This window comes from Daphnia pulex, chromosome 8 (genome assembly GCF_021134715.1).
Source record: "Daphnia pulex isolate KAP4 chromosome 8, ASM2113471v1".
NCBI classification, from domain to species: Eukaryota; Metazoa; Arthropoda; class Branchiopoda; order Diplostraca; family Daphniidae; genus Daphnia; species Daphnia pulex.
In genome coordinates, this window is record NC_060024.1 from 2,341,755 (window position 1) to 2,485,933 (window position 144,179).

General features: G+C 39.6%; 3 protein-coding genes, 4 long non-coding RNA genes and 1 pseudogene across 7 annotated transcripts; 3 read left to right on the forward strand and 5 right to left on the reverse strand.

Moving 5' to 3' along the window:
- Positions 1-2,535: 2,535 nt before the first annotated feature.
- LOC124199587 lies at positions 2,536-3,945 on the reverse strand. The gene is made up of 2 exons (XR_006876888.1): positions 3,619-3,945; positions 2,536-3,522 (listed from the first exon to the last, which is right to left on the reverse strand). It is a non-coding gene; the product is annotated as an uncharacterized LOC124199587 (long non-coding RNA).
- A 6,785-nt stretch (positions 3,946-10,730) lies between these two features.
- On the reverse strand, positions 10,731-11,357 carry LOC124200485. Its single transcript, XM_046596747.1, has 2 exons — positions 11,105-11,357; positions 10,731-11,043 (listed from the first exon to the last, which is right to left on the reverse strand). Exons 1-2 carry the CDS (start codon positions 11,279-11,281, stop codon positions 10,834-10,836), a joined length of 387 nt encoding a protein of 128 aa, XP_046452703.1. The 5' UTR covers positions 11,282-11,357; the 3' UTR covers positions 10,731-10,833.
- A 5,403-nt stretch (positions 11,358-16,760) lies between these two features.
- LOC124199744 lies at positions 16,761-29,926 on the reverse strand. Its single transcript, XM_046595678.1, has 4 exons — positions 28,001-29,926; positions 25,487-27,889; positions 22,532-22,825; positions 16,761-16,916 (listed from the first exon to the last, which is right to left on the reverse strand). The coding sequence occupies exons 1-4, from the start codon at positions 29,681-29,683 to the stop codon at positions 16,761-16,763; spliced, it is 4,536 nt and encodes a 1,511-aa protein (XP_046451634.1). The 5' UTR covers positions 29,684-29,926.
- Positions 29,927-49,373: 19,447 nt separating this feature from the next.
- On the reverse strand, positions 49,374-51,993 carry LOC124199746 (annotated as a pseudogene).
- Positions 51,994-56,699: 4,706 nt separating this feature from the next.
- On the forward strand, positions 56,700-58,471 carry LOC124199624. The gene is made up of 3 exons (XR_006876906.1): positions 56,700-56,803; positions 56,890-57,036; positions 57,109-58,471. It is a non-coding gene; the product is annotated as an uncharacterized LOC124199624 (long non-coding RNA).
- A 32,803-nt stretch (positions 58,472-91,274) lies between these two features.
- LOC124200047 lies at positions 91,275-93,416 on the reverse strand. Its single transcript, XR_006877137.1, has 4 exons — positions 93,222-93,416; positions 93,029-93,159; positions 92,659-92,969; positions 91,275-92,592 (listed from the first exon to the last, which is right to left on the reverse strand). It is a non-coding gene; the product is annotated as an uncharacterized LOC124200047 (long non-coding RNA).
- A 1,420-nt stretch (positions 93,417-94,836) lies between these two features.
- Positions 94,837-98,107, forward strand: LOC124199750 (kinesin-like protein klpA). The gene is given in 6 exon segments (XM_046595684.1): positions 94,837-94,887; positions 96,072-96,251; positions 96,254-96,329; positions 96,597-96,825; positions 96,887-97,069; positions 97,071-98,107. Coding segments are annotated over 6 exon segments (972 nt in total). The 3' UTR covers positions 97,324-98,107.
- A 14,377-nt stretch (positions 98,108-112,484) lies between these two features.
- On the forward strand, positions 112,485-113,602 carry LOC124200336. Its single transcript, XR_006877276.1, has 3 exons — positions 112,485-112,609; positions 112,692-112,865; positions 112,924-113,602. It is a non-coding gene; the product is annotated as an uncharacterized LOC124200336 (long non-coding RNA).
- Positions 113,603-144,179: the final 30,577 nt, after the last annotated feature.

Sequence of the window (144,179 nt, forward strand, 5' to 3'; positions counted from 1 at the left end):
AAGTAGGCTTTGTACACAGCTTTGTATTTTATGTAATTGTTAACATTTGTATTGCTTCTTTAGACTGAATTTCTTATGAGAATCCAAAGAAATTTTGAGTAAAGGAGGGATAAGAACAACCAACAGTATTCGAAGAAAGGAGGACGTGTACCAAATAAAAAATCATCAACTGACGACCAGAGTCCAACAGCAGAAATATTAAGTTTACAAAATCATCGAACAAGTTCTTCTGGTATTTTTATTGCTAATAATTTTTCCATTATTTTCGTACTTACATTTGTGCTATTTACAATATAGATGTCGTTGAGATTGACATGGTTTCTTACCAGGCTAATGTTTCCAAGCTCATTGACGTGTGTCGTGATTTTGGTGACAAAAAAGCGTGAAATATTTGTGGACATTTTGTGACTTTCGAAGGAAGAAGAAAAGCGATAGTGTCTAACCAATTTGATAACGTTAACCATCTTTTGAAAACGGCTTGTCCAGTTCTGAACCAACCGGAATACGTAAGTTGACTACCCAAGTACCAATTTCTTTTTAAATTATAGAAATATATAACCAACCACTTTAGACATTCTTCTTAATTACAGCTTCATGGAGAATTCGAAATGATAAAGGGAGTTGGAATATGCCATAAGTTTATCGACAATTGGACTGCCTGTGTACCTGCCATTCTAAAGTATGCGATTCAGACGATGAAAAAAGACGATGCTGTGAGCAAAGTCTTTGCTATTTACGGCAAAGAGACACTCACACAGTTTGGTAATGCTTAAACCCTTCAAATTGAAATCTTACGATTAAATCTAATTGTTCTTCGTTGTTTCACTGTTACAGAGACCAAAGCATGCATTGCTTTAGAAATTTTTCCCCTGCTGTTACCTGTTACAAATAAAAAAGGTGTTGCTGCAGCTAACTTTTTGTTCAACGTACAGGAGGTAATCTAATATTCAGCAAATACGGCAATTACATTTCAATATGGCAAATTTATAATTGATGAAATCTAATTTTGTAGGAAACTACTAATTTGGAGACACTTTTGAAGAAAACTGTGAATCGTCCGCCCTACATACTGAACATCGGAGATACCCATCATGTCGTGGTGGACAATGAAATTTTCATGACATCCCATTGTGTTTCTGGAGCATTATTGAATTTGTTCGCCGCTTATTACGTGTTTTACATTGAGTATAGTCGCGAAGTAAAACTATCCTTGTTGTTCATCCAAAGTAAAATTTCAACAAATGGGAGAGATTTAAAAAATTTTCGTTTCCCCATAAGCGCCATGTTAAACGCGCAAAGATTTTTTCGACGGCTCACCGATTTTTCAATAGATTTTAATTATTTTTAAATACTAAATAACATTGTAATTAAACAAAATTTGGAACTTAAGTTAATCTTGCAATTCTCTTTAACCCTGTATTTAAAAAAAAAAAATTTTAATAAAAAGACACCATTTAGCGAAAAGTTAATTTTTAAACACATTTTTTATATGATTTCTTTATTTTTTCTTGGGCGGGTTTTACACAGAGTAATAAAACATTAGTATAAATAAAGCTCATTAAAAAATTCGCTTTTAACAATTTGCTAATGGCTGTAAGCAAACTTCAAGCTGAAGGGCAACGCTTTCCCTCTTGGAGGCGTCAAGCCAGTCATCCTTCATGGCAAGAGCTCAATAGGAATTTAGCTGTGATAGACCCAAGTTTCTTCACAGCATGTACATCCATGAATGCAACAGACAGAGCAGTGTAGATTTCAAGTTGCATGATGTAGATTTCCTTGCACAAATAGGTAGCCAAACCCATTCCAAAGGTGTACAGTACTGATTTCAAAGACACAATAATGTATTTTCAATCTTTTTCACACAAAATAATTAAAATTTACCAGTAACTCCAGTTAAAGAGTAGAAAATCTGGAAACAATCATCGGTGATGAAGCCCATGCTTACTTTGACAGAATACTCCAGACGGAATGGTCTTGGAGAGTTGACCAAATCCTTTCCTGTGCTTTCTGTTGTAGCAGCAGCTGTTAAGAGGTGGCAGACGTCATGGACTACTTAAGCTAGAGGACGGGACTCTCGTCCTATCCCGCCGTCTTATAGCTTGTCATGTTGTGAAAGAATTCTTAACTCTTCCATGGTTTTTACAGAGACTACGAATGTAAAGACTGAAATCGGCCCCATAAGCCTGAGAGGAACAGCTTGGGCGATGCCTGAGCTTGCCTCTAGGGCGCAGGTCAATAGAACTGGAGAATGTTTTTTAGGTATTTTCCCCGTTTCCCTACTGATTACGTGCTTCACACACACGGAATTTGCGAATGTTCTATTAGGTGCAATTTTTTGAAAATTGCACCATTATTATCCATTGCCCTTCACGATGACCCACGAATTTTTTCATAATTTTTGAAGAATTTGAGGGTTAGTTTTTCCAAGACCAGTTTTTGAAAGTAGGCGGTCGGTGGGTATGACGGTCGGTCCTGCCCGAGCTCTGGTGAAAGCCGGCGACCTTCAACTAACCCTTTGATGTTTACGTCCATTGATGTTATCAAATTTTTAAAATAATTTTAGGAAATATTATGGATACGTAATAAAGCAATACGATATACCTCCCAAAAATGGCCAATCATTTTTGTTTTTGTAGTGACTCGAGTGGTGTGATCTACGATGGTGGCAAATAGAAAATGATAACTATAGTAGTGTACCGATAAATAAATGAATAATTTATCTGATTTGTGTGAGAAAATACGTTTAGTGTTCTCGAACTATAGAAATATTTGTGTCGATTCGATAGATACACTCGCATACTTATTGGGGGTATTCGAGGGGTATTCGAACTAGTAGCGTTTTGGTTCTTGCTACTAATAGTATAGGGAACTATTCTAATAGTAGCATGTCTGTTCTAGAATAAGAGTTCGAATACCCTTAGCATAAAGGGTCACCACCAATGATCAATAAAAAAACCAATGCAACATTCTTAATAATAATTTTTACCCAGAACATGAATATGCATGATTACTTCCATGGGTAAGGGATTATAAACTGGATGAGAGAGTTGGCAAAATCATTTGCAAGTGTGGGCGCCCATTACATTGGAGAATGATTTTGCTAACTGTCATCAGTAAACAAAACTCAAGGCTTAATGGCTAAAGTACGTAACGATTCAAGGGAAGCACGGAATGCCGTAACAGCGGGAGAGGAAACTTTGATTTCAAAAACACATTTCTCAAAAAACCCATAAAACCCTGCCAAATATTGTGGATAATTTAAATTTAAGATATAAAAAGACGAAAACAAATTTATAAATGCCTCGGCGAAATATTTTCCGCAGGGGACGATTTCCCGATCGATTACTAGCCAATAATTGATTGAATTTTTAATGGTGCCCATGCAGCAGATAAACGGTTGTTTCAAATGAGCCTCTCGCGTTTCGCTTAGGGAAATCAAGTCCGCATTCTCCTAATACAAAAAATTGTAAATTTGTTATTGTATGTATCGCAAAATGCCATAAAATGCCACTGCGTGTCGGCCTTCGAGATTTTATTGTTGTGAGGGTCGTTCGTATTTAAAAAATTACTATTAACTGATGATTCTATAGACTTGAAAAAGATTCTTTTACTACATACCTCCGATTGTCCAAAATGAAATCAATCCAAATCATCTATTGATTTTTCCATAATACTAATAGCGATAATAACACCGGCTATTCGGCTAAATGATTCGTAGGTACTGCGAAACTAGCAGGCGTAATTAATTGTCCTGTTCTTTTTTTATGATGTAATATCCTGCATTGCCAGATCACGAAATAGTCCGTATCACACTCTGTCAATGAAACTCCTCCCACAACCCTGCTCCTCCCATTTCACACATATAAATATTCTTGTAAAATCAACCAAATCAGATGTTGAGATAAAATCTAGCACATTACTTCAAGAATTTGATGGGGAATCGGAAGGAATTCACGCAACAACAAACAAACTTGGAATATGAGTCGCAGCTTTAAAAAATGTTTTTTCCCGCCCCTTTTGCACCTTCAACAATTCGTAACTAATTAACAACTTGACTTATCTTTATAAACTTTTGCGGGTTAGTTGGACAAACGTCTAAGGAATCGAATAAAGTTAACGCCAAGGGCTCACGTCAATTCATGCGAGCCACACCTGTTCCACAGTTTGTAAACTGTTATTCAGCCAATCACAGAGCGCCATTGATTCCCTTGGGTTTAAATAATAGTTTTTGGCCCTGTGTTCCTCCCCGCCCATTTATGCCGCTAAAAGCCTTCTAGATTTTCAATCAAGTTGAAAATCTCTCAGGGAAAATAATAATTACCTTTACGAAAACTTTTGTTATGATCGCCTCCGACTTTGTCGACGTTCACAACTCGACGGATTTCCTGGAATTACCTCCCTTTCTGCTTCCCTATTTTACTTGTATCTGTTTCACCTTATTTGACAGAACTCGACGATGTAGGATCGTCGAGTGAGTCTTTTTTGTCTTTCACGTTTCTCTGACGTTGAGTTGGAGTCCTTTCTTTTGTTCCTTTGGATTGATTTGAGGGAACTCTTGTGTGCCATCTTAAACTAAGACGACGCCCGCCATCACAGTTCGGTACTCTTTCTTATAGCCAGGCTAACTCGTGTGATTTTCGTGTGTGAGTATCCTACTTTGTCTGTCTGTCTTCGTGGTGTTTATTGTTTGAATCGCATATGTGTAATTTCTGGTTACTGGTTTGTCATATACATGGCCAGTATTCTGCGTATGTGTGAGGAGACGGAATACCACAAGTATGGCCGGTGGGGCGAGTCCAGGCTGACACGGTGTAGTTTGGCCGGGTAGGACTCGCCAGTATTCTGTGTATGTGTGAGGAGCCGGAATACCACAAGTATAGCCGGTGGGGCGAGTACAGGCAGACACTGTGCAGTGTGGCCGGTATAGTAATCGCTTGGTTTTGTCAGGAAATAAAGACCGAGCTACTGAGACTTATTTGTGTTCTTTTCGAAGCCCGAATCCCCTGATTTCATAACATGGTGTCAGAAGTGGAATCGGGCCATAGAATGGTTGGAATTTTTCCGACCGCTCCATTGAACCTAATGTTTGTCTGCTTTGTGTGGTTTAAAAGTTTTGTTTTAACGTCACTAATATTTCGCTTCTCCTAGTTTTAGTTTTCTAAAATCGACATGGCAGATTATCCACTTGCCATTCTAATTGCACAGCGGTGGTAACATACTTATCCAAGATGCTTTTTTGCCGGCCAGGAGTACTTATGAAATGTGCGTACTTAAAATAAACTCCATACTTACCATTTCTTCATGCCGATTTTATAATAATTATGTTGGTGGACGTAAGTAAGTTGTAGTTCATCAGTTTGTTTATCACACTTATACCGATTAAAGAAATTTTGCGATATTACAGCCTATTGCATGCTTAAAAAACTGTACGTACTTATACAAAAACCATGCTTATAACGCCCATGAGAAATAAAATTGAAATCGTGGTTTACATAACATTCTGTATTTGAAAAGATCGTTTCAGCATCACTACACATTAAACAAGACAACAATTTTCAGATGAAATTACCAACGTTGTAGATATGCCACTAAAACATTGAAACTATATCTACGTCACGTATTTATAGATACAGTATTCCAGTGAATAGAAAGTTTAAGAGTTTTTCATAAAAGCATTAAACTTACGACAAAAAAATTTAAGAGATGAACTGTCTTTCGGGTCAACAGTGATAGAGGTGTTTAGTAGCTGAGAAATACAGCGGCGCTCAATGTGAAAGACAACACACCATAAAGGAAAGGATAGTTCCGATCAAAGACGTAGTATACGCTGAGTAATTCAAAGACAGCTTGCCAACTCTTTGTAACAGGGATGTTCTTGAAGTTCCTGGCAGTTCCACAAATAATAAGCATCGACTGTAAATCGCCTTGGCCATCGAAGAATAACAAGGCACTCGCATTGATGCCTTTGTATGATGGTTCAACACGCATGTTTACCTTAAAAATAATAAAACGATAGTTACTAAGTTGTGTGAATAACTGCAAAGGAGGAAAAAAATACTTGTGCTATTTCAAAGAGTTCTGCTGAAGAACTGGGTTCCCTTTTTTGTAGAACACAAACGGTTGATGGCCATCAACAAACTAATCGTTCCCTTTTCTCCTTCAAAGAAAACTGCTGTAGATGCTACATTTTGATTATTATATTCTGCAAGGTAATAGCGCTTTAGGTTAACCATCAGCTCATCAAAATTAACTTTGAAAAGATATTCGTTAATTTCAGTCATTTTCAGGAATCTGTATAATCCTATAGAGAAATATAAGGCAATGGAAAAAATAGTTGTTAAACTGAATGAAAACAGAGTATGCAGATGATGTATTTTGAATACCTTCGGAAAATCCAAGTAAAAAGGAATTGCTGCCAGTATTTGATCCGTTCTAAGGGTGTGATTTGTTTTAACGTATAGACGCCTTTCCTTGAAATTTTTCTCGATATCTGAAGCAGCGATATCCAATTGTGATTTTTGAACATTTACAGGACATTCCAGGTTCTGCAATTAATTATGTTCATGGGCATCAACTTTCAACTTCCTACTTGCTTTCGTTTTCACGTTTCCCCTTTGATTGTTTACAGCTTTTATAATTTCTGTTTTCACCAACAGCTAAAATTACAAAAAAAAATATATTAGGGTCTTCTTGGATTTTAGAAATACGTCAATTCCACGCTGTTTAAGCAGACCACTGTGTCTATTCTCAATCCGTCGAGGAAGACGATCACTGTCCAGTTAGAACAGCAAGTATCCGGGATAGAATTAATTAAGGAAGCTCAGTGGTCAGTTTTAGGTGATAATGTGGTAATGGAAAAACTCTTGACCAGATACGGCCATCTCTTCCACGAGAACGATCCATCATTTCGCCATCATGCTTAATGCTTATTTATGCTTTTTTGTTAATTCCATTTCTTTGAAATCTCCTTTTCAAGTTAAATGTGTATAACTACCTGAATCTGAACGACGTTCAGATTTCATTGTGTTAAGAGAACTACTATTTAAGGCGATGATGTTGGACAAGTCAATTTTGGTATTAGGAGGTAGTGAAGCGTCAAACGTAGAAGACATTCTAATTTTGCAATACGATGAGGATTTTGGAGACATCATAGACGTTAATCATGACGTTGTGTTTTATCACAAACAAAAAGATGTAGTTGTGAAGCTTAGAAAGAACTGCATACCAAATGAAAAAATGACAACCATTACATCTTTCTCGTTCAATGGTCAGTATTGCATTTCAAGTTATTGCTTTAAATTCAGTGGCTTATTGTCTTGTTTTTTAATCAAAAGGTACAGAAGAAAATGACGTTGCAAGTGGATTCCCTGAACCAGGCATTATTGAAAATTTTGGAAAAATTTAATATACTCTGACATCATCGCAGAACAAATTCTTCTGTGAATTGTGTAAGTATATTGCTATATAACTTGGCCTGTTGTTTTGTCTTGCACTAGTTCATCACATTGATTTTATTGTTAGTGGACAAAGGAAAAGATGCTTCAAGTGAATTGCATGATGTAACAGACAATCATAAATCTGATGGCGAGTCTTCTTCATCTGCAGAAATACAATTCTCTGCAAACACTTGCAACATATTTAGATTTTAAATTAAATGATAGATTTATTATGATTAATGATTTCAACATTTCTTTTTTAGTGAATTTGGAAAATGATGTTAGTGATGCGAGGGAATTTCTGTCATATGCTGTCATAGATGGAGTAAAGTTTGATCAAAGTGATGTTGATGCTGTGAAGGTGAATGTGCACACACACAACGAACTTTTTGATGTGCTGCATACACAGTCAGATGGAAACTATGCTGCCTGCAGCACCGAAAGTGAATCTGAGAGCACCGGTTATATTTCTGCCAGTGATCACGGTGATGCTCAGAGTCTTAATAAATCTCCCAGAAAAAAAAGAAAACTTGTTAAAACGAAGAGAGCAACGTTAGCTAAGCTTCCAGAAATTTCAACTAGCAGCAGCATCGTCAACAAATCTACTCAGGAATCCAACATCGGAGGTGATATAGTTAAAGAATTGTGTCTTTAAATGTAATCATATTATGGTCACATGCAATTAACATGTATTTATTATTATAGAAATTGTATCCGTTGCTCCGGTTGTACCTACTGCACGGTCGCTGGTTAAAATGTCTAAAAACATTCCATCAGAAGAAGTGATACTTAGTCTTCCAAACGAAGGCAAAGAGGATTTTGAAATCAATCCTTTTCTCGGTACAGCAATTCAGAAAAATGTAATTACTCTATACAATAACCGATTTCTTTTGGTTTGTGCAAAACATTTGCTTAACATCAACAAAGGATCGAAAAGTAAAGGAATGTATAAGAGGTATTCCAAAATGGGCGTGGAAAAGTATACTTGTCTGAAAGATATTGATTTCGAAGAACATTTCGTAAGCTGCAATATTGATATATGTAGTTATACAGAACCCTTATATCTTTTTTTTGTAATTTTAGCTGTCGGTGAAAACGAAAATTATAAAAGCCGTAAACAATCAAAGGGGAAACGTGAAAACGAAAGCAAGTAGGAAGTTAAAAGTTGATGCCAACGAACATAATCAATCGCAGAACCTGGAATGTCCTGTAAATGTTCAAAAATCACAATTGGATATCGCTGCTTCAGATATCGAGAAAAGTTTCAAGGAAAGGCGTTTATACGTTAAAAACAAATCACACCCTTAGAACGGATCAAATACTGGCAGCAATTCCTTTTTACTTGGATTTTCCGAAGGTATTCAAAATACATAATCTGCATACTCTGTTTTCATTCAGTTGGACAACTATTTTTTCCATTGCCTTTTATTTCTCTTTAGGTTTATGCAGATTTCCTGAAAATGACTGAAATTATAAAATGAAATATCTTTTCAAAGTTTATTTTGATGAGCTGATGGTTAACCTAAAGCGCTATTACCTTGCAGAATATAATGATCAAAGTTCAGCATCTACAGCTGTTTTCTTTGAAGGAGAAAAGGGAACGATTGGATTGTTGATGGCCATCAACCGTTTGTGTTCTACAAAAAAGGGAACCCAGTTCTTCAGCAGAACTCTTTGAAATAGCACAAGTTTTTTTTGGCCTCTTTTGCAGTTATTCACACAACTTAGTAACTATCGTTTTATTATTTTTAAGGTAAACATGAGTGTTGAACCATCATACAAAGGCATCAATGCGAGTGCCTTGTTATTCTTCGATGTCCAAGGCGATTTACAGTCGATGCTTATTATTTGTGGAACTGCCAGGAACTTCAAGAACATCCCGGTTACAAAGAGTTGGCAAGCTGTCTTTGAATTACTCAGCGTATACTACGTCTTTGATCGGAACTATCCTTTCCTTTATGGTGTGTTGTCATTCATTGAGCGCCGCTGTATTTCTCAGCTACTAAACACCTCTATCACTGCTGACCCGAAAGACAGTTCATCTCTTAAATTTTTTTGTCGTAAGTTTAATGCTTTTATGAAAAACTCTTAAACTTTCTATTCACTGGAATACTGTATCTATAAATACGTGACGTAGATATAGTTTTAATGTTTTAGTGGCATATCTACAACGTTGGTAATTTCCTCTGAAAATTGTTGTCTTGTTTAATGTGTATTAATTCTGAAACGATACCACCTTTTCAAATACAGAATGTTACGTAAACCATGATTTCAATTTTATTTCTCACGGGCGTTATAAGCATGGTTTTTGTATAAGTACGTATAGTTTTTTAAGCATGCAATAGGCTGTAATATCGTAAAATTTCTTTAATCTGTATAAGTGTGATAATAAACATACTGATGAAATACAACTTACTTACGTTCACCAACATACTTTTTATAAAATCAGCATAAAGAAATGGTAAGTATGGAGTTTATTCTATAAGTACACAAATTGCATAAGTTTTCCTGGCTGGCAAAAAAGTATCTTGGATAAGTATGTTACCGCCGCTGTGCCTGATTTCATAACACTATTAATCTTTCAAAGACTAATTTTAAATTAACTTTGCGAAGTTTGGTGATGCTCGGAGTAAGTTTAAGCAATACGTAAATGGATTTGAAACATTCTGTAAAAAAATACGTCATACAAGGGAACAATTGACAAATGAATATAAAAATTTGTTTACCATCAGGAGACTCAGGGATATCGACGCTTTTTTGATTTGCCAAAAGAAAGATTTCGTTTAAGTATTTCTCTTTGAAAGATTTATCAAAATCATTAGCTTTTGGATAGAGTAGCTTAAAATCTAAAAAAAAACTGCATAAAAAAGTTGTTGTTGAGAAGAACCATTGCATAATTTTGAAAATTTTTTACTAGCTATCCATTCTGCGGAAGTCATTAAACCTAGGGTATTCCGCCATGACTAGACCTGGCTCTGTCAATGTGGTTTTGATTTGTTCCTGACCATAACCGAAGGTCGTTTTCATGTATTCTTCGATGACAGGGTCATTTTCTCCTCCAGGAGGATGACTTTTCATCCATTCAACCTTCAAACAAATTAATATTTTTACTGTTTGTTTATTATATTGATACTGAAGTAATTTACCTTAAACCTGCATTCAACTTCGTTAAAAATGTAGCCATTTATCTTCACATTTGGCCGTTTATTGATGGAACCTTTTTTTGATACCGGATTTAAGGGATCTTGAAGTGGTATATTCCGGCGCCGCCCGTCTCTATTTGACTCCCTCAATCTTTTTAGTCTTGCTTCAATGAACCTAGATCCAGTATACTGATTATAAAAATGGCTGGAGTAAACTTTTCCATCTACATGGATCCTTAAGCAAGGAAAAGCCCTTACAATGGCTTCTCCAAGATTTCTTCTTTGTTCTGTTGGTGGAAACAATCAATTTTGCCACTCTTTGTCGACAAGCGGTTCAAAAAGATCTGGACGATTGTTATCCTCTCGTCTTCGGTAATGACAGCCTCAAGTCGTTCCATATAGGCTCCAACATTCATTTTTCCTTCGTCAGTTTCGTTTAAAATTTCGATGACGTTAACATCTCCCTGAAAATAATAAAAATATTCAGTTGGAATTAACTTTAACTTTATGTGTAAAAATATTTACGTTCGAGGTTCCGTTGTTGTTTGAAGGTTCAGCAGGCACAACTATTTGAAATATTTGATTTTCGTTAACAACTGGCTCAATTTCTAAAATCGGTCTGGGATCAACAATGACAACATTGGCCAATTCCTCTTGCTCTTGAAGTTGTTTGATTGTTTTAACGTAATTTAGCAGTTTCATTCTGTGGCCAAATGAAAGTCCAAGTCCTTCTACATTTGATTCATTCAAACACAGAAGGCATTGTCCGTCAATGTCAGCAGCTGAGTAAGACCAAAAATAGCGATTAGTCTCGTTATACAGCCTTAAACAAAATGTCGAACGTTTGCATAAGTGATATTATCAGCATCATTGAAACTTTTTAATAGCCATGTTGGAGCAATAGGTTTCAACGTATCAAATGCAATGAGAATTGACTGAATGGGATTGTAAGGTTGCAGTTCAAAGGAATACAAGTGCTGATTAAAAGTTATCGTTTCTAGAACTAAAACAGCAAAATAAAATTTGGCATCCATGAAAAAGATTTTGCTTATTTTGCCGAATTCGGGATATCCTGAAGGATTTTCAAAGCTATGTTTGAGTAAAATAACTGATTCTATGCGGATATGCCAACCTATTGATTTTACCCATCTATATTCAGTTTGATTGGAATCAAGTGATTTTGCTGACTTGGGACCCAGAGTTGGAAGCTCATTGTGAAACAGTGAATTATTTTTACGATTAAAACAAGCAATTGTTTGAAGGTGATAGGCAACCGACTTGGGGACATTAATGAAATTGCAGTTAACATGAACCAAACGTTTACATAAATTTTGGTACGCTTCATACCTCATGCACAAATAACCAATAAGTGGACCATAAGTCGGAATAGCTGCTGGGTAGTGGGCCATGTGATGAAATTTATTGATTGGCCTGGTTGTTGGAAATAATGAATAAAATCGGGAATACATTCGGTGAATCAGATCCTCTAAAATAATGGTTTGCTCCATTGTAACATTTGGTAAAAAAACAATATCCATTATTTCGAGTAAAATCAAAATTAATGAAAAATATCGATCTCCTTCTAGAATTAAATCCCCAATCAAAAGTGGGAGCATTCGTATTAGACACCAATTTTGAGACGCCCTTTGTTTGGTGTTGTAATTTCCTTTCTTTCGCAAAGTGACGTTTTAAATTTGGGGGATGGCTTGTTTCTTACATCGTAAAAAATAAATTGAAACCTTTTCAGTCTGCTATTTAGAACGTATGTAGATATGTTGTAATCAGAACTTGTGACATAAATAAACAAAACTAGTTTGATGACGAATGGTATTATAATTTCCAGGAAATCGTGCATGCAATCAAGAACTGGATGTTCGGCTACGTGTAAATATCTACATTGATTTAAGGGACTGTTAAACTGAATCCCACTCAGGGGATGTTGTCTTTGCTGATACTTACCTTTTCTACGCCCAAATTGTAGTTGTTCTTCGTTCTTAATTCTCCTATTTTACAACTTTTTTTCTTAATCCTGACGAGATATTAAACAAAGACGACAAAACTTAGCTGATGATGTTCCGGCAAATCCAAATAGTTGATGGGCGCCTTTTGAATCTGCACAAACGTTAACTACAGCTCCTCGGAGCTTGAAACCAGGTTTGTCAGGAATATCGAGTAGTATTTCCTCGTCCGACTGTAATGCCCCGCGGAGCCATTGGCCCTGCCCCTCCAGCGATGGCCACCACCAACCGTCTACGTCACGGTCCGGACGTCAACACCAACAACATACGTCACACACGTGACGTCACCGCGGCACGCCACTCGGACAACATGCTGACTCAGCACGCTGACTCGGCAGGCAGGCTCGAAAGGTACTCGATTTTGATTGTTTTTCCACTCTGCTATTGACAACAAGTTCAGGAGGAGAACCCACACACTTTTGTACTGGTTTAACGAATCCAAAATTTTTCGCATAATAACGATTTCTTTCCACATTGCAATTCAATCCCAGGGTGACCCTTTCAACAATCGGTAGCACTACTGTCCAGTCTTGTTTCAAGTCAAAGAATTCAGCAATTCCATTAAATATCCCACCAATATTTTTAGCAATGAAATCGATAGCAGAAAGACTGACGTTGTGTTTAGCCCTCAATTCAAGAAAACAATTAGCAAATATTTGAGTCGCCCTATTATTTACATCACTTCCTTGAATATCTGTTACAGAATCGTCTGGTTTGGACATGGGTAAATTGTTATTACTTGACAAATGATTTTTTAAGTCCCCCTCAGCATCAACACTGCTGAAAAAAACTGAATTACAAGGCTCACAAATAGATGCTGGGTAAATTTCTTTAACGGTACAATATAGAACATGATCTCTATATTTATCAAAACTGTTGAATTCGGGTTTGCAATCATTATTTCCACAATATAAAGTTCTACGGCTACGCCCATTGTTTTTAGGAATCCATGAAAGAGACGTAAGTGATTCTTCAGTTTGGAAAAAGTACCTTTAACTATAGCTAAGCACACGTTTTATTTGAATGATTTTTCAGACATTTTAGATGGGTAAAATAGTGGGTAACAAACAAAACAAACATCAAAATTTACAATATATTTTCACAGGGGAGGAACTCGGTTCCCATGAAACTGGCCTGGGTATACATTCTTTTCTTGTTATTTACAAGTTAATTTACCTAATTACGGCTTTTTATTTTGAGATACCGTCTTAGCCCTAACTATAAAGTTCATTTTTGAAATACATTAAATTGTTAAATCTCAACTCGCTCATTTGAAAATAATCGAAAAGAATGAACAAATCCATTCACTCGCTCCATCCCTTTCAGTCTATCGCAATATCCGATGCTAGTGCCATGCTCGACCGTGAATTTCATCGATTTATCTCAATATAATAGAACTTAATTCAATAAAAATGAATAATTTCAAATTTTTGTCGTTTGAACAATTTGCGAAAAATGGTAATGATTACGAATTTACCATTAATTATTTTTTTACCCGATATATTTATCACTAAATCCATCGCAACAGTTGCAGGATGAGTCTTGCTACTCCTGCTGTCCCGTTTCCGAGGCCATAAGTAAGGCACCGCGTCAAACCTTCAATATGAAATTCCATTTAGCATTCACAATCGCAAAATGGCTAATCACTCGAATCAACCACTAACGAGAGAACAGTTGCTTGCTCAGCAAAAGACAATCAAATTGTCGATCGAAGAAGAGTTCCTGGTCATTAGAATCAGGCGAATTTTGTTTTGGGCATTTACCACATACTTGTCCCCATTACTATCAAATGACCTCAAATACAAGGGGAAAGATTTAGAAAGCAATCGGAAAATTGAAGCCTACTTCTGTTTTCAAGTGATTATCCAAGAGTTTATAAACGATACAAACTTTTTAGATCACGACACACAGAGTGTACTTGAAACAGCTATGCATGGACGCAATTGCGTCATACACAGTTACTTGCCGCTTCTGCTACTCGACGGAGAAAAGTACTTGCTTTCATGGATAGCTGTGTGTCGGCTAATCAACCAAACCGTAGCTGCAGATCAGCTCCATCGGATACATCAAGAAGTGTTCCCCGGAGCCGATTCGCCACTACGAAACCAGACGGATTTAAATTTCTCTTAACCAGACTTTGTGAAGCCATTTCTTCTGAGGCCGGACAACAAGTCCGTAAAAAATTTTGAGTTTTTGCTCAAAATACAAGTCAAAATGTTTGAGGTGGACTCTGAATATATGGGTCCGGTCTTACGGGCCTTCCTCGTCAATCAGCCGGGGGATTAAAGTACTTCCATTCCGTAAAAGACTCCCAGTCATTTCTTGACGATTTGATCACGTTAGGAGAAGAAAAGCAATGCTGGCCAAAGTACTCTAACAAAAACATCTTACTGTGGGAAGCCAAATTCGCCCGAAACAAACTGTGTCATGCAGAATTGGTTCCCCTGTTTGAAAAATACGACGAATTTTTGATTTCTTGGATCAAAGTTTACGACATGCTGGGTCAGGTGGAAGCGTCTGCCCTTATCCAAGTGATAAGAAATTACCTGAAATCGCTAAGCAGTTTGCACGCTGGATTAACAAAAACCTGACTGTCTTGTTTGTTTTTTTTTCTTTTTAAATTGCTCTACTCTCTATCAACTGCTGTGGAGTTACGGGATCGCTGGGGTTGAAATCTCTTTGCGAAGATCCGTTGTCAGTTGTCCGGTTCTCCAGCAGAAAGCAGAGAGTTGATAATATTCGCCATTCGTGCCTTCCTTCGGGACAATACAAATTTCAGTTAATCGTTGGCTCTATTACTTATTTAAAATCAATTTTTAATATCGGTACACAACTACACCGACTTTCTCTAAGTAAGCCATTTTCTATTTGCCGCCATTTGGCCAATTCGTAGATTGGATGCGCAATGAATTAAAACAAAACAAATGAATGAAAAAAAAAAAATTAAAATATAAACCTGACTTCCGGAGACGAAGAAAGAGCGGAATAAGTTCCGGCGGGACACATCCGCAACGTACACACTCGTTTGACTGTTATGTGGTACGGCTAGTGATTTGGCACCACCGACACCACAGCACTGATAGTCTGTTGTGAAATATAATAAGGTGAGGTGAAATTAACTGACAAATAAGCAATTCGACTTTACCTTGACAATTATTAAAAGGATTGAAACGCCCATTATAGCCAAGTAGCGTGGAGTAAACGGATTTTCGTGTCAAATGGATCAACAGCAAAGAGTGTATTACATTTCGGGGAGTAATACACCTTCAAGACACCTGTCCGAATAAAAACCTCGTCAAACTGAAAGATTCCAAGTTAAACGTGAGGAGTTGGATTGATTGATCAATCCAGGGTAGAAATATCATCCGAGGTAGTGATGGAAGCGGGAGACAATTCCACAACTCGGGCAGCAATGGGTGGAGGAGGTGGAGGTAAAGGATCGCTTTCGGCCGGCCCAGGGAACTCATCTTCTTCTTCGGGCCTCATTTCTCTGCTGCTGGTAAGTGTAGTCGACTGAGGAGAAGGAAATTTGGTTCTCCAACGGGTAAACTCTTCCCGCTTCTGCACTAACGAATTCTTCTTCCTCTTCATCGTGCCCTTTCCTCCGGCTCGACTTCCTCCACAATTGCTGGATGCTCATGGACGTTCTGTTTGGCGTCCTCGTCACCTCCACACGGCAGCTCATCGTCGGCGGGAAGGTCCAGGTATATGATTTTCAGGCATGTAGTCTTCCTTTCCCTTGTAATTCCGAGCTTTGACCCATCCGTCGCCTTCGGAAAAGGCCAGAAAAACTTCCAGCTCTTCGTTTTCCATCATGGAGAGCTCATTCGCATTTTGTGCCTATTTCCCAAACGGAGAAATATAAAGTGAAAGATCAAAAAGGAACTAAAAATGATATCAACGTACCGTGTAGGGATAGAAAACGATGCATTTGATGACACTGTCATCTCCACTGGCATGCACCTAATCCATGACGCTTCTGGCAGTTTTAATTGTACAGACGTGGTGGTCGTGTTGGCGGCGGAGGTGTTGAGCTGAGTGGTGTCGTCTCCCCAGGCGTCGGTGGGTATCCCAGGCGGCCATTGGATCTTGCCACGTTGCCCGAATTTCGTAAATTTGCTGCTGCCACTTGGTCGACTTATTTGAAAATCAAAAACAACTTATCAGTCATTCCAAACTGATCTGACTGCCATTTGCCTAATAGATTTTTTACCGAAAGCTTCGTCAGTGGCTGCTTCCTCTTCCCCATCCTGCTGAGTTGTTTCGGCACCAGCGCGAGAGCCGCTGTCGGAGAATTCAGATTCTTCGTGAGCGAATTCCTTCATTTCAATATTGAAAATTAACTTTTGATTTGAATGATTCATGATGATGTTTCTAAGGCACAACATACTCGGAAAGAAAGCTGGCTAGAAGATCTCATCATCAAGTAGACAAGCCAAAAATCGTGCACATGCAGTTTACGCCAATTCGCACCCCTGCGACCGATAGAAGAACGAAAATTTTAGTTACGATTGATAGATGATGTTTACATTTCCTTCTGTCTTTCTCTGGTGCGCATTGGTGTAAATTGCGCACGAATTTTTGCTTGTCTGCTACTTTTTGGTTGGATTAACATCTATATGCGTACTTTTGCTGTGATGAGCAGAATGTGGTGACCACTGCAAAAAGACGTTTGTTGCAAGATGTATCCCTTTCCACAGATTAACCAACAAAAATTTAATACCATAATTAATACTTGTACATGCTGCGGTGACGGCTGTTGCATTTCCTGATACTGTGGAGCTGGATGTTCCGGCTCCGGATGTGTCTGCAAATCTTGTGTCCTTCCGCTCACATAGTGCTTATGATGTCGACCTCCGCATCGATTACAATTTCTTGGTGAAGCCTTTAGGGTCTGTTGTGGTGACCACCCCCTCTCGATAGGTGTAGGCTGACGTTATGAGGGAGACCACCCCAACAGACCCTAAAGGCAAAGAGGGGGAAATTTTGCTTTCGCGAGCGCTAGGTGGCTTACGGGATGAAGGCCGGCATGGCCAAAAAACGAAGAAATTTTTGGAAATTTTTTTCAAAATTTCAATCATTAATATCTCGGCTTCTAAGCCGAATATTTAAAAAACATTAAAATGGTTTGAAGAGACGGGCTATCCCATCATTTTAAACCAATTGGATTATTTTTAGGTGCAGCAGTTGACGAGAAAACTGCTGCACAAAAAACGAAAAAAAAGTCCAAATTTCGGCTACCCCCTCTCAGTTTTTTTAAAATATCTCCCAAACTACAAAAGCTAGGCGATTGCGGTTTTTAGCAATCGACTAAGCGAAAAATTTTGCACAAAACCCATCTATTTGTTTATTTTTATAACCCCCAGCGACGATTTCCGAAAAATCAAAAACCCCCAAAACGGTCTCTTTGAGTGGCGGATCGCTTGTTAAAATGGGCGTTGATTAGCACCTCCTTTTTCCCGTACGTTTTCTTCAGCTTGTCTATGGCGATTTCATAGTTTGCGTCGGTGAGCTCTAAATTTTCAACAAAAAGACGGGCTTCTCCTTTAAGGTACTCTTTTAAATAATCGAATTTTCGTACTGTCGTGAGGCTGGAGGAATGGATTGCTGCATTGAAAGACTCCCAAAATGATGTCCATTCCAAGATATCGCCTCTAAAGTGGCGAATTTGTCTTTGTGGGAGTCGCGTTGCTTGTGCGACTTCTTGTGCTGCATTTACCGTCACAGTGGGTGTGGTGGCTGCGGAAATTGCTGCAATTATTTGCTGCATTGCGGTTGTGATTAATTGTTGATTCTTTTGAAGCATCTGCTGAGTCCTTTTGTTGCTTTATTCATCTTTCTGTTTTTCTATGTCTGCCGCTTTTTGCATTTCTTCGTCTTTCTTAATGATTTCCTATTCTTGCTGCTTCGTTTTCAGAATTGTTCTTGCAGCATAAACTTCCTCTTCGGCATCTTTGGAATATTCATCTTCTGCCTCGTATTTTTCTTGGGAGCATCCACTGTATTCAGCTCATCTTAAATCTTTATAGAAAGCTGTTGAAAACTTTCGAAACTTTTCTTCAAATTTTGTTTCAAGTCGTCCAATTCATTTGACGTTTTTAATGTCATCGTGACTGATTCGTAGGTCTTCAGTTGATTTATCTGTTTTGTGATGTGGCTTTTCACACCAGATCTTGATGACTTTGATGTTGGTGGTGGAACCATTTTGTTTAAGTGGCTACGTCTGTTGAGTGAGAAAAATTATACAGATTAATGATTTCAATGCAAGTTGATTAACTATATCTTTTAGTCAGAGATGGCCAAACTTCCGCGTCTTTCCGCTTGGTTTTGGTTGAGTTTTCCTTTTTCGTGGGGCACTCTTTTTGCCGGTTTCCCCTCTGCCTATTTGAGAATAATTAATATGGAGCTAGTTTGTTACTAGCTCCGACAATATGCTTGGAATCACAAATTTTCAATACTAGATTTTATTATAGAGCTAGTTTGGTAACCGGCTCCGACAATACTTGAAGAGAGAATGAGAGAAAGGGTATTTTTTTTAATTCGGCAACTTTGCACGTTTTTTTTTTAAGATTAAAGATTTAGAGTAAGGTTTAAACACGTTTGTATTTAATGGCATTCACCATCATCCCTAGAATACAATACGTTTTTCAGTACGTTCAGTACGTTTTTCAGCGACCTCTGGTGGAGCCACGGCCAACTCCGTTTGGATCCCTTGTGGCTTTTATAACAAACATAAAACCGCTGGAGCCGCTGTAGATGGAGCTGGCTCCGAAAAGACCACCGTTCTTCCCGAAGTTGACGCTGGAGTTGGATTCGGAATTGTAGCTGCTGTTGCGATAGCGTCTTCCTCTTTTGGCTTGTATCGAATGTTGCCACTAAAAACCGGCTAACGGCTTCTGCCAGCTGTTCCGGTGTTAGATACTTGGTTGCGATGTGCAAAAATCCGTCCAGTGGAGCTGGAGTATGGAAGATGCGGCAGTCGTGGGGGTCTTCTCTCAGGGGGTATCCTCTCTCCAATCCTCCCAGCACGTATTTTCTCCTGGCACGTAGTTGATGCTCTTCCGCTTTTGGATCAGAAACGTCCGACGGCAGTACTGCAGCTGGGACTAGGGGCCTATTGAGATAGGCCTCCCGTTTCTTCCTAGCGGCCTCCCGTTTCCCTTCAGGCGTATTGTGGTACAGCTTGGGTATACACTCTCGTGTCCACGGAGGGATCTCTCCTCGAAGACGGGCCCCTACCCTCTCTTTCCTTGCCTTATTGCGTCCTATTTCTGTGCTGGAGTGGCTTACCGTTTTAGGCGCTCCGTTAGTCTGCGGAAGTTGATAAAGAGACAAAGCAATTATTTCTCAATAACCAAGCAATACAATTGATATGAGACACAGATGGTTGGGGCGACTACAAATATTTTCGCCCAGGAAACGAGCCTTTCATTAACACAACCAGCGCCAAATATGATGAATGGATGAGAGGAGAGAATACTGGAGTGAGAGAATGAGAATCGAAAACCAAAATGACCACCCACGTGGTGGGCGTTTATTTACGAGTTTAAGAAAAAAAAATTATTCTCAAAAGAAATTTTTTCCAATGGCGGCTCTCGACTTTCTTTATCTTTACTAAGAAACTGTTCAATTAAATGTACGTCTAGTTTGTAGAGAATTTTGGAGTCTGGTTTAACTAGACCTCAAGATTTCTATTTGTGTGACAAGAGCAACAATAATGAGAAAGCAACAGTTAATGAGCAATCCGACTTAAATCGAGAGAGAAAAAAAATTTGCTTGGCAAAAGTCGACGTTTACCCGACGAAATTATTCAAAGGGGGAAACAAAGAAAGAAATAAGATTTTGGGAATTGAGAAGGGAACAAGCTTTAGTGTGAGCCGATTAACAATAAAGGAAAAAAAGGGATACTGAATTCAATCCGTTCGAAGGACCATGTTCGGAATGTAACACTTTGCCGGAAGTGTCTACCGGTTACATACCAAAAGATGAGGAAATAAACGACACTTGAGAGTAAGGTGTTAACCCAATTGACTTTTCTTTCACACTAATTTATTTCTAGCACAGAATCGGGCGGCTTACACACTTCGGGTAAAGGGTACGATGGTGACAATGGGACCATCAAACGGGGGCCCCGAAGGCAGTAATCGTTGAGATGACGCGGCAAGTGACTCCGACGGCCAAATCTTGAAATAGGCTGTTGGGGTGTCAATACATTCCCAACAAATTACATCATGTTTCTGCCAACTAAGCTGAAACCCAAACAGAATAACTTAATTTTGAAATATTGTGCTCCTCCTCCTCCTGAGGATCGGCCCAATCGACCTGTTAGCTTGTTCTTTCCTCTTTTTTTGTATTTGCTCCGTCAAATTGGGAATTGGGACCTGTGTCGTTCCTCTCTGGTCTTCACGTAAGGTGAGCATTTGTAACTTTCCACGGTGTTCCGTCAAAGGCATCTTTGGTTATCGCCGCGTCCTGACTGTCAAAGAATTGGATGAAAGCCATATGTCCCTTTTTTATGTTTTTTGAAGGCGATCTCAAAATCGTCCTTCGCAACGAAATCGACGACGTAAAATGTTACATTAGAGTTACTGAATTCCTGATCTCGAAAAAGTATCTTTAGACCCAGGAATGCATGCACAAATATGACAACTTTCCGTGGCAATCAAGGTCAGTTTTAGTTTGGTCCCTCCTGCTATTTCTTAACATTCTATTTGTGTGTAGATGTTAACGGGTTAGATAATACTAAGACGCAGTATTACCAGCTCGACGGAATCGTGAGGGTTTTCATTACAAACAAATTTCACAATGGGGTATCCTCGGTTGAGGTTTTTCGCTGGATCTGCTATGTTACCCGAAACTGGCTGATTCTTTCACAATCCTTAAAATATGGTATGAATTTTTCCTCTTTACAATCACGTTCGAAACCTCCACAAATTACCTAAAGTAGACGAATTTAATAAAATTTATTTACTCAAACCAAAAGTCTGATCTCCAAAAATTCAAATTGGGAAAAGACAAATTTTCCGTCAAGGTGTATAGCGAGAATCTTTTAGACTGACGGCAGAATATCGACGTTGTGCGGAATTTAAAGGAAGTGCAGAACACCTAAATTCAATACGAGTCAAAGCACGTTACGTTATGACAGAATTGATCATTTTATCGATATTGCATAGGACACGAATTTCATTAACGACATAACCATAACTCCACATCAAATCTTCACTTGTTTTTATCAAAGGTTAGTTTACTTTTTTAAAAAAAATTAAACTGTGGTATTCAGGAACAAAGTTATCTCTATAAAGGCCTGTCCCAAAATTATTTGAGCGGAATGGATTGCCAACTATGTGTTTACCATGTAATTTTTAAAAAAATTCTATGTAGACGACTATAATGTTTCCGTGCTGACGTATAGGCAAACGGAGTTCAAAGAAATGCCTGTAGTTCCTCTGATATTCATGTTTCATATGGATAGATTGCAATGCATTCATGAATTTTTCTTCTCGCGAGTAGTGGAACTTATTCCAAAAGTAGCTGAATAAAAAAGTGATAATTGTTACTGATGCAGAAAAAGCTATTACAAACGCCATATTGCAAGCCTGGCCAAACATTCCTATGATCCGCTGCTGGATTCCTGCATGGAAAAATATGAAGCATCATTGGCATGTGAACGATCACCCCCTTCAACAAATGCCTCCCTTGCTTTGCTCCAATGGCCCTCCGACTGGCGCCCCAAAAAATAAATGCCCCCGTAACTAATGCCCCCCTATTTAAAGCCCCCCTTACATTATAACAACTGACCTTTTTGTCAAAAATGTATGTATTTGGTCATCAATTCCTCAATATAAAAAACTAACATTTAAAAAAGAACATGGAAATTCCGAACAACGAAAAAACAAATGAACATGTGATCAAATTAATAATAACGGCGGGTTACCTTAGTAGCCAGACGTGGACGACCGGTAGCTAATACAAGGTTTGGCAGTAGTTGTTCAGACTTTTCAACGGGAGGAACAAAATCAGGCTCTATAGAAGCCACGACTGCAAGAGCTCCAGAAGCTGTAGTTGGAAAATCAGGCTCAAAAGAAGAATCATCCACTGAAGAAGGAGCACTAATCTCTGCTGCAATTGGAGGTGCCCTTATTGTTCCAGCCGAAAAGCGTCTCCTAGGTTGAATGGTTTCCTTTACAGGCGAATCAGCTCTGTTACGACTTCTCAGATGAAAATAATGCTAGAAGTTAAAAAAAAACTCAAAGATGCATGTTTTTAAATTATGCATTTACGTCTGGCTCAGTAAGATTCCTTGATTTTCTTAGGAATTCTCGCAGGGATATTACTCCCTCAATGAAGTCCTTCTCATTTTTGGCGATTGTGTCATCTCTCTTACGCTTTGCCAGAGGCTGGCTTCGAGTTGCTCGAATGTTTTGTGATTCGGCTTACTAATCACGATCTTTGGAATCTTCTGCTTCTTTCATAAAATCTAGAAAAAATGAACGAAAGAAATAGTAATAGAATTTTGTAAATCACAGGGATTTATTTACAAAGAAAATCCCAAGGATTGAGATGCGAAGTTGCCATCCGTTCATTCAGCCATCTATACCAAGATTCCACAAAATTATTGGTTCTGTTGATTAGGCCAAATACGCTAAATACTTAAGGGGTGATTTTGCTTCGATTTAAAAAAAAATGGCATTCGAGAAAAATCCTCCGTCTCAACCTACAAAATTTGAAGGTCTGATTTGTAGTACAAATCAGATTTTATGCAGCTTCTGTCAAAAAAATCAGAGAGGCTCTACAAATCCCTGTTCGCAAAATTTTATTTGAAGAGCTGGAACCAAGTAACATATTGGCCTATAAATAATCTGATATATGTTTTTAAAAATTGAAATTTTTTAATTTTACAGACTACTTTGATAAAAAAATTTATGTTAACATTGTTAAAATGGGTTCCTGAGTTTTATTGCCTTTTGCTGTTAAACTCTTGATCAGTCTTTCATGCTTCCATGAAGTGACTCGTCAATTGGAAACAACAGACAATTGACGTTATGGCCAATTCTTTAAGGAAAATCACACTGTTTTATTAAACGAAATTCAAGACAAAACCTTCTGCCTCTTCTCGAAGATTCATATAAAAACACGACAATGGTCAAACCGAATTACCAGACATTAACAATTACCCTGACTGCTGCCACCTACACATGGTCAGTTTCAGGATCATCCATGAGGGTGTCGGTGTGTACTGTCAAGTGAAGGAATCGCGTGGAGGGCCGTCTCGACAGAAGTAGTTAAGAAGTGCTGGTGGCTTGTTCGTGTGTGCAGCTCCTTTCGTTCCAATTTGATCGTCAGATGAACTAGCGGCCTGCTGTTTTCAGATTTATACCTATCCCCTTGATCAACAGGATTTGTGATCAAGTGACCCACACAATATCGACAGTAGTGGTTGTGCTGGTGTTGGTTGCTTGTTCATGTGTGCAGCTCCTCTCGTTCCAATTTGATCGTCAGATGAACTAGCAACCTGTTGATTTCAAATTTCTACCTACCCCCTTGATCAACAGGATTTTTGATCGAGTGACAAATACACACACAAGATACACACGGACATTGGTAGGTAGACAACGACGCCCAGATAGACTTTTTAAATCCGGGAAGCTCTTCAGATGTCGTCCATGAAATTGATGGACCAATTCGAAAACGACTTGTTGCGTTTGGAACGAGGTTGTTGTCCACCAATTCAGTGATTTCCGATGTGTTGTTGAGAAATGTATGGTCATGAATGTAAAAACAGGTCCATACGCAGATGTTGTTTTGTTCGGGAAATTCTTGCGATTGATTGTCCTGAGAAATAAATATCCAGTCTGGTCAATAGATATTATTATTATTATTATTATATTCACCATACTGGTGAAAATAAATGGAAATGAGAAATGAGAAAAATGAAATTGGAAGAAGGAGTTGTTGATGATTGAAGGCCAACTAAACATTCTTAAAATTGCAAAAACTTTTTAAAATGGGACATTTTTGGATTCGCATTGATAACAAGACGAGTATCGCAGGGGCCCGTGTAATCTAATCTGAGAAATAAAATAAAGTTTTGGGGTAATTGAATAGCCCGAAATCTTGGTGCAGTACAACACAAGCGGAAATATGGCATTGAATGTTAAACTGGGTGAGCTTTAGCTGATCCTTGGTAAAGGTGTAACATTAAAGAAACGCAAATATGCGCGATATTTTACATCATGTGAGCTTTCATCACATGTCACATATTTAGCAAGAGACAGAGGTATCATAATTGACAGTGAAGACATTGCAAACGCGCAAAACGAAAATTTGCCCTTGCCTATTGCTTCATCATATTGGATTTCAGGGAGAGAGGTAAATTATTTTTGAGATTTCAGTAAAGATAAATCGCAGTTTTTTTATTGCAAGATCTATCCTGTTTTCTGCAATCAAAACTCCCAGTAACGAATCCAGTTCCCAGTTTAGGAATCCCTCGTCAGAAAGATGCATGTAATTATTAGGAAAAAGCCTAGGTTGCATCGAAGCCATGTAAAGACGAAAGATATGACTGTTCGGATGATGCCATAGGCTTTTGATAGCTCGTTCATATCTTTTTTCGTATTCAGCTTCCTTGATTTCCTTCACTTGAGTTTTATAGCTTACAATACCTTGCAATATATGTTCATCATGGATCAAGTCCATCTATTCCCTTTTTATAGGACTGTTAGGTTCTTTACTTGGATGTATTAACGACTATGTCAGTACCCGTACAGTTACAAGAGAGTGGGCTCGTCGTGACATAAGGGACAAAGTCGACTTGGGAGTAAGGGCAAAGCCGGGGTGTAGGGAAGCCTCTGCTGGATCTGTCAACTCCTCTGTTCTAACAAAAATGTACATTTTTCAACACATAGTCATTTAGATAGTTGGGTAATTTGCATGCTCTAGTTGAACGTCGCGGTGGGGGTGACAAAACTGCCGGTTGTTTCTCCATAACTTCTGCTTCGGTTGGAACTGCAGGCAGATCCTTTGGTCCCGCCGTCGCTTGGCTTGGTGTAGGGGAGGCCATTGGTGGTTGATTCTCCGTCGCGATTCCGGTTGTCACCACAAGTTGATCTCTCGATTCCGACTCCACTTGGGGTAGCATCACGTGACCTGTTTCTTCCGGTTCGGTTCTTCCTCTCGGCAGTAATTGGCTGCAATGACGCTTCATGATTTGATTTCCAATCTGTACTTCATACAAAAAACTTCCGATACGATGGTTAACTACTCCTTCCAGCCATTTATTCTTTCCGGGACGGAAATCCCTCACCATCACCTTCTCTCCTGCCTGGAACTCCGCTTCGATCTTCTCCTTTTTCTTTAGGACGGTTGGCTGAAACAAATCAAATTTTCCACGATTTTGTCTACCCAATAGTACTTCCGCAGGAGTTTTTCCAGTAGATTTATGCGGTGTGTTTCGGTAAGAGGTCAAAAAGCGCTGGAGTTTGTCGTCGAATGTTCCGGGCTGATCTCTCATCTTGTGTAAGGCCTTTTTCACCGACTGAACCGCCCGTTCTGCCAGTCCGTTCGTCTGAGGGTGATATGGTGCTCCTCTATGATGAACAATACCGTTTACTAACATGAAACGTTTGAATTCTTCCGATGTAAACTGTGGTCCGTTGTCTGATACCAATTCGCTGGGGAGTCCAAAACGGGCAAAAATAGTTTTAAGTGTCGATATTGTAGTATCCGAGGTAATCCTATTTAACCGGAAAATCTCTGGCCATTTGGAAGTGGCATCCATTAACACAAAAAGATATTGACCACTCGGCAACGGACCTGCAAAATCCACATGGAGGCGTGACCATGGCTGATCGGGAACTGGCCATGCAGCTTCTTTTCTTCTCTTCGGATTATTTCTGGTTTGAAGGCAAGGTAAACATGACGTGGCCATTTCTGTCAGCTGACTGTCTAATCCTGGCCACCATACAAAACTTCTTGCTACAGCCTTCATTCTCACGATCCCTGCATGCGCTTCATGTAATAGTGATAGCACCTGCGGCTGCAGTGTTTTTGGGATGACCACTCTGTTTCCCCATAAGATCAGCCCATCCTTGATGGATAATTCCGTTCTTTTCCTATAGAAGGTGGCTAATGTTGAAGAGACTTTATCCGAAAATCGCCATCCGTCTCGTAATCTGGTGGACACCTCCTGTAGTACTGGATCAAAGTTGGTGGATTCCCGTACGTCCTTGGTTACCAATGCTGTTCCAAACAGCTCCGGCCGGGAATGACTTAATTCTGGTAGCTGTCCCACTGTTTCCGATGGATCTTCTAAGGGAAACCGGGATAATGCATCTGCGTTTCCATGCTCGGTGGTTTTTCGAAACTCCAATTCGTAGGAGTATGCGGCCAATATGAGCGCCCAACGTTGCATCCTAGCAGCAGCCGGTGGTGGAATTCCTTTCTTTGGACCTAAAATGGCTAGTAGAGGCTTGTGGTCAGTAATTAAAGTAAATTTGCGCCCATATAAATACGAGTGAAATCTTTTAACACCGAAGATAATAGACAACGCTTCTTTGTCCAGCTGAGAATAATTTTTTTCAGATGCTGATAAGCTCTTGGAGGCGTACGAAATAGGTCGTTCGGATCCGTCTGGTAAGATGTGAGACAATACCGCTGCGACTCCAAAAGGTGATGCATCGCAGGCTAGTTTCAGAATCCATTTCGGGTTGTAGTTGCATAATACTTCTGCTGAGCTTAACAGCTGTTTGATTTCCAGCCAGGCGTCTTGCTGTTCCGTCTCCCATCTCCAAGGCTTCTCCTTCTTTAACAGCTCGTTTAACGGGGCTGACACATGAGCCAATTTCGGGATGAACTTTCCATAATAGTTGACCAATCCTAAATATGCCCGCAGAGAAGTAAGGTTATGAGGCTTTTCGGAGTCTTGCACAGCTTTGATCTTTTCTGGTGATGTTTTAAGTCCGTCCTTGGATACAATGAATCCTAAATAGGGTATCTCCGGCACTCCAAAACTGCACTTTTCCAGTTGAAGCCGAACCCCTGCTTCTTGTAGTTTCTGCAATACTATCTCCACTCGCGTCCAATGTTCTTTTTCTGTGCGGCCGGCAATTAGGATGTCATCTAAATAGCACTTTACCCATGGCGTGTCTTGAAATAGATCGTCCATCACTCGTTGAAATTTTCCTGGTGCGGAAGCAATGCCAAACGGCATTCGGGTGTACTGGAACAGGCCTTCAGGTGTGTTGATTGTACACAGTTCTTGCGAAAATTCATCCAACTCCAACTGGTTGTAGGCCTGCGACAAATCTAGTTTCGTGAATAATACACCACCTTCCAGCGTTGCAAAAATATCTTCTGGGAGTGGCAACGGATGCTGATCAACGATTAAAAATGGGTTTACAGTTACCTTGTAGTCTCCGCACACTCTTATGTCACCATTTGCTTTAGGCACGACTACAATGGGAGCTCCCCAGTTGCTATGGCGGACTCTTTTCAATACTTTTGCTTCAGTCAGCTTGATCAGTGCTGCCTTAACCTTGGCTCTTAAGGCGTAAGGAATGGGGCGAGCCCGATGAAATCTAGGCACTGCTTCCGCCTTAAGATCTAGATGCACTGGCGGTCCTCGAATTTTTCCAAGCTTTGTTGAAAACAAATCTGTAAATTTCTTTTGGAAACAGTCAGGTAACATATTAGAACGTGGTATGGTACTAGGATGGTTAGTCAGCTGCAGTATTTGGTTCCAATCGAGTCTCATCGCGCGAAGCCAGTTTCTGCCACACAGTGGTGGCCCATTGCCTCCGGCGACAAGGATTGGTAGCTGTTTACTCTGTTCCTGTACCGATACTTCTGCCACGAATTTTCCTTTTATGTCCACTGGTTGGCCAGTGTATGTCCGTAAACGCACCTGCGTGTCTTCCAATTTCGGGCTACCATGGTTTCTCCATTCCTTTTCTGAAAATATGGTGAAGCCGGCTCCCGTGTCTATCTCCATGGTCACCTTTCTTCCATCTATATCCAGAGTTGTCACCAACGGTTTTGTGGACCTGTTCGGATCTGGCAGATAGAAAAAATTAAAATCTGTGTCAGGATCAAAATCTTCCAATCCCTCGGCGTCTTCGGTATTATCTGCAAAGTTTAATCGATTTTTCTTTGTGCTGTCTTTCTTCTTGGGGATTGCTGCCTTTTCTTCTCTGGACTTTTCTGACTCTCGACTTTTCTTCTTTTGCTTCTCTGGGCAGCAAGCTGCCCGGTGTCCTTCTTTCTTGCAGTAGAAACACTCTTGCGTTTTGAAATAACACCCTGCCGGATTATGAGGTTCACCACACCTCCAGCATCCCGTAGTACGAGTTCTTAAAACGTTGATTGGTTCTTCTTGTCTAAGTTGTTTGGCTTGCTGGGTTGCGGATTCCATGCTGACAGCCATCTTGAATGCAGAGTCCAACGTCAAGGCCGATTCGGCCAACAGCTTCGTTTGAATCCGTTGATCTTGCAGGCCTATCACGAAAGCATCTCTTAAGGCTGAATTAAGAAAGTCTCCAAAAGAACAATCCTTGGCGAGGTTTCGTAGCGATGCCATAAAACTTGCTATGGTTTCTTCTGGTTTTTGCTTATGTTGAAAAAAACGAAAACGCTCTGCAATCTCCACCTTTGTAGGAACAAAATGCTCTCTTAACTTTGTACAAATCATATCATGTGTTACCGTTGCAGCCGTGGGGTCTGTGGGACTAAATAAATCCCATATCAAATCACAAATTTCGGCTCCCAGCACAGTCAACAAATAAGCCTTCTTCTTGACATCTTCGGTAATACTGTTAACAATAAAGAACTGTTGAAGTCTTTTTTCGTATACCTGCCACTTGCCCGTCTCAGTGTTGAACGGCTCCAATGTTCCAATCACGTTAGTCGCCATTGGTGGTGGAATTACAGGATCGGCCACTGCTTCTTCTGTGGATCTTGCTGTCTGCTCTTGAATGCTGTCTGTCACAAAAGGGATACTTCCCTCTTCTTCTTGTTGACTCTCTATATCTTGCTCTTGTCCAATTTGGGATTCCACCAGTCTACCTCTACCTCTTGATTTACCACGGTTCATAACCGCAAATAACCAACATAAATAACCAGAATGATAACTTATAACACTTACGTAAAGTCACTCCTTCACTACCAACACGTGGTTTCTTATCTTAAATCCTCGTCGCCAGTTGTTAGGTTCTTTACTTGGATGTATTAACGACTATGTCAGTACCCGTACAGTTACAAGAGAGTGGGCTCGTCGTGACATAAGGGACAAAGTCGACTTGGGAGTAAGGGCAAAGCCGGGGTGTAGGGAAGCCTCTGCTGGATCTGTCAAGGACAAATCCAGCAAGGACTTTAAGCACGCGCAAAATTAAAAGCCCAATACTACTCTATTCGACCATATGAAAAGTGTGTGGGTTTTTACGTAGCTTCTATCCCATTTATCAGAGTAGACTTCTGTGTCTCCATTTACTCGAATGCGTTCAAAGCTTTTGAGGGTGGAATCGTACACAGAATTTTCGGACAACAATTGTTGGGGCGATTTTAAAAATGTGATGACTTAACCCTCATATTAATTGTATCCAATTTATAGTGTCCCATCTGCGATGCGCTTTCGGTGATACTTCGGAAAACAGGAACCCAGTGAAACAAAAGTAAGAAGATTTGTAGGGAAGTATTTAGTCCAGCATCGCTCCATTTTGATGCGAGTTAGGTAGATTGAAGTCTTGATTTCCGCCATGGCCTGTTTATATTCTGGTTTCCCTTTCGTTGGCGAAGTTAGAAACAAAGCCAATTTATTCTGAATAAATAGATGATGAAACATTAAATATATGTCAGCAGCACTAAATTTGGCACAAATCTAGTGCAAAACTATAAAAATAACCTCGAGATATTTGACCCGCATAGTGAAAATCTTGTCAATTACTTTTAACGAAGGTAAAAGTTTCAAAGCTTAAAAAATGCTGTTGCTTGAGAAACAGAAGAAAGCAGGCTGTGCATCTATCTTTTGAAATATCTGCTCAAGTAATACTTATCTGATACGCATCTACAACGGAAACTTATTCTTCTTCATGCTTGCCACAAAGAATTCTGAAAACAGGAAAGTACCGACTCATGCAATTCGTATGGAAGGTAATTGGTAAGATACCCGTTTCTATTCTAAAAGGGCCCAGTAAGAATACTCTATCTTTCCAATCAACTGGAGGATAAAATTTGCTCAACTAAAACGTTTTGAACATCGACAGCACCAATAAAAAATGTCAAATGTCAGTGGAAGATACGCTCGTGTCACCACTGGAGAGAAAGAGCTGGGAAATGCCTTCAACAACCGCGCCAGTGACCCAAGTCTGACGAAGAAACTAGCCGAAAAAAGAACACTGGCATTTTTCGCCTCCAGCGGCCCAATATTTTGGCGGCGTATGGGAACGGTTGGTACAACCGAGCAAACGAGCCATAAAGGCCTCTTGCCCAGAACGAGAGAACGTTGTCCGACGAGGTGCTGGTGATTGTGTTCGTTTAGGTTGAATGCGTTGATGAATGGCAGTTCACTTACAAGAGTGAGTACCAACCCAACCGACGGCCACCCTCTGACATCAAACCATTTTCTAGATCAACTTCATCAATATTTCCCGCCAAAAGATCACAGTATCTTCGAAAAAAAAGCACGACGGTACTGGAGATATGCGCAAATCATCGTAGATCAATATTGGAAGAGATGGATGATGAAGTACGTCCATACTCTTATCGAGAGAAAGAAGTGGTTCCTGCCGAATCGAAATGTGGACGTGGGGGATTGGGTAATAATTGATTGACGAAAACAATAGAAGGGCAAAAATGGCCAGTCGGAACTATAGCGAAGTTGTATCCAGGCGGCGATGGGATCTACTAACATGTCACTGTTAAAACGAGTATAACGCCCGGTAACCAAACTTTGTCTGATCTCAGAAGGATTGAAAGATGCCTGATTGCAGCTGTCGGCAGCCTTGGGAATGTTGCGGACCAAATTCGCCTTTACAATAACCAATTAGACTATGTAGAAACTAGAAACAACAAAGGAGAAGGAAGAAAAGTAGGGAGAGGTTGGAAATCCCTAGGTGGGTGGATAGAGAAAGAGGTGAGTTTTTGCGTGGACCGCAGTTGTTAATCGACTTGTGTACGTTGACGTACTCGTTTTGTTCTGACTAAATAAACTGAATTCTGCAACCAATGTGCGTATATTCTTGTTAATCAGTTCGTTACAACTGAGTAGTAAAATTCATAACCGTAAGACAGGAATTCCGCTAATTTGTCTGTAAAAGGAGATAAGATTTGGCTAAGACACAAAAATAACTCATCAGATCAGCTGTCACGATACGTGTTTATGAAGGTCGCGTCTATTTGATTTCGTAATCCGGACTCCTCCCATGTCAAATACTGCTTTTGAAATCCGTAACCCGGACACCTCTAACATGAAAAAGTGCTATTGGAGTTGGACAGAGCGCGCTCTTATTCCGCTCCGATCACCCTATCAATCAGGACTCCAAAAATTGGAGTCCGTAAACCTAAACAGTGGTTAAACTCCCCATCTAGCGACGACTCATGTAGTCACCCTCATTTATCCTAGGAAAATCAAAGTAACTGTATGGGCGACGCCGCAGGGTACCAAATTTTACCAAAAACAAAAGTGACAGCTAATACAACAAAATATATCTTCATTGTGTATATATATTTTAGTGTCACGATAATCATACTTGTACCAATTATGAAATTTATAGATTATCTCTCACTCTTTTTCGGGTTTCTTCCCTCTTGCAGCTCTTTCTTCACCTTGCAGCTCTTTCTTCACCTTGCAGCTCCTCTTTCTCTTCATGTTGCAGCTTCTATTTCTTTCCTTCCATCTTTTTCTTTCTTCCTTCCTGCTCTTTCTCTTCATTTTTTTCTCCATAACTTGGTAGATGATGGGTCAGCGTGACGAATTGATGTGTGACGTTGGGGCGGGACGTTGTAGGAGTGACGTCATGGTGTGACGTCCTCAGCTGGGGCCATCATGGAGTGGACGGGGCTGCCGCGGGGCATTACAGCCCCGCGTACGCAGGTAAAGGCTGACGCGTATGCTGGTGGATTCGCCGGTGGATTTGGAGGCATCTACTGCAACTCCAATGCACGGATGACTTTTCATTGTTATTGTGTCGACATTGCCGTGTTGTGATGGATACATCAGTTGTGTCAACATGGCGGTGGTGGAAATGGATGTATCACTGGTGTCGACTGCACGGTTTTGGGAGTGGATATATCACTTGTGTCGCCACTGCGGTGTTAGTGGCGTGTGCAGAGGCGTCAAAGAAGGAACCGGTGAAATGAATTGCATCAAAGTCAATGACCTTCACCACGCCTACGGAATTCGTGTCCCGTTTTCGATCACTATCGTAGTCATGAACAATTAACTTGAAGTGAAATTAATTTAAGCATTGATACCTGCTTCCTGATTTCCTAATTCTTTTTTTCTGTTGCTTGGATTTTTCTCTTCTCTAATGATTGTGGATACTGCAACCTGTTTATTTGTAGGCTTTTTTTAGTAGCTCCGGTGCGTGAACAACGAGAAGTTCCTTGTTCTTAATTGATAACGCCTCCAGGCAGGTTGTATCCGGCTTCAGTTGGTTCCTTTTGTTTATCCATCTCTAATTCTTGGGCTTTCTGCATCCTGTACTGTTTGGGTTGAGGCGTTTCTGAAATGTTGCTTGTGTTTCTGTCCTCCTACTGAAAGCTAGTTGTTGTATAAAGGCTTTCGCCATTGCCTTATTTACCGATTTTCTGCTGCGATATATAAGAAATAATTTTCGAGTTGGATTCATCGGGTGAAGAAAAAATGGAAGAACTTTATCGTTTCCAAACAATTTAAACATTTTGACTTTCCTTATTGGCACTTTCTCAATGACAATGCGTCCGACACCAAAACTCTCTAGTTAATGCCACCTAACGGACATAAATCAAACTCTCTACCTAGAAACAAATTCTCTTCAACGTTGGTACCTTACTTGTTAGCGTGTCTAAAGAACCTTCTAACTACTTCACTGTGTCTCTGAACTACTATGTTCTTTACGTGTGTTCTCTCTCTTCTATTCAAAAAAGGTATTACAATAAACATTTTGCTATCAAGCTTGTAAGGATCGGCTGAACTACCTTGATCGGTCAACTAGTAGTGACCGAACCTAGCCAAGGGAGCAACCAGGCAACCAGCCAAAAAGCGGCGCATGCGCAACACACGCGCATGCGCACCACAGACGCGCGCAGTTCAAAGTGCGGGTGAACTGAAGACCCCGACCAGTAACTCGGTTCATCACCGCCTATAAAGGGCAATGTTGACAACATTAACTGGTTTAAAGGACATCCAACTAACCTCATATTGTGACAACATAACTTCAAACCAATCGGTGATGGAAGCCTATAATTTGTTTGTGACGGAGGAACCACACACGCTGTAGTGCAGATATGTGTATGACATGGCAAAAAAAGAACAAATAGATGGAGAAGGCTCTTTCTTTTTCTAGTTTTGAGATTTTGGCAAATCTTTTTTCGGTTCTTGGTTTTTCCTTAGTTTTTGTGATTTTAAATTTTAGTTCCAAATTCCTCTCACTCAATAATTGTAGTCGATTCTTGTGTAGGGCGCTTCTGACGCTAGGAAGCGGCACTTACGGAAACTCAACAGACACTCAACTAACCAACACTTGGGCCAAACTAATTGTATTAATAAGTGAACACACGAAATACAAGCTTACCAAGTAGAGGGACACAAAAGACATTTCTGTACGATACTTTGGTATTCACATCAATAGACAATCTAACAGGGAAACTGCGGGGTTTATATATTCTGAGTCGGACTAGCCTTCCGAGAGGAATTCCCGAAAGCTAGGCCGGGTCGCATATAAGGATTGCTGGGGACGGCAGGTCGATAGCAATATTGGCATGACTATAATGATGGGGACGAGATGCTATATGAGCGCGATCTCGTTTGTATAGTGTTAGGTTACATAGGAAAATAAGGGAGACGGGAGCTGGCCTATAGAAGGGGAAAGTGCAGGGTTCTGGTGTTATAAGACGGAGCGGAGAGAAGGGCTGGTGAGAAAGATAGGGACTACCGCAGACATAAAGGATACTGGTGCATGCGTTACAGTACAGCCCGAATACACGCATTACACTTGATTGGGCCTGTTCTTTGGGGTCTACCAACTCGCTGTGACACACCAGGCGTTGTGATAAAAAAAAATGTTTTTCCGAAGAAAGAGAAAAAGAAAACGTGTATGTTTATATATATATATATATCCGGCGAGTTGCGGGTTTAATTTTTTTATCTAAAAAAAAGCCATCCCACTGCAGCAGTGAGATGGATGGTGTTTTGAATGGTTGGAACTGGGAAGTCTTGTGCTGGAAGTGTCGCGGTGGTTGCCTCCTCTCTGCGACTCTCGTAAGTGACTATCCTGGGTAGCAGTTGGTTTGTATGCCGCTTCAGCAGATTGTCTTCTACTTGGACGGTGTAGAGGTAGCTACCGAGTCGCTGTTGGACGTTTCCCTCCAGTCACTTTTTTTTCCTGACCAAAGATCTTTTGCCAACACCGGTTCGCCCATTTTAAATTTGGCCGAAATTTCATCTGTTGGCGGTGGGTTTTGTGGCGCATAAATGAGTTCCAGGCGTCCCCTCATTTTCCACCCCAAAAGAATTTCCGCTTGCGATCTTCCGGTGGTTTTGTGAGGTGTTCTGTAGGCGGTTAGAAATCTCAAAAGTCTTCATCTCCCCAGAGCTTTCTTCACGGACTGCATGGCCCGTTCAGCTAATCCGTTGCTCTGTGGATTGTAGGGCGCTCCCATACGGTTGACGATGCCATTCATCAGCATAAATCGCCTGAACTCTTCGGAAGTAAATTGGGGGCCATTGTCCGTCACCAATTCTTGTGGCAAACCGAAACGGGAAAAAAATAGTTTTCAATGTGGTTATAGTTGTTGCCGATGTTATTTTCTGCAGCCTAAATATTTCGGGCCATTTCGAAGTGGCATCCACGAGTACAAACAAATAACTTCCATTTGGAAACTGGCCAGCAAAGTCAACATGCAAACGGAACCATGGTTGCTCTGGCACTGGCCACCTAGCGTCTTTTTCTTGTTTGGGTAGATTTCTTTCAGATTGACAGGGTGTGAAGGAAGTTGCTAGTTGAGTAATTTGTTCGTCCAGTTCTAGCTATCAAACATAACTCCGAGCTACTGCCTTCATCCGAACGATGCCTGCGTGTTCTTTATGTAAGATTGCTAGAACCTTTGACCACAAGGTTTGGGGGATGATGACTCGCCTTCCGCATAGTAGTAGTCCATTTTCAATAGAAAGTCCAAATCTTTTTCTGAAATAGCTGGACAACCGGTCACTCGCTGCATCCGCCTTGTTCCACCCATGATGCACCTTGTCAATGATCTCCTGCAGAACTGAATCTTTTTCTATGGCCATCTGTACCGGGTCATTCCGCTGAAATCAAATTAATTTTGGTGCTCGACATCACCGATTTTTTTTTATTTTTTTACAGTGTAGTCTTTGTGTTTGTATAAAATTTTCTGTAAAGGGAAAAATTTTCCTCTTTTATCGAATGAGAGATAAAAAATCCTAAAGTTTTGGTTTTTTAATTTAAAAAATGATTTTTTTTCGTTAAAATTCTATTTTTTCTGATACAGTTTGTGATACAGGTTTAAAAAAACAAACGAAAGATAGAGAATTTGTTTCTCTTTTTAATCATTTATTTTTAATTCAAATTAAATTAAAATAAAATAGGAATATCGGGGTTTAAACATTTTTTTAAAAGGTTTTAGCGAAGATATGTTAACTTCAATATGAAATTTTTTTTCTCATCTATACCTCTTAAGTGTGCGCATCTCGAGTAAAATTTTCAAGTTTTACCCATGCTTTGTTAATTGGCCTGCCAAGCATTTTCTTGAGCCTCATTCCATTTCCACAGCGTATCTTTTCTCAGCAGATGGTTAAAGGGGCTGCCACCTGCTAAAATTTCAGAATGAACTTTCCATAGTAGTTGATCAGGCCAAGGTAAGCCCATAAGGATGTGAAGTCATGAGGTTCCCGTGCGTCCTTGACTGCTTTCACCTTCTCCGGGGCAGTTTTTAGGCCATCTCTTCAAATAACAAAACCCAAATATGGGATCTCCCGTACTCCAAATGCGCATTTTTCTAGTTGTAACCGAACGCCTGCCTTCTGAAGTGTGCACAGTACTAACTTGACGCGAGTCAAGTGTTCTTCCACCGTACGCCCGGTAATCAGAATTTCGTCCAGATAACACTAATCCCACGGAGTATCTCGGAAAAGATCATCCATAACTCTCTGAAATTTTCCTGGGGCGGACGCGATACCAAACTGCATCTGAGTATACTGGAAGAGGCCATCGGGTGTGTTGATAGTGCATACTTGTTATGATTCTTCGTCCAGCTCCAGCTGATTATAGGCTTGGGATAGATCCAATTTTACAGTACCCACCAAACTATTAGGTACACCCCCCTATTTTCAATGCATTCTTATGGCACTACGTGTCCTAGAAAAATGCAATAACTCTTGAACCGCTTGGGCTAGATTTTTTTCCTTTTGGCCCTGAGTAGATCTAATGATGATCTACATTTTTTCTACACATGAAGTTGTCGTAGGATTAACCCCCACGGCGCTACGGTATCGTTCAGTTTATTAGGTACACCCGTTTTCCCCCCATATGCGCCGTGTTAAATACGGCGTTTTCCAAAATTTACAAAAAATACTAAAAATCAAGCTAAAATCTTTTTCTTTGTGCCAAAAGATGCAGAATTCTTCACTCTATGCGAATATAAAGAATAATTTACAATCAAACCAACTCAGAGAACCCTTCCCTATACCTCAAAGTTTTCCACTTCAAAATTTGGCGAAATTGGGCGCCCTCTGCTGGCGAAAGTGCAAGTTTGTTGAAAAAAGTACAAATTTTGAAGTGGAAAACTTTGAGGTATAGGGAAGGGTTCTCTGAGTTGGTTTTATTGTAAATCATTCTTTAAATTCGTATAGAGTGAAGAATTCTGCATCTTTTGGCACAAAGAAAAAGATTTTAGCTTGATTTTTAGTATTTTTTGTAAATTTTTGAAAACGCCGTATTTAACACGGCGCATATGGGGGGGAAACGGGTGTACCTAATAAACTGAACGATACCGTAGCGCCGTGGGGGTTAATCCTACGACAACTTCATGTGTAGAAAAAATGTAGATCATCATTAGATCTACTCAGGGCCAAAAGGAAAAAAATCTAGCCCAAGCGGTTCAAGAGTTATTGCATTTTTTCTAGGACACGTAGTGCCATAAGAATGCATTGAAAATAGGGGGGTGTACCTAATAGTTTGGTGGGTACTGTATAAATAAGACTCCTCCTTCTAATGTAGCGAATAAGTCTTCTGGAATACAACAGTAATTTTGTAATCACCACAAACTCTAATAGATCCATTCGTTTTCGAGACATCAACAATGAGGGCACCCCAACTACTGTGGTTCACTCTTTTAAGAATTCCAGCTTTTTCCAACTTCAACAAATCTGCCTTTACCTGACCAATTAAAGCATAAGGTATCGGGCGTGGTTTCACCAACTGTGCCGTCTTAAAGTCCTCCGGAAAACTCAGGATGCGGTTCCAATCAAGTCAAATTGAACGGAGCCAGTTTCTGCCACACAGGGGTGGCCCGTTGCCCCCGGCAATAATGATCGGTAACCGTTTCTGCTGTCCATTGATCTCCACCTTCGCATAAAACTTGCCTTTTATGTCAATGGGTTCACCTGTATAGGTACGAAGCTTTACGTTAGTTTCCTTTAGTTCGGGGCGTTCTTGTAGGATCCAATCTTGTTCCGAAAACAGCGCAAAACGTATCCACTTCCATACAGACTTCTCACTCGTCGATTCTAAATAACGATGACAATGGTCTGGTTGCCCGCTTAGGATCTGGAATATAATAGAAATTTATATCTTGATCTGGATCAAAGTCTTCTAATGTCTCTTCCTCTTCTTTTTCCCCAAAGTGGATATTAGATTTCGGTGCTTTCTTGATCTTGTGATCAGAGGGTAATATTTTTTACGATAAGTTCATGAATGTGGTCTGAATGTTACAATTTTCCTTTTAGAGACCGATGTCATGCCTTTAAGAACCAACATGTTAATTGTTGCTACTTCAGAGGGTAAGAATTTCGACGATGTGTTCTTGAATGTTATGTATTAAGGTTTTCACTTTTCTTTTCAGATAGCAATGTTATGCCTTCAAGAACCTACATGTTAGTGTTTGCTACTTCAGAGGGAAGATTTTATACAATGTGTTCATGAATGAGGTCAGAATGTTTGCACGTTTCTTTTCAGAGACCGTTGTGATGCCTTCAAGATCCACCATGTTAGTTATTGATAATTCAGAGGGTAAGAATTTATATGATTCGTTCTTGAATGTTGTCTGAATGTTTTCAATTTTCTTTTTAGAGACCGATGTGATGCCTTCAGAAACCAACATGTTAATTGTTGCTACTTCAGAGGGTAAGAATTGCTACGATGTGTTCTTTAATGTTATGTATTAAGGTTTTCACTTTCTTTTTCAGATACCAATGTGATGTCTTCAATAACCAACATGTTAGTTGTTGCTACTTCAGAGGGGAAGATTTTATAAAATGGGTTCATGAATGTGGTCTGAATGTTTTCACTTTTCTTTTTAGAGATCGATGTGAGCTTCCAAGATGTCTGGTCTGCATCAGCCAAATATATAATTGAGGCAGCCAAAACCACTGGAAAGAAGAAAGTTAACTCTATCTTATTATCTGGCATGTTTTCGACAATGACACCAGGTAAACAAATGCTTATTGGGCAATCGCAATTCACAGACTATAATCATTTTCCCTTTTTAAGAACTTTGTTCTAGGGCTGTAGTTGAAATTCTCCTTTACTTGATTCCTGGTAAAGGAAGAGAAGATAAAGAAGTGCGACATTTGAACGATTTGAGATTTGTATGTTTAATAATCTTTTCATCTCATAATATAGTTACAATCTAATTGTTTAAATATTTTTCTAATCAACAGTAATCAGTAAATTTGGAAAGATCAATCCATCAGGAGACAGGATCCCATTCATCCTGTACAAAATATCAAAAATAAACATCATTCTGGAAAGCAAGCCATTTATCAGAGTGCGTACAACTGCAGAAGCAGTAATCGCAATGATGGCCACCTATTTGGACCCACCTCCTACTTACTTCCATTTGGACTACAGTGTCAAAGTCAGCAACGCACTATTGTTTATTAAATCGTTTGTGCTTGGAGAAAAGGACCACACAACTGAATCGTGTGCCCACTTTCAAACCTGCCTAGATTGAAAAAAAATGAAGTTTTCCTCCGACAACAAATGATCATCCACCAATTAAATTTTTCATTCTTCATACAAGTATAATTCTGATTGTTATTTCAATATTTGTGTCTGTTTGAACATTTTTTTTGTACACCCAACCCATCAGTCCCCTTTTGACCAAGATTTAAATTACTTAGTTTCAACAATAAAATATCATATTGTTCCAGCTCAAATTTCATGAGATTATTTCATTAAATTTATGTAGAGGCTATAAACCAACCTAAATAACGGGTCGTTTTATCAGTTGATCACCGATCACCGATATTGGTACCCCTAAAGTTATTTTTCGGTGAAAAAAAAACACTTACGAGGCAGTGTCGCAAATAGGTGGAAATTTCTTCGAAAATCGGTGAGTTTTTTTTAACAGTGTAAGGCTGTGCTTAGTTAATTTAAAAGAAAAACCCCGACAATGAATCATATTTAAGTTTATCAGTAAGATTCGTCTTTTCTTTTGAGGAACTTGTAGCAGTAACTCAGAAATATGTGAAAAGAGTACAGTTAGACCAGCACAGCAAAGACCAAAAGGTATTTGTCAATGCACTAGCAGCTAACGATCAGAAAGATTCTCTCATAGTTCAGGAAATAGAGAAACAATACGAAACAATTTGTGCCATTGCAACCAGCATTAAAATGGGAAAAAACCTGCTGAGGCAAATGTATATAATAATTCGGCCAAAAATCCAAATTCAAATAAAAATCCAAATATGATAATCGATTGGACCGATTAACTGAATCGATGATTAACTTTGGAGGCCTCCTGCAAGCAAACATGGAAACAAATAATTCGCGTAATCAGAATAGCGTTGGTTAATCTAATAACTACAATCAGCAAAATCATCAAAGCTCTGCCCCCAGAAATAATTTTAATAAGCAACGGCCAAACACTAGATTTCAACAACCCGTCGGAAGGGAAACATACCTTTTTGACTGTCAGCCTTCCCATTATCCAAATCCAAGTTTTCCACCGTTTCCAAATTTTGGCACAATAGCGCAACCTTTACGGCAAAAACACATAAAGGTAAGTTTAAAAATCCTTTTCTTTGGGCGGATATTGACCAAAAGGCGTTTGACAAGCTGCGTACTTGTCTCGCCACGCCTCCTTTTTGGCTTATCCTGATTTCAACCTTGAATATTTATTATTTACTGATGCATGCGATTACGGAATCGGCTCAGTTCTTTTACAAATACAAGATGGTGTTGAAAAACCGATTGCTTACGCTAGTAGACAGCTAAAGCCGTCGAAGAAAAAATATGCTACAGTAGAAAAGGAAGCTTTAGCCGTCGTATTTTCTATTAAACATTTTCGTCACTACCTGCTTGACAAAACTTTTACCGTCATTAGTGACCATCGACCCTTGCAGTGGCTAGAAATAAAAAAGACAATAATGGGAGATTGGGAAGATGGGCTATTTTTCTTGCGGACAATAATTACAAAATAAAGTATAGGCCTGGCCGTATTCACCAAAATGCGGATTGCCTTTTACGCCTTCGCGTTTCTCATGTCCGAATAGAAAATTCAGAAATTGACATTTGGGCTAGCCAAGCAGCTGACCCTCTTTGTCAAGCAATAAATAATTATCTTGAGAATGAAATTCGTTCGGAAAAAGACAAAAAAAAACGGCCTATATGGGCAAAAGAAATTGAGCTACGTATATTTTGTAAAGAATCACATACTCTATCGGATCGATGAACCGACGGAAAAAAGTAGGCGTCATATTCCTTGCCAACAGGTCGTTCTTCTACTCATTCTTAGGCCTACTGTTTTAAAAGAAATGCATGATAGCCCACTTTCAGGAGGTCATCTAGCATTTTACGCACTTATTTAAAAATTAAACTAGTTATCATTGGCCGACAATTTTGCCTGATGTAAAAGAATATTGTAGAACTTGCGAAACATGTATCGCCAACTCAAAATCTAAGCTGTAAGCTTATCTTTTTTCTCATGAGCTAGCTAAATCTCCATTTCAGATCATTGGTATAGACTTTTTAGGTCCAATTTCCCCCATCTCGCCAAACGGCAATAACTGTATATATGTAATGACCAATTATTTTACTAAATTCGTGGTGGCTGTCGCTTTGCCTGATCAAACGGCTCGCACAACTGCAGAATGTATCTATAAAAATATTGTTTTATTGCACGGACCGCCTCCGGCGCTTGTATCCGATCGAGGCCCAAATTTCACGTCTAAATTAATGAAATATTTTTGTCAAAATTTAAATATTGAACAACGTTTTACTACAGCTTATAACCCAGCTAGTAATGGGGAAACCGAGCGTTTTAATCGTACTATGACGACAAATTTACGAAAAGAATTAGTTGACGGGCAGCATGAAAATGATTGATGATTGATTGGGAGGATGTGTTGGATGAAGTATGCTTTGCATACCGTTCATCAATACATTCTTCAACAAATTAGACCCCTTATTACATGTGTTTTGGTCGTGATGTCAACTTTCCTATTAATAAAATTGCGGTCCCAGAACCAGTCCCCTCCTCTAATTACATCGATTCTCTTTTGGAAAGACTCCGCTATAGTTTTCAAAGGGCGCATGAATATCATGTAAAAGCGCAAGAACGACAGAAAGAGCAGTACAATAAGCGGGCTTTACTTCATAATTACAAACCGGGCGATAGATTTTTACTGGATATAAGGGAAGTAACAAAAGGTGATAATAAAAAATATACTTCCAAGTTTAAGGGCGCGTACAGGGTTATCAAAGTAAATAATAATCTGCATACAGTCGAAATAGCTGATAGTTCATTTCAAATTAAACTTGTGCATAGTAATAGACTTAAACCCTTGTTCAAAACGATGTTATGGACTGATTAAACCATGCTTGACATGGAGTCAACAGTTGAACCGAGAGACACTGTTGATCCCGAAGAGACTGAACCTGCTCTTGATTTCAATCCCCCTGTAATTAATATACCTAGTAATGATATTTTAGTCGAGCTAAACGACGACGTAGATATTCCTCTTTTCAATCAGGACGAAATAGAATTTGATATCCCACCCGTAAACACACCTCACCCTCGTCCCTTATCTCCAATGGTCACAATTATTAACAATAACGAAAATATTCCAAACCCTATTGAACGTCCGCGTTTACGACCAAGGTCGGCTATAAAGCCAAAATCACGTTTAATTGCGGAAGTTTAGAAAAAAAAGTGTATTAGAAAGATGTGTTTAGTATATTTCCTAAAAAAAAAAATAAATAAAATAAATATGCATACTTTTGAAAGTAAGAAGTGAAAAAAAAACACAATCAAACAAATTACATCCAGCGCGAGACCAGATGTCTGTAGCCGACCCCAACAAAAAAAATAAGTAATAAAAGTGAAACAAAAATTTTAAAAATATATACCTGCACAAAACAAAACAAAAAGTTCGGAAACGATAAGAAAAAATTCTACAGGCACGCATGAAAGGCGGAATCAATAATGTTAAAATCGTATAGTGCGCGCAAATACTAACCGTAGAAAGTCAAAGTGCTGAAAAAATGTGTTGTTCTCGAAGACAATTGTGCCAGCTGTGACTATATACTCCCACCGTTAACTTTGAGCAATAAGAAAAAACGGTGTATTCTGAAACGGCCACCGTGAGCATTGTGCCAGTTCAACATTTTTTTTTTTTTTTCAATCGACAAGTGACCCGGAAATGGTGCAAAATTAAAGAATTGCACATGCAAAAACTTAAAAAGAAGTATATAAGCATCAGAAAAAATACAGTATACTTCTCTACCATTCCCACTTCATCCGTCAAAACAGTACCATGGCACTTCCCAATCACCGCATCTTTTTCTCTGCCTCCGACTGGGGTAGAATGGAAGATGTCTTCACTGACGACATCCTTTTCACTAACCAACCAACTCCCGAACCGATAGTGATTGAGGACCGAACAGACGACGAAAAAATCCAGTTGAACAGTCCATCCCGCACAGCATCCTGAACATCGACATTGGATCTCCAACTAATATCGGACGATACGTTGGACGAACTTTGCATCGACGCAGACAGCCACCCGGAACTGACACACAACAGCATGAACGAAGTCAACTGGAGAAATGTAGTAAGCGATTCGCAATACATTCGTGATCTGCAGCTGCCAGGAGGAGTCGACAGGCGCATCTACTCTCCTCAACTACCAGACCATCCTCGCTACTCCCGGCGCCAATGGAACACACCGGTTCCTACTGCCGACATGGTGGAAAATAACTCGGTTCGGGCTCCAGTTTGCGACAAGGGCGAATATTTTCTTATGTTTACCGTCTTTATTGTATTATGTTTCCTCGCTTACCTAAGCATAAAATGCCTTAACACAATGGACAACTGGGTTGCCCACGAACGTTAAATTAAAAAAAAATCCGAGCAAAAGCAAACTCTAGAAAAACAATTTTGCTATTTTCCTGTAGTCTCGGGTTTTCACAGCCCACTAGAGAAAAAATAGTGTTTACTGGGCTCCGCCCACAAAAAAAATAATTCGAAAACACAAACCATTTCAACAAAAAAAAACATTTATTTCCCATTTGTCACTTTACCTTGTCATTCATTCCATTTTTGTCATCATGGCTGGTCGAGGCAGCCTTCTCCTAACAACCGACTCCACCAACGACGAATTCGACCCCAACCAGTGGTTGGCCGTGCTGTCTTACGGCCCTTACCCCGACAACAAAACTACGTCTACCCATCGGACACGGAAAATCCGCCGGTCCCGGCTCCTTCACCAACCTCTGTTATTTAACCCAACGGTAGAGTGATGGCAGTAGCCCCATCCATCACGCCGCGGGTACCAACCCCCGTTGCACCCGCCGGACAAGCACCCTTGGAGCAATTGGCCGCCCCTTCCCCGGCTCTGCGTCCCGTCCTGACGGCAAATCAAAACCGATTGCGGCCATCAATATTGGACTGCCCAGTCCTTGCACTGGAGCAGCTCGAACTGCTGCAACGGTATGTCATCGAGCAGGAGGATCTACGGGTCCGATACTCTAAAACGTGCGGGATATCAATGCTTGTTATGGCAAAGAGCACTACTGAAGAAAATCAATGAATTTTGTACTGTTTATAAAAAAATGTAATCTTTTGGGCGGATATATATATATATATATGCACCTTTTTCCACATCTCTCGGCACACTCCTCCGTTAAATGGTAAAACATTTTTGGGGGAAAGGTAACAGCCAGGTGTCCTCAATATAGTGTTAATTATACCTCTCACCTTTATCCCTATGATGAAAGATGTCCTTTTTTTGTCGCCTTGTTCCTTTCGCCGCCTCTCTCTTTTTCACAGCCTCTCTTTTTCCCTTCCTCTTATTATTGTTAACTTACTTTTATAATTACTTACTTCTATAATTAAAATACATATGTTAAGCATAGACTTATCATATTTTTTATACCATATATTTCATGTACATGTATACAAATACTTCCAGATAATGCTGCTCTTCATCTTTATCAGCCTGGTCGTCTCGACAGCTCATAGTTTCGAGACAACTTTTTGTGACTGCTCCAAACCGACAGGAATAGGCCTACTGACGTTTAATCGGAAGGGGGCGGTGGTCAGTTACCCCCCAATCTTGCGTGTAATTTGAATAGAGGGCCGAGATTGCAAAACGGCATACGATTAGATCCTTTTATTACTAAATAAGACAATGGTACAATTTTTACAATAGCTTTGGTTAACGAAACGAATCATCCGATAACTCTTTAGAAATATTAGGTGATTAAAACTTGAGAATTCAGCAGGGTTGAGAGAGCTACCATTTACACATTTTAAACGGAAGTAAATTCTTCCATATTTATCACCCCGCTACCAGTTGTTTCCCCAGTAAGTCCAGTTCCCTCTCTCACTTTTCATCACATGTTCCGTTTGGAGGATCTGCACCTTTTCTCGCCCCTGTCTGGTGAAAGTAGTAAGCCACCGGCTGCTGACCCTTTCACCAGATAGGCTGGTGGACGGAAGGAACCTTTCACTATATACTCCTGCGGTTCAACTCAACAATAAATACATTACGCGACAAGAAACACGAATAAGAAGTATATAAGCATCCGAAAAATATACTTCTCTGCCATTCCAAAATCATCCGTCAAATAGTACAATGGCTCTACCAAACCACCGTATTTATTTTTCTTCCTCCGACTGGGGTAGAATGGAAGATGTCTTCGCCGACGACATTCTATTCGCTCACCAACCAACTCATGAACCGATCATGATCGATGAGCCAACAGACGACGAAACTTTTGTACAGTCTTTTTCTCGGACACAGTCGCTAACATCGACGTTGGATCTCCAGCTGATAGCTGACGATACGCTAGATGAGCTATTTGTCGACAGAGACAGCCACCCAGAACTTACGCAAAACATCCTTAACGAAGTCAACTGAAGAAATGCAGTAAGCGTTTCTAACTACATTCATAATCTGCAACTGCCAGTAGGAGTCAACGGGCGCACCTACTCTCCACAACTACCGGCCAATCCTTGCTATTCCCGGCGCCAATGGTACAACACACCGGTTTCTACAGCCTAGGTGGTAAACTAAGCAGATGTTTCCGATAACTAAACGTAGTACATAGTTCATCAAACGTTGAAATATTTCTGGTGCATTAGTTAAACCAAACGATAATCGATTCCAATAATACAAATTTTTATCCACTATAAACGCTGTTTTTCTTTAGAACTGTCGTCCATTTCTATTTACCAAAAACAAAAACCTACCCAGAGTCGTAAAATACTTTTGCTATTTGCGACCAGTGCCACTTCATCGTGGCGTAGGAGCAGCGTGACAACGACTTCTCTGAAAATACTCCCGTTGTCTGGTACCTCTACCTCTACCCCGCCACCAAGATGATGGCTCGTAGGAAAACCGGACTGAACCAGATCGACGGAAGTCTCTTTTTTCCTGACGGACGAGTAAATATTCCCCGCTATCAAGCGTTACGAGACCAGTCTAGGGGTGACGATCGAAATGCCGATGGAATTGTTGGACGAAGCCTGCCGACAACCGTCCATCCCGGAGATTTACGGAAAAAAGTTTTACGTGAAATATCAGATGGCGGCGGTAAATCGCCATCCAACCGGATGAGAGCCACAAAGTGGCCCTGAGCCAACAAGACCCCAGAACACAGGACAACCACACTATACGACTCCGTACTCAATACAACAGTCAACTTGCCCCATGCTTTTTCCTGCATTTTTTTCTCCTGCTACGATTCCCACCTTACATTCTCTTGGGGTTTTCTACTTTCTGTTTTATTAATGTGTAATGTATTTGCCAGTTTCATGCTAGAGAAGTTTTGCGTTTGTGTGGATTGGAGGAGAACTTCGGCCTGTCTGCTTAGTAATTTACATAGTTTTTAATGTTGTGCCCCGATATCGTCAAACCTGACATTGCACAAGAATCTATTGACATCCAACATATTGAGGGAAGGAGGGTTCTGTTTCGTGTGGAACTAGCGTTCCACCGTCGACAAGCCAATTCCATCACGGAAGTTTTCGACGATAGATTAACCTGAATTTCCTCGACCACACGATATTCCATCGCTGCAACCGTGTAAAGGACTCGCCCTTCTTCCACTCTCCCAGTTGAAAGGTTCGACTAAAGTCTACTGTTTTCAACCAGTAGAGGTTAGAATCGATGCGTCATTTCGCACGATCACAGCTAGAAACAAAAAGAGTGACGAGATATGGCTGATGAGGAGAATGCCATACATCTAATTGATTGTCGGCTTGTTGTTCGTTGTTTAGACGTTGGCATAAGCTAGGCATAACAAGATAACTTGTTTTTTCGTCTCACTATAGGGCTGTTCGACATCTTTTTTTACATTTGTTGCCATCGCGGCAACGCAGCATTTGAGTCAAGATGATGTCTGCTACAATTGTCCGCCCCGTCTTGTCTGACCAATTGACGTAGGTCACATGATGTCAGATTTAGTCTGACGTCATCTTACCTTCGTCAGTTGGTCAGACAAAGCCAGACAAGGCGGGGCGGACAATTGTAGCAGACATCATCTTGACTCAAATGCTGCGTTGCCGCGATGGCAACAAATGTAAAAAAAGATGTCGAACATCCCTATAGAGTTTTGGAAAGTTGCAACAGTTCCGCGAGGCAAAAGTCATGCGAATTCTCGATTAATGTGCACCGTAGCGATGGTTGGCGGTACTTTGCTGTAAGCTTTGTTTGACAGAGTTTTGGCGTTTTTGATAGGTCTACCAGAACACGTGACTAGCAAACCAATCAAGAACGTCAAACGCGTATCAGACAAACCTCTGTCAGACAAAACTGGCAGTAAAGTACCGCCAACCCCCGCTACGGTGCGCATCGGTCGATAAGTCGCATGACTTTTGCTTCTGCGGGATTGTTGTCAATTTTCAAAGCTCTATAAATGCGACTAGTCCACTCGCGTCCTCAAATGCTACTGCCTGCGATCGGAATCAGAAACTGATGTCTATTTATAGGAATTCAACCAGGTCAACTAAGTTTATTTCCGCCAAGGGAATTGATATTCTACGTGTACCAAAAATGTTGAAAGTTCTAGGAAGGTCATAATTGTAGAATACAAGAAGGGAGGTCAAGCGATTCTGGGGAAATAATTAACGGAAAATAAAGTTCAAACGAGGGTAAAACCACGATAGCAGTTAAAAAACTTCTCGTATTACTTATATTTGCATCAACTATTCAAGATGTATTGTTTCTATTTACTCCGCGCATTACTAACTGTACTAATCTATTCTTATAGAAACCCTGCATTATCTTTACAAATGTTTGTTGAAACAAGATTGGGAATAAAATAAAAAGTTAGCAACGACGCCATTGTTATATCTTTTCCACTATAGAATGAGGAACTGAGGATGGTAGGAAACTAACTCGTGAATGCCAAGGTAGCGAAATGTCCGGCGTCTATTAACTTCATGTGAATGTTGTCAAACATTCTCTACCTTCATTGCTAATTAATGCTTTTTGCAATGTTCTAGAAAGTCGTAATAAATATAAAAGTGAAGGTCTGTTTCTTTTGGTAATTTTTTATGGGATGTGGATGAACTCAGAATAGAGAAACCAAGTGACAGAATGCGTTTGATTATTAGCCTATGTATTTATAGAAGTTTGACAGATGACGCTGACCTAAACATGGTGTACTAATACACCATGACCTAAATAATATCCACAACTTAAATAATTGATAAGTCATTGGGAACCATCTAGAAAGGAAAAATATGTAAAATCAAACAGAGGATCAGATTTAATAATTCATTTATTTTTCCATCGTCATTTTCTACTGATAGACCATGTTAACTTCAATTGTCATGTCTCCTATATGGCGTGACATCATCTGCATATCAGAGGTCTCAAAGAAGATGGGTAGAACAGCTTAAGCCGAGACAGCATTTTATTTATCACTCAGGGAGGATTTGGTTTCGTCAACTAAGATGGAATCTCCATTCTTATTTATGAAATTTAACCGTCAAATTCACCACTTTTATTTGATAAAGATGAGATGTGTTTTGCGATTGAGGGCAGTCGATAATTACACAATCAATTGAATATGTCCTTAGTACTGTTTTGGTTTAGAAGTTGTTGTGTTATAACAACAGAGAGAACAGGCATGCAAAAAAACACAATCAATTCTGGGTAATTAAATTTCAAAAAAATGGGTCGAGAATCACAATGACGATAATCAAGATTAGTTTTCATCCGACTCTATACATGGCACAGAGTCCAAAGGATCTTGCAATTCAACGGCGGTCGTGTTCTCCGAGTCTTCATTGTCCCACTGCGTCGGTTCCGTTATTTCCATCGCCTTGTTCCGCAAGGCTTTCTGCAAATAGAATAAATAAAACAAAACCCAGTTAGTTGCGGCCCTTAACACAAAAATGGCAGACAAATTATATTATGTTGTTATAATTGTTCCGTGTAAAGCTATATGGATTCGCATTCGACGGGAGGGTGGGTGTTTTCATTACACAATCGAAATCGGCAGAAAAGAGTCGCGAAAACATTTACGAAGATCGTTGGATGACTCATGTGATGACTCTGTTGGTGTTTTTGTCGACTCCGCATTTTGTTGGTCCGAAGAGCTTTAGTCATTATCTTCTTCACCCTCATCTCCATTCAAATTTAGCGGCTTCCCGTTGACTGACACGATGTTGGGTTTCCTGCCACCGTAACGCTTGAAGAAATCTGCTTGGTTCTTCCTACGTTCGGCCTTCAACTGTTCCACAGCTTCTTGTTTATCTCGTTCGATTTGAGCCAGATCAACGTCCAGCTGGCAGATGGACACCTTTCGTCGACTCGTCCCACCAACCGTATAAAGCCATTTGCCTCCATTCTTTTCGCTTACCTGTCGATCGTTTTCGACCATCTTGTTGAAAATGCTAGAGTACAATTTCTTGTCCTTTTCGCGTTGCTCGCGAATCTTGGCGTTGCAGATCACCAATTGATTGGCGGCCGCCTTGTTGTTCGAATCAAATTGGAGAATCGCCTCGAAATGTTTCTTGGCTTCATCCGGCACGTGAATGCCCTAAAGTGCCTACGAATGGAGAGACAAAATCTGTGAGTAAAAAATCCAAACTAATTGCTGGTCAACTTGTACGGATACTTGGCCCATGATGCGGAATAATCCCTTTTCATTTTTCGGGCGGTCCATCTCAAGCGCCTTGTGGCAATGATCACGAGTTGCACAGAAATCGTTTAACTTTAAACAGCACATGACCTGATTGAGGCATGCTGCCAGCATGAGCTGTTCTTGCTCCTTAGCTTTCTCGTCTTTAAGAGCTGAAATAGAAACGAAAAGTTTTATTTTTTTACAAAATGAAATCAAATTATTGCGAAAAGCAAAACTTACTTTTTTCAAACTCGAGGAGGGTGACAATCTTGGAAGTAGGCCTACTGTTTGTTAGCCAGAGCGTATTTGGCAGTTTTAAAATGATTGATTTCTTTTCCTTTGCAGAGCTTAGCCTGTTCCAGCTTTTTCTTCGGCGTCCATCCTCCAGCTCTCTTTGGCCTTTTCAAAGCTCTTGAGTTCAACCTCGTATTCGGGGTTGACGTTGGGTAAAACACCTTGTTTCTCGTTACCGGCAGAGCCGAAACCGTATGCAGGTGTCAACTTAAGCAAGCTCCTATCTTGCTTCTTGAATTTCAACAGAGCCTATTCATCACCGTCGGGAATGTTCGTTGAATGAATGAATGTTCTAAATCTTCTCCAAGGTAGAAGCTTAACTCAGGTTGATCAAATACCGTGTCTCCGCGTGTCGACCGACCAGTGAAACTAGAACAATTAAAAGGGAGAAAAAGGAAACTATTGTTTAATTTTCACTTTAAATACTTCAGCCATCAAGGAAGCATACCTTCAGCAACAAGCACCTTTTCATTATAGGATTTGAATAACTTTAAGGTTTGATTTATAATCCCTCCATCACTTGCTTTGGGGAGATCTTCTATCTTCCAACCTGAAGACAAATATGAATTACAGAATTTATATAAAAATGAGCAGTGTGGATCCAACCATACCTCAAACATCAGCAATGTGGCATTTAAGAGGAATTTTTAGGTGGACTTCCATTTTCACCGTAAGCATAATTGGATTAACAAGACAAGACTGCACACTTCAATGGTATTTACTCCAGTAGGGTCTTGCATGTCTTTTTTACACTACCTGTAGAGAATTACATTTAAGAATGTCAATTTAAAAAACAACCACATTCATCACATTCCATTAGAAGTACCTTTGCTTGAATTTGAATTTCTCCCCTCTGTCCTGACTGGAATCAAGCTTCATGCGTCACGTGTGTGGACTAGCTGGACTGAGCTGCTCCTTGCCAGTTCCCACCTGTTTGATTTCTTTTGAAACACCACCTTCTTTTGTTGGGAGTAAGATCAACAGCTGCTGGGGCAAATGTGTAGGCTTAAGGCTCTGTCTTCGTAGAACTTGAACAATGGGTTGACCAACTTTCATGCTGCTTTGTTGATTGGCTGTTATGGATTGTTGTCATTTAGTTGGTTTCATCACAGAATTTCATTTGAAAATGCTTATTGGATTAAAAGTATTTAATTAGTATCATAATTCATAAGACTTACTTGGATTAGGACCCCAGTTGATCGATGACGTTCGATGAGCAGGCCCGGGCCTGAGTGAGTGAGTGTCAAAACGTCAAAAATTGGGCCCAAACTGTCAAAACGTGACGGCAACACATTGACCAGTATTGACAATGACAATCAGATCCTAGCAGACAGTCAGTCACAGACCAGTGAGCTACATATACAAAGACTAGTTGCGGCTTTCAGACGCTTGGTTCGCCACTTCGCTGGTCATGCAGTTCCACGTTTGAGCTCTTTGTTTTTTTTGTTTGTTTTTTTTTAGATTAATTTGAACGTTGATTATTAGTATTACACACGCCATAGCGACATACGTGTCGATAGCATGGGCTAGAACGTTTACGTTTACGTTGGTTTATGTTGGCGGTGTTGGCCTATACATTTCGTCGTCGACTTTAAGTACAAAGTTAATTCGTGGGCAACAATAATTATTGGTTACCCATCAATTGTGTAATCGACCCGGCCATCTTCAATGATAAATTCCTATAGAAATTCAATATTTCTATCTAAATGACGTCGTTATTTGTTTTTCTTTCTTCCTCGATTTTGTTTTGAATCGAATTATTTTCTGTCCGTCTTAATGCAAAAGCATACTGTTATGATCCGTGTTTTATGACTAGGTTCTGAGATTCTGAGAAGGTGAGAACAGGAAAAAGACAACGTAGGTAAACGTGGGCTGGAGGACAGAGGGTCGTCTTCGGGATGATGAAAGGGAAAGAAAGAAGAGTGCGGGGCACGACGGTGAAAGAGACGCTGGTGGAAAAGAGAGCTGAGAGAGAAGGAGGGCTGTAACATTAGGGACTTAACAATTCGCAACGGACCTGTATTATTTCGACTCCAGTGTATAAGGAGTATTAGCTGTATAAAACTCTTCTCACAAGATATTAAATTTTTTTCAGTCATCCTGCCCCGCATTCAGCAACAATTTAGAGTTTGCAAGTGCCAGGAGGGTCAAGTTGCAAAACCAGGAATAATACGGAAAATCTCATTATAGTTTTGCATTATACCTTGCTATGATTTGCTGAACTCTTTGTAAGAATGAAAAAAATATCAGCTGACGATATCAGAATAATTTACCTTATTCGGAAACACTTGATTTATTGCATAATTTTTTTATCGGATATGGTATGTCAGTTAAAGTAGCTAACTATAAGATATTTGGCAATTTGACACAAACTTTCGACCCAATTTACCATAGAAACCTCGCAAGAAACATATTTCCAAATGCCAAATCAAAATTTGATTTTTGTCTTCTGCGTCAGCTGTCACTCTATTCATGGAACATTTCATCTTCTTCGACTAACCAGCCAACAAAAGTAGTGTGTTGTAAACTAGTTCCGTCAGTAATTGCTCCGGCTACTAAGAACAGCGTTATTTGGTCTCCTTTATTAAGCTCCAAAGTGGATTGGTGTGCAAATGTATCAAGGGTGGTGCAACTATACGCTTGTGCAATTCTAACACCATTCAACTGTAAATCAACGCGTGCAGCATTGTTTCCTTGAATGCTATTAGCAACACCAGAAAAACCGAAAAAATATTTCCCCTGTCTCGGTGCTATGAATATTCCGGTAGAAGGGTTCATGGCATTCCCAACATTAGTTCTTGTGATTTCGAATGGAATGACCGAGTTAATATAGATATTTAAAAAAAACACATCAAACAAGATTCTTTATTTTATGATATGGCCATGCCGGTTTGCGCCGGGATTTCACGTTGCCGTGGGTGATCAGTGCAGTGCAGTTTTGATGAGCTGGTCCTCTAGTCTGGAAGTCTATATAGAGCCCTGACTGTTAATAACAACTTAATAAGCCTATATATTAGCCTACAAAAGAATTGGACATGTATGAACACTATAATTGCAAGATAACTGTCCAGCAAAAGATACTAGGCTAGATTATAAAACTGAATCGCTATATAGGCCTAGTTGTTCACATATATCTGACCCACGAAACAAATCATGTGGAATCATTCTGAATCGTTGTTTTTTTTTTTGGATTTGTTTTTTAAGATCAATTGCGGGTTATGCATGGTTTTAGCCCACTTTTAATTAAGAAATTGGGATATAGGCCCTACTTAGATCGAGCGGTTTCATATAAAAGAGTAGGCCTATATAAGTGCCCATGACAAAAAGCAGTGAAACGACATTATAAATAATTATAGTGCGCTGCAACAATGACAACGCGGACAGCAATCCCCGCAATGTTTCGGATGAATGATTAAAAATTATTACCGCGATTATCTGACGAAAAATCCCCGCATATATTAAACAGAGTCGAAAAGTTTCGATCCCGGTATTTTTATTACCAAAAAAAAAAGGCGATTAATATGGCAATTGAAATGTCCCGGCAGAAACACTTGATCCACAGCCGCCGCGATCTTAGTTGTGAGTCTATTAATATTGGTCTGTTTAACGGAATAAATTGATGGGTTATAGCCTTATATACGACTTAGCCATTGTATCGACAAAAGATCGAATAGGTTCTGTTATTTTGCATTGGTGGTTGTATGTTATTTATAGGAAAAGAAAGGAAATCGAATCTAACTTTGTATCGTGTCAGCGATACGATTTTTTTTTAAATTTCAATTTGCCTAATCCATCCTCCAATAAGATATCCAAAAATAAAAAATTCCCCGGGTTTTTTATTTTTATGACATTTTAAAGTTTTCTTTGTGTGACCATTTATGTCGACATTAATGCACCAACTTAACAGTTAAATCATTGTTTGCCTCGGTTTGCCTCTGTTGTGTTGCAACAAAGGCTGGCGTATTACTGATAACGTGGATAAAAAACAATTATATAAATACGTATGCATTATGCATGGGGCTACTATAACTAGCTTATAATAGATTATACTAATTGTTCATACACCCCAACCATGAGGCAAGTGCGTACATAATAATTCTGAGTCCCTGTCGTTTAAATTCGTGTTTTAGCCTAGGGTATATGTATAGGCCTAATGGCAATGGGGCTATTGCGGATGATGTTTTCTCTACTCTTGTTTCGCCACTCTGCAAAATCAAATTTGAAAGGAGCTTGGTTCGACACAGATCGGTGCTGATTAATTTATTCACTCTTGTGCATTAGGCCTAGTTCGACGTTACACTGGAGAGCATTGAAATGTTAATTAACTTAAATTGCTGATACATTTTCTGGTAATGAGTTTTAGTAAATCCGTAAGCAGTCGCTTCTATTTTGCTTCGATTTGAAACTCTATACTACGGTGAAACAAATAATGCAGCGAATTTATTTTTTTCTGAATATCGTGTTCTCTTTTTCCGACTAATTTCACCTCCACTGATATCCGACGGCAAATGCGAGACGCCATCGTTTTCGTTAACTTTTCCAAAACGTTAATGCCTGAAAATGTAACTCGCAAAAGACGCAAAAAGACTTTCCAATCACATTCCCAAATACTAAATAGCGAAAAGTCATCGTCGTTTGAAAAAAAAAGTTTCCCATGCTCATCTCGCATAGCATAGCCTCCCCGCTCCCCCTCAATCCACATTGTCTCCTCATTTCCATTTGACCTATTTTCAAACAGGAGGTTAGGGAAGGAGAGAAGTTAACTGTGCAATTTCCTCAAAGTTGAAATTCCGCATTTTCCGTAAAAAAAGGAATTCAGTTTCAGTTTACGGTTCGTTATCGGGCAGGGAAGTTATGCAGAACGATTTTTGGTTTAGATTCAATTCAATTTCCGCAGAAGATGGCTAACAACAAAATCAGTAGCAACAGCAGCAGCAAAAGTGAAGGAAAATCAGATGGAAATGGTGAAGTCGCAGAGCCAAAAAAGACGTTATAGCCTCCCGTAAATTTATTCGACTGGGCGCAATCGTCTGGGCTAAGCTGGATGGCTGGCCTAGGTGGCCCGGTAAGTCCCGCCTTTGTATTTAATTGTTTTGTTTTTTTCGGAATTTTTAATTACCATTTGAGAAATTCTGATCGTCTTGCCGTTGTTATGTTATTTTATTTGATATTCAAATTTGTCGATAAAGGAATCGTTGTTACTCACAATGACTGTGGGCTGCAACCTGCGAGAAAACCGACTATTTAGTTACTGGATATTTTGGTTCGGCAGCCATCAAACCGTGTCAGAGGTTCACATATTCAAACACTTTTTCGGCTTTGGTACAAGTTTTTTATTGTAATTTTTATGAATTGTTATGAAAACAGATGCCGACGAAAAAACTGCAGTTTTCTAGATGGCCAGCCTTTTAACTGAAGCTTGCAACAGCCTCTATGAAAAAGGAGTCTTGGAAGCCCTGCGGGTTAAATATGGTTACACATTTTTATTGCCAATTATTGGCATCCAACGTATTTCATTTTTTGGCCATTTTTTTTTAATCCACAGGCAGTCGCCTTGAACAGAGATCAGACGAAATTAGTTAAAGGTACGGCTGACAAATTGAAGACGTGGGCCATGAAACTCTTGGCGTTGTCAAAGAGCAACATCAGTCGAGATGGTAAATAATTTTCTATTATTACGCCAACCTTTTTTATCAACACCCATTCCTGGAAAATAATTCCAGTGGTCTTGGACGAGTTCCCGGAATGGCTGCAACGTTCCATAAACCGGATCAAAGACACCAACACCAAGGGGAAGAGGATCACCAGCGAGATTTTCGTTTCTTTATTAGATTTCTACAGATGAAACCGATCAGCACATTTGACATGAAGAATGCTCAAGGCTCCGCCAAACATCGTCTGGTGTTCGTACGTGTTCGTATTAAAATAATCCGTAATAATCGTAAAAATCATTTCAATGTAAAGCTAAAAGGAATTTTGATTTTATTAGGTGGACTAACATTCCATAACTGAATTTCAATCCGCAATTGGACGAGCAAGTCATCAACAACGACCATTCAGTTCGTCCATTTCTTGTCTTCCACTCAGCCGAGAGCCATTTTTCATCAAATATCCTTGGATTCTTGAATATATCGTGGTATTAACATATTTGAAGGCTCCTCTCTTTAAAATAAAAGTTTTACTGTACATTGTAATGCGATGCCCACAGGCCATAAACCAATAACCCCTGCCAGCCAACTGGCAGGAGAAACACGACCGCGGATGCTTTTCCAGCGCGATACCCGAAGCAAGACGAAAACAATTAAAGTTCCAGCCCATTTGGAGCATTACTCGGTCGTCCAGCTGACCCAGAAAACGGCCAAGAAGAAGAAGAAATTTAACAGCGATCTCCGCTCGAGTTGGAAACTTTGCGAAGCCGTCGGCAGTGCTGACAAGGACAGCGACGGAATAAGTGACGAACAGGCTACATCGCGGGTCTGACGGAAGATCACGCCGCATTTTGAAGAAGCTGCAGTATGCAAGAACGATTGACGAATCGAAGTTTACCAGTTTACGTTGTGGAGTTGTGGATTCACATTTTTCAACTTTTGTTGAAGATTTGAAGTTGGCCCGTGTCGTTGGCCCGAAATAAGCCACGGATTTTTATTTACTCTTCCTTCTTACGTACGTTTCTCACCTTATTTTGTTTTGTAAACAAGATTGTAAACTAAAAATAAAAAAAATCGTGACTGTTCTCAGATCAAAGAATAAAATTAGTTGGTGGAAAATTTGGAATTTTTTTTTACAATTGTGAGCGATTTACTTGGAAGAATTTAGTTAATAATCTGAATCGATTCCAATATCGATGTCACCATAGCCCCCTCCATAATCACAGTAGCCTCCACCATAGTCACTATAGCCCCCACCGTAATCGCCGTAGTATCCTCCGCCGTAGTCACCGTAACCATATGATCCGAATCCGCCATAATATACGGATATCCGAAGATGCCTCCGAAGTTATAATGATACGCGCGTCTCACGTACGGTAAGTGGTATAGGGAAGGCGAAAGGTAAGGAAGAAGAAATCCTCGACTGATTGGATGGCGCAGGGTTTGGTGGAACTGGAGTGGCGCCGACTCTAGCAATTCAGATTTAGCTTCTCCGATTAATTCCGATATATTATATTCCGATTAATTACTTGTCTGACGCATCTTTTCCCACATTTTCGGGACAAGGAAAATTTTCTGTGTGAGGTTCGTCGGGTTGTCCAGGCTGATGAGCTATTTTCACGTCAATTTTGAATCCGTTTTTCTGCTTTGAGGTGAAACCAGTGTGTCTCGATTGGTCGTCAAGTCTTCCAGATTCTGTTGGTCCTTTCCTTTTCAACCGATCGGCCCAAAACACGACAGCGCAAAAAAGTGCCATCAAATGAACAAATACACACAAGTTATCTGCAATTAAATCAACTATTCAAGATTGTAAAGCAAGTATTGTAGCATAGCAAGTATTATAAGCAAGTCCTCTTATGCAGTAGCCTATATAGTAGTATATACGCTGCAGCACATTACTGATAAATTGTTCACATTTTTATTTTCGGTGCTTTGTATTTGTATTATATTAAGTACTGTTTTTGTTGTATTAAAGGCCTGTGCTGACTAACGAATACAACGACATTGACATTATACAGCCTAAATTATTCATTCGACGACAATATAATAGTGGTCTGATGGACTATTTATATATAGCTATGACGGAATAAGCTCTAATCCATCTACTAAAATATACAAGCTGGACTACATATAGATGGCAGATGGCTGCATGTTGTCCCGGTAAGTCGAAAAAGTCGTGCTTTCAATAGTTTTATTTTCTCAATTAGGCTTATTAGTTATATTTTTGAACGAAATTTTTATCGTGTTTCCTCATTGTAACTGAGGGGGTCGTTTTATTTATTCCCTATTGTCCATGTAATTTAATACGACAAGGGATCGTCGTTGCTGCTCACAATGACTGATTGTATTGCTGCTGGTGCGCTGCCTCCTCCGAGAAAGCCTATAATAAACTTAGGCTATACTATATATAAAGTTATACTGGTTCGGCGGCTATTTTTTACGAAATTTATTTGATCGTGTTGCCGCATTGTAACTGAGGGGGTTGTTTTATTTATTTATTCCCTTGTCCATGTATATTATAATAATACGAAAAATGGCCGTCGTTGCTGCTCACAACGACTGATGCTGCTGCTGGTACGCTGCCTCCTCCGAGAAAGCCTTTGAAATAGGCTATAAGGCCTACTATATAAAGTTAAACTGGTTCAGCGCGGCCATCCAGCAGCCGGGTCCAAGATTCTCAAATTACATTGTTGTTGTTTTTTCGACTTTTATTAGGTTTGTTGTAACTTAAAACTAGATGCTGGCAGAAATCTATTATATGCTATTTCATTGAATTAAAAAAAAAAGGTTTGTCTTGAACAAAGTTTCCAACATGGTTCCCATCGTTCGTTCATTTCTATCAGTCATCATCCGCTCAGTCGTGAGTACATCGTGAGCCATTTTTCATCAAATTATTATTATATCCTTGGATTATTTAAGATATTGTGATACAAATATTTGAATGATCCCCCCTTCCTTTTTTTTAAGTGTTACTGTCTTGCAACGTGATGCGCGCAGCAGGCAAAATTTAACCTCTGTCAGTCAACTAGTAAAAAGAAACACGATAGAATGCTATTCCAGCGCGATATATAATACCAAAGCAAGACGAAAACAATTAAACCACGCCAGCAGCTTATAATTGGGGCATTTTATAATAGGCCTATGCTCGGTTTGGTTGTCCACCCCAAAAACTTACAAGAAGAAGAGGAAATTGAACGGCGATCTCCGACAATCGTGAAAAATTGAATAATCAAAGGGAGAGACGATGATAAGCACCCTATAAGCACCATCATCGAGCAAAAATGTATTATTGTTTGTTATATTATTCCCGATTATTCCAAAATGGGTTATTGCCGTTAATGATACAGATGGACAGAGCACCGTGCTAAATATTAATATGCCTATATCTTTGCGATTCCTTATAGCCTAAGGCCATTTTTTGTCCCAAATAAAATAAATTTATTTAATTTTACGTAAATTGTGTTTTCACTGATTCGGAAGCAAACAAGTCATACATGAGCATCTGGAATAACAGGAAATTCAAATTGGTCGCATTGCGAATATTATATATATATTTAGACCATTGCGCAATCGAGTGCGCAATCTATAAACGATTGAAATAATGATTTAATTCAGTACTATCCTATATATAGTTTTATTGACTATAATAAAAAAATCGTATAATGTCGTAAATACAATACGAAAACTTAAACGTTCATCTAGAGGGGAAATATTCAAAATAATCAAATCTTTTTATAACAATAACAAGAGATTTGGCGCTCGAGATTTCGGCTATAGTAAGAGAATCGTACTCATGACATCGGCACGGCGCTCTACCCAATTAAGCTAATATTAACAAGCCAATTTTTGAGTTTTGTTTGAGATGTAGATTTGTACAGCTATAATTAACGTTTCAATGAGTTAAATGATTTATAAGTTTGCTCTAGAAAACGATTTGCAATTTTCTTCCTCTCGCTTCCAACACTAGTCTGATGGTTTCCTCAGTTCGTTTTCCGGATACACTAAAGGTATACAGAAAGTGGCACATTGTTTTTCAGTGTAAAGGTCCAAGGGCGGGTATTCTGAAGCAGGGAGTACTGCTGCACTCATGGGAGTTTAATTCATGTAGAGTTAATGTTTTAAAGAATTTTTTGCTGCTGTTCCAAGAGGTAAAACCTCAAGAGAGAAAACACTCGCGCACACTCTTTTAACTTCTCGTAAATATCGACAACCGGCAACCGAAAACAATACACCCTAAGGCTGGATTGGTACACTGGCCTTTTTATTTCTATTATTGACGTGCTGGAAAGCTCTTTTACGGTCTCTTGTGAGATCTCATGAGAGAAGAGCATAAATATATGGGGAATATAAAACCACCTTTCACACATAAATATAAAAAGAAGAAAAGCCCAGATAGCGACACAATCGAAAGGACATAAAAAACACAATATCGACGAGCACCTGTGCACCAACAGTTTCATTTTCGCCCATTGTTTTCATATTTTAAAAAATAGTTCGACGGTTTGATACGTAACAAATCGGAAAAATTCGAAAAAAAGGAGGCCACCGATAAGATATCTACTATATCTATAGCTAGCACCAGTAGGCCTACATTTACCCACCCACCCCTCAAAATTTTCCTAAAACTATACATCGGAAATATTAATTCAACTAAATAGTTGAAAATATATTTATTTCGTTTATTATAATTATAATATTGCTGGCATCAGCAGACACGAATTGCATGTAGGCCTATATATTTGTCCATATGTGATAACATGGGTGTCCGAATATACAGGCCTATTAGTATAGCTAGGAAACCTCCCAGATAATTTTTACAATTTGTGCGTGAATATATTACAATAGACTTGGAAATAGTTCTTCACTATTTCTTTTTGTGTCCTATTTTTTTTGTCAATTATCTTAATTGAATGTTTGTTAAAAAACCCAAATATATTATATTTGATTTGTACCAAGTTTGGTATTTGCTTAAATATGCGCGAAGTGTCTTGGTATAAATATATAAATTTTAAGACTATATAGGCCAACAAAGATCATATAATATACCTACATAAACCAATATCACGTGACTCGCACCTCAACAAGAATTAACGTAGCGATTATAATCATTCATTTAAATTCAAAATAGGACTACTACCATAACGTGCAATAACATTTGTCAAATATATGACTTCATTAGCAAACAAAAACGCAAAAATAAAAAAAAAAATTTATACCTTTTCCCAATTAACGGCGCAGACTATTTAGTCATACCACTACGTCACAAACAGCTTGAAGCATTTCTTTATATTTTCTTTATGTGCGGTTGTGCGCCATGCTTCCAGCATTATATATTTTTTCTTTTTTTCGGGTACACCAGTATATTGGCCATGTATTAAGACTTTTCAGGACAACAGTTGGTCGGGCATACAACCACTAGCATTCCCCGCCCACAAAGAATCCACGATAAATCTCCTACCAATAGCAACTCAAAAATTCTACATTTTCTTCGTTTCTGCTGAGCTGACACGCCCCTTTCTTGTAGTTCCTTAAAGTTAGACGATTTTTCAGTTGTGTTTCCCATTTCGCGTTGAGTTTTCGTCCACAACACACATTTCAGTTTTTTATTCAGTTTAATTTTTCGATAATTAAAATGTTTCGACTGTGTCCAGTTAAAGTTGAGTGACTTTTTTTTTTGTGTTTAGTAAACTTTTCTGAAGCCAGAATTACTTGCTTTCTCCTAAAAATTTTGCAATTAAAATTTTAGGATCAAGCAAACTTGAAACTCGTTTATTGAAAAAAGTTTATTGAATTTTCTTAACTCTGAAGTTGAAAGAATATTTTCAGAAAGTTACAAGCGATCTCCCACTCAACCATTTCGAAATATCCCATTTTTTCCGGAGGTCGTTTTCGGATCGTAATCCGGAAAGGGACTCTAAAAATACAGTCTCCCCTCCGACTACAGCGCTTTTAGCCATCAATTCGGCTCCTAAAAAAATAAATTAATAAAAAACGTAGCCCTTTCATCCTTCCTCGCGAATCCAAAAGAATTTTTGAAAATTCGTTGAGATGTCTGAGGTATCACAATTTTCGTGATACCCCCATTTCAACTATTTTTTAATGAATTTTATTTGGCGTTGCCGATTGCAGTATATGTACTTTCGCCCCCCTTCATGTCCTTCCCTTTTCTGATGTATCAAAGGTCTTGTATATCGATACAAATGGAACCTGATAGCCAAGATGAAGGAAATACTGAACCATTCGACCACTGTCATATCTGACAGCAGTCATGAACGGGGTGTTTCCATCCCGAACAACAATTTCCAAATTTATTCTTAAAATGTTGCGGCAAATCTGTTTAGCTAAACTATAGGGCTATTATTAAAAGACAGCAGGTGCATTGCAGTCTGGCCAACGGAGTTTGGGATGTTGAGGGGGGCACTTCCCTCTCCCCTTTTCAATCACGGGCCTCCGTGCATTTTGACTGTACGTGGCAATGGCAAAAGACGGGGGCAATAGTGTGTAAGGCACGCTTACAGGGGGAATAAAGCTAGAGACTAATTCAACGTGACTAAATGTATTTACTGGCAAGTGGCGAATGGGGAGCACAGTGCAAGAGAGCAGCGGTGTAAGAGAGAGAGGGACATGCATACAAGCGGTTTATATAGTGGGGGGGGGGGGAGACTCGGCATGCCGGCTGCGGTGCAGCTCATCTCCCGAGTCATCTCGGGGTGGCGCGGACGTGAATGATTTCTCCCTCGAATTTTCATAGCTGAAATCCTATCGATATCCCTATAAGCTTGCGGGAAAAAATTTGGGGCGGGACGAGAGAGAAAAAAAAAATTTCCGCTGCGTTAAATCTATAGGCTCGTGGGCTCCCTAAAATCGCGATGGCTCCCGTTCACGGAAATCAAAATTTTCCGTAGCCATTCATTCGCAAAAATTGTCCGCCAATCATGCGGCATTACTGTAGGAAAACGCGGAAAAACAAAACTGCAACCTATCGCTTTCGCTCTCTAGCTTGGTCCGTATCCCCTATTTTTAACCTGTTGATTCAAATCACGAAACGTGATCTTCTTTCCGTCACCACACGGATATTTTTCCTTCCTTTCTCTTTTTTTCATCATAATTCTCCCATAGAGCGTGTTACCGCCCTTTCGTTCAAAAACCATTGGCAAGGGTACGATTAGTCCGGCCCATTCATCCCTTTATCACACAGCATTTTGACTGGTTTTTGTTTTTTTCTGTCCCCATTTTCTTTGTTCATACTGGTTGCTTTGTTGGTGCAAGTAGTAGACGGAAATATGGGTTTTATGACACTTTGCAGCCGTAGGCTGTCTCGTCTTCCTCTTAGCTCTGTGGCCTTGGCGGGGAAAATACGGTGGGTCGTCCGACCAACCAGGTGGCGGAAATTAAAGCCTGCGAGTCAAGATGCAAAATCTTGGGAAGAATCAAAGAATTAAAAAAAAAATAATTCCGTTTCCCTTTTACTTTACCCCATTCTAAGCTAAACTATATATATCGTCCAACCCTGAAATTTCTGTTTCCGTCCCGTTTGCTTGGGAAATTTGTTTGAACTTATCTTTTGAGAGTGCAAGTCCCAAAACGAAACTCTACACCTATTGACTCCGCATCTGGGCCCTGGTAGGGGCTTGTATTGGCCCGCATGGTAGCCGGCCTAGCCGTCGACTCTCATTTGCCGACGGCTTTTCTTCTTCTTAGATTCCTTTATTTACGTTTTCCAACTAATTATGTAGACTTGATTGAATAATAAATAAAAAAAAACTTGGGAGCAAGTCAATACTATCTGCATCACATGAGGTCTGGACGCGCCATTTATCTACGGTGAGCTAAAAAAAAAACGACGGCTTTCAACCGCAGCTAACTGTTTCGTCCCAATCGGGTGGCGGAAACGTGGAATCTTCCGGTAAGACGGATGACTCGGATTTTAAATCCAGTAATAATTTTCTGACGGCTTTCTTGCTGACACTTTCTAGTTAATTATTTGAATTAATTGAATGAAACAAAACCCGGGGCCTGTCGCTACTTGTTTCGTCCGCAGGACGCTAATGGTAACACGGCAATGCATATTTTTCTGGACCGTGCGGGGGAGAAAGAAAAAAAAATTGTTTGGGGTTTTTGACTGCCGGTGCCGCTTTCAACGGCCAATTGACTTTAGCTGAACGATCAAGTGGCCGAAATAAAAGGCCATGTAAATTAGTGCGTAAAATCGCGTCACAGATTCCTTATTGCAGAAAATCTTTCACACTTTGAGAGAAAAAAAAAATAATACGAGTGAAGCGTGAGCGGACAACATTAAAAGGAAATTTAAAACGCATGTCGCGTTTGTTCGCCCCTTTCAAAAAAAGGCCATGTAAAAATGGCCGAAATAAAAGGCCATGTAAATTAGTGCGTAAAATCGCGTCACAGATTCCTTATTGCAGAAAATCTTTCACACTTTGAGAGAAAAAAAAATAATACGAGTGAAGCGTGAGCGGACAACATTAAAAGGAAATTTAAAACGCATGTCGCGTTTGTTCGCCCCTTTCATCGGCTGCCCTGTTGACGCCGGCATTTTTCGCGCCCGTAAGTAATCTTAACTGAGAAGGGGTAAACTTGTTACCCCACTAGGCCTAACTAGTTACTTTGCGGCTTTGCAAAGTGCAAAAAAAAATGAAGAAAACAAACGTGAACAAACGATAGTTGGCGAGTGTACGCGAAGTATGTAACGCCTAGGAACCATAATATAATTAAATGGGGGGAATAAACTGGGGCTTGTAGGCCTAACGACTGCTAAAGAAAAACAAAAATGCTTTTGTTTATTTTGCTTTTTTTTACTGGAAAACTTGCGCAATTAAAACGGCCTGTCCAAAAATGGCGGAGGTTTGGTCGCGCTAATAATAAAAAAAAATTTTTGTCGGGGAGTGGGGCAACTCGGCCGGCCTACCCCACATGCAGTCCACTGTTTACTCGAATCGAATAATTTTCGCGGCTTTGAATACCGCGTGGGCGAAAAAAATGTAATTTGGGAACGAGGAGAGCTAAAAAAAAAAATAGCTAAATCGGACGAATTACGGTGAACATTTAAGCAAAGGGAAGCGAACCTGCGACAATAATAATAAATAAAAAAAAACGTACGAAGAGAAAAATATTTTATAAGGTACGAAATTTATAAGACAGTTGAATCGGCGCGAACAGAAATAGCACACGTTTGCTCTAGCTGTTAACGTTAAATCAACGTAAAGTAAAAACGATCGTGTCTATTCGTCTTCTATGATTTCTAGCGGGTCGGCTGTTATGTAAATTGGCGGTGAAGTGTCGCCTGTATTAAGATAAAGGGTTTGCGTTGGTGGGGTAGCATGCTGAGCGTTAAGCAGCGCCAACTCGACCGCTCTAATTCTGGCCGCTGTTGATTGATCATTAAATAAAATACAATATTGGAGCGCGTTCATGTCATTTTCGTCTAATAATTCGATTAGGTTCGTTTCCCTGACAAATTCCCATTCTAACAGGACGAGTGCGGACCGCTGACTACCTGACATGATTGCTGTCATCAACGGTGTCCGTTTTCTGCTGTCCTGCGCTGTGATATTTTCCCTACGCGCACATAACTCGCTGACTACGGCCGTTTTATTAAGTGCACAAGCTAGGTGTAGCGGGGTTTCGCCTAATGAATTACGAATATTTAAATATGAAAAATGTTCAAATATATATTTTTTTTATTCTACGCCATATATATCGTATGGCTGGTCTAAATAGGACTGCTTTTGGCAACTGATTATTGCTAGTCTTATTTCTCCATACGAGCAGTACTATTTCTACCATTCAGCAGTCCTATTTCCAGTGCTGCCACTTCTGAAATAGCAAAGTCGTGCAGGGTTGCCTAAAAAGTCCCGAAAATCCGTTTTTTTTTTTTTTTTAAATCCTGCACTTTATCTTGCACGATTTTCTTCAAAATCCCGCAAAAATCTTGCAAAAAAAAAAAACCGCATAAATCCGACACGATCCAACATAATTTCCTAGTTATCCTAGTATATTTGAAGTCTTTTCTTGTCAGACAGGTAAAACATTATTTTGATACTGTTGACCGACAGTTAAAAGCTACACGGAAGCTCGGTAGGATGCTTATTTTAGCCCTATTCCAGCACTTTAAGATTACTTAACACGTTACGCTTTTTGGTAAGAATTATAAACAAACTGAAAAGCGAAATTTCATGCTTCTTCGAAGTGTAACATGCTTACAAAAAAATAAGTATGTTTATAAAAATGAAATTAAGTATGTTTACAGAACAAGTACTTTTAGCAACACACTTATCATAGATTTAACGTACTTAAAGTTTTAAAAAGTATGTTAATGCTTCTTAAGTATGTTAAAAAAAAAGTCCTTTAAGCAACACAATTATCATAAACTTAACGTATTTACTTTATTTATAAACGTACTACCCAATGTTTTCTCTGCTGCAACGAAAAAATGACAGTCCATTTCATTAACCATTAATGTAAATAATACATACAATTTGTAATTGTTGATAAAGTCCCTGTAGCTGATTGGTTAGCAAGCTGGATCAGCACTCTAGTGGAAGATAGATCAAACCTCAACAAAGTCAGAACTTTTTTTCAATAAAACTCTCAAATTCAAACAGTCAAACGAGAGGACTAGACGTCCACAGATCAGAAACTCAGAGTCAGGCTCAGAGCGGCTTAGACTCAGAGCACCAGACAACAGCGCCACAGTGGTCTCAGTTGTTGTCTACTGCAAATTTCAATTGATTAATACAATTATCACCAGATATTCAAAAAATCCCCAAAAATTACCAGAAATCCGACAAAAAATTCGAAAATCCTGCAAAATCTTACGTCCTGCAAATGTCATGCAAGCACTTCGAAAATCCTGCAAAAACTGACAAATCCGACATAGTGGCAGCACTGCCTATTTCTACCTGTACTATTTCATCAGGTTTTTAATCCGGCATCTTTGTCGGATTTGCTTGATGTAGATTGGCTCATAGATCCGGCACCCTTCATATACCATTCAGCCAATGAAACCATGTTAATAATAGTCCTGCTCGTTTTTCATTTGTAACTTTTATATTTCAATACTTCTTAAACTTTTTTTTTATGAAAAGTTTGAATGCAATCATAAAAATAAAGCCCATTTGTCAGAAATATCGATATGAAATACAATTTAAGGTTAATTAAAAAATAATATATTCCCGTGGGATTTTTCTCGCGCTTACCCTGGGACCCCCGGCTCTTCTCTAGCAAGACAAGTTTTCTGCTATTGGAAAAAGATTAACACAGGGTTGTAGATCTTTTTGCGCTGATTATTTCTAATATAGGGTTTAGGCTGTGAAAATGAGTGGGATTGCCCGTAAAACGCGTTTAAAACGGAGCTGACGCGCTACCCAAGCCGGTCTTAAGGGGGATCTAGCTGGGGGAAGACTACGCGCACCCTTGGGAGAGGGGTGAGTGAAGGGCACCTGGGCCATACCTTAAGCTTCCATGTTTCTCCCTTTTTTATCGTACCAACGACGGGCTAATGGTCAGAAGCCTGGGTTGTAATGCCAAAAGACCGAGGTTCGAATCTCGGACAAGTAAAAATAAAATTTTATAATATTTTGAAATTTGATTTTCATTATGACAATTGCATCAGCAGTCACTGCTATATCATGCAGTCACATGCTGCATTAGATTAGTCAATGTCTTAGCTAATGAATGGCTAGCTACCATACGGCTCATGCTTTCCTTTGACCACATCAGTCAACGGTACTATAATGGTCAGCAATCCGATCTGCCATGCCGAAAGACCGATGTTCGAATCTCCTTCTTCAGCCTAGTGGGGGTGATTTCTTTATTTAAAGTTGAAACTGTCGTGAATCGTGAATTTTTCGTTCAAGATAAGTTCACTCGATTTAGGTAAAGCAGCAATTAATTAGAATTGAGCTTGGCCGGCCAAATAAATCTGACAGTTTCTTTCCGTGAATCGTTATTATAATAAAATTTAACTCTAAACCTAGGAAAATATAATGCCGTATAAATAGGTGGATAATGACAGAAACCATGATCTTCACAATAACCCACTCACTATCGTTCATGTATTAGTAAATCACTACTCTACCGACTTAGATATATTGTCATGCCTACATTTAAGAAACATAGGTTAGATATTACCCTCGGGAATGACCAAATAGGGACTTGTAAATTTTTCATAAACCATACGGCATATGCATTAGCCGTATGGTAGCTCGCCATCCATTAACTGAGACATTGACTTATGTATTGCAACATCTAACTGATGATACTGAAATTTTAAAATTTAATAATATCAATTTTATTTATAAATTTCTCTTTTAGGCTTGGCCGAGAATCGAAACTCGGTACTTCGACATGTCAGCCCGGGATGCTAACCATTAAGCCACCGATGACATAGAAACCGGGGAGAAACATGGGATGCTATAGTATGGCCAGGTATACCCCCCTTCACTGACCCCTCTCCCATGGGTACGCGCCACCTCCCCCCGCTCGACCCCCTTTCTGGCCGGCTTGGGCTGCGCGTCAGCCCCGTAAAACTCGAATCTTTGAACGTGTTTTACGGGCACTCCCGCTCATTTGTACACCCTAAACTCTATATTAGAAATGATCAACGCAAAAATATCTACAACCCTGTGTTAATCGTTTTAAAATAGCATAAAACTTGTCTTGCTAGGGAACAGCCGGGGGTCTCAGAGTAAGCGCGAGAAATATCCCTCAGAAATATATTATTTCCAATTTAACCTTAAATTGTATTCCAAATTTATATTTTTGTTAAATGGGCTTTATTTTTATGATTGCATTCAACCTTTTCATACAAAAAATGCTAAAAAAGTTTTGAAACATAAAAGTTACAAATAAAAAACAAGCAGGACTATTATTAACATGGTTTCATCGGCTGAATAGTATATGAACGGTGCCGGATCTTATTGTCTATCGACTTCTGATAAATTCGACAAGGATGCCAGATCTCTTTCCTGGTGAAATAAGGCAGGTAGAAATAGGACTACTGGATGGTAGAAATATGACTGCTCGTATGGAGAAATAGGACCAGCAATATTCAGTTGCTAAAAGTAGTCCTATTTCGACCAGTCCTATTTCTACTTAGTCCAAAAACTTAGTCCTATATATACCAATCCTAATGTGTTTAGTCCTAAATCACCACCAATCTCGCGTAGCCAAATTGGCATCAAACAATTCTTTTTCACTTTCGCTAGGTGTGTAAGATTTAGTGCGAGTTCATTTTTGTCTAAAGCAAATTCCTGTGTTTTCTGGCTAGTGCATATTACTTCTTCTAAATTATTATCTAGGCAACGTTTAGATTCCGCATTTGAAATGTGGGTCCAATCCTGCACGATAATCTTATGCCGAGTCTAAATTGTTTTAATTTGTGGAGGGCTTTGCTGCATATTGCTTCTACGTTTTCGTAATAAAAATATTCCAATTGAGCGTTGTCGTCTATCAATTTTAAAGAATTACTGTCTACTTTGTGTACAAATCCTGAACCGCTTTTTAATTCTCTTAAATTACATTGTCCTGAAATATTAGCCTTTGTTGCGTCCCATACTATGACAGAGTCATGATGGCGAACAAAAGACACTTCAGAGCTGTTAGTTAATAGACCAAAAGGGGAGGTGATCGGGCAATATAAGTAGTCTTTTCGAATAATTATCTTTTGGAGCATGCAATTATTGTCAGGGAGCCCGTGACAAAGTAGACACAAACCTTTTAAGAGAAGGTTTGACTATCAACTCATTATCAACTTTGGTTTAGGAGGGTGGGAGAACCGCGAGATGGCGCGTCTGACGATTCAGACCGGCCGGGTTCGAGAGTTATTCACTCCCGAAGTCGGCGTGATTTGGGGAAAATCACAAACTGTTTAAGAGAACAAATTTTTCAATCGTAATTTAAAAAAAATACACTGATTCTAACGTCAGGTCGCCAGACGTTAGAATCTGCCGTTTTGAACAAATCAGACGCAGTCAAAGTTTCACTTTTTTGTGAAATTTCACATTTCATTTAAGAAATGTATTTTTTTTGCATAAAATAGCTGCAAGTGAATTAGCAATTAAAATGTAAGACCAGACGGTTATATCGGCCGTTTTATACTCATCAGACGTCATGAAAAACTGACATTCAGACTCCTAAGTTTATTTCTTTAATGCGGCAACACCGTAAATCTGGCGCTATTTATAAAAAATTTAAAATGAAAGAGAAGAAAATTCAACTTTGTATTGTTTTTCTTGATCATATTTTAAAAAAATTTGCATTATTTAAGCCATAAAAGGTTGCATTATTAAAACAATAAACATAAAGTTAATCATCGGCAGCTAAATCTTCATCTTCGGCGGCTTTTTCGGTGGCTTCTTCTTCTTCGCTTTCGTTATCCATTTCTTGTATTTCCTCGTCTTCTCCTTCCTCATCATTTGGTGATTCATTTTGCTGGATATCTTCAAGTTTCTTTGGAAGCATTTCACCATGAAACCAGTTTAGATTGAAATAATTATCACCGGACTCATCTTGATTAAGGTTCCACCCATTTTGATCTGGGGGAAACATTGTTGTTTGGAAAGAATAAGCATTATTCCAAATGGAACACAGACAATTTGCCCTTCTGACTTGTTGAACAAATGCGGATTTGCATGGCGGCAAACTGCTCCCATCTATCCCCTTCACTTGTATGTTAACTTTTTTTTCCTTGGGTGAATCATATTTTGCGCAAAATATTTGATACCGCGCATCGTTGACTTCTGCAGGCTTCATTATGTCTGTATTTTTTTTGATGCCATACAGTTGGCAGGTGAACTTTTCAATTTCCACAAAAATTTCTTCTGAAACGGTTTCCATGGAACCAAGCGAGGCGAATGCCTTTTGATAAGCAGTATTACTTTTCAGAATTTTGAGAGGGGCTATTTTGCCTTTGCCAGCGAAACATGGTATTTGGTCGCATCCTGTAAAACTGTGGAATCCAGCTAATGATCTTGCTAGTTCCCGGCCAATTTTTTGGTAAATAAATGATAGGTCGATGAATTTAATGGAATTTTTGCTAGCATGTCCAACCTCCATGTAAAGCTTTGTACTTGGATTCATTTTTGAGATGTTGGAAAGCGCAATTATAAAAACATCTGTGTCGGCGGATCGGATGACAACAGTAGCCGGGGATGCAATTGATGCTACATGAGCAATCATCTAAAAAAATCAAAATCAATCCAGAGTTCTCTAAAACAATACTTCAAAAAAGAACAGTGGTACCCTTGTATCCGCCTCTTTTTGCGAACATCGCATATCAATTTCTTCTGCGCGCACTATTGCACCTTCACAAGATTTAAACGAAAAGCATAAATTTCCTTCCGTCACATATAGATGTTTGGATCCAAGAATGGTTGACAAAGACGAGTTGCCGAATCCAATAGAAAGTAGTTTCACAAACTCGACTTTGAATGAGTCGCTTCTCAAAGCCTTTAAGAAGTTAGATGGCCGTTTTGGTTTCATTCCGAGGGTTGTGTAACTTGTATGTCGTTCTAAGTTGCCACGGCGATCACGCTCCAGATCTTTTATTGACGGGGAAGCAATGTTATCGAAAACCAAGTGTATATCCTTCGCCTTAAAGTTGCACAATTTCACAAGAAGGAAGCGAATAATGTCCTCGTAGATTAGCGGCAGATGTGAAGCATAAAGATGTAAAAGAAAAAATCCACCAACAACATAGGCATCAATATTCTTTGGTTCTTCAAACGTAGTCGTTCCCACAACGCTTTTAATTAGCGTTGATTTAGAAGTACTGTTTACCGTGCCGTCTGTTTGGCCGAAAACTAGAGGGACAGGCGTCAACGGGTATTGAAAAACAACGGCAATATCAATCTTGTTTTTAAGTGATAGCATCAATAGTCTTCCAAACATGTCCCGTTGCATTTTTACATCTTGCATTTTACCGTTCACTTTTCTATTAATCTTGATTTCGTCTTCGGCAAACGTCGATATCTTCTGTTTTGTAATGGGCTTCTCAAAATTGGCAGAATCCTCTACACATCGTTGAATGAACCCGTCCATAGCTTTTTTTCCAATATCCATTACATTTAGGAGAAAATTTTGCGTCACGGTCGAAGCTGCTTTGCCTTTGCTTAAATTGTGAAGGGAACTAGTCTCATCAGCAAAGGGATTGTTGCATGACACTATGCACCCCATGATATCCATAAGCTGTTGCGTGTCCCTTTTTATGCAACTAGGATTCACTTCTCTAGATACGTCTTCATTGCTTGTCAGGCATAAATAATTAAGGAAATCAGAAGAAACTTCAGTGCGCAAATAGTGGTTCATTGCCCACCTTTGTCGTGCTGGAATGGAATCTGTGAGATTTACTACACCTAACCAATAAATAAAAAGGCGAGGTTACATTTCTTCTACAAGAAATCAATAATTGAAATGCAATCTTCTGACCCTGAGCTGTATTTGCTGCATCCTTATTGATTGTTTGCTCCAACGTGAGATCATGATAATTTCCTGAATACCGCTTCTTAGTCCGTCTCACAGAGAGCATTCCATTTGAAAAATTTTGTGTGATACCCGGGTGCGTGTCCTCCATTTTAAGCAAATTGTCCAGAAACCTATGAGTAAAGAAATTAGCATATAATTATTGCTCAAAAACTTATCTGCACTTGCTGGTATAATTATGGTTGCGTATTCTGATTTTTCACGAAACTTATAGACCAGTGACTTCTCCCTGCAGTTTTCTAGCATTTGCACTGTAAACAACTTCACTTTTTCAGAACCAGTCTCTTTCCCAATGTGTAAAATACATTTCACTTGCTGCAGTTCTGATTGAGGGGCTTCTCTCCCCTTGTTTCCTAAGTCTGTTTGCATTTTTACTAATTTAAACACAGCAGAAAAACACAAACTCCATGAAAGAAAAAAAAATTATGTCAGCTAGGAGTAATACGAGACGTTGCCTAACATATTTAAGTCACCAAATAATATGTAATTATACTAAAGCTTTTAACTTGTTTATCGGACGATTTTAAAGTTGAATTTTCTTCTCTTGCATTTTAAATTTTTTATAAATAGCGCCAGATTTACGGTGTTGCCGCATTAAAGAAATAAACTTAGGAGTCTGAATGTCAGTTTTTCATGACGTCTGATGAGTATAAAACGGCCGATATAACCGTCTGGTCTTACATTTTAATTGCTAATTCACTTGCAGCTATTTTATGCAAAAAAAAAAATACATTTCTTAAATGAAATGTGAAATTTCACAAAAAAGTGAAACTTTGACTGCGTCTGATTTGTTCAAAACGGCAGATTCTAACGTCTGGCGACCTGACGTTAGAATCAGTGTATTTTTTTTAAAATTACGATTGAAAAATTTGTTTTCTTAAACAGTTTGTGATTTTCCCCAAATCACGCCGACTTCGGGAGTGAATAACTCTCGAACCCGGCCGGTCTGAATCGTCAGACGCGCCATCTCGCGGTTCTCCCACCCTCCTAAACCAAAGTTGATAGTCAAACCTTCTCTTAAAAGGTTTGTGTCTACTTTGACACGGGCTCCCTGACTATAAGTTCTAGAAGGAACACCCTTTTTTCACTCTCATATGGATTTCTATTAGTATACCTTTCTTCCCCTTGCTTACGGAAAACACCAAAACATTCCAATGCTTTTGTGCAAATTCAAGTATTTTTGATACTGTAGGCTTAGAAACACAGGTTTATTACTTGTAGTGCAGGTTTCGATGTTTCTAAAGGTATTTGAAGTTCATCATGTGATTTCAAATGGGTTTGAGGTTGAGCAAGACACGAAGAAATAATTGCACCCTGTTTGGCCTTTTTTTAAACTGCTGTTTGTACCTGTAAATTACAAATGGTTAAACAGTCATTATTAAAGAATACGATGCAATTACACCATTTACCAAAGTAAAAATTTTTAAAGCTTGGTACAGCATCCCTTTTCATTTTTCTTTGCAAATACGATTGTTCAAAACAGAAAGTACAATTTTTTAGAAAGTTTATTTTTAGAAGATTATTTTGTCTCATTTTTCTTTTAACTACAGCATCAGTACGTACGTAAGTTTTTGTATCTAGACATGTTAGATGCACTAGAAGGTTAAAATATTTGAAAGACAAATATGTTAGTGACATGACAGAATCCCAGAAAGAAGAAAAATTTTTGATGTGCAAAATGGGTTTTCTGTAACCACATTTTGAAACTCATAGTCCAAACAACCCATCTTCAGACTTCGTCTTTGAAATCTTAAATATTCCAAATGAAACCAAGAATACAACGATAACGGCTGTTGATGGGGATCAGCCTTAAAAAGCATCATAACAACGTAAAATACTGTATATAAAGTACCTATGGTATCAGTCTGGGCTAGACATTGTTCAGCTTGAATCACCAAGTGGCCTGCTCTCTTCGCCACTCCATTAAAAGTATAATTTTTTAACGAGCTTAACGAAAAACAGCTTTTTTTAATTGAATTCTTTGATGTATTGAATAATTCAAATAATAAATGGCTATGGTTTGACATGAAAACGCTTACCTAGGGCCTTTTCCTATTTAATAAGACATTCGTTTTTTAAAAGTCACCATACACTGACCCTTTGTGTTCCAAGTGCATTATTAAGTGTTGTCGATTATAAAGGTTTAATCTATGCATTTCCCCGTTCGTATTAAAAGTGCGTCACCTTCCTATGCATCTATTTCATGAAACGCATAGCGATTGGAAGACGATGGCGTCTTCCAAGGGGTCGTAAATCGGTGAATAAACATAACACAGGAGATAAGAGAAAAAAAGTTTAACATATCGGTTATCCAAGCAGAATCTAGGTTGGCCAATGAGTCCAACTTTTTTAAATTTGTTCAAATGACACCAAGTCAATTTGAGTATACTCATTCTAAAATAGTTCCATATATCCAGCCAGGAAAAAAACAATTTCCGTCATGAAATCCCGACTGATAAAAATATTTCATTTTATTTTAAGTTGAGTTAATGAAATGAAAACATGTGTGTTTTTCAGGAGACCGCCTTGCATAAACTCTGTGATTCCTGGCATCCGGAGAAAGTCTGCTCTCTCTGCGCTATAGTTTTCGAGTCGGAGTATCAATAGCTATTGTTCGATCGACTTCACAGGCAATATTCGTAGAATTATATCTACTTTATACATGAAACCACCATCTAGTCCGGTTGAATGGAAGATTATTTCGAATGCGTTATACAATATATGGAATTTTCCCCATTGCGTAGGGGCATTGGATGTAAAAACACGTCATGATGAATGTGAATTCTGGCAATGAATGTATTTATATGGCGCCTTTCCGTTATATGCTCAAAGCGCCTTCAGTTTCCAATTTATATGTGATTGAACACATCACAGTATATTTAACTGATACCTGTAAGATAACTGATTTGATAAGTTGTCCAGTACTGTGCGGCTCACAGTTTAACAACTTCAAAAACTTACACAGCATTTTTCTAACGGGATAAGTGGATGTCAGATACCGCTTCATTATTATTGAAGTTGGCGCAATGTAAATGATAAAATTTTAAAAACCAAGAAGCAACAAATCATTATTGTTATTCCTTCTTTTACAGCGGGAGAGAAGGTCATGCTGCAATTTTCTCAACCTCGGCCATGCCGTTTGCCTGATTCTCTTTCTGAATTTTATCTTTCTGTATCTCATCGTTGCTTACGAGGCACTTCCTTTGATGCATAATTTAATGTGGCCTTATCCTGGTTGGACCACTGGATTACTACCTTTTGACAAGAAGGTTTTCAAATACAGGTACTTAATTGATTGTGACATGATGTGTTTTTTCATTTATTTTGAATAAGTTATACAGGCTGTCGAGGGCTCGACGTTGGTTGCTCGATGGCAACTATTGAAATATGAAATTAATTCAAAACCTGAAAATTTCGAGAACTACACCAAAGCCTGTTGTCTGCACTTCATTTCACTTCACAACTACCTTCAGTAAGATGAAAAATTCGATCCCGACGAAATTAATTTCAATACGGAAATCAATACTGATTCTTCCGCAATCATCTTGTCAAATCAAACTCGATGGCATTCGTATTCAGGAGAAGTTGAAACTCTATTGCATGTTTAAATATGTGTTATCTGGGCAGCATTAACATTTCGTAAATTATTGATACAACCCACAAAATGAGCAGTGAATTGGGAATTAAAAAATGTAGAGTCGTCTGGTCTATTTTTTATTTGAATGGGTGCGTCTGCTAGTAATTCTCAGACATTTGCTCTTGTACCACGATATAATAGCATGGTATAATAGGTTGAAAGGTACCTCCACTGAGCTTTTCTGATGAGGGCGCTATTTCAGGACGACTGGTGGTGCTAGTTGAAGGTGAAGGGAGTCTTAACATGGGAAAGATAGGAAATATCATCGTATTTTTAATTCTGTTGTAGAAAATTACAGTTTTACAATAATTTATTTTTTTTATTGTTTAAAATATTTGTAGTGTCACATTTCACTTTTTCATGTGATGATTCGTTAAATACAATATTTTTTAAATATTTAAATGTTGCGCTCTTTCGTTTTTCTAGCAACAGCTGGTTTGCTACTTGCTAGAGGTCGCTGCGGGTATAAAAAGGATAAAGGAAAAAACAATTTTATGAAGTAATAGAAACCATGGCAACCAAGCAGACAAATGGCTGTCATTAGAAAAACAAATGGCGTTTAATTTTTTTGTAAGTGTTTTTCGTTTTTCTTAGTAAAAGTCGGTTGTAAAAAATTGTTAAAAATGCCGAATTATTGTTGTGTCCCGATGTGCACTTCTGGTTATATAAAAAGGGGAACTGTCCCAGAAAAAGTTGCGATGTTCTCGACAAAAGACAAAAAAATGCAAAAACTTTGGATGAAATATATCCCTAGAAAAAATTACATATTCACTGATAAGTCGAGGGTTTGCGCCCCTCACTTTTCCGATTGTGACATAGACAAAGGGTATTTCTTGAATGTTGCAGGACAACAAATTTTCAAGGACCGGAAAAATTGGATACTGAAACCTGGTGCAATTCCAAAAAATTTTCCTAGTAAGTATTGTTTACGTGTCTTTAGGCTTCAGTATCCACTGTAATAAAATATTATTATCGTCTTACTCTAGATTGACCATCTCACATGACAAAAGTCACATGCAGAAAAAATAAATGGATACCGAGGAATCTGTTGGGGAACCTAAAATCTACAACAACAAAAAAAGTTGGATGGAGTCTAGAGATCAACCACCTCTCGTAGCAACTACTGTGAGAGATGCCGATGAATCTGTTGGGGAACCTAATATCTCAATAAAAGAAAAAAGTGGGATGGATTCTACAGATACACCAATTTATGTTTCAACTACTTCGGCAGATGCTACAATTTCTTATGGAAATAAAGTTAGTGGAGATGAAGTTCCAAAAATGCCATTACCACCAACTGAGAAGGACCTTGATTGGCAAACGGGAATTATCAACATGAAATCTCCAAGTAATTGTTCGTATACCAAGGAAAAGAACGATTTAAACATATTTAAAGTACTGAGAGACAAAGGAAGTTTGGAGGTCGAAAAAAGTTTGCTTCTCTGTAAAAGAATTGTTTCCTATCATGTGAAGAAATTTGAAGTTCCACAAAATCTTGAACTTCTGCCATCTTTACTAACCTCGATTGTTATGCTGGAAAATGTTATCAACGTTTTTGATGAATTGGAAGTTTGTGGTGGAATTACTTTGTCTATAAAGTAAATTCCAAAAATGTCCTCCAGAAATTACAACAGATTCAATTTAACGAAGGTTATGAAGACAGCGGTGTATGGAGTTCTTACTCATGTAAGCATTTACTACCCCCTCCATCATACAAATTTCCAAACGCAATAAAGCACACTGCCTTCAAAGATTGCCGTAATTTCAAACTAACCCTACAAAAGAATATTTTGAACCTTAACCATCAAACATTTGGAGACCAATTGCTGAAATGCAGAAAAGAACAAAAGAATGCTCTGAAGACAGCCGCACGGAAGTCTTCCGCTTTAAAGATAACGTTATTTAAATCTATATAGCAAATTACAGTTGATAATATCATTTATGTAGAGGGTGAAATCGGAACTTCATAAACTGCGCGCTAAAGCCTCTGTTCCTGTTAATTCCAAAGAAGCCTTCAATCAATATTTACTGAATATGGAACCTCAGGTTGACACAAATTCTTTTTTCTAGAGATTAAGTTTACCGATTGAATAGTATATTGCTAATACTGACATTACTTTTTTCATTTCTATTCAACTATGACATTTTGTTCCATTACTTTCTGAATAGCCCTATGACACTTTTCCTGTACGTCATGATTATGTTTTTTTGATTTCCGCTTCAGATTTTGGTTTTCCATTTTAAATTACCGCAAAATTTCCATCTTGACTTTATCAATTAACCTCAGCAATGTCATGTATTATGTTTATACTTTTTAAGTGGCGATTTCCATTACGTTCATGAATTTTTGTGTAATTGAAGCTGTTATTGTACCAATTAATACAGGAACAAATGGTTATCAAAGCTATTATAAAGAAATCTGACTGTCAAGAGAAACAAGGGATACGCTACGACACTGAGTGGTTGTTCCAGTGCCTGCTGCTGAGAGTAAAGAGCCCTAAGGCTTATGATCATCTTAGTGGAAATGGAATCCTTCCCTTACCATCGCATAGCACTATTCAAAGACTAATAAGGGGTATTCTGGGTTCATTTTTTCTTAACGATTTTTTAATCGATTGCCATTGGGCGCAACTTAAGTGGCAAAGAAAAATATCTCAGAAATAGTTCTTTGATCTGAAATGAAATTTCGGTGAAAGAAGCGATAAAATTTTCAAAAAATGCAATTGTGTTGATGTTTCGTTGTTACGGGTTAAAATGTGTTCATCCAATTGCTGTGTACGCAACCAGTGGTGCGGCCAGTTCAATTGCGATTCAAAAAATTGTTGTCAAGGCAATAACAGCTTTGGGAAAAAAGGGGCAATAGGGGATGGCGAAAATAATAAAACATACTAAAAATAAGAGAAAAAAAAATTAAAAATATCTCCCAATCATACTATAGCTGGGAAAAATTTACTTTACGAGTTATTTATGTTTAAAGTTTCGACTCCGTGGCCAACCTTTAAAACGCAGGAGGGGCCTAAAGTCACGTGATTCTTGGGGAGTTTGCTCTCGTCAGTTTTTAACCAATGGGAGCAGATCACGTGATGGGGGGCCAATAGAACCAATAGAAGCGGGAAACATCTGTCATTTAGTATGTAGTATGATGTAGGAGTATGATTTGGATATATTTTTTATTTTTTTTCTCTTATTTTTAGTATGTTTTATTTTTTTTTTATTTTTTTGCGCCATCCCCTATTGTGAACAATATTGTTTGTGATGGTCACCAGACTAATAAAGGAGTTCATAGACTCTTTGGTGTTTCCGGACAAATGGATAACGTCACACATTACATCATTCATCCAAAAAATCCAGACGAAAAAATATATTTCCTTTTTGATGTCCCCCATATTATGAAGTGCATAAGGAATCACATTTTCACGCACAAATATGTGCAGGTAATATTTTAGTCATATGGTTTCTTCAAATTATTTATAAAGAAATGTTAAATTTTTACAGTTTCAAGGTGAATATGTTCAATTTGATCACTTCAAGAATCTCTATCATGCGGAAGAGAAATACTAAACAGGAATTTGCCCAAAGTTATCTTTTTCCCACATTTTCCCCAATACCTGGGAGAAAATGACAGTCAAGTTATGCACTCAGGTATAAATAAGTAATAGAATCACGAATTTCATACATGTAATTTATTTCTATTTTCCAGTTGTTCTCAGAATAAGTTGCGTGTGGTTTTGAGTACTACGCCGATGATTTGAAATTAGATACGTTCAAGGATACCAAGCCAACTGTAAAAATGGTGAGACTGTTGAATAACTCGTTTGATGTCCTCAATGGACGATGTAAAAAACGAATCCATTACAAAATTAAATTGGCAATCAAGAAAGAAGGTAATAGGGTGGGTTTTTCTGTAAGTAGGCCTACATATGTATAATACCGGGTCCAATAAAATTTGCAATCATACGACGCCATTCTAATGGTTTCAAATAAAATAACATTCTTAATGTGATGAAAAATGAAATCTAAAGAACTCATTTATTAATATTTAGACACGTTGAGAAACGAAATAATAATTGAACTCCATCATTTCCAGCAGTCAAAACGTAAACTAAGTTTTTAAGATGCAATATGCTGGAAATGAGAGTCAACTCAACCTACCCTGGGAAAGAGCTTAAACCACTCTTACGCTACAGTTCACATTTTTCCGTCACACCAGGTGAAGCCCAAGCTACTCTTTGCAACGTAACGTTGCGTTCCTACCACTTAGAACCCGCCTTCAGGGATATCCATGCGACGTAAAACTCCAGGATCCAGGTGGATATCCCAACAACGTCACTGTGCTGGCTGGGAATATGGTGGCTCAATTTTTGTCGTACTTGGTGTATGATGAAAAAGACTGATGAGCGTGAACTTTCTATTTATGGTAATTAAGATAGTTATTGCTTGATTTTTTCTAGTGTTAACGTATACGTACTGTATTGTTTGACAAGTTTTTTCTGACATTACAGCTTGTTTTTCATAACTATTAGTTTTTCTAATCACAGTTTGAGCCTCATCTTTGAAAATGTTCTGAGTAACGAAGTGGTAGTTTTAAACGATAATGTCTGATGAAACCTTCGGGTATCTCCTCACAAATTCTACTAATATTAACAAGCGATCCGCCGCTCAAAGAAACCGTTCTGGTTTTTTTTTATTTTGCAGGAATTATCGCTATGGATAACAAAAAAACAAATAGATAGGTTTTGTTTAAAATTGTTCGCTAAGTTGATTGGTGAAAACCGCAATCACTTAACTTTTGTCGTTTTGGAGATATTAGCAAAAAAACGGTATCCACCCGTTTCGGCACTTTTTTCGGCACTTTTGATTTTGGCGTTTTCGGCACCCATATAAAACGCTCGGTCCCCCCTTGTATAAAACATTTTTGAAAATAATACAGCTAACAGTTCGAATAACGCTTTATTATTTTTAAAAAAATTATGAAAATCGGTTGGCAGCTTTAATTTTAAATAATATTTAAAGTGGACAAACATTTCAACCCATTTTTTCACACAACTCCACTATTTGTGAATATATTTTAAAAATTCAACAAACATTCGAAAAAGAATCAAATTCTCTATCGAATAGTTGTATTGCCATATTTTTAATGAATAAGGGGACGAGGCAGAATGAAAATTAAAATAAAAACTGTATTCAAAAACGGCGCACGGGAAAGTCACAAAAATCAAAACTAAAAACGCCACAACTTTTTTACGGATAAGAATTTTTTAAAAAATTCTTTGGGGGTTGTAATTGCACAGTAGTTCTTGATCTACTGTGCAAATTTGAATAAAATCGGAGGTTTCATCGCGCCACCGATTTTTGGAGTTGGCGCGGATTGACCCAATATATTATAACACGACACCTAGTGGAATTTATTGTTTACGAATTTTGGGGGCGGTGCCGAAACAGACAAAAATAGTGTCGAAACGGACAAAAGTGGCTAAGAAAACATTCACCGAAATACCAATACTTAGGACCACGTCTGGTGGCGGTGCCGAAAAATACAATCGCAGTGCTGAAACGGAAAAAATTGGTGCCGAAACCGCCAAAATTAAAAGTGCCGAAAAAAGTGCCGAAACGGGTGGCAACCCAAAAAAACAGTGGGGGTGGTTTTTGAAATTTTGACTTTTTTTGTTTGTTTTTTTGTAGCAGTTTCGTCGTCAACTGCCGACCTAAAAATATTTAATAGTTTCAAAATTATGGGATAGTCCACTTCTTCAAACCATTTCATATTTGTTTATACTCGGCTCACAAGCCGATAATTAACGATTAAAACTTTGGTAAAAATTCAAAAAAAAATTCTTCGTTTTTCGGCCATGCCGGGCTTTATCCTATAAGCCACCTAGCGCTCGAGAAAACCAAATCTACCCCTCTTTGACTTTAGGGTCTGTTGGGGTGGCCAGTGATCTTCCGAATCAATTTTGATTCCAATCAAAAATAAATAAAATTGATTCAAATCAATGATTCTCTAATTATTATAAGAATCAATATTTTTGAATTTTTTTAAATTTTTGAATTAAGAAAGCATAAAAGTCACTGCTAACTCCCCTAAATCTCAGACATTTTCTCTGAAACTGAATCCAATATCGCGACTCAATACTGGATAACAGAGCTTAGCTATCGATTTTGAAAAACCCTACCTCCGCGTTGCCCTACTCTCAACACCCCCTCCCTTATTGGCGTTGCCCTTCTCCCCCACCCCTGCTCACGTTGTCCTACATACCCTCTGTGGTGTCTTTCACGAAGTGTTAGGGCAGGGCCAGGGACAGGCTTCACTTCCAGAGAAAAGAGGTAAATTCAAAAAACGAAAACGAAAATTAAAAAATTCTGATTCAATTTTAGATTATAACCAAGACCCTAGCTGTAATAACCAAGATTTAAATATTGCTGCTGCTCAAGGGGTTTCTGACTCTTTTTCCCGTGTTTCACTCGTCGGGAAAAATGGGAAAAATTAGGGAAAAATAGACAATTTTAGTGGAAAAAGCTCTTTATTTGCTCTGAAAACCCGGGAAAAATTTTCCGCAGTTTTCCCATTTTTCCCAAATTGCACTTGCGAAAAGAGTTGGCAACCCCTTGCTGCTGCTACAATCTTACACGTCTTAATAAACTAGACCATTACAACTTATTCATTCCTTGCAAGTTATGATTTGTGATTCCTTGATTCTTTGATTGAGTGATTCTATTCAGTTTGTATGCCATTCACATTTATGAGAGATTCGGCAGATCACTGGTGGCGTCCCCTCTCGATAGGTGTAGGCTGATTTTAGAAGGGAGACCACCCTAACAACCTGAGCGCTTAAAAAAGCGCACCTGAAAACGCCGTTAGTGGAAGAATTATTTGGTCGGTTTTCCACCCGGCCTAGCAACCAGCACTTTCTTCAAAGTTCATCCACTCTCCTTAAACATGAAAGCCATAGCTAGTAGTTTTCCGAACCTTGGGGTAATAAATATGGAACATCTAGGTAAATGGGCCTGTAGCATGTGCCAAGGTCTATTATGAAGGGCGAGAACTATATCAGTTTTGAAAATGCCAACTATTACACTAATTATGAAAAAAAAATGGATTAGCTGACGAAGGTAATATTTACCAACGTCAAGCCGTTAGATTTATAATGAGGCAGCGAAAACTAAATTGTCTCGTTTTTTTGTAACTGGGTCAATCCGCGCCAACTCCACAAATCGGTGGCGCGATGAAAACTCTAGTTTTTTTCAAATTTGCACAGTAGATCAAGAACTACTGTGCAATCACAACCCCTGTTTTATATTTTCCTTCTGTCTCGTCCCCTTATTCATTAAACATATGGAAATACAACTATTCGATAGAGATTTTGATTTTCTTTCGAACGCTAGTTGAATTTTTAAAATATATTTACAAACAGTGGAGTTATGTGAAAAAATGGGTTCAAATGCCGTCTTTTTTAAAATATTATTTGTAATTAAAGCTGCTAACCGATTTTTATAATTTTTTTTAAATAATGAAGACAGAACTTAATGAAACAGGTTGAATAACGCTTTATTATTTTAAAGATTGATTCTCAGCTTTAATTTTTTGTCTCGCTATGTAATGTGGTAGCGTGGTTTTTATAAGTGTTAATATACTCAACTAAAATAGACTTTTGTCTCTTCACCAGCTGATCCGGATGGCTCAATCGCAGCTTGGGTCTGTCTGTCAACTATCCAAGACGGATTTAAATAATTGTAAAAAGCAGGGAAATTCGTGGATCTCGAGATGAGAGAATTAATGATGATGGACAGATTTTTCGGAGGGCTCAAATCAAATCACCGAGAACGTATGAGTTTCAAAGAACTTAAAAGTTTAAAAGATTTAGTAAAGGGAACTGCGCAGCTATGTTAAACGAAGTGAAACTGGAGAAAAGAAATGAAGAATTTATTAATGCTAAATCTGCCAACTCCAATTCTCAAGCTTTGTCTGAAACAAAAAAAAAGAAGCGGGGGATGAAAATTAGCCGCACAAGAGAACCAAAAGTTATTAAGCAACCTTCTACAACAAAAGAAAAAGAAAAAACTGAAGAAACGAGATGAAGGATATAATAATGCTGTGTCCACTAACTCTAACGTTCAAGTGATGGACGAAACTAAACGCGACCTAAAATAATTAAATATAACTGCTAAAAATAATCAAAAATTATTTAGTGACATGATGCAACATACTAGAGAGACGACGAAATTCATGAATCAAGTTAACCAGTTACAAGCAAAGGCAGTGGTATCCAATAAATCAGCTCTTTTAGCCCAGTCACCCCAAAATCTGCATAATCAACAGAGTCACAATAACAGTAATCAGTTCGTGGAAAGAAATACACAAGGCCCACAGCCACCACCCAAATACGGCGGCAAGCTGAATAATCAAGCAAACAGATATCCACCTAGAGAGGCTAAATATTCTGCTTATTGCGCAAAAACTAATGCAAGTAACCCAGCAACGCATAATACCGAAATCTGCGGATTTGGTCCACAAGGTCACAAAGGCTTCAAATGTAGGCACACCGGATATTTTGCACGTGACTGCCCGGAAACGCATAATACCCCGAATGGAATATACAGACCCCCAAAACAAAATACCGCGGAACAGCTTAATCCTTGGAACCGGGGAAACTAGAGACCACCAATTGTAACGTTAAGAAAAATGGTGGACCTTGTCCGATGTCCCGGCAGACTGTTAATCAAGTAAAAGAAATTAGAAAAACAAAGCACCTCGACTTAAAATTCAAGTCAAGAGTGTAAAATTTAACGGCCTTTTAGGCAGCGACGCCGTAAGAAGTTTAATTGTTAAAGATGTATTTAATAGGATAAAAAACAAAGTCAAATATTATAACGCTGAAGCCCCGGTCAATTTATACGGTGTAGAGAACACCAGATTGACTACAATGGGATTAATAACCCTAGAAATATTAGTTTTAAACAATAATCTTCTACAGGACTTTATCGTTGTCGACAGAATTAGCGAGGAATATATCTTAGATCTTGACGCTTTATATGAGCATAAATTCATTATTGATGGAAGCGAGAGGAAGATTTACAGGGTCAAGAAGACAACTTTGCCCGATTCTGCGCCAACAATTATGGCAGGAAAGAAGATCACGATTAAGCCTCTTAGTGACACTGTCGTTGAATCGGAAGGGAATGGGGCACAGCTTCCTCCAAATCTTGCGTTTTATCTGAATAGAGAAAGGGTCATTAGGACAGGCGGATACTTGGTACAGATTCCGGAAGAATTGTCAGCCGAGGACTGTAAGAAACCGTATATTCGGGAATTCTACAGAAAACATCCACTGGCATCTAACATCACCATCCAGCCGGCAAAAAGCCACGAGGAAGCACTGGCTCCCCAAAACCCGAACCAGAAGGATGGACAAATCGTTCAACTGGTGCAAAAACTGAAAAGTGCCATATATGGGGAGAACTGGGACACCACCCGAAAGTTATTCAACGGAATCCTAGACGTGGATCCACTTCATCACAGAACTCCCGTACCACCTCCGGCCGTCCAAGAAAAAGAGAAATGAGCCGAAGCGTCCGCGGCGGGACGGAGCCGATCCGTCAATAGCAACCCAGCCGGGGGCGTCGACAAAAAAATAAGAAGAGTGTAAAAAGAAGAAGAGTGTAGAGTAAAGCACACTTCAGCAGCCGAGCTTTTCTTGAAAAGTCGTATATTTTTGGTTAACTTTTCGTTGTTTGTTCAAATTTTAATTCGTCTTCCCACAACGAACCAGTGTGTCGTCCAGGCAGCCGTTCCTCGGGAAGAACTACAGCCAAATTAGAGATTGAACACACCCCAGAAGGAGAACACGAGGAATCGTTTTGTTAGCGTTGAACTTGATGTCCATCAAGAGAAATACATTTGATCTTCCGGATGATGACTATATAAACCCTGTCTGTCACTATAGTTTCGCTCTTCTCCTGGTGTTACTACTGTAATCTATCTGTAACAATACAACATTTAACTAGCCCCGCTTGTTGCTTCATCTCCTGTAAATGTATGCCACCGACTAGTCTCACCTAGAGAGTGAGACGCCGTCCTGATAAGTTCAAAAAATTCTCGATGGACGGGTGATCTATCTACTTTTCACACAAACAACACTTCGAAAAGAGGCGTCCCCTCTAGAAAAACAACTATATAAGGCGAATAAAACAAACGAATGGTCAGTCGACAATTGCCAATTATTCCTTAAAACAAAACAAAATTTGCTCCCTTTATATGGAAGAAATTTACGGCGTGCACCGAAGGACGAGCTCAAGAAACAACACACCGCATCAAAGAATTAAAAAAATCGCGTGTTTTAATGGTTCCAAAACGGAGAAGAAGAGAACGACAGAGAAGAAGACTCGCCCTACATATTTTTCTTTGAGGATTGCGAAGGAAAACGAGACGAGCAGAAGGATGTCAACTTTAGTTCACTGACCAGGTAAGAAAAATTCGACATGTGGGCGTCAGGAGTTACATCGACGGTGACCAAGCTGGAGCCATGCACAACTTGCAGGGGCAAAAAATGGGGGATTGCTATCAGGATCAGTGCTCCCGTCAACGTTTGTATTCTGGGAGAAGTTACCCAGAAGTAAAAAAAGAAGAAGGATCCCCTTACTCCTTTATTTGCGACGTATGCCACACCAAAAACAACAATGGAGAAGTCTACGTGAAAGCGCCAGTTCGTGAGCTGATCGACGTAGATTTATGAGCCAGCAAGATTTATGGTTGGACTGAAGAAAAAGCAAGGGAATTCATACAGAAAACCGAAGAAGTGGAGCCGGAGCCGAAGCATCCGCGGTGGGACGGAGCAACTGAGCCGTCAACCGCTGCCCAGCCGGGGCGGTCGACAAAAAAAGAAGAGTAGAGTAAAGAATACTTAAAGCTTACAGTAAAAAAAACAACGTGCTTAACTTGTATTGAATGCCAAGCACTTGAAGACAACTTCAAAACCCAACAGGTTGCCAAAACAGTCTTCTACTCTTCCCTTAGCCAGAAAAGAGGAGAAGACAACGAAGAAGAAGAACGTAACGTTTACATCTGTGACCGTTGTCACTTCTTGGAAGCGAAGAGGACGCGTTCCAGTGACTATTCGGGCGTTAAACCAATCAATTAGATCGTCTAGTCCGCGACAGAATCGACGGCTCTCAAGGTAGCTGGTCTGACAAAGTTCGACGGGAGCCTTTTTTTCCTTGACAACCGTGTGAATATTCCCAAAATGAAAGAATTGAAGGCCCAGTCGTTGCGGCTACGGATTTTTTAATGTCCGAGGGATGACGATAGTGATTCCGTTGGAGATATGGGACGAGGCCTGCTGACAACCTTCCGTCCGGGAGTTTTACGAAAAATATTTGATGGTGGTGGAAATTGTCATCCGAACTGGTGAGAACCATTAAGTGGCCCTGAACCGCCAAGACTCGTGCACAGAGAACCACACCATAAGACTCCGTGACCGATTGAACCATGCCATCACGTGGGGAAATTGGAAAACGTCAAAAAAACTATGAAACCAGTTCCTAGATGTTGACCCGCTTCATCGTAGGACTCCACCACCACTTCCACACCTCAAGAAGGTGATGGGGAAGAACCGGAGCCAAAGCGGCCACGGATCGCTGACGCTGACGATTCCGTCTTTGAGGAAAGCAACGCCCGTCCAAGCACTTCCAGCACTGTACCTCCAAATAAGGAGACGCAACTTCGGGGGAGGGAAAGTGATGTAAAGAATCGGCTAGACTCAGATATCATCACAGAGCGGGTGGTGTTACAAAGTCACCCTTGCTATTTGCGAAAGTCTCCTAAGAGGCGATAAGCTTATAATCTGGAAAGTCAGCCATGTTGTTGAAAAAAAGACATTACTTGGCCTTATCTTTTGGTATAAAAAACCAACCCTGCGTCTCATTCTTTAGCTCAGTCTTTCTGGCTCATTCTGTAGTTTAGTTGTCACTTGTTGTGCAGATAACAGACTAGAGTAGGGCGTGGGGCAGTAGGGCAGTCACTAGTAGAGGCCTCAGGCAGTACGCTGAGAGTTATCCATATAAGTTGTAGAAATTGGCTTTGTTCTATCCTATCTGACTTTATTTGTATAATTTTTTAATTTAATTTCCCGTCTAATAATATAGATATACCTTGTGCTTCGCATGAAGTCACGTAAAAGCTAAAATGATTCATACAGAAATGTATATTTAAGTCTTTAAGTTAACGGTTGAAGCAGCCACACGGCCTATTCATTCAATACTTTACAAAAATGTTCATTTGTACATGTATGACAATAAAAAATACTGACAGGTATTTCTTTGAATACAGTAGTAAGTTTTACCGCTTCTCCTTGGCCAGGGAGATGACGAAGATAACAAGGGGCACTCGCACAAGCCAAAACGGCCTTCCAGCCTCAACCGAAATCACCAGCGCAAAACCAGCAGAGCTCTAATCATAGCTACAAGTTTCTAGATTCCAGCTCTCCTTAACAGCAACTGCATTATAAAAAGCAGAGCCAATACCCACAACAACGTATGGGTGGGAATTCCTTTGGTGGAAACCAATATTACTTGAATTGTAAAACAACAACACACAATACACAATGATGCTGCGGGTTTGGGGTCCTTGGTGCTTTACATGTCGACAGAATGGTCAGCTTGCTCGCGATTGTCCTGAAAATCAAGGAAATACTCCCCAAATGTATGGCACCCCACGCCCAGAATATTGTAGGCCAGCTTAAACCTTCCGAACAGGAAAACTAAATACCACCGATTGTTACGTTGGGCAAAACGGTGGACCTTGTCTGAAACCCCGACAAATTGTCGATAAAGTTTAAGAAAATAGGAAGCAAATAGTGCCCCGACTACAGCTGAAAGTCGGTAACGAGAAATTTTGCGCCCTATGGCGCTGGTGTAAGTTTAATTAATTTTGCAATTTTTCGTAAATTAATAAAATGAATCATAAATTATGAAGCCGAAAACCCGGTCGACTTATATGGTGTAGACAGCATCAAACTGTACACAAGGGCGATAATTACACTCAAGATTTTTGTATTAGGCGATAATCTTCTGCAGGATTTTATCGTCATTGACGGTATCAGTGAAGAATATATTTTAGATCTTAACGCTCTGTACAAGCCCAAACTTATTATTGATGGGAGTGAGAAGAAAATTTACCAGGTTAAAACGACAACACCGGACTTCTTACCTACCAATATTGCAGGAAAGAAGATCACGATCAAGCCTTTTAGTGCCAATGTCGTTGAATTGGAAGGAGGCGGCGGTCAGTTACCCTCCAATCTTGCGTGTTATTTTAATAGAGGGCCGAGATTGCAAAACGTCATATGAATAGATCCTTTTATTACTAAATAAGACAATGGTACAATTTTTACAATAGCTTTGGTTAACGAAACGAATCATCCGATAATCTTTCGAAATATTAGGTGATTAGAACTTGAGAATTCAGCAGGGTTGAGAGAGCTACCATTAACACATTTAAAACGGAAGTAAAATCTTCCACATTTATCACCCTGCTACTAGTTGTTTCCCCAGTTAGTCCAGTTCCCTCTCTCACTTTTCATCACATGTTCCGTTTGGAGGATCTGCACCGTTTCTCTCCCCTGTCCGGTGAAAGTAGTAAGCCACCAGCTGACCCTTTCATTAGATAGGATGGAGGACAAAAGAAACCTTTCACTATATACTCCAGCGGTTCAACTCAACAATAAATACATTACGCTACAAGAAACACGAATAAGAAGTATTTAAGCATCCAAAAAATATACTTCTCTACCATTCCAAAATCATCCGTCAAATAGTACCATGGCTCTAAGAAACCACCGTATTTATTTTTCTGCCTCCGACTGGGGTAGAATGGAAGATGTCTTCACCGACGACATTCTATTCACTCAAAACCAACTCATGAACCGATCATGATCAATGAGCTAACAGACGACGAAACTTTTGTACAGTCTTTTTCTCGGACATAGTCGCTTACATCGACGTTGAATCTCCAGCTGATATCTGACGATACGCTAGATGAGCTATTTTTCGACACAGACAGCCCCCTAGAACTTACGCACAACAACCTTAACGAAGTCAACAGAAGAAATGCAATGAGCGTTTCTAACTACATCTATAATCTGCAACTGCCAGCAGGAGTCAACGGGCGCACCTACTCTCCACAATTACCGGCCAATCCTCGCTATTCCCTTCGCCAATGGAACAACACACCGGTTTCTACAGCTGGAACGGTGGTAAATTAAGCATATGTTTCCGATAACTAAACGTAGAACATAGTTCATCAAACGTTGAAAGATTTCTGGTGCATTAGTTAAACCAAACGATAATCGATTCCACTAATACAAATTGTTATCCACTATCCACACGGTCGCAAAAGTTTCTATGGTGCAGTATGGCCAGGCCCTGGCAGCCAAAGGTGTCCCAGCCCGCCCGCAGAGTCCTCGACATGTTCAGCTCAGCTACTACACCCCTAATAGCATTGTAGGATCCAGCACATGTCATTTTTTACATACCACTCCTTAACCGTGGTTATCGGTTATCAGGGTGGGGGAGGGGGAAAGAGAAAAGAATTTATGGTAGAAAATGGAATTAATGTATAAAAACTAAAACATAGCAATAGCTTCTTTAAAAAAAAGAAAAATACAAGCAGATCTGAAATCCAATATTGGAAATCAACTTGAAACTTGAAAAAAAAGAAAAAAGTAGTAAACGTTTTGAAAAGATTACATCAGCGCATTAGGGATGAACAGGCAACATTTTCCAGCTTTTTTTGTTCTCTTTGCGCACACCCAGTAATTTTTTCGACTACAAAAAAAGCAAATGAGTTACCCTTACAGTGGCAACGTATATTGTCATTACTATCGGTAAGATTATATTGGAACTCTGATTAGTCCTTTGATCGTTTCAGGAAATCGTTAATGTTTTGATTTTTACCGCGTAACAATTCCATGTTACTGTTTTGGTTTTGTAGTAGTAGCGGATTTCTTCAAAAATTGTCTTCCAATTCCAACCGCAAGCGTTTTTCTTCGAAAAGTTGGCGTTCCAGTATATTCACCCTCTCGTTCAAATTTGAGTAATTGAGCGCTTCCTGTTGGGTTTTGTGCTCACGGTGAAGTTCCAACGGCTTTACCCTAGGTTGCTCGCTGTGCATCACTGGTTTGGTGGTGGTTTGGGCACTAGAGCGGTAACGCAAGTCCTTTGTCGCAAGTCCTGTGTCGATACTTCGCTGGCCAGTAAGTTTGGGCGACTCAACTACTCCTTGTCTTTGACGATCAGTTAGTTCGCTGGAGAAATATCACTTCATCTTCTTCAAAAAAGTGTGGATCGGAACGAGTTGGTAAATTTGGTAGCTTCTTCTTCGGCTGCCGAAACTGGCCAGGTAACTGCTGGAACGTAAATTTTGCCAAATTTGAGTTTGAGAAAAAATGTGTAATTTTTGGTTGTTTCATAGTAGCATTACTAATAATATTTATGGTGGGAATGGATGATGTTGGAGTTGATTGATTAGATTGGAGAAAACAATTGACACTTTCTTTCAATTCAGGTGGTTGCACAATAGGTAAATGCAGTATAGCTGGTTGAGCAATTGGAACCGGGGAAGATTCGTAACCGAATTTTGGTATTCATAGCCGGTGGATGGCATGAGAACAGAAGTAGTTGGAACAACATTAATATTTCTTGTAGGTTGCGCATGAGCGATCGGCGCATACCGATTTGTTGAACTGGGTTGACTCTGTTTTCCCGACTGTTGTTTAACGGTTGGCGTCGTTGGAACTGGTTGCACCGGCATGAAAGAACATTGCGACGTAGATGGCGCCGGAGAAGGAGCAGCCGTTGGTGGCACAGCTCCAGGATTACGAACTTCCATTTCACGAAGGTGTAACTGTAATATTTGCTACGGAAAATGAAATTATCGTTAGCTTGGAAATTTTTATTTAAAAAATAAATATTGATGACTTACCAGAGTATCCTGATCCAGCAACGCTTCGAATTTCTGAATCCCAAAAACGGTGGTTGACATCAAGCGCAAAGCTGCTAGAATTTTTGGGGTAGCCAACTTTGTTGCAATTGAATAATATTCTGATATGGAGTTTGCGAATTCCATTGCATGTTTTTTTAGGTGCTAGGTTAACCCAGAATTGTCATTGAATGTGCTTTTGCAGAATTCAGAGAGACACATTTCTTTAGCTTTCGGAGGATCTTGATTCATTTTGTAATGTGCAACCTTCCCATTTGTATGAAAACCATCTGGCTTTAATGCTGTTATTTCTTCTGTAATTCAAAAATTGTTATTAATAATGGAATTCTGTTAATTTTAATTAAACTTATACCTAGAATCCTGTCTGCAATTTGGGTTTTTTCTTTAATTGCGTTAAATTTTGTTTTTTTTTCTATAGAAAGAATCTATTGCACTTGCAAGCGCGAACTTTTCAAAACAGATCTGCCCTTGTTGAGTATTTTTCTAAATTAAAAGAAAATAATAGTTAATTGCTTACTAATTGATTTTTAGATAACTTACTATACCTCGTTAACTTCGCGGAAATTAATTGACATGGATTTGAATTGAAAATTTGAAATCCAAATAGATCGCATAGCATGGCGGCACATCCAAAGGGGGTACAACCAACAATATTATTTATTTGTTTCAGGATATCTTCCATTTCACTTCTCCTTTTTTTTTATTTCATCAAAAGTTTGTTATCTGTTTAAAAAAATTAAAAAAAATAAAGTAAACATGGCAAATTTTAATTAAATATTTAGTTTTTGAAATTTCAGAAAAAAAGAAGAAAAAAAAAGAATAAAGAAAAGAAAAGAAAGAGTAAAGAAGAAAAGAAGGAAAAGAATCGCAATCTGTCGTGAAACAACCGAATCCCACATTCATTTTACTGGAATTTGACTTTTACATCTATTTTTTTGATTTTTCCAGTGACGATTGCCTGGGCAGCGATAATGGACTTCCGACGACTCTCATCAACGGATCGTCTTCCTCATCGGGACACGTTCTACACCACCAACACGGCGGAGTCGGCGGGAGCGACTTGCTGTGAGAATTGAAGCACAACAGTTTCACCCTGGGCAACAAGCTACTCTTCGACAACGGCGTCCACAATCCATCCGGAAGTGGCGGATTGATAACCGCGTCCAGGATCATGAGTTTCCTGATGGCCTCGCAGTTCGGCGGAGGATGGAAGGATTCGCACGCCAGTAGCCTGCAGTCACACCTACCATCGGCGGCCTTCGCCAGTTACCATTCATCCGGAAGCCACTGCTACGACTGCGGATCAGTGGCCACGGTCACGGCACAAGTGCGGCAGTGCTGCGAGACAAACAAGCCAGAGAAGGTGGTGAAGGAAGGGCAAAACGGTTTCAAGCAAGGGTATAAAGGTTTCAACCAAGGGCACATGACCAAATACCTGCAAACGCTCCAATAGTTCCAATTCCTGCAGTCAATCCGATTCTGGAAGTGGATCTCATTCCGGCAGTCGATCAGATTCCGGCAGTCGATGGAGAAATTGCACATTATGCGTCAACTTTAATGGAGCCACCGCTGTGGCAAGAAGGACAAAACAACCAAGAAATGTAAAACCATATTTGTGTATACAGAAAATATGAAACATTGAGAAATAATAAATACTTACGTACGGGCAAAACATTTTTATCGGTTTTTGAACTGGGATTTTTATTTTCTACATTTTCCTCTGATTCTTGATTGCTAACAATATTTCAATATTATGTAGTTTTCGCAGTTTTATCTTTGTCATATCTTACTCTGACTGTCTGTCACGCTAAAAAATTGGAAATTCCAGCAAAATCTGTAATTTTTTTTGTTATGGTCCAGAGCTAACAATGACACGGTATGGTTAATTGGTTATGCAACCAAACCGTGTAATAAATTATTTTCCGGCGAAGAATTTTTAATGGCTTCAGATTAATATATGGAGGAAAAATTCGTTCCACTAGAGACTATAAGTCCAACATTACATGGCTATCTCACCACAATGTTTACCGGTAATTATACAATCAATTCTTTTATTAACCAAGCTTACATTTCCTCTGATGTTAAAAAATATCTTCCCGAGCCATAATCAATCTACTACTACTACGACTACGGGACTCGGCCGGCTTTATTCTAATCAATATGGCCACAGCTCTTGCCACCCTAAAAGGGGCTAAGCAGGAAGGGGATGAGGTAATAAATTTGAGCTTTTTGCGTGTAATAAATAGTAATAAAGGTTCAAATTGAGGTAGTATGTGGGATTTTGATAGAAGGGAGAAAATGCGAAGTAAAATTCGAGAACGGGTTCGCGGGGAAGGAGAAAATGAGGATTTATCGAGTCCATGTACATACGAGGTAAATCGTTAACGGCCTGTAGGCATACTTGCCATCGTTAACCAATTTTTTTTTTGTAAAAGGTTTCAGTGCGAGAGCACAAATACAACATGCTATCTGCATTATAGCCGACACGACAATGTCAAACCCCACATGATAGATAAACATGAGGAAGAGCCAACACCCACCAAGAAAACGAGGCCCCCTCTGGCCGACGTGCCTCGTGGATTATAGACGGAAAGGCAACTCTGGAGGAAGGCAAGTCCAAAAAGGCAATTGCCTTTTTGATCAGGCCAGTTGCCTTTTTGGAAGACCGAGGGGGCCGAACTCCAGTTGGGCCGAAATCCAGGTGGGCCGAAATCTGAGTGGGCCGAGACTCAGACAGCAGACATACGTCTCGCTGGAGGTCTCAGAGAAGAATGGTACCTCTTGGCCTACCAGAGGGCGCTTATAAAGGTCCACACGGCTTAGGCTCCGCCCACTTGTGGGCCGAGATCTGCCCCCTTTGGGCTGAGATGGGGAAAAATAGCTACAACGCCATCTGCACGGTTATATTTAGGCTCCGCCCAATTGTGGGCCGAGATTCAGTCAGGTGGGCCGAGATTCGGGTGTTAAGTTAAGATGTTAAGCCCACTCGGATTTCGGCCCACTCGGATTTCGGCCAACCTGAATTTCGGCCCACCTGAATTTCGGCCCACCTGGATTTTGGCCCATTTTGATTTGGGCCCACCTGAATGTCGGCCCACTCGGATTTCGGCCCACCTGAATTTCGTACCACCTGGATTTCGGCCCACCTGGGTGGAGCCTTAAGAGAGCCGTGCAGTCCTTTAGAAGCGGCCTCTGGTAGGGCAAGAGGTACCATTCTTTTCTGAGACCTCCAACGAGACGGATGATCGCAATGACGATGACGATGATGATGATGACGAACGCAACTGATTTTATTTTTAGGCTCGACTTCGGCAAAAGGAAACTCTTAGGCGAGTTCAACACGAAATAATACAAGAACTCTGAGGAAAAAATCGCGTGTGTGTTAGCAGAATTAGACAAGTCATTCCTTCGGACAAAATGCCTGGAAAAAAAACCCCGCGCATTTGAGAGTTCTACAAGATAATTCTCTACAAGTATCCGATGGCAAAGAGCCTCAACGATTCAAGTTTGATCAAGTGTTTGGTCCTGATGCAACTCAACAGAAAGTTTTTGAAGAGATAAAACAATTGATTCAAAATCGGCAGTCGACGGTTACAATGTTTGCATTTTTGCCTACGGGACAACAGGTTCTGGCAAAACTTTCACCATGGAAGGTTAGTTTTGCCTTTATTTAAAAAAAAAAAAAAAAAAACTTATGTCGTTATATTTTCCTATTACAACAGGCGGAACTGCTGGATCTGAATCAGAGGGGATGATCCCACGCTCTATGCGTTTCATTTTTGTTTTATGTGAGTCTTTAAGAGCCATAGGTTGGTCCTACAAGATCGCAGCTTCTATCTGTGAGATCTACAATATCAACATACGGGATCTACTCGGTTCTTCTGATCGTCGACAATGAAATTACCGTCACGACTCTTAAGGTAAGATAACTTTTTTAAAAATTTCTTTAATTTGTGTGGTAAAAATTCAACATTTTTCTACCCAGGTTGGAGAGGTTACAAACGAACAACAGGTACAAAACTTTCTTGCCAGGGCTCAGCAACAGCGCGCCGTTGCTTCAACCAACTGCAATGAGCATTCTTTACGCAGCCATAGTGTTCTGCGTATGAAATTGACAGGAAGAAATGTGAATAATACTGAGACTTCGAACGATAAATTATTTTACATTCCTTTTCGAAATATGCAATACTAAATTAATTTTTGAAAACGCAGGAATCCTTTTCATGGTTGATCTGGCGGGTTCAGAGCGCCTCAAGGATTCTGGTGCCACGGGTGACAGATTGACTGAGACAAATCACATCAATAAATCCCTTTCTAGTCTTAAAAGCGTGATCATGGCACTTAAAGCCAAGGCAAGCCATATCCCATACCGTGACTCTAAACTGACTTTTCTACTCGGCATTGGGTGGCAGTGCTAAAACGCTTATGCTCATTAATGTTTCTCCTGAAGAAACTTCTATTGATGAGACCATTAACTCTTCGCGATTCGCCACCACATTGAATGAATGTCACCTTGGAACTGCCAAAAAAATAGTTAAACATCACGTCCGCACCACTTACAACCCTCCCCCCCCCAAAAAAAAACAGTCCTTAAATGTTAAAAACACCACCATACAATCGAGATCTCATTATTTATACGAGTGGTAGTAGTGGTAGAACGCAAGAAAACAATATCACGTTTCAACAAAATTTAAGTGGCCGCAAAATCTTTTTTGGAAATGCACAAATTTTTCAAAGAAATCTTCCGCTTACCTGATTATTATTCATGTTCACCATTTTCGTCAGCATCCTGTAAGATTACACAAACACTGTCCGTCTCGCGGTTTGTTTTTTCCCTTTTCCACTATTGTTGTTATATAACCGACTGGCTGGATGACGAGGTCAGTAAAACAAAAAGTTGTGACACGATAAGACCACACGTACACGAGATATAAAAGAACTGGAAATAAATGAATCAACCAGTGGCTTTGTTCCAAAATTATACGCAACGACGACGATAAATCCAACCGAGAATTCACTGCTTTTCAATTAAAACGCCGATGGCGAATCGAAACAAATAAAAACTAATGTCCACTTCACGAACTGTTATTTTCTTGCCGTGCGGTTGGCTGATCTGTCCACGATCGGCAGTAAATAGAATTCAAAATCGTTCAATCCGGTTTTCTAGATTGAATCTCTTTTAAATTAAAAAATTTTAATTCGTCATCTTGTGTGGTGTACAGCAATTGCTCGAGAGAGGATGAAGTTAACTCGTAAAGAAAAAAAGGCGATTGGAGAAATGAGCGATGGATTCTTCATTGGACACAAAAACCAGGAGCCCCAGTGACTCCCCTCAACACACACGGGCAGGGGCTGATAACAACCTTTTCTTTCTTTCTCTGATGATCTTAATTCATGGTTCGTTGCCTCTCGAGTTGTCTGCTGTCTGTCACACGAGCCTATCTCTCTCTCTTATCTCTCATCTATTTAACTAACGGTGGGCGATTATGGTGGGCCGCCGTCACAGAGATAAGAGAAACGCTACATCAAAGAGTGCATGGAGTACTATGATGTCAAGAGTCGAATTGGTATTGAAAGAGAGGACTTCATGACAAATGGAATTTATGAGATTAGCCATCAAGAAAGATGGCTATCTCAAGTGTGGTTGGAAATTCCACAAGATATTCGCTGTTGAAGATTTTGAAGAACTGGAGAGGGAAGCCAAGAGTGAAGAATATGTTGCTCCTGAAAAGCCTCATAAGGTGAAATACCACACATTTTTTATTGACAACTTCGCAACAGAGAAAACTCAGAAACTCATATGTCTAGGTGTGATAAAGCCCAAAAATGAGTTAAAATTGCTGAACAATATAGGAAGACGACCAAGAAATCATTATCTTTAGATGTCTATAGAGCAGATATTGATAATTTCTTCCGAGAGTCTCCAATAAATTTCTTGGGTGAATCGAAAACTAACACTCAGAACAAAGCAACAGTTCTTGCAATGATAAAAGAAGGATTTGAGTTTCATGGACCTGATGGGGGTCAGAGTGGTTGGAACATCTTTCACAGTGGCAGCAAACTATATTTGGAGATTGGTGCAAAATTGTCTCATCTATAGCAACTGAACTATCTATTATTCTTCGCCAGAATTGAAATCAAAGGAGATGATTATCAAGAAACTCAGATACCATACACTGGACAAATTCTGGATAATCCTTTCGAATTAACCTCATTATTCTATCTAGGATATATTAAAAATAAGAATGAGTCCCCAGAAAAGAATGGAACAACAGCATTGTACGAGAAAATTCTTGGCGTGGAGGAGAAAAGACCTGAAAGAAATTACTTCCTTGGATTTTATGATCACCACCCTTCAAATGTTAAAACCCATGAGTTCTCTGTATCATGGATCAAGTATTTTGTAGACTACTCCCAGGATTACTTAAGAAGATCCATGGATCCACTTACATGAGGCAAATTTAAAATGCAATCCTTCATAAACTCGGAAGTTACACTCTAAAAGAATTGGGAACTCTAAAAGCAAGCAGCTCTTTTAACGAGGAATGGTACCAGTTTGAAGATGGCAATAAGAAGTATTCTAGAAGGCAAGCTGTAAGGCAAGAAATCAAGAATCCGAATGATGTTCTGGCAATCAGTCTCCTCAACCAGGAACTACTTTAATAAGTAGAAAAGCAAGGTTTCATGCATGTTTGCACTTTCAAGAAACTAAAACACGGTGGTCTTAGAGAAATTTGCGTCTTATTGGGAATTCCCGAAAGGATCATTCAACTGGTTATACAAACAATTGCAAAAGCCATGTTCCCTTTCAAAACAATGACAAATCCTGGTCATAAAGCATCTAAATATCATCTTCATGATGCAGAGACAACTGGGAGATTACTTTGAAACAGTGACAGACGCAGCTGATGCTAAACGCTGGAATTAAGGGCACTTTGTTACAAAGTTTACATTAGTTCTCATGTTATTTGTCCTGTTTACATGCATACCATCATTCAGAGATGTATATCCATGTTTTTAGAGAAACAAATCATGGTTGATCAAAATGTTATAGAAATCATTGCCAATAACTTTGAGCTTTTATTAACCAGTAGTGATTTTCTAGCTAAACTACATGGAAATTATTGGGGTAAAGGAACTTATGAAGCAAACTGGATGGGAAAGCCTGGAGCGCAGTACCTGAAGAATGAAACTGGAATGATGCAACCCATTTTGCATTACACCTCTAGCTTGTTCCAGTGCATAAAGATTCTATTCATAAAGGACTAAATTTCCAGACAGATGAGATTCCACTCATAGAAGACTGCCAAAGAAAAAAATGAAGAAAGAAAAGTCATCATAACACCTACAGTTTCATCAGACGATTCCTCGTTCAAGATCAATTTCAAATTTGTGAATCCAAAAGATGTAGTTAGAGCAAACATCACTCTCCTTATCTGCTTGAAGTTTGGAAGTCTTTTTGGGGAAATTCTAGGGATCTATGATTCTGCCAAGACAACAATGTTACTTACAATGGTTGGGAAGTTTTTCTCAGAATTTACATCAACATCAATAACAAAAGAACATCTGTTGTGTAGATGGTTTTTTCTATTTCTCTGCATATGAGGAATTTCGATGGGGTGTTTTTTGCATCTACTACGTCGATTGATGCGGACCCGTAACCCGTGTTAACTTTCGTAAGAACCTCTCTTTCTTGTCGAGATGGCCGGCAACCATCCCTACCAAACCCCTTATATTCGTCAGTGTGCATAACTGAAACTCTCCCTTAATTGTAGCAAACTGGAATACAATCGTTTCGTGTGTTCCAACAAAATCGCGTGTTGGTAGGCTTATTGAACAAACTTAAAACTAATTCGATGCAGAGCTGACTTTGAGCCTCCCGCACACAAGAAGATGGCCGCATTGATGAGGGCTTTTCAAATATATAAGATTTGAGGATACAATTTCAAATAACGTCTCAGAAAATCTTTTCAATCACTTTTTTCTTCACGCGTTAAGTCCACAAGAACCAATATGTCACAAGGCAGCATTTTTCTCTTATAAAAAAAAGACGACAGAAGATTTTCCGAATTGTTTTTGAAATTTTACCCTCAAATTTTATATTTTTAGAAAGCCCTCGTCAATGCAGTCATTTTTCTATAAAATTTAATCATTTGTGATACAATTCCGCTTTACAATACATATTTAAAAAATTTTCTTACACCGAGTTTTTCCTCGATGACTGAGACGATGTCTCCAATGCGCAAGTTGCGCTCTTTCTTTAGACACTTGAGTCTTTCTCAGTCAGTGCCGGCATGTGTTTTGCCATGCAGGGCCTCTAAAATTAATCGGCGATGGCATGGGCGATTCGCCAACGCTTCCGGCACAAGAGGTCCGCTGGAGAAAATACGTTGTGTGAGGGGTTTGCGCCTCCGAGCAGCATAAGCGGCTCCGGGGTAGAAGGGTCGACGCTGACGTAAGGGAGCGGGCGGCTGTTGATGAGGTGCTCCACCTGCTTCAGCGCTGATGTTAGTGTCTGAAATGAGAAGGATTGCAGGTGTAGCACACGATCCAAGGCCTGCTTGGCGTACCCAACTAGTCGTTCCCAGCTTCCACCAAAATGCGGGGCAGCCGGTGGGTTGAATCGCCACTCCACACCAGTAATGCTAAATGGCTATTAATTTGTGAATGATTTAGGCGATCTAGCGCCTCTACCAATTTTTTTTTGCCGCCCGTGAAGTTTTTTCCGGTGATGGAATAGATGATCTTCAGGGTGCCTCGTGCCACTCAAAAATTCTCGTAGGCGAAGATGAAAGCGTCAGCGTTTAGTGTATAAGCCATCTCCAGGTGGACAGCACGCGTTGTAAGTCAAAAGAATTGACAACCCCACCTCTTTACGAAGCGGCGGAAAAGCGTCATCTCAATTGGTCCAAAATAATCAACGCTGGTACAGGCGAATGGTGGCTGAAAATCTGTAAAGCGGGCAGATAGAATCGTGGCCATAAGTGGCGATCCAGCCTTTGCTGCAAAGCGCCGGGTAAGGTTGCGAGGTACAGTTATCAAGTTATCCCGTTTCAGCTCCGACAGCGTCCTCCACGGTGAAGTATGCCCCTTGTCCTTGAAGTTGGACGTCCAGTGGCTCGCACAATTCTCTCGCTTACGGCTTTCGATAGCAGCAGGATTGGGTGTCGGACGTCAAACGGGACTCGAGCATTAATAAATCACTCTTCTACGCGCAACATCCCCCGGTCATCTAAGTAAGGGATGACTTTTGCGAGTGGTGAATCGACATTCAAGGCAAATTTACGGTTTAGGGCCGTCAACTCCGAAACTTATCCCGTAAGCTGGGTCGTCCGATGAGCCGATCGGCCACGGTGGCCAGCTCTTCCGACGACAGATCGTCCATTTGTACTTCTCTTGCTACGCCGACCTACATTTTAACGGTGAATTTCTTTAGGCTCGGGGACGGTATAATGGAGACCAATTCCAGAATATTGCAGGACCACGGAGAATTAGCGACACCGTTTTTGTGCGCAAATTTACGTTGTTAATTATGACAGAAGCGTTTCAATTCCGAAAGTAACTACTTTTCTATGGAGAGAATGGTAGTAGACCATTCTATAATCATATACCGTATATGATTATGTCTGGCAGCAGTGTACACACTGCTGCAAGCAAACGATATTCACAAGCGAAGCCTAGCATCAAGAGCACGTATATTTTGTCAGTGCTCCATTTCCATTAGTTTTGAACTAAAGTAGACAATTGAATTTGCAAACACACTAAATTTGCTAATAAAAGCGTAAAATCAAACGAGTTCTACAATGGCAATACCGTTTTTCCAAAAGGAGTGGGAGACAATCACGTCAGAGGAACTATCAACTGCCAGAGCAAGATTTGCTGGCTTCATTGAATTCGTGCCAGACAAGGAAAAGGTTTTACGCGAGGTATATACAACTAAAAACATAGACATACTATAAGAACAACATATTAGGGAAATGTGTGACTATATGTGTGTGTGTCAAATATTATGGTACAACTTGACCAGAAGTAACGACTAAGTCTGCATGTGAAAGTCATGAGTCTTACAATTAATCAAGCAGAAACAAACGACAAGCTGCATGTAACCAGTCATGAGTAACAACCTGAAGGTAGTCGTTTGTTGGCAGAAATTTTTGTCGTTTCAGGTGCTAATTTTCTCATACCAACCAACATTGAACTAGTAAGTTACGTCTCTTAAAGTTAAAATTTTACACAAATTTATAAATCCATAAGCTGCATGTAACCAGTCATGAGCTAAAAGATTTTACAACTAACCAACAGCAAGCAAACGACAAGATGCACGTAATCAGTCGTGATCAGTCAAATACCTGGAGGGTAGTCGTTTGTTAGCGAACAAAATTTGTCTTTTTCAGGTAGAGAAAGAAACGTTTCTTTCCGACGGTGCTTTAACAAGCCACAAAGGGCCTGTTGCCAAAAAAATTTGAGACTTGTATTGTTATGGTTTGATACCAAGAACAATTGAGAAAGACATAGCTGCATGTACCCAGTCATGAGCTTAGCCATTCACAGCTGCATGTATCCAGTCATGAGCTCAGTCATTACAGCTGCATGTATCCAGTCATGAGCTTAGTTATTTTTAAAAAACTGCATATATCCAGTCATGAGTTAATTCAAAAACTACATGTACCCAGTCATGAGTTATTCAAAATGCATGTATCCAATCATGAGTTCATTAAAACTGCATGTATCCAGTCATGAGTTGAATTAAAACTGCATGTATCCAGTCATGAGTTATTAAAACTGCATGTATCCAGTCATGAGTTCGTTGAAACTGCATGTACCCAGTCATTAGTAGACACAATAGCATGCAATCAGACAGGAACTAAGTATAGTTTAATGGTATAAGACATGTATCCATTGAAATACAACTGCATGTAATTAGACATGAGTTATTGATTTATTACGAAACAAGAAAGAATAATTCATACACAAAATAATTCTGACTACGAACCCAGTTACATGTAACCAGACATGAACCTCAAGTACAGCTGCATGTAATCAGTCATGAGCTCCAGGTATAGCTGCATGTAATCAGTCATGAGCTTCAGGTATAGTTACAGGTAACATGTCACGAGTTTACAGTATAGCCGCATGTAACCAGGCATGAGCTAAGAAGACAGCCGTATTTAACCAGACACCAGTTATGAGTATAGTCTCATGTAACCAGACGTGAACTATAAGTACAGCTACATGTAACCAGACATGAGCTTCAGGTAAAGATGTATGTAGCCAGAAATGAGCTTAGGTAACATATAGCTCTATGTAACCAGTCTTAAGTTTAAGGGTTAGCTTCACGTTACAAGTGATGAGCTTACAGTATAGCTGCATGTAACCAGACATGAGCTTCAGGTAAAACTGTATGTAGCCAGACATGAGCTGTAGGTAATATATAGCTCTATGTAACCAGTCTTAACCTCAAGGATTAACTTCACGTAACAAGTCATGAGCTTACAGTATAGCTGTATGTAACCAGACAAGAGCTTCAGGTAAAGCTGCATGTAACCAGTGATAAGCCTAATGTATGGCGACATTTACCCAGGATTAGCTTGAGGTAACCGACCATGATCTCAGGTATAGCTGAAACCAAACATGAGCTTCAGTTATAGCTACATGTTACCAGACATGAGTTTTAGGTATAGATTCATGTATTATCCAGACACGAGCTTAAGGTAAATCTTGCATGTGCCAGACATGAGCTGCAATTTGGCAGAAGATAAAATTATGAGATTCTTAAAAGAACTATGGATGATTGCGTCAGTGAAACATTTGATAATGAGATTTTAGTAATTTTGTTATTTCTGCCAAAACTTGAATTAAAGAATTTTTTGCTGGTCTTTCTACGTAATCATTAGGCCTACTATATAAATATCATGTAGACAAGATTCTTAATTTTATCGATTAAGCATTTTTGCCATTACTAATAGATTAAACTTCCTATACATTCCTTGACTCAAATGAGCATTGTGCGACATCTATACCTTGGGAAATGTTATAAATAGTAATTTTGCTTTTATTTCCGTGTTAAAAATTCAAATTCCGGCCATTTTATCACAGAAAAATCAATGTTATGAGTCTAAGACAGGTAAAGCTGCATGTAAACAGACATGAGCTTCAGTTACCATTACATGTAACCAAGTATGAGATTCAAGCATAACTGCATGTAACCAGCCATGAGCTTAATACACAGTGTTATGTAACGAGAAGTTAGTTACGAGAATATCAACAACAACCACACATGGACACAAGTATAGCTGCATGTAATCGGACATGAGCTTCAGGTATACCTTCAGGTAACCGACCACGACTTCAGGTACAGCTGCAAACAGACATGAGCTTCAGTTATAGCCCCATGTTACCAGACAGAAACTTCAGCCTTCAGGTACAGATACATGTCACCAAATAGGAGCTTTAGATTTAGTTGCATTCAACCAGACAAAAGCTCTGAGCACAGCTGCATGTAAACAGACATGAGTCTAATATAAAGTACCATGTTACCAGGAATGAGCTTCAAAGACACGTAGCTAGACAGTAGCTACCAATATAATTGCATTTAAACCATCACGGATAACAAAAGTATAACCGCATGTTTCCAGACATGAGCTTCAGATCACAAATATAGCTGCATGTAACCAGACATGAGCTTCAGCAATATTTTATACATGTAACCAGACATGAGCTTCATGTAGCCTATAGCTGATGCATATAACCAACAGACATAAGACTAATGTACAGTGGCATGTAACCATCATGTAACCATAAATTAGCTACCAGAACAACTTCACATAACCAGACAGGAATTTCCAGTACAATGGCATGCATGTATAAACAAACATGGAAACCAAGTACCGCCAAGACTGCATGTAATCAGAGACGAACTTCAAGTAAAGCTGCATGTAACCAGACATGAGCTCCAGGTAAAGCTACTGGACTTGAGTTTTAGGAAAGGTGGCATGTAATCAAGCATGATGTAAAAGTATTTATAGTCGCATGTAACCAGACATGGAATGAAAGTATAGCTTTTGGTAGACATGAACTACCAACTTAGTTGCAAGTACCTAGACGTAGAATTTAGGTATAGCTGCATGTAATAGAACATGAGCTTCAGTTATGGCTACATGTAACAAGACATGACTTCAAACAAAGGCTATACGTAATCAGATATGAGCAGTAAAGCTACATGTAAATATACACGAGCTTCAGGTAAAGTGGCATGTAATCAGATAAGAGCTGCATGTATAGCTGCATGTATCCAGACAGGAGCTTCAAGTAAAGCTGCATGTTTACAGACACGAACAGACATGAGCTTCGGGTATGCTGTGTGTAACCACATATAAGTTTGAGGTAACAAGGAACTAACTATAAGAAAAGCTACACGTAGTAACTAGACTAAATTTACCAGTTAAGCTTTATGTCAACAAACAAGAAAAACAAGTATAGCTGCATGTAATCAGACATGAACTTCAGGTATATAGCTACATGTGCCCAGACATGAGCTTCAGTTATTACTACATGGAAGCCTACCCACACATAGGCAACAAATATAGCTGTATGTTATTAGAAACGAGCTTCAGGTTTAGCTCTAGGTACATGGACGTCATGTATAACGCTGCATTTAACCACACATGCTGAGCTTTGAGTATAGCCACATATAGCCAGACGCATAAGCTTCATATACAGCTATGTATAATCAGACATAAACTCAGGATTAGCTACAACAAACTTTGAGCCCATCTGCATGTAACCAGATATGAACTATTAGAAAAATAAGTCCCATTGCTAGCAACTTTTAATCCAGAGTAGTGAGGGTGCTAAAACACCCAAAGAAAGAGTCTAGGAATGGGATTATTTATGCAACAATTCAGACAGCAAAATACGACTAAGTACAGACAGATCAACATGTTTGGCTGGCATAAAATCTGAGCGCCAATTCCTAAACGTTTAAACTGTTTATCGGTTGCTCCATTCTCTGCTGCTGAAATTGCTTCTCCCATTTTTTCCCAGAATGTTCACCAGAGAACGAGGAATCATGGGCTGAGAGCTGATAGATGAACCTGCCCATAATATGATATTCTAGACAGATTCGCCAGATTGTTCTCCAAAGAACAACAGAAGCGAGCAGACCATCTCTTTCATGAATTAGCTAATATAGTTGAGCACACATTAAGTCAAAATTTCTTCGGTGATTGGCAGTCTAGCCTGTCTCTCATGGGGATGTGCATCTTTGAAGCCACGGAAAAGAACCGATATCTTCTCTTGGGTAGTAGGCGACGACAGCATACGGATTCGATATTCGTGGGCGATGACAGCTCTCAGCATTCCCACTTTTGCATATGACCCACTTTGAATCATAACAAAAGAAAGACATGCAACTAGTGGTTTATGATCTTCACCAAATTCTACCACATCATTTTCACGACAGAAACTACGCCAAATATCGCAAATACGATCGTACTGAAATATCATTTGAAAATAAGGTAACGACTACGAAATGGTGTATTGTTATAAAATCACCAAACACAAACCTACTGCTTAGTCGAGCCCTTAAATGAATTTGAAATATAACATATTGGGCGACCTCCAAACCAGCAAACGAAATCGAATCGTACACCGCAATCACAGACGAGTTAGAACTCTTCCTTTCCATAACATGAAATCAAAATTTGACTACTAAAACAAAAAGTGATTTTTTGGTTCTGACTAAAGAAGCAGATGACAAAGTGGTGAAATAACAATCAGATTAAAGCAGACGATCATTAATCAGATTTAATTAGTTCCATTACTGCCACGTTTCATTCAGCTGGAACCTATTTATCTGCTTGCCTGGAACCTATTTATCTGATAAGAAAAATAGTTAAGTAATTACAAAGAGTTTGTAATTTCTTTTGAGGCTTCGAAACAATTGCCTCGTACTATTATTCTCATTTTGTTTTTAACCCCTCTATATAAAAAAATTGGAAATCTTGATCCATAGCCCGCACCCTCGTCGACAAAAATTCCGCCGCCTGCCACATTAAAGCTGATAGCACTAAAGGCCCAATGTGTAAGTTTGTATTAAATTTGTTTGATTTTCCAGGAGATATTGACGTGTTAATGTTAAAAGAATAATGCAATTAAATTTACACAAAGTTATACCGGAAACTACCTAATCGGTGAATGGCAAAGGATTTCTTTTCTTTAAAAAAATCATCGTGTTTTTGCATTAGCCCATAATTTCCAAATTGAAAACAAAATCATTATTATTCGCCATTATATTTCATTTTAATTGATTCTTTTTAGAAGTGAAATGTCATTATTGAAGTTAAGGTTAGGTGGCGATATATCTATGTTCATATAGACATATCAGTTCTTTAAGATATATCGATATCGTTACTGACGATCAAGATTGTCGGTATCAGTATTTATAGATATCAAACGCCATCTAGTGATAAAACAATTAACTATTAAACGGCATCTAGGTTTGAGAAAAGCAACTATTCCTCGTTTTTTTGTTCGAATTTTCAGCGCGCTTTATACCTAAATTGTCGTTATCTAATGTCTATTTTAATTTCCTGACAATTCCGCCTGTTAATCGGGATTGTTATTTCCGTGACTGACAGATAGCTGTAGCCTATAGTTAGTATTACTTGTAAAGATGCCGAAGCGAAAATTGAGTGCTGTGTTGGATTACTTTGATAATATGAAAGTGATGATAGGCGGGTATGGAGGTGCTTGGTTATGTCAATAAACGCATGAATTTAATGGGAATACAAGCAATTTGTGGTCTCATCTGGCTAAAAGCAAAGATTAGAATCACATTGAGGCTCATTATTAAGGATAAGTGTCTGCCTCCCAGGAAAAAAAACCAACACTTCTGATAACGCCCCCCCCCCCCAAGACTTATGGATACTGTAACGGATGTCAAAATTGATGAAACGGAAGAGGCAGATGCTCATCTAGTTCCATCAACATCCACTTCAACTTCTACGGCATCAACATCATCATTGAAAAATTATAGTTCAGCGTCAACTAGTAGGACACATTTATGTTTAACATTATGCATTTAAGTAGATCAATAACTATAACTATTAAATATAAATAGGTAAAATATTTGAATTTTGCTATATGCCATATTTAGTTTCAAGTATAAAGTTGAAGGGTTGTTTCCTGGCTCTGGGCTTATTTACTGCGAGATCTATGCAACCGTTGGCGTTGGTGGACGACCAAAATTTTCGCGATTGGTTTTTTCATGTTGACCTACGATTGTCAATACCGTGTCGTAATACGATGACACATACCATTTTGCCCCAATTATTTAGGTATGCTTATTTATTAAAGAATTTTATGTTCTTTAGTAGATATGTTCTAGATTGTATACTTTTTCATTTCCTATTTTTCCCATTTAGGGAGGCAAAGGGAAAGTTATTGACAGAGTTGGCCAGAGCCCCAGAGTCCAATATGTCACCCTAACTACTGACTGCTGGACTTCGATAAACAATGAAGGTAAAATGACTGTTCCTGTTCATTATCTATCGGAGAAAAACAAATTTTTTCCCGTGTGTTGAACACAGTCCTGGTAGAGGAAAGGCACACCTCAGTAAACTTGGCCGCAATGCTATTAAAAATTGCGATCGATTGGAACTTGACGGGGAAAATTGCGACAGTAAATACCGATAATGCGGCAAATATAAAAAATTTTATTTAAAAAAAACAATATTAATATAGCGTTACTAAATTTTTAACTTTTCTGTTTTTTTAATGCTATAACTTTAAACAACTGGGGGCATATTTCCTGTTTCGCTCATTCTAACCAAATGCCATGACATTGTGACTTACTTTCATCAAAGTAATACCGCTACTGTCAAACTCAATGCCCTCTGTACTGAGGGAAAATGTAAGCTGACACAAGACGTCACTACTCGATGGAACTCAACATTCCTGATGAACCAAAGTCTTTTTACTTTGAAAGACGCTGTGAATGGTGCACTAAAGTCCATAGACAGAACCAGCCTTTTATTGACCCCCAATGAGTGGAGTATCTTGACGGGAGTGGCCGAAATATAAAAACATTTTGATGAAGTAACCAGCACAGATATCAATTCCCAATATTATTTATCCATTTCAAAGGTCATTCCATCAATCCAAATTCTTCAGCATCGTCTTGGAGAAATGCGTTTCGATAATAGTTGCTCAATTTTGACGCTTTTCAAACTTAAAACTGACCTTTTGAGAAATATTACGCAACGATTTAATGAAACCATGGAAACGAACTGGGTCCATCTTATTTCTACTTTTTTAGATCCAAGGTAATACAAATTATTTTCGGGAGATTTATGTACTTATAATTTTAAAAATGGCACTAAGGTTCAAGAAAAATGGGATCTGTCTTTCCACGGGTGCTGGTGGTGGTGAAGAGAGAGCTGAGAGAAGAGTTGAATTTGAGTTAAGGCGAGCAATCACCATGCAGTCAACATCCAACAGGAAGGTTGTACCTTCCCCAATTACAACGAATCAAAATTCGTGTAAATCTTTTCACGACACCATGATCGAGGAATTAAATGGCGAACGAACTGGAGTCTTCCAACATGACCACTTGCATCATTGTCAACTTCCAGGATTACCTAAAAAAGCTATATTTCCCATGGTCTACAGATCCGTTGAATTATTGTCTTTCAGAAAAAAGTTCCGGAAGTATCCGCCCTTTACTGATGTGGTCAAAACAAAATTTGTATTCCCGCTACTTCCGTTCCATCGGAGATGCTTTTTTCTGCCACTGGTGATCTTATTTTGGATCAAAGAAGCAGGCTAAGTACTTATCATGTTGATATATTGTTGTTTCTTAATAAAAATGCCTGCAGCCAAAAACTTACCTTCAAGTCTTCTGGGTTAAAATCTCTTTGGGGGATGGGAAATAAAAAAAAAACTGTTTCTGGTTCTTTAGCCTTCTCACCACATCTCCTATTGGACACCCCCTCCCCCCTCCACCTTTTATCACGTTCACCATTGCTTTCACGCTATTCAGATAATTTGCGATGTTTTGTGTGAATTTGGTAAGTAATGCGTTTCCTGTTTGGTTCAAATGTCATTTATTATTGTTGGGTATTAGACTATTAGATTCGTACCATCGACAAACAGAGTGAAAATATAGTGCTTTACCACTAAACCAATACAAATTTCAAATTACTTTGTCCACTAACCGACTTAACCTCCGGTATCTGACACAATCGATACTACTGATACGTCTGTATATCACAGATAACGATATCTATATATCTAAAGTCTACACCTGAAGATATATCACCATCTCTACTTAATTTTTAGTTTAATAATACACACGAGGCTGTAGAGACAAAACAGCACGTATATTCAGAAGTAGAGCAACATAGTAACTATACATGTGTCCGAGCTACCAGTCGATTAGAGACGTAACATTTCTCAAGTTCAGACAGATCTGTTGACAACAGCGCCAACACCTTAATCGGATTCAGCAACGTATCGGTGTCTTATTTCAAAACCTGGTCTCATCGGTATGATTTTGATTAACCAGATTGATAAATAAATAAAAGAAAATGAAATACGATTTGATATCTGAAACCTGGTCTGGAAACAAAGAGGGTTTACCTTTGAGGAGAAATAAATACGAGTAGTATCCTGGTCTGGAAAAATAGTCGTACATACGCAGCCGTACGCCGTACACCGTACAGCCGTATATAATAGAGAAAAAAACTATTCATACAAACTTTACTATCGAACCTACTCCTCTATGTTTGGGATTCCCAACACCTGTCTCAGTGTCTCAGCATCTCAAACCGCTTTCTTGCCATGGATTTTCTGAAGATGTCATCTATTTGGGTGCGTAGCGCTATGACGGAATTGCACTAGTAAAAAGGTGCATAAGTATCGTACTTTAGTAACTTGTATCGATAGTATATTTGCCATTCGCAACAGTGTATCACTAGTAAAAAGTGTCTCAAATAATAATGTTCAGTAGAAATTGAAAAAATTCTGAAAAACTTAACTAATATCTTTGAAACAAATGGTAATTAGTAAATTATTTCATAAGGTGGTGCATCTCAGAGTGACGGAATCGCACTAGTAAAGGTTGCCATTAATAACAGCTTTTTTTTCTCTCATTAATATACAGTGTTCGAAGTAAAGTGTTCCATAAATAAAAGATATCACTGATATTTTGATTATTTAGTAACTGTAAACTATACCCGTAAATAACTAGCTCTTTAAGTAAAATGCTTCATAATAACGTAAAGGGTGCGTATCACTGTGACGGAATCGCACTAGTAAAAAGTTTCTTAAGTATCGTACTTTACAAATCTGTATCAATAGTATATTTGTCATTCGTAACAGTGTATCAGTAGTAAAACGTTTTTCAAATAATAATGTTAAGTAGAAACTGAAATAATCCTGAAAAACTTTACATTTGTCTCAGAGACAAATGGTCATAAGTAAATTGTTTCATAATTCTATTTATTTTTTATTTTGAGTTATCTTCATGTCTAAAAAAGAAATGTTACAGTAGTAAAATGCCCCAATAGTATTTAACAGCTTTACGACAACGTCGCATGAGTAACCGTGCTAAATAGCAGCTGCGGGCCTGCGGCGCAGGTTCAGACGACAAAAAGGCGCCGATGGCACGAAGGCACAAATCGAGGCGTCGTAGTGTAAGTACGACGCATTTTTTGTGTCAAAAGTAAGCATACTTTAGTTTATTGCTCTTTTTTTGCAAAAAAAATAAAATTGTGTATCTTGAACATCCAGGTTTGGAGTCCTTCGGAGTTTGGTGGCCAATTTATGTGAAGTAAAATTTGGTCCATGCAGAAAGAAAGATTGTCAGCTTTTCAGAGAGCGGACTCAAGTTGAATTCAAAATGGAAGACCCATTGAATAACTCTCTATACCAGGTAAAGTCATGCACATATTTATTGTTAACTGCATTGATCCAATCATCATTGATCCAAATCCTGCTCATTGGTTTGTCAAAAGATCATCCAATTACGGCTCCTGACGCTTTAGAACTGTCTGATCACATATTAAGATGATGTGCAGCAGTTCATTATCTAGGATTTCTTCTGCTAGAGGCTGATAACCAAGAAATTTTTGACATGGTTCTCCGCCTCACTGCTTATCATTATCCTGAAAATATCCTCTTGCCACAAGGTATTCAAGAGTGTAATCTTATCTTAATTTGTCACAAGCTAATTTTTTTTTACTTTAGGATATACTCCTCCAAATCTGGCAATTAGCACACTTTACTCGAAGGCTTGGTTGATGCTATTGATGCTGATTGCTCATAATCATGGGCAGTCTTGGGTCTGAGGCATGGAATTCATTCCCTACACTCGGAGCATTGATGGAGATGTGTATCAAAAAGGATTTCGCTACTTCTTCTGGTACCACAGACCAGACAGAGTTGCAGCTGGCTGCAATTGAAAAGCAAACCATCTTGGAATTCGAAACACATCTAGCAGCCGCCTCTACAAAAACTGTTATTACCGAGAACAATTATTTTCTGCTTAGTCAAGTATTAAAAGCACTCTTAACTTTTTATTTTCTTGCAAATCATTGTAATATTTTACTTTAGTTGACATCGCTTGATCCATGAGGATCTACACAACGACCTCCTCCGGCTGTTATTGAGCAGCTTCGAACTTTGAACGCAACACTTCGACTGGGTCACCTACTTTGTCGAAGTCGCTAACCCAGAGATAAGGAGATGGGACACTGCCGTGTTAAAGCGGCCATGACAGTTTCCGCGACACCATCTAACGGCTAATGCCCGCCCTTCATCATTAGCAGACGAATTCCCAGCAATACCCCCTCAAAGGCACTGTAGGCTTGGCGGCTTGTTTGAATTTTGGGAAAGGAAGCTAGAGCAGGACGACACTTATGAGGGTATGATGCTCGTATATTGCCCCTCACCTAACATGAAATGGCATCGCACCAAATGTTAGTGAGAGTTTATCTTCTTTTAAAAAATATAGATATTATTGTAAGATAATAATCAAGAAGATTAGCCTATGTGTTAAGTAACTTTGGTGCGCTTTGGTTAACTCAATGGCAGTGTTCTAACTCCCTTTTTCATCAAGAATAAGATTTGAATTGACTCAAAAGAAGGGAACGATCTAATTAAATTTCTTTTTCCAGTCTCTTTACATGAAGTCAGGCTGTGGAGTAGGATTTTAGTTGGACCGTTCCCTAATAAAATTTCAACACATCTTTATATTCTTGATGAAATAGACATTGATTGTATAATTGGGAACGGTCCAACTTTAACCCTTTTATATCAAGAATATTGTCACGTCCCGTCCTGTTCGCCTTACTTTGTGAGCGCTAGATGGCCTTGTGTCGCTTGGCGTCCTAGTTAAACCAGATTCGTCCCTCTATTCTCTTCAGAGTTCGCCTGCTGTTGTTCCGGTCCGGTCGCAAGCTTCTTTGCTCTGTTCCTTTGTGTGTGTCTTCTTTTCTCTGCGTGTGTGTGTTTCGCTTTACTGAAGTGTGTTTTACTCGTGTTAGTTTAGACCCACTAGGGGCACCATCGGAGTAGTTAAGTAGTTTAGTGTAGACCGATGGTGTGATTCACTGTCCCGTACTGTGCCAGTGTTGTCGGCCAGCGTCTCAGTGATTTACATTGTAGTGTCGCATTCAAAGAGTGTACTGAACTGATTGCCCGTGACAATGGTGGAGATGCAGGGTATAGTTACACTCGTTGATTGAGAAAAATTTACATTTTGTTTTTGTGTGCGTGAAACAAAACTCGGACAAATTTGTGTTGGAAGATTGAGGCGTCCCATAGTCAACGTTTATGTTACGTCGCATCGTTTGCCCGTTCAACATCAACATCAACGCTTCGCTGCTTTTTGTGGTCACGTATCGTTCCAAATTATTTGTGTGGCACGATTATCTGTTTCTTTTTTAAATTTTGCAGATTTATCATTGTGGAAATTTTAATTGATTGGAATTTGGAATCGACGTAGTATCAACGTTGAGTACGTTGGCGTGGCGTGGGTGCTGAGTCATCCAACAGAGCTGAGCCACCCAACGTTTTTTCCATTTACGTCTTGACGACGTTGGTCTTGTGTTGCGAGCAGAGAATTTTTGATTCATAACTTTTTTCGATATTCGTTTATTAATTATCTTTTGCTTTTTATTTAGATTTGAGTCGAAGATTATTGGCTTTTGGGTCTTCTTTTTGGAAGTGGATAATCCCGTTTTTATTTGTTTGTGAACTAGACCCAAGGGCTGGTAAGTTGTGTCCCCTAACCCTCATAGACTTTTTCTTGCAGGTACTTGAGGCTTGATAGCCTTTTTGATTGAGAGAGAGAGAGCATTGGCTCCTGTTTGGTTGTGAGTCTTGGACTCTTTTCTTGTTGATGGCCACTTGTTGATTACCCCCCACAAAACTTATTGATTGCGAGTAGCTCCCTCCCTATTTTCGACAATTAGTTGGGATTGGAATTGGGTGGCGGCCGGGGGTGAATATTGGTAAAATTTCCTTCGCTACAGTAAACGATTAAAATGGCTGATCAGGATCAAGCGGATCACGGGGAATTTGTACTACCACATCACGGGCCGGGCAACGAGGTTCACCCTCCAAATTTCGAACAAAACGTTCCGCAAAACGTTCCGCAAAACGTACCTGGCGCTCCCAACGTCCCTCCATTAATTCATGTGGGAAATTTTAGAGAGCGGGACCCTCCAATTTTCCGAGGGTTGCCACTCGAAGACGTGGTAGAGTGGATCCATCAGTTCCAGTGGGTGTCGGCTTTTAATCAGTGGGGCCCTGTCCAACAACTTCGACACATTGAATTCAGTCTAGAGGGGGTGGCGGCAACATGGCTATCGGGCCTACAACCTCGTCCACAAACGTATGATGGGATGAGAGCAGCTTTGCAGGAAGCGTTTCGGCACCACAACTATGCGATGGAATTAGAGTCCCTATTGCGAGCGCGCAAACAAAAACCCGATAAGCCGGTCATGTCATACTGTTATGACATGATCAATCTATGCTCAAGAGTCGACCCGGGGATGACCGAAGAGCGTAAACTCCAATTTATATTCCAAAACATGGAATGGAAAACATGGCGTTGATGCAAAGGGTGTTCCCCCAAATGGGGCAATTAACAACCAATGAGCTTTTCCGGCGTCTTCAAGCTCACTGCCAGGCCTCGCTTATGGCAGAGCGATCCATTCCTGTAAACAATATCGTCCCTGCGCCACCTGTAAACAAAAAGGAGGAAATTGAGAAACTCTTACGGGACGAGGTGTCAAAGAGCCTGGATCCAATTGTTCGTCGATTGGAACAGGCAACGCGTACAATGGGAACTGCCGGGGGATCGGGATTTAATTCACGGATGCGGACACCAGAGAGAGGGCGAAATTCGCAATGGCAAAATCGGGATCGCCCAAACAAAAGAACAATAGACGGGCGGCCAATTTGTAACAGGGCATATTGCGCGTAACTGTCCGAAAGGGGGTAAATCGTGTTTCAATTGCGGGGAGCCTGGGCATTTTTCACGCCAATGCCCCAAACGAAAACAGGATGGTGGGTCCCCAAATAAACAAGAGCCAAAAGATTCGACCCAAAAACCAACTAATTCCCCTAAACGTCAGTCAAACTAGAACCGGTGGCAAGGGGGGAGCGTGCCACCGTTGTTTTGAATTTTCCCCAAACTGATTCTCGTCGCCTTATTCTCAAACAAGTTGATTGCCAGGGGCAGGACGTTAAAGCCATCATTGATACGGGATCCGGAGCTTCGTTAATTTCTCCCAAATTTTGCCGAGCGTTGGGGATTGAAAATTTTAGAGAACGGCAAGGGCCTCGATTGTTACTTATGAATGGGAAGACGTTAGAACCGAGCGGGATGGTCAAGTTGAGAATCCATGTAGAAGGGCGTTTGATTTGGGTCATAGCGGCGGTGAGCGAAATGAATGGGTTTGATTTGTTGTTGGGAAATGACGCGTTATCTCAGTTGGGATGCTTCTCGGTGCAATACAATGAAGCCGGGGTGGGGTCCTTCTCGACAACGCCCACAACTAGCGAAGAGATTCCGAAGGGAAAGGCGGGCTACATTGTGAATTATGAAACACTGTGAATTATAAAACTTTATTTGTCCACCTTTTTTCGATGTTTAGAAAGATACTAGAGAGAGAGCCGGGCAGCAAAGCAGCCCTTAATGGGTTTATATCATTTTTTAGCCCGTCAGCAAAAAAAAGGTCAAAAAGTTTCGAGTCTTTTGTTTCGTCGTAGTCATTGCAAGGCACTACCATCGATTGGCCGTCAATTGATTCAGCTTAAATGTGTCGGGAGAGGACGAGCAGATTTTCGGATTTTCGGATTTTTGCTCGACAAAAAACCCCCGAATGAGTGTAATAAGTCATGATCAAAAGGGGCTTTTACCCTTTGGACGTCGATGAATGAGTTCCTGTGTCGGCCTCTTTGGTTTTTCTCAATTCTGTCCGCAGTCCGCACACACCTCAGTCATCACGGCGCTCTCTTATTTTATTTTAATATTTTTTTGTTTCCCGCTCCAGATTCCGGAAGCGTAATGAAGTATATAGCTGGGCTCCCCTTCTATATATCTAGTGTTTCGTCGAAAGGACGTGGGATGAAAACAGTTCATATACGTCAAGCCGGAAATCCTGCGTTATTAATGCCGCCATTCCACGAATATAATCCTTCGAGTATTGAACGTACGCCGAAAGTGTATAGATCTATATCACGTCGTCGCCCACGCGCGTGAAATGGAAAACAAACGCCGTCACGTTCGATTTCAGAACATTGATAAAAAGGAGAAAAGGATTTATTTATTTTTTCTTAATTTCCCTTCGAGAATAACAGGATCGCGCGAGAGGCGGCGGCGAGATGAATGACTATTAAATGGATGACGCGTCGATAATGATCTCACAAAGTGGATGGCTGTTTTAATTCAAGGGACGGATTTTTTCTGGTGGTCACCATTTTTCTGTCGAAGCTTCAATTCATCATTTATTGTTGGAAGTCGTTGAAACAATTTCGGCAACGGCTGCTGCAACGACCTGCGCGCTGATTTGCTGGATTGTTATCGAGTGTTGAATTTAAAAAAAAGGTCCATTGAAACTTGGACGGATGGCGAGTCCAATGCACCGACCCTCATATTATTAATACCTTGACTACTTGGCGTCTATATAAGAAATTAAGACGAAGAGACGAGGAAACAAATAAACTAAATATAAACCGGGGTCCCTCCCCAACTGCTTTCTTGCATTTCATGGATCACCTACTCCTCATCCTTACAGAGTCCTCTTCTTCTGCCTATATCGATCGTGAACGCGGGTTTTTTCAAAGAGAAACTGCTTATTTTATTGATAAACCCCCTGAATTACGTAAAAAGATGTTTCTTCTCTAGGCTACAATTTGGACCAAAGAAACTCGTTTTTAATGAGGATATCAGCATTAGAATAGAATAGGAATTTTACTAATTCTGGCCTTGAACGAGAGAGTTGCCAGAATGAAATGCAGTGAAATGCTGCGGCGGTGAATTCGTTCAAAATAGACGGATTTCTGACATTTTTATCGTAATCCCGACTAGATCCTTTCTAGTTTCTACAGTGGCAACAGGCCGACCTCCTGCATTTCCTCACTTCCAATAACGGGGGAAACTAGTGTATACATATTCATTATTCAAACCAACAAGCCTTTAGACAAATGAGACAATTGTACTCGTTTTCGAGAAGAATGTTACATGGTGGAATTTTACCTGATATTTTTGTCACAAATCCCTTCTAACAACATTTGAAACCACATTTGCTCGGATAAAAGGCAAAGGAGTGAGTTTTATGCAGAAGCATAGTGCCCTGAAAAAGAATAAAAACATAAATATTGATGAGCGATAAATAAGCTACACTTAAACATATTCAACAGAGAAATACCTGAATTAATTTTTTTTTACTCTTTGATCTGAATCCCAGGCCTGTTAGAGATAATTGACTAATTTTGTGTAACTCGTGAGACATAGTCATCCATAAAAATAATTTCTTTTGATAAAGACTCCAATTTGAAGAAAACGAATTTTAATTCTGTCGCTAAGCTTCAACGCTGCCAAATTTCAGAAAATTGTACCGAATTCTACCATACACTTTGAGTCATCTAGCGTGTAAAATTGCAAACAAATTGAATATACTTGTGGAACAGAATACTTATGATACAGTTAATTTTTAATTGTGAAAAATTGGAGTGGGGTTTTGCTTAAAAAAATATTCATGTACTACAAAGTATCTTTGCAACGAAGTTCTAATGAGACATATATTTAAGATACGCTTTCTTTATGCTACACATATATAACTTTATGTTCTTATGAAAAATTTCACTTATAGAGCTAGTTATTTACGAGCATAGTTTAGAGTTACTAAATAATCAAAATATCAGTGGTATTTTTTATTTCTGGAATACTTTACTTCCAACACTGTATATAAATGAGAGAAAAAAAATGTTATTAATGGCAACCTTTACTAGTGCGATTCCGTCACTCTGAGATGCACCACCTTATGCAATAATTTACTAATGGCCATTTGTTGCAAAGAAATTAGTTAAGTTTTTCAGAATTTTTTCAATTTCTACTGAACATTATTATTTGAGACACCTTTTACTAGTGATACACTGCTGCGAATTTCGAATATACTATCGATACAAGTTACTAAAGTACGATACTTATGAAACTTTTTACTAGTGCGATTCCGTCATAGTGCTACGCACCCTTTACGTTATTATGAAACATTTTACTTAAAGAGCTAGTTATTTACGAGTATAGTTTAGAGTTACAACATCATCAAAATATCAGTGATATTTTCTATTTATGAAACACTTTACTTTCAACACGATATATTTGTGAGCAAAAAAAAAAGCTGTTATTTATGGCCACCTTTTATAGTGCGATTCCGTCACTGTGAGATGCACCCATCTATTTGGTTCTCGGTCTTCACGGTCGTCATGATGAGGTTCTTTAACTCCTGTTGGCCCCTGACGAAGAAATATTTCATTTCAATGTGATTGGTTCTCTTATGCTTCTCGAGATCCTCGATTATGCTCCTCGCGCAGCTACTATCGCAGAGAATAGGAACAGTTCTCACGATTTTTCTTAACTCGGCAAGGGTAGCTCTGAACCAGATCACGTCTCTTGAGAACTCAATGACGCGAAGAACTCCGATTCAGCAGTGGAGAGCGCAATTGCTCTCTGTCGCTTGCTTCCCCATGATACCGGTTCTCCGTGTAATGACACGCACATTCCTGTAGTGGATTTTCTCTTGGTCAAATCGGCAGCGATGTCCGCGTCATAGTAAGCCTGAAGAGGGGTCTTAGCATTCATCTTGTCTCCGCCATAAGTTATCCCGTAGTGGATCGTACCAGCAAGATATGCGAAAACTTGCTTCAATGCTTCCCAGTGACCTCTTCCTGGATTAGAGACGAAATGTGCCACCTGTGTCACAGCAAGGGTTATATGTGGTCGCGTCATCCCTATGAGACACATGAGTGATCCTACTGCTTCTCTTACTGGAATCTTATCCATTTCACGTCTTTCTTCCTCTGTCTTCCGTGACATCGATACATTCACTCGATTATTTGGACTTGATGGGGTTGCAACTGGGTAGCACTCACCCATTTTGTATCTTTTCAGCAGGCGGTGGATGAAATCGGGTTGCTTGATTGATAAGGTCCAGTTCTTTCTGTCACGTGTGATATCTAGCCCAACGAATCTTGTTTGTGGTATAGATCGATTCTTGAAATGTTTGCTGAGAAAACCCAAGATCTCATTCAGTACTTGGCCCTATTTCTGCAGGCCAGTCCATCATCGACGTAGATAATGAGAATCGTGTATTCTCCGTCCAGTCTGACCCTATAGTAGACACACAAGTCGTGCTTGGATCGCAAAGCTAAAATCGATTTGGAACTTCTTAAACTCCACATCCCACCGGTTTGCAGCTTGTTTCAGTCAATTGGCGTTTGTAATTAGCAGACCATCTCCTCCTTTCCAGGTATCAGAAAACCTTCCGGCTGCTGCATATAAATCGTTATCCCTCCAGTTGGCCGTATAGAAAAGCCATCTTTATATCCAGCTGTATCATCTCCAATTCAAATTCAGCTACTTAAGCCAGGATGAGACGAATTGTGAGTGCTTGGGATGTGACGAGTGGCGCTTGACAACAGGTAAGTATGTGGCCAAGTAATCGACGCCATAACGCTGGCCGCAACGACATGCGACGAGTCTTGCTTTATACCTTTTATCCACTCCTTTGTGTCCAGGTTTGTAGTCTAAAACCCATTTGCATTTGATGGATTTTCGTCCTTTACCCAAAGGACGATCCGTCAGGTTTTGTTCTTCATTATTGAGTCGTACTCGTCCTGGATAGCTGGAATCCAATAGTTTGACTCACTACATGATACTGCATCTTTGTAGCTTACTGGAATGTAAGGTTCTAGCAAAAGTATGCTGACAGGCTGATAGGTCTTTTATGGATCGTGATCGTGCAGTGTGAGGTTCAGTGCAGCCATTGCAATATCAAACTCGTCATCCATAGGTGATGCTGTTCCAGGAGTCCAGTCAGATGAGGTTGATGTGGCTTCCTCAAGCGGCTCTTTATAAATGAATGAATCTGTTTCGTTGCCTTCAAGGTGTCCCGTTCGTTACTGCATGTACAGTATCAAAAAAAAAATCCGAACGGCGATTTTTTGTTTTGAGCCACCTATCCGTATTTCTGGATACTGTTTGGCTTTAGACTCAAATTCGGGGGGCAGGGAACAAAGCGAATTGTTGGAACTGAGAAGAATTAAAAAAGGAGTTATAGGCTTAGCCCTTGGCCATGTCTCCCTTCCATCCCCCCCCCCTAAAAAAAATAAACAAAATCAGACAGGCTGTCTGGAATTGTCATGGCGCGAAAAAATGAATAACGAAAGATTCCCGCTTTATATGCAAGATTTAGGCACCTTTTAGGTTTTCTCGTCCCTTGTCCAAAAATTGACAACGAGCCTAAGGCTATTCCAGTCATTACTTTCTTCCCACCTTTGTTCCTAGCCCCCTTAATTTATGTAAAAAAGCCAAACACAGTTTCCAGATATATGGATAGGTGGCTTCAAACAAAAAAATCGCTGTTCGGATTTTTATGTAGGGCACTGTATTTGTTGCTGTACAGCGGAGTGTGAGCTGATCGACGAGTGTTTCTACGATAATAAAACCTGAGCTGGGATCGTGGGAGCAGACTGTTGTATTTGTTCGACTGGGCTTGACCCATGCAAAAATGAACACGGTATCTGACTTGTGATAGTGGTGGTGATGGAATAGTGATGGGAATAGTGTGAATGGTGGTTCCTGATAAGGGATAAATAAAGTTAGGGACACAATCAGGGAAAGCGAGCAATAAAATGAGGTTACCCGTGAAGAAAGGCTACACACAGAGGCAAAGAGCTGAATGGGCCTAAGAGGGAACATGGATTAGGATTAAGATAATTTACATGAATTCAATAAGGGAACATAACAGCAGTGTCCTATGACACAAGAATATTGGAAATATAGTAACACACCCGAGATAACTCAAGTGACGTCTAGAGGAGAAACACAGGGCACATAATTAGCATGGAAATACAACATAAATTCACTTCAAATTGACATACCCCTGAAGAAGAGTAACACACACACGGGGTCTTAAACCCCAGTAAATTCTCTTTGGGCGAACACGGACAAATCAGCGTTACTCTTTTCCTTATTCCACTGTTGAAGCAAATCTGGTATTTCCAAGTCAAGTTCATGTAGCCTCTCATCACTTGGGTCAGAGAAAGGCTTTTTCATATCTAGCCTCTGCTGATAATGTTGGATAAGGTTGCAAACATCGTGATAATTAAACCACTTTCAGAAAAATTCAAGGAAATTTGTCAATGCAACAACATTTTCTAATCCCCTTTGAAACATATCCTTCATGCACCGGAATTCAGCTACTACTTCAGGTTTGAAAATGTCACGTGCATAAGCAACTTTCATTTTTTTTCGAAATTGGTGGGATCAATATGTCCTCTTGTTAAGAAACGACATAATGGTAAACCATCGTTGAGTGTTTTGGCAAATAAAAGCTTAATTAACGAAAAATCAATCTTTTCTCCTTCCCATTTAAAGTTTCGTTCCAACAATTGATTCCTCTCTTTTTTAAGGATATGCGTGGGATCGTACGAAACGTACAATATCCTGGAAGTCTTGGAATGTTCAGCTGGATGGGTAACTCTAAAATCATCTTTATCAGCTGATTTTCGAAGAAGTTTAAATAACTTTAGCATTGTTGCCAACTATACGATCGACTATAAAGCCAACTTCTTCAAGTTTCTTAATGACGCGAATTGTTAAAAAATACAATTGCCTTCCGGATAACTTTTCAACGGGCCAACTACCAACTTATGCAGTAAACCTCGTTGTGAGACCTTCAACAACGAAAATAATCAAACTATTTGCTAGAACTGGTGGTCCTCCAACTGGAACATGATGGTCGTCATGCCTAACAGCAGCTTTTTCTGAAATTTTACCACCGTCTACATCTAACCCTTGACCAACTGTTTCCTCTTTAACCTCGTCATCTAACTCTTCGTCTTCAAATACTTTATTCAAAGGGTGGTCATCTATTATAACCCTCCGAAATCGACCTCCCCACGAATTACTGTCTTGATTGTATCCAAGGTAGCAAATATTTGCAGGCCATCTCATCAATTTTAATACTGACTCTTCTTTTGTGCTGTTGTGTTGAACCATCAACAATCATCTTTTATCGAGCTAAGTTCACGTTTGTAATACCAACTTCTCCCTTTCTTGTACCTGTATCGTGTTTTGACTCGGAACGGTTAGCAAGTCGCGTTCTCTGATAAAACGATAAATTGTTGAACTACGTCCTTGAATGGCAATGGAATACTTCAGCGTCCATTGACAGTAACGTATATTCTTGTTGGTGCTTTGATGAAATTTAAAATCTGAAATGGAAAATAGTTTATGAGATAACTAAAATATATTTTAAATGTCGCATAACAGGATGTTATGTTTAATGTAAATGTTGTGACACAACAGGAACGAAGCGTTTGCATTTCTTTCCGCGTGATGGTCCGCCTCCTCTTCGAAAACAGCTACTAATGCTTCAACAGCAACCTTCATCCCTTTATCACGTTTGAGTAGATTAATTGCTGGTTTATCAACAAAATTTTCATATTTCTGTAACCGCTTTTCAAGGTTCTCAACTTCATGGCGAATTTTTCCGACTAGCATACGATTGTTATTTAATGGATTTTTTTACAAGATCGTTTTTCTTCCTTTAAGGGTTTTGCAATCCTTTTCTGTGATGGAATTGTTGAATTGAGCGGAATTAATAATTGCAATTAACTCTTCGACCAGGAAATTAGTATTTTCACATTTCTTGCCAAAAAAACTTGATCAAATATACCAGTTGGTAACGATTTATTCATATGTTTAAGTTAATCAATTGCGAGAAAACATTCCTGCAAAAATGGAATATAAGGACACTTATATGAACGAAAACACGAATTGAAGGTAAAAATAAATTTGTTATGTGCTCCATTGTGACAAGATTTTCGAGGACAAATGCCATTAACAGTTTTACTTAGCTTTTTTCTCTTGTATCGGTTATGAAACTGGCAGCTTGTATCAGTAATTCATGGACCATTTGGTGATTAAGAGACAGATAATTTAGTGATTGTAAGTGAAGAATTTCCACTTCAAGATTTCCAGAGGAATAGAAGTCAGCAAGAAGCGTCAGTACTTCACGTTCAAATGACTGTTTGTATACATTCGTACTACCCATTATATCTAAAACTTGAATAAAGGAATCCTTTGATTGATTCTCCTTAAAATATAATACAAAAATATTTGTAAATTTAGACTACTATAAAAAGTAATGCCAGTAGGTATGCTCACAGTCAATTTTCAGGATGAAAAATCTCCAATGCAATCAGACATGGAGTAGTCTCCAATTGATGTGGATCGACCATTTGGAGTTGAATCGAAGTGGATTTCCATTGGCAGGTCGTCATCCCATACAAGACAACAATGATATAGTTCCCAATCTTGAGTTACGCGTGAATTTGAATGCTTACGGTAAATTGTAAGTCTTCAAAACTATGATGGAGGTCCGTGATTGGATATACTTCGAATAAGTTGTCAAATGACCAGCATTTAAATCTGATGTCTAATTTATGTATACAAAATTTTTTTACAATTGATACCAAAATATGATACAAAATAAAGGAATACTATGCTTACAGTCAAATTTTATAATTCCAAATCTCCAGTACAATCAGTCGTTGAATAACCGATAGATGTTTATCAACCATTGATGTCCTCGGGTGGATTGAAGTGAATGGCAATCGACAGGTCATTGTCCTAAACATGATAAAAATGGTAGTACCGATTGTTGGATTGTACGTGAATTTGAATGCTTACGGTAAATTGTGAGGATTATCAATGACGACCAAGGTCTGTGGAGTGTGAATGGAAATTGTTCGAATGAGTTGTCAAATGACCATCATTAAAATATCTGAATCTGTCGTCTTGTTAATTAACCAAATAGAAAGCAATGTTTAGCATTTTTTCCAATACATAATTGAAAGTAAAGAAATGCTGTGCTTACAGTCAAATTTGAGAACTCCAAATATCCAGTACAATCAGTCTTGGGATAATCTCTAATACCTGTGGATCTACCATTGATAGCCACTGGTGGATGGAAGTGAAAATCCATTGGCAGGTCACGATCTTATACAAGACAGAAATGGTGTAAATCCAACTTTTAAATAACATGTGAATTTGATAGCTTACCGTAAGTAGTGAGGAATCAACTTTACAGTGAAGGTCTGTGGAATCAATACGTAGGTGATTTGAAAGATACGTCAAACGTAACTTGACCGTCAGTTGAATTTGAATCTGCTTTCTTTAAAAAAAAACATAATACCACGGTCTACCAGGAGAGGTAGCCAAACGTCCTATCCCTTTCGTCAGCCAGAATAATCAAGGAACTTAGAAGCTTCCCGAATTTGCCGCTTGGATTGCGGACGTGCTTGGCCACCAGCTGTTGTGTGTTGCACAGTCTCCCTCTCCCCCCTCCTTCTATGTATTCGGGGAATCCCACCCTAAGCAGCCAGCGGCAATTGGCGGCAATGGCTGCATTGAAGAGTTGTGACCAAGCTACGCCCGCGATCCAAGCGGCAAATTAGGGAACCTTCTAAGTCCCTTGATTATTCTGCTGCCATGGCGTTTGGCTACCTCTCCTGGTAGACCGTGATAATACTATAGCCTAAGTATAATAGCGATTAGCCTGCCCTACCGCGACGTCTTTGTTACACGAGCCATTGAGTCCTGCTGTGTTAAGAGCGTCTCAAAAGTTTCCTAAACAGCTAGTTCGACCTTCTTTAAAGTTTGTTGTGAAATCAAGACTCGAGCAACTTCACAGCCTTTTGAGAAGACTAAGTCTCACCATTGTGAGCACTTAGAATCAGTGCGATTTCCAGATTTTCAGTAAGATAAAAAAAACTGACTTTTCTTAAATATGTTGGATTGGTTTCACTTGGTAACTATTCACAATGTTATAAAAAATAGAATGATTCAATGATTTTTACTGACAAGTCAATTTTTTTTAATTCAGGACAGAAATTGGTTCTTTTTTGGCCATGGAAATGCAAAAGGTATATTCGGAATAAGTTTTTTTCAAGATCACAAAAGGGTGTCTTTAGTTTACCAAATGATGTCATTAAGATGACTAAAAGAAGTGTTCAAGCGAACCCGGAAGACATCTTGAAGGTTCCTTAGTCCTTGTTCACTTGTTTTGTTCCTTAGCCCGTTATGCCCTTGCTTGAGTCCTTCGACCTCCCGGTTCTTTGGCTATCTAATGAACTGGACTGCAATGCAAAAAGGCATTCCATAATCATCCAAGTACTACGCTGACCAAAAACTAATTATTGAAACAAAGACTGTTGTCAAGTTTCCTCAATATTCTATACGTGATTCCACCATAATGATTGTGATAATGATTATTACTTCTTTATCCTACAATTAATCTTGAAGACTTACTAACCTATCCCCAAGTTTTGGGGGCTGAGCTGTTCAGTAAACATTTTTACCCAACGAGTAAACCTGGAATGGAAACTTAAGGCCGTTTAAAATCTTAAAGAAAAAAGTATGCTGTTTTATTTAAACGTTTGTATCCAGTGAAATGTAATAATTTTTTATGCTTTGTTTAGAGTCTTATTCGAAATTTAGCATAAGGGTGGAAAACTAAACTGAAAATCCCGGTTTATTGTGGGAGGAATGTGGAAGTGAGTTGATTCTTAATGGAGCCCGTGACGTTCGGCCAGCCAATCCTTCAGGGACTACGATTATACTCAAGTTCGCCGGATAATTAAAACACCATCAAACAACAGAGATTTTTGAACAATATTAAGATTCCCATAAAGAAACTTAACTTAATTCTATATACTCAATTATACATGAACAGCTGACCGAAACGAAGTCATCAGTGTCGTGGCCACAGCTGATGTATCCAATAACGAGATAAGTGAAATAACAGAAGGTAACAGTCAAATTGTCATTCTTAATGAGAAAGATGATTTGATTCTCCCAACTATTCTCATTACGCAGATCTGGAAATAATCACAGCCCATCGACGGAAACTTCAGACAAATATTAAAATTAATGCAAAAGACGATTGATGAGATGATTTTTTTATGAATGACATTAATATTTAAATTTTTTCTGTTGGTGATAGATAGTGAAACATCCATGGCGTAAACTGATGATTCTATTCTCTTGGCTTTAACGCGTCCAGATTATACATTTTGAATGTTGGACATCATGAATTATGACGATATACTCTGACGATATACCAATCGTCAGAGTTAGCTTGAGATCGAAGTGCAATTTTCTTCGGATGATTACAGTAAAGGTACCGCAAAAATTATTGTAAAGATTGTGTTTGTGCTTGAAGGTGGTATTTGCAGGTTTCAATGCTGGATATGGCGAAGCGTTTGACGTTGCTTTTGCCGTGCTCACTACCTCACCTTGTTCCAAAAGAAAGAAGAGGAGGACGACAGATGTCGAAAGACATAGACGCCTTCCTATCGACAGATCGTCACATAAAACCAAAATGCAAAACCTCCTGAAAAATATGGCGGCAAATTATAGAGAAAGCAACAACGTTGGAACACCCCAAAATGACAAAACAAATGAGAAAAAAAATACTTTAGAATTATAAAGACTTTAGAATTACACCAAATTACTTTTAGGTCTATCTATATCTAAATTAGAATGGTTGATGAAACTACCTTACGTTACCTTGAATTTTCACCCTTAAATCGCCATGTTATCGTTACTAACCTTTTTTATTTTCCAAATTATTGCCTGGTTTTGTTTGTTCACCATATTTATTACTTAATTGATAATCCTTCGCATATGTTCAAATTTTTAAGCTTTTGTTAAACTTGTCTCTCATTAATACAATTGACCAACATTTTTTAAGTTTATTATTGAGTCGGAAAATTGGCAACAGCAGAAATACGAATAGAAATTTGATGGCAGTTTAAAATAGGTCCTTATATCGTTCATAATGCCGATGCTAAGTTCCGTATACATTTTCCGTTTTAAAACCAACTTGCACCTAGTTTTATTTAAGTTTGGTCCAATCCATTTGGATCCGTTTCAAAACTTCATTTGAGAATGTTTGATATGGAAGAGCATCAATCAATCGTTGACTGGTATTTGACGTCAAGCCCAGAAATGAAGAAGTTCCGAAACGCTAAGAGGCCCGCCTAGTCACCCTTGGCTGTTCTCAACAACCGGTAATTGATTTTTATCAAACCTTCATCTCAGTAGTCAAGCTGTCAACAATTCGTTTCATCCTTATCCCACGGTATTTATACATGGTAGACTGGATGAAGACATATATTTGTCAACCAGAAGGGTATGTTGTCCAAGACCGTCAGATATATGTTTTCCGAATGATGAAAAGCCTTTATGGGCTGAAAAAAATACCAAGGGCTTGGAACATTGAATGAACGAGGCAATTATTGAATATGGTCTCACTCGCTTAGAAGAAGACCAATGCGTTTACTATCGTGTTGAGGAAGAAAATTGGATCGTAGCTACTTTCTTTGTCAACGATAGTCTCATCTGTGGTACTAAGAAAATAATAGAGAAAATTGTTGATCAACTAAAGAAAAAATTTGAATTACGCACTCTTTCAGCATAACGGTTTTTGGGGGTCACAATTGATCAAGACAGTGCCAAAGGGCGCCTTAGTATCTCGGAGCCAGATTCAATCGACGCTATACTGAAAAATTTCAAGATGGACGACTCAAAGAGGATGAGAAGAAATATGATCATGGCTTCATTAGCCCTTACAGAAAGAAGTGAAGACACCAGGGGTTTGTTAAATTTGCACACAGTCAAACTCCCAATAGACGTTGCCAAAAGTCACGTGACGCAACATTTTACCCAATACGAGGATGTCTTGAGTACTCTCGACCATGCCTACTCTTGACATGGCACGAAAAGTGTGTTTAACAAAGCCAGGGGTATGGAGAGACCCGCATACCTCTCTCTCTATACCCCTGACAAAGCTGCCACCAGATAAAGACCGTCTTTATATATGCCGCCATGTAGGGAAGACCGGGGCTAGTTGGCCTAGGGGTAAGTCATTCTTTTCCCTTTTATTTTGCGCCACTTGCAATCCACAATTTTTCAAAATAGCCAAATTGTTCAGTTTTATCAATAGATGGTGTGTACCAAATTTCTTTTGTCTGCACTTAAACCGTGACGTTTTAAAGCCCCAAAACATTTTTCGTGACCCGCCAGTAACTTTTTTTCCCGGAGTGATTTCCTTTTCATCAATTAGGTATTGATTGTGCAAGCAAGAAATTTGCTTTCTCAGAGTGGTAATTCATTTAGCCAACTGGGAATCAAATAGTTTTTTTTCAATTTAGTGTTCATTTATGTATGTAATTTGAAAAGATGCAATGACACCTACCCATGGGGTAGGTTGGCCGTTTTTTCTGGGGAAATTTGCCCTGTTTCTAATAGCCCTGTTAAATTGTTCTTTTTTTACTTTTTAGAAGATGAGAAACTATGTAAGAAAAACTGAAAGAGGGAAGACCCCAATTGATTTAATTGAAAGAGCAGTTGACATGGTTCTCATTGAAAGAAGAAGAATTACAAGTGTTGGAATTTTGTTTAATATTCCAAGAAGAAGCTTGAGAAGATAGGTTGACAACAAGCAAAAAGACATTTTATCAACTATGGAAACAGAAGACAGAGCAACTAATACTAGTAGTTTAAAACCCAAATAAGATTACGCCAGGTAATGAGTGCAGTATGTAGACCGCAGTGCAGTATACTGAACTAATAAGCGTAAACATCTTGTAGTTTAGGTTTTCACTGATGAATTGGAGAATATTTTAGTTCAATAACTCCATCGTGCAGCAGATATTTATTATATGCTTTCTCCAGTGGACGTAAGGAAGTTAGCTTTCCAGTTTGCTACAACAATGAATATGGAAATGCCACCGACTTGGATTGAAAAGTCTTTAGCTGGACCAGATTGGTTCAGTTCATTTCTCAAGAGACACCATACTTTGTCAATTAGAAAACCAGAAGCTACCTCCTTGACCAGGACCTCGCCCTTTAACAAACACAACTGCGACAAATTTTTTGACAATTATGAGAGACTGTTGAAAAGAGAAAACATCTCACTTGATTGTGTCTGGAATATGGATTGGACTGGAGTGACAACTGTTTTGACACCTGAGAATATATTTGGTCGACGTGGCCAGAAGCAAATAGGTTAGTAGACTATTGTTTATCGTTTTATAGAATATGCCTAGAAAAAATCAGTCGTTCTATTTGTTTACTAGGAGCAATCGTTTCAGCAGAAAGAGGGACTCTAGTTACTGTTGTTTGCGAAGTTTCAGCATTTGGAAACACAATCTTCTCCCTTCTTTGTGTTCCCAAGGTAATTTCGAAGTCTCTTTAGTCCGCAGTTTTTTGTAGCCCTACGATTTATTGATTTATTCTTTAGTTTAGAGTGAACTTCAAACCCTACTTTTTTAATGGAGGGCCTATGGGATGTGCAGGCACTGACAACAAATCTGGATGGATGAATGATTCCAGCATGGAATTACTTATGAAACATTTTTTTCAGTTCGTGCGTCCATGCAAGGAAAAACCTGTTTTGTTGCTTCTTGATAATCACTCTTCACACATGTCCATCAACGCGTTGAACTTCACCAAAGAAAACCACGTCCACTTCCTGTCATTCCCCGCGCACAGCTCTTATAGGTTGCAGCCACTCGATGTGTTGTTTTATGGCCCAATGAAGAAGTTCAGCAGCAGCGCTGCTTCAGCAAGGATGATTAACAATCCTGGCAAAACTATGTCCATTTATGAAATTCCTTGAATCATTAGCAAATAGTATCCTCTTGCTGCAACACCTATCAACATAACAGCTGGTTTTCGGCAGGCCGGAATCGTCCCATTATATCGCGAAGGATTCAAAGGCCGACTACGACCCCGGTTTTGTTACTGATAGAATGGACCCAACCGTATCTTTAGTGGAAATAGAGATGCCACCGTTAGACGAACCTTTTATTATTCCAATGGACATTTTCTCGGACCAAGTTGAGCTTTTTGTGGAGGCAGAAGTTGAAAATATTGCTGAAGAGCCTCAAGTTAAAGAAAATTATGCGAATTCTGAAAAGGAGCCTGGTGTAAGCCAACAACGTTTACAATCTGCTACTCCTATTTCCAGCCCAACTTCTTCTCGTTCATTTACACCGTCGATCCTACTTGAAGAGCTACGACCATTTCCGAAAGCTGGGCCCCGCACAGCTCCAAAGAATAATGGGCGTCGGAAGAGAACGTCTGCAGTTTTATCTGACACTCCGGTTAAAAGTGTTATCGAAGCAGAGAAAGCCGCAGTGATAACCAAAGCAGCAAGGAAGGTTTTTCCACCAGAAAAATCGTCAAAGTCAGAAAAAACTCAAGCAACCAAAAAAGCCAAGGGAGCAAAGCTCCTTTTTTCGTTGTTGTCTTTACCCAAATGGTTTTTCCAATCACATCGACGCCTTTAACCCCAACGTTCTCGGTTTCTTCATTTTGTTTTTTTCAGAAGCTTACTCTGACGAGTTCTTCCCTCATTTTTACGTTTGGATTTTTCTGTACTGGTTGGTGGCTTACCATCGTCACATTCTCTGGTCAGTGTAACCTTTAGTTTCATCCAATTTTGTCTTTTTTTCTTATTCATGGTTTCTCTTTTTTCCGGTGTCACTCCTGTGGTGATTCCAAAAGAAGCACAGACCGTTTTAAAACAAGCATTTTTGTCTTCCCTGTACCAATGTGCAAGTGCAACTATGAGGAGTGAAGACTGACTTGAATTGGATAGTTTGTTTTGCGCTTCAACGGCGTTGGTAGTCCTTGGACAAATTGCCCAATCTTCATCGCTCATTTCTTTAAAACTTTTTGCAAACATTTTCGCGACTTTGGGTTTAGACCACCAGGCAGCCCAATGAGACGCATTCTTCCATTGGGAAGTATTTACTTCTTGAAGATCGTTGCTACTTAGTTTAACGGTACTAAGCAGAAAATTGTTGACGTCTTCGTCTTCGCAAGACAACTTGCCGCACAAAACATCGAACGCTAGTTGAGTTTCTTCCACCGTCGTTAAATTAGGAATAACGTAAGCAATTTTCTTGAAAACGTTTTTGGAAATAGCGTCGGAATTCACCTTGTCAGAAATTTTCTAAACATTTCGCTTGAAGTTGACTTCACACCCTCTGATCACTGCGCAAGCATTTTCTCCCAGGTTGGCAGCAAGCCCATCTCGTTGCGCCAGGCTTAAATCCAATATCCAGCCAATAATGTGTTGTCCGTGCTCGAACTCCGCGGATGGATGTTGGTGACGAGCCTTAGTATTTTTGAAATTGCTGTTTTGTAGGCTGTAGTTGTAACGCGGGACATCAATATTCTCGCAACAACTTGGAACTGCATCGTGAAGAAATTAAAGGCCACCATATTCATTAAATATGGAAAGCCCTGGATGCCAGGAAATGTTACGTCCGCCTGCACAAATGTCGCGTCTTTCAACAAATTAAGCATTTGTGGAGTAGCAAAGACCGAGAAACAATCTCCTTCAAAATCTGAAGGCTCACACCTATTTTAAGAATAAATTATTTATTAAATCAATTTCTGAACAATATAAAAACGAATTTTAACTCGAATAAGGGGATGACATTTCTAGAACTAGAGCATTACGTTCCTCATCTACACATGCCTTCGTATCTTGGCTGTCCACTTTGTTTTTGATATACTTGTCAAAATTTTCTATGAGATTTTGGCCACTTGACAATCCAGAGCCATGTTTGATTTTGTGCCTGTGTATGTAGTTGGAGAGGGTTTTTGAGTTTCCTGCTGAATTTGAAGCAGCAATGGGAAAATATCCCAGTCCCAAACCATTGCTGATTGCATTAAGTGTAACAGACGGATCAACTTCCAAAGCCTTCTTTATGTCCAATTTCAGTTTGGAATCTATTTTCGATTCTATTGGCATTGGGTGGTTGTGTTGCGCAGCATCATTGACCGTCAACATGAAACCCAGCCATCTTTCATTTGAAGTTTTGTCGTCTGGGGTGACGTAGATAAAGCAGCCTTTACATTCACTTGTGTGTAAAAGACCAGCACCCGGATGATTGAGGCAAGGATTATCATGTTTCCGGTTGGAAACAGCAGTTAAGCACTCTTCATCTGTACCATCGCCTTCACACACCTGTAAATGCAGTTAAGTTAGTACAGTTCTTCACATCAGAGATAAATTTGTAATCACCTTAACCCCATTACAAGAGGCTCTTGAAATGATGTATTTCCTGTCTCCAATGCAGATGGTTTTCTTAGGGAAACTCGATCCCTTTGACAAATGGTTATCATTCCAAAGGAACTCCAAATTTCTGCCTGTAGATTACTTCATGGTCGTGACATCGTTCACGTACAAAAGCTTTGAGGTGTCATGAAAAAATCCAATAAATGTGTACTGCTCCCTATTGTCAATAATGCTTCACTTTGAAGGATCTTTCAGTAGGATCTCAAGTTTGCTGCAAATGTCTTCTTTTTTTCTTGCCCTCTTACTTGAATTCTTGACGATATCAATAGGCTTAGGCTTTACTCTATAAAGAAAATCAGAATTAGTCATTACGATAAACATTCAAATTTAAAGAAAAATACCCTTTCAGACAAGCATAAACATTGTTGGATTCCGGAATATTAGGTGGATCTTGGTTTCCAATTTCAACACCGAAATCCGTGATAGCCCAGGTTCTGGTCAGTATGTACAACTTTCCAGGTAGTGTTTCCAATTTCAGGGACAAGTATTCAAGGGCAAAGGCCTGACGCAATAGGACTTTCACTACTTGCGTCGCTTTGCATTTAGCTTGCGAAGAAAGACACCCAAATGTAGCCTCTTGCTCAGCTTCTCCTTGATTAAAATACATGTTCATCCATCGTTCGTGATCACCGTAGAGCCAGCTTGAAATTCTGTTTTCAAAAACTTGTAGGATTCCTTTTCTCTTCAAGAAAGTTAATGCTTTCAATAACATTTGCAGCTCTTTCACGCTTTCTGGCGGACATTTTTCGACTATCTCGCACCCAGTACAACAAAAACGAGACACTTTGGAGGCTACGACATCATCTTGAAAGTATTGGCTTTGAAACGTACGCAGACATTTCCCGGCATATGCATTGCACATGTATTGAAAAACGTCTACCAACTCTTCTTTTTTTTTATTTGTCCTCGTCGGATTTTGATTCGCCTATCTAAAACACAAATCTCTTCATGTCTATGTGTTCGTTGATTAAGATGTAAGCATTAGCTTGATTTCCATCTCTACCTGCCCTGCCGTATTCTTGTAACCACAGGGATAGATTTTCCGGCAACCCGACATTAAAAATATGTCTAATGTCCGGAAAGTTTATTCCCATTCCAAAGGCCTTGGTGGCAACTAGAAGTTGAATGTCGCCGACTTTCACTTTGTTGAGACGGCAATCTTGTCTTTGGCACTTGTCGTTTTTCCGGTGTATTTTTCACACTTTACACCGAGTTGAAGAAAGTTGGATTTCAATAATTCACATTCCGAAGCAAATGAGCAGTACAGGATTGTTTTTTCTTCGCCGATGATCTCCACTATCTGGTTAGCTGTTGCAAAACAATCGTCTAAACCGTCTTCAATCGTTTCCTTCTTGGAGCTGTGATGGTATGGTACAATGTGGATGTCAACGTTGGAGCGTTCTACCGTTCCCTTTAAAAGGGCGGGGTTCTGTAACACGACAGAACACATTGTAGATAAATGCTCCGGTTTCATAGTTGCCGACAAGGCCATGATTGGGCAAGTAAATGTATCTTTCAGGCCTTGAAGTTTTTCAAACGATTTCCGAAACGTCACCCATTCAAACGTCAAATGAGCTTCGTCTAGAGTGATAAACTTGACTCTGTTGGTATCTATACGATCGATGATGCCTTTGTGATTGTCATTTTCGAAAAGAAATTCTGGGAGCATTATCACCACAGCTGGTTTTGATGCTTGTTCCGGATTAGAAACAACTTCTTTAGGCTGGAGAATAACATGATACTCCTTCCTATCGGACGATGCTTTAAGAAATACGGACTGTATCCCCATTTCTTCCAGCGTCTGCTTGTGGTCCTCTCCGAGTAAAATGGTGGGAACAACGATAAGTCCAATCTGATTTCTCTTCAACATCATGGCTGGGATATGGAAACAAGTTGATTTCCCGAATCCAGTGGCTTGTAAAACAATACAGTCTTTCTTCAAATGATATGCCCACAATGCTTCAATTAGAAACTGTTTCGGTTGGCTTTTATTCTTCATGCATCGCGAAGCGAAGCCTTGCCATATACTTTCTTGATCGCTGCGACTATCGTCGGTTACCTATGAAAAAAATACAAAAAAAAATCGTGAGTTAGAGGGATAGAGGTATACAACAGTATCAGTCATTAACTTACGTCATCAATCGTCGAAGATCCACTGTGCACTGAGCGAAGCGATGTTGACAGTGTTGTGGACGAAGTTTTACTGTCCAATATCTAGTTTTAAAGAAGTAATAATTAAACTATAAAGCGAAATAATAATGGAAAAACAAAATTACTGCGACAGTAGAAGATGCACTAACAACTGGGTGATACGATGCTGTAAGTGTTGTGGGCGTAGTGTTACTGTCCAATATCTAGTTTTAAAGAAGAAATAATTAAACTGTAAAGAGAAATGATAATGCAAAGACAAAATTACTGCGATAGTCGAAGATGCACTAGCAACTGGGTGATACGATGCTGTAAGTGTTGTGGGCGTATTGTTACTGTCCAATATCTAGTTTTAAAGAAGAAATAATTAAACTGTAAAGAGAAATGATAATGCAAAGACAAAATTACTGCGATAGTCGAAGATGCACTAGCAACTGGGTGAAACGATACTGAAAGTGTTGTGGGCGTAGTGTTACTGTCCGATACCTAGTTTTAAACAAGAAATAATTAAACTGTAAAGCAAAATAATAATTCAAAAACAAAATTACTGCAACAGCCGATGATGCACTAGCAACTGGGTGAAACTTTTTTCCGGCATTTTCCATTTCTTGACTAGAAATTTGTGGAACACTATCCTCTGACATGCTATTTGAAAATATTCTACTTTTAGGTAACGCAGACTGATTGACAAGCAAGGAATGCCTTCTTATTGTTCGGTAACAGCCAATTTCAATGGGGAGTACGTTAGAGTGTGAAACGGACCAGTTTTTTCCTCTTCACCAACAGCGTCATCGCCGTCCACAGTCGTCTAATTGAGAAAAAATTAATTAATATAGTATTTAGGAGACTCAATGTAGCAAAAAAGTTACCACTAATTTCTCGATCGCAATGCGAATGTATTCTGCGCTTTGCCTTTGGTCGGGCTCTTGGTGCCACGCCTTCTGCAATAAGGTGCACAAGGTCAGAGTTTCTTCATGTTCTTCAACTTTTGGTCGTCTTCCGTTTTTCACGGCATCAATGATTAGAGACGAAATTGATTCAGAACTGCCAACACTAAAATCTGACGCCCAGGGGTGTTGAAGATGGCCATGCAATATTTCATGCATGACCATAGCATACGCATATATGTCGCTCTTCATGTCTTTTTTAGACTGGAGGAAAACTTAAGGGGCATCAAAATCTACGGTTCCTCTGACAGCTTGACGATTCTGGTTGATCGTACTGGTTAACTTTGTTGTGATTTGATTATGTGTGTTCCGATGTCACACAACCAGAATGTCCAGTCACTGTTGTTGTCACTGTTGTCATGCACAAGAACATTCGCAGCCTTTAGATCACTGTGTGAGACTTGTTGAGAATGCAAGTATTCAAGCCCACGTGCAATTTGATATTATGCTTCGTATCTAAAATGTAAAATGAAACCATTAGAAGCAATTTTTGAAATTAAAGAATGATTAATATTACTGCAATTCTAGCTGGAACAAGTGGGTGGGTAGAGTATCAACCAACTGTCTCAACGAGTGGATTGTGTGACAGATACCATCAACCGTAACTCTTTTTCTTGCTAAAGCAAACACCAAACAGTTTTTTTCAATACACAAACCGAAGCAGGTAACGATGTTAGCATGATGTAATGCAACAAGTTCTGCTGTCTCCTTTTGCAACAAAAATTGGTTAACAGGCAATGACGGTTTGTCAAAGTTGTAAACCTTTACGGCAACTGACACCAATCCAAAGCTGCCAGCATACACTGTAGCAGAGCCACCCTTTCCAATCTGGTTGTCTGTTCTAAATGTTACTTCTTGTGCAGCAAGCTTAAATTTGTCTGGTAGCACCGATCTTGCAACACTTCGCGAAGACTGCGGAGTTGAAAAGTAAGAAGCGAAAAATTTTTTGCGAGTAGACATCTTCAAGCTATGGATATACTCTATTAAAAGATAAAATCATTCGTTAAAATTCAAAAACACTCTTCTAAACTTCCTCTTTATCAATTGCTTAATTCGCTTACTGTTTTTCTCTCTGAAAACTGTCACTTATCCGCCATGCTTTGACTTGCAGTGCAATGTTGATTAGCAGACAAAAAATATCGCGACACAAAGGGACGCTCCGCGCAGTCTATTTCGGTTTTGTTATTAGCGAATGCAACAGCTAATAAATACATTTTGTTAGCGGTTGCAACAGCAAATAGTTTCAAGTATTTAAGAATATTTATACTATATCGCCTTGTTATTAGCGACTGCAACAGCTAATAAAATTATAAGCGGTTGCAACAGCAGATAGGTTCAAGTATTTAAGAATATTTATATTATATCGCCTTGTTATTAGCGACTGCAACAGCTAATAAAATATGACTATTAGCGGTTGGAGCCGCTAATAACAAGGCGATATAAGATGCGAGATCGGTTTGTCAGCTAATAACAGAGACATATTTAACATCGGTTTATTCACTAAAGTAGCCAATGAAGACGACCCTGTTTTGCTTTATCGAAGTGTGTGTTTCTCATGTTAGTTTTAGACCCACTAGGGGCACCATCGGAGTAGTTAATCTAGAATAGTGTAGACCGATGGTGTGATTCACTGTCCCGTACTTTTCCAGTGTCGACGGCCAGCGTCTCAGTGATTTACATTGTGGCGTCACATTCAGTAAGTGTATTAACTGCCATTTGAATTTGCCCGTGACAATGGTGGAGATGCAGGGTAATGGCTGCACTTGCTGTTTGTGAACAATTTTGCGTCTGAAAAAACTCGAGGCGTCCTTTGATCAACGTTGATGATTCATCGCGCCATTTATTGTTCGTCTTTCTGCACAACACTCCTGCTTCTTAATTTCCGGTCACGTATCGTTGCTATTTGTGTTGAGAGCAATTAATCAGTCTGTTTTTAATTTTAGATTTTGCCCAAAATTTGTGGAAAAATTTGAAAATTCGAGGTGACCGTTGACCAACGTTGTTAAACGTTACGACGTTTGTTATTCGTCATTCGATGCACTCATCTTATTCTTATTTTTTCGGGTTTTGTATCGTTTCAGTTTTATTAATTGAGAAAGTTAATTTGTCGCTGTTCAATTACTTCTAGGTTGGATGGGAAAAATTTTGTTCTTAACCCAAAAAAAAACGTTGATACCCTGACGCTGGAGTGGCGCTGCCGTCAATCGTATGATCAACGTTCTGCCCGTCCCTTTGAAAACTGAGGTTGATGATGCGTTGCGACAGGATTCTTTGATTTCCTATTTTGCTTTTGAGGACCATCTATTAATTTTATTTTTATTTTTATTTAGAAATTAAAGATTCCGCTCTTTGGGTCTTATCGTTGGATGAATTATTGGATGGATTTCGCCGAATTTTAAACCCTTGCTATTGAACGATAGACAGACCCGAATTTCGGTGAGTTGCGTCCCCTTACCAAACAACCTTATTTTGCAGGAGAGAGGCTTGACTCCGACTTGAATCAAGTAACTTGATACCACTGTAACACTCAGCAGTCAAAGTGTTGGTCCCATAATTGGGGTTCCTTTCCCTACGTTCCTCCCTGTTCAGAGTGTGTTGGGTGGGAATCGGTGTGGGCGTATAGAGTAATTCAGGGCCCTTGGCAACACAAAATGGCGGATAGGCAGCAAAGAGAAGAACAGGTGGGTGGGGAACAGCATGGGCAGGATACAGATGACAGACGCCTGGCGCGACGTGCACTCCACCCCGGACTCGCTGGGTTAAATGATGAAGCAATTCAGGCGGCCCCTTTAGTCCACGTCGGGAATTTTAAAGAGAGGGACCCTCCGATCTTCCGTGGGTTGCCGCACGAAGACGTGATGGAGTGGAGCTATCAATTCCAAAGAGTGTCGGCGTTTAATCAATGGGGGTCCGACCAACAGCTTCAACACATTGAGTTTAGCCTAGAGGGGGTGGCGGCGAGGTGGTTTTCGGGATTGCGGCCCCGCCCGGAAAGTATTAATGGGTTAATGGAAGTACTACAGGCGGCCTTTCGGCACCATAACTATGCCCTAGAATTAGAATCCCAACTGCGTTCAAGGAAAATGGGGGCTGACGAGCCAGTCATGTCGTACTGCTACGAAATAATCTACTTATGCTCGAAAGTAGATCCGGCCATGACGGAAGAACGCAAGGTCCAGTTCATCTTCCAGAATATGGAGCCAACCCTCATGCAGAAGGTCTTTCCCCAAATGGATCAGATGGATACCATTGAACTGTTCCGAAGGCTTCAAGCACATAGCCAGGCCGCCCTGATCGCCGGACGATCTATCCCGATAAACCAGATTATCCTAACTCCCCCTGCGGGCATTAAGGCGGATATTGAGAAGCTCGTCCGGGAGGAGGTGTCCAAGAGTCTAGATCCGATCGTTCGGAAATTGGAGGAAGCGACGCGTTCCTTGGGTACCGCTGGAGGATCGCGAGATGGTTGGAGAGCGCAAACAGCAGGGAGGGGGCGGAACCCGTCGTCACGGCAGTAAGATCGGCAAAACAAAAGGACGGTGGACGGGCGACCCATATGCAATACGTGTGGGAAACCAGGCCATATGGCTCGAAGTTGCCCCTAAGAGAATTGTTGCTATAATTGTGGGGAGCAAGGACATTTCTCGTGCCAATGTCCGAATGTCAAATCAGAAGGTGGATTCAAAAGTAAACAGAAGCCGACAGATTCCGCTAAGAAAACGTCCGATCCTCCCGCCGGGCAGTCAAACTAGAACCGGTGGTAAGGGGGAAGCGTACTACCGTCGTCTTTAATTTTCCCCACACTAATTCCCGTCATCTCATTCTTAAGGAGGTTGATTGTCAAGGGCGGATTGCGAAGGCAGTAATCGATACGGGGTCGGGAATTTCGTTGGTTTCGCCGACGTTCTGCCGGATATTGGGAATTCAACGTTATAGAGAATGGGAAGGACGGCGGTTGTTGCTCGCTAATGGGAATCCCTTAGTACCAGAAGGATCGGTCAAGCTTAGAATCTATGTTGAAGGGCGGTTGGTTTGGGTAACAGCGGCAGTGAGTGGGATGAACGGATTCGATCTCCTGTTGGGAAATGATGCATTGTCGCAGTTGGGATGTTTCTCGGTGCAGTACGATAAAGCTGGCGTGGGATCGTTCTCGACAACCACCACGAATGAGGATGTTTCTCGGGAAAGGGCGGGTTATATCGTGAATCATGAAACTGTAAGCATTCCGGCGTTCTCCATGGTGTACGCAAACACCGTCGTACCACAATTGGGTGGGCGAAATCCGGGACACCTGGTGGAACCATCGCCGAAAGTTATGACGGACAAAGGGGTCTCGATTGGGCGATTCCTCCTACCCTCACGCGTAGCCAGCGGAACATTTCGTTTCCCCTTGACAAACTTCTCTTCGTCCACTCAATTTATCCCAGCGGGAATGGTCGTCGGGAAAATCCTCCCTATAGAACAAGTCGTGGAAGATGTCCCTGTCGGTAGTTCCAGCCCACCCAGTGCCGAAATGCCGTTACCATTCGCGAGCCGGATCAATAAGGATTTAGGAAACGAGGATAGAGAAAAAACCATCGCGTTATTGGGTAAATACTTGCGTTGTTTCGCGGCGTCGCCTCATGAGCTCGGGTGCTCGAACTTAGTCCAGCACAAAATAGACACTGGTAATCATCCGGCACTTCATCAACCCCCCTATGCGAGTGCGTGGCGAGAGCGTGAGCTAATCGACGATCAAACCCAGAAGATGCAGAAGGATAATGTAGTGGTACCCTTCAATAGCCCATTGGCGTCGCAGGTGGTACTAGTCAAGAAAGAAGATGGGGAATGGCGTTTCTGTGTTGACTATCGCCGATTGAACGCTATCACGACGAAAGATGTTTACCCCCTCCCAAGAATCGAGGGCGCTCTAAGCCGGATGGAAGGATCGCGGTATTTCACCATCCTAGACATGCAGGCAAGTTGGGCAGATTGGCAAGTTGGGGTTGACGAACAGGATCGGGCAAAAACTGCTTTTATCACTGCGGATGGACTATACGAGTTCAAGGTGATGCCTTTCGGGTTGACGAATGCGCCAGCCACCTTTCAAAGAATGATGGACGTAGTGTTAGCTGGGCTCAAATGGAACACCTGCCTCGTGTACTTAGACGATATCGTCGTCTTCGCTCCCACAGTTACGCAGCATCTAGAAAGGCTGGAGTCGGTCCTCCAACGTATCGAGCGGGCGGGATTAAAATTGAATCTGTCCAAGTGTTCCTTCCTGGAACAATCCCTCAAAGTCCTGGGGTTCATTGTTAGTAGCGAAGGGCTCTCCCCTGATCCGGAAAAGATCACCGCCCTACATGATTTCCCTACCCCGCGGAACGTGAAAGAGGTGCAGAGCTTCCTTGGTCTCTGCTCCTACTATCGGAAATTCGTCCCTGGGTTCGCCGTACTCGCCCGATCACTCTCCAATCTGACAAAGAAAAATCAACGTTTCCTTTGGGGGGATGAACAACATGGTAGTTTTGAGGCTCTGAAAACCATCCTGACCTCTCCACCCATTTTAGCCCACCCACGATACGACCTCCCAATGGAAATTCATTGTGACGCTAGTCATTACGGGGTAGGAACTGTCCTTGTGCAGCAGCACGATGGGAAGGAGCGTGTCCTCGCGTATGCCAGTTGACTGCTGAGCAAACCGGAAATCAACTATTTGGTATCGGAGAAGGAATGCTTTGCTCTTGTCTGGTCTATTAAGAAGTTTAGGACGTTCATATGGGGGCAGAAAGTAAAGGTGGTAACGGACCACCATTCTCTGTGTTGGTTGCTGAAGAATCGGGATCTATCGGGACGGCTTGCGCGATGGAGCCTTCAGCTCCAAGACTTCGAGATCGAAATTTTTCATAGAAGTGGGCGGCTCCATACCGATGCGGTCTGTCACGGGCTCCCGTAGGCACTCCTGAAGAAGAAGAAGAGATTCCGTTGCTAGCTAGTTTCCCTGCGGCCTCACCTGAGAGAAAGGATATCGCGTGGGAACATTGAGGGACCAGCTAGGAGAGCATTACCTACGCTCTCGACGGACCCTGAGATCCCCGGATCGCCTTGACTTGTGATTGTATCCTGCTTATTTCCTTGTGTTCGTTGTGCCTATCCCATAGTATTTGTTTTGCCACTTGATTTTTTTCCCTGCTGACCGTGTTGTGAAGAGAGTGAAGAGGCGTGCCTTCACGAAAGTGGAGAGGAGTGCCTTCACTGAGTCTTGGCGAGTGAAGAGGAGTGCATTCGCTCTGGAAGCTGTGGTCTTCAAAGCGAAGAGGTGTGCCTTCACTGAGTATACATGAGCGTGACTGAAAGAGTTTCAGTGTGTGTTGAAGAGTACAATTAGACTGCCCATAGTGTAAGACTTAGAATAGTGATGATGACTAAAAATAAGTTTATTATAGAGACCTAGAAATGTGATGCTAACTAAGGAATGGTTTACAGTAGTTAATGGTGCTGGTGTTTATGTTGTTTATTCCAATGATCGGGACGATCATTCTTCGTGGGGGAGAGATGTCACGTTCAGTCCGTTTTCGTGTGGTCTATCATTTTTTATTTCTTCCATTGTGTCTGCCAGGTGGCCGCTAGATGGTGTTGGTTTCTTGGCTGCCTAAACCGGGTTCGTCTTTCTTTCTCTTCAGAGTTTCGCCTGCTGTTGTCCGGTCCGGTCGCAAGCTAACTTGCTCTGCTCTTTTCTGTGCGTGTGTCTTCTGTGTGTGTGTTTTGCTTTATCGAAGTGTGTGTTTCTCATGTTAGTTTTAGACCAACTAGGGGCACCTTCGGAGTAGTTAATCTAGAATAGTGTAGACCGATGGTGTGATTCACTGTCCCGTACTGTGCCAATGTCGACGGTCATCGTCTCAGTGATTTACATTGTGGCGTCACATTCAGCAAGTGTATTAACTGCCATTTGAATTTGCCCGTGACAATATGCACAGGAGACGATGAATATTCTATAATTATAGAATAAGTTAGGTAATTTCCGTAAGAGTTTCTGGCACAATATTTGTCCAAAAATAAACGTGAAACAAAAATAAACGATATAGCTACTAGACAAGAACACAGTAACTGTACCAAAATAACGAAATAAGCAGTATAATTACAAGGCGTATTCAATGACTTAGCTTCGGCATTGGAACGCACTAATTTTTGCAGACTTCACACATCGCTATGAAGTAACGAAGATTTTGCAACTAAATGAAAAATTGCGTTGCATGAATGTTATGCAAAAACAATGTAGTAAATATTATAATTACGAGATGAATTTGACGAAAGGACCACAGCATTAGAAGACGAACGTTTATCAGAACTGGAGGAACCTCTCTTACTAGTAGAAGCAGCAGCAACGACTAAACGAAATGACAATAAGACATGGTTTATAGGTTTGTTTAAAGTTCAAAATAAATTACCTTTTTTCAGTTGACGTTGA

What these genes read in the sequence shown, in the direction of transcription:
- LOC124200485 (XM_046596747.1), bottom strand. Translation starts at nt 11,281, where the DNA reads ATGAAACTGCTAAATTACGTTAAAACAATCAAACAACTTCAAGAGCAA. An exon ending in ACAACAACGGAACCTCGAAC is followed by an intron (nt 11,044 to 11,104) that starts GTAAATATTTTT and finishes TATTATTTTCAG; the next exon opens with GGAGATGTTAACGTCATCGA.
- LOC124199744 (XM_046595678.1), bottom strand. Translation starts at nt 29,683, where the DNA reads ATGAACCGTGGTAAATCAAGAGGTAGAGGTAGACTGGTGGAATCCCAA. An exon ending in GAGTGTGCGGAGACTACAAG is followed by an intron (nt 27,890 to 28,000) that starts GTAACTGTAAAC and finishes GATTTGTCGCAG; the next exon opens with GCCTACAACCAGTTGGAGTT. An exon ending in GTCCACGTCTGGCTACTAAG is followed by an intron (nt 16,917 to 22,531) that starts GTAACCCGCCGT and finishes ATTGAAATGAAG; the next exon opens with GAATTCGCTCACGAAGAATC.